This window comes from Oncorhynchus nerka, linkage group LG13, assembly GCF_034236695.1.
Source record: "Oncorhynchus nerka isolate Pitt River linkage group LG13, Oner_Uvic_2.0, whole genome shotgun sequence".
NCBI lineage: Eukaryota > Metazoa > Chordata > Actinopteri > Salmoniformes > Salmonidae > Oncorhynchus > Oncorhynchus nerka.
The window spans coordinates 30,393,495-30,500,559 of NC_088408.1; the positions used below are offsets into that span (position 1 = coordinate 30,393,495).

Sequence of the window (107,065 nt, forward strand, 5' to 3'; positions counted from 1 at the left end):
ACAATCCACCTGTGTGTAATCAAGTCTCCGTATAAATGCACCTGCACTGTGATAGTCTCAGAGGTCCGTTAAAAGCGCAGAGAGCATCATGAAGAACAAGGAACACACCAGGCAGGTCCGAGATACTGTTGTGAAGAAGTTTAAAGCCGGATTTAGATACAAAAAGATTTCCCAAGCTTTAAACATCCCAAGGAGCACTGTGCAAGCGATAATATTGAAATGGAAGGAGTATCAGACCACTGCAAATCTACCAAGACCTGGCCGTCCCTCTAAACTTTCAGCTCATACAAGGAGAAGACTGATCAGAGATGCAGCCAAGAGGCCCATGATCACTCTGGATGAACTGCAGAGATCTACAGCTGAGGTGGGAGACTCTGTCCATAGGACAACAATCAGTCGTATATTGCACAAATCTGGCCTTTATGGAAGAGTGGCAAGAAGAAAGCCATTTCTTAAAGATATCCATAAAAAGTGTTGTTTAAAGTTTACCACAAGCCACCTGGGAGACACACCAAACATGTGGAAGAAGGTGCTCTGGTCAGATGAAACCAAAATTGAACTTTTTGGCAACAATGCAAAACGTTATGTTTGGCGTAAAAGCAACACAGCTCATCACCCTGAACACACCATCCCCACTGTCAAACATGGTGGTGGCAGCATCATGGTTTGGGCCTGCTTTTCTTCAGCAGGGACAGGCAAGATGGTTAAAATTGATGGGAAGATGGATGGAGCCAAATACAGGACCATTCTGGAAGAAAACCTGATGGAGTCTGCAAAAGACCTGAGACTGGGACGGAGATTTGTCTTCCAACAAGACAATGATCCAAAACATAAAGCAAAATCTACAATGGAATGGTTCAAAAATAAACATATCCAGGTGTTAGAATGGCCAAGTCAAAGTCCAGACCTGAATCCAATCGAGAATCTGTGGAAAGAACTGAAAACTGCTGTTCACAAATGCTCTCCATCCAACCTCACTGAGCTCGAGCTGTTTTGCAAGGAGGAATGGGAAGAAATGTCAGTCTCTCGATGTGCAAAACTGATAGAGACATACCCCAAGCGACTTACAGCTGTAATCGCAGAAAAAGGTGGCGCTACAAAGTATTAACTTAAGGGGGCTGAATAATTTTGCACGCCCAATTTTTCAGTTTTTGATTTGTTAAAAAAGTTTGAAATATCCAATAAATGTCGTTCCACTTCATGATTGTGTCTCACTTGTTGTTGATTCTTCACAAAAAAATACAGTTTTATATCTTTGTTTGAAGCCTGAAATGTGGCAAAAGGTCGCAAAGTTCAAGGGGGCCGAATACTTTCGCAAGGCACTGTATCTGCCACCCGATTCTGACATTGGTAGTTTCATTGATATCCTTGCATCAACCTTGGATTTGATTAATAATGAAGATACAGTGTGTTTTCTATTGGGTGATTACAACATAAACGTATTTAAAATTGAGAACCTATCACGTTTAAGGTAAGACCCAGAGTAACAAAAGTTTTTTATTCGAACAGGGGCAGGCAAAAGTACGGGTCAAGGGCAGCAGAGGTCAGTAATCCAGATAGGTGGGGCAAAGGTACAGGACGGCAGGCAGGGTCAGGGCAGGCAGGAATAGTCAAAACCGGGACACTAGAAAACAGGAACTATAGCAAAGACAGGAGCAAGGGAAAAAACACTGGGAGACTTGACGAACAAAACTACAAATAGACAAACAGAGAACACAGATATAAATACATGGGAAAATAGGGAAGATGGGCGACACCTGGAGGGGGGTGGAGACAATCACAAATACAGGTGAAACAGATCAGGGTGTGACAGAACTAACTGACATCTGACTTTTTGAATACTTTATACTCTAGCTATCTGTATCCCCTCCTCTATAAGCCCACAGGAGTGACCATTTCATCTGACACCCTTATTGATAATATTTTTTTTTTACAAATTCTTTGAATAATGTGTCTAATACTGGTATACTTTATACTGACACTTCTGACCACTTTCCAATTTTCCACTTCTCTTTGGCAGCTGGAAATTAACAGATGGGAATGATTAGTAGCATTAAATGTAGAATATTTAACAAAAGTAGTTGTGAGCGCTGTAAGATGTTGATTGATGATATTTCATGGGAAAATGTGTCAAGAAGCAATGCAGCTTGGCAGGGTCGTGTTTCAGAGGACGCATGGTTCTTGTCCTTCGCATCTCCCTTACGGTAATTGCAGCGATGGGACAAGACTGTAACGGGATGTCATGAAAACGGGTAAAAACGTACCTACAAAAATAAATGACCTTTATGAATTATGAAACCTTTGTGGTTTTTATTATTACAAAAATTATTTAAAATTCACAAAAAAGAGACTCTTAGAATAAAACGTATAAGATTTTCTAAGCCTGTGTTTACCACAGACCTTGTTTTCTGTGTTTATTCCAAAACTCTATTCTTTCCCCATTCCTTCTAAATAGTATGCAAAAAAAAATGGTTTCATAGAATGTGAAATTTCGAAAATACTACTCTGAATGAGTAATCTAATGCGCGATTGAGTTGACTCCCGCCATTCGTTCATTCTTCTTCTTTGGGATTTGGTTGGCTGATCGCATCCAATTTTTAGGTGAATACACCGCCACATACTGTCAAGGACTACCTACATTCAACTCTCTTCATTCGTCCTGTTCCTCTAAGAAAGTGAAATATAACCCTAGACACCACCACCTTCACTCATTTAAAACCCCACTACCCTATTCCACTACTTTGACCCTATCTACTCCTGCACCATGTCAACGGCCTGGGAGGATGGATACCACCCCTCAACGCACCCTGGAACTCTTCTGAAGTCAAATCTTGTATACCCAAATATTTCTCTGCAGCTACCACCACAACATAAATTCTCTGTGATTTTATGTTCCAATTCCTGCATTACAGTTAATAACCATTGCTATGAACGCCCTATCCCTCTGTGCTGGCACAAATCTACTACTCACTGGCATCTTCTAAGGATCCCTCACCCTGACCCATCCTCCTCCACTTTCTTCACTGCCTCAGCATACGACACCCTTTGCACTACTCTGACTTTGGCCACTTCAACCTGCCTCTCTCACACTGGACCCCTTCCAATCCCCAGCAACATGAGCACCCCTACAGTTGACACACAAAACTTTATCCACCAAAACTACACAATCCTGCACACTTCCCACATCTTGGAATCTGCTGCAACATGACCATGTGGCACCTGAAACCGGACAATGGATTCTGACAACTGATATCCTAACATGACTTTGTCTGGTAGAGACTCAAAACTCAAGAGGACTGACAATGACGCCTCTGTTTCACCACGCTCCCCACCTCTACGTTGCACCAAATGGGCAGGCGTCACAAATACCAGGAATTTTCCATTTCATTTACTCTACCTCCTCGCTTAACTTTACCCTAGAATCCTAGAATTCACTCCTTTCAATGGTGCCCTGTTCCTAAGAGCAAAGCAAGAACCCGATATTGACCCAAGTTGGCTGATACTGAGCGCCTGTTCCCACTGGTCAGAAGAAACACAAACAAATATCACATGTCCACTACAGATTACCTTCACTGATTCAATTGACCCCAACTCCTTTCTCACCCACAAATAGATCAGCCAAAAGGCAAGGGTCCACTTTATCCAAAAATTCCACTCCACTGCTAATTTATTTATAAAGCCCTTTTTACACCAGCAGATGTCACAAAGTGCTTATACAGAAACCCACCCTAAAACCCAAACAGCAAGCAATGCAGATGTAGAAGCATGGTGGCTAGGAAAAACTCCCAAGAAAGGCAGGAACCTAAGAAGAGACCTAGAGAGGAACCAGACTCTGAGGGGTGGCCAGCCCTCTTCTGGCTGTGCCGGGTGGAGAATATAAGAGTACATGCCCATTAAGGCCAGATTGTTCTTCAAGATGTTCAAACATTCACAGATGACTAGAAGAGTCTAATAATAATCCCAGTAGTTGTAGAGGGTGCAACAGAACAGTACCTCAGGAGTAAATGTCAGTTGGCTTTTCATAGCTGAGAATTCAGAGGTTGAGACAGCAGGTGCGGGAGAGAGAGAGAGAGGGAGAGTCGAAAACAGCAGGTCCTGGACAAGGTAGCACATCTAGTGAACAAGTCAGGGTTCCATAGCCGCAGGCAGAACAGTTGAAGCTGGAGCAACAGCACAACCAGGTGGACCGTTGACAGCCCGGAGTCATCAGGCCGTGTAGTCCTGAGACATAGTCCTAGGGCTAATGTCCTCCTGGGAAGGAGGGAAATAGCTTCTTCTTTGTCATGTCTGACACCATTCTTCCTCAACATAGATCTTCCTAATCGGCTCTTCTTCTTCCTCGCTGTCTATAATCACATCTATCCATTCACCACGCTCAAGCTGCGCCTTCATCCGCTGTATTGCTTGCAGAACACACACTAATGCCGTTTCTCCAAAACCCAACTTCTGTTCCTTAGCCCATTTTACAAGTCAGGCTATCTCTGACCTCTCCCTGCTTTCTTCCTCTTCCAAATCTATTTGTTCATTTTGGTACAGTGCTTCAATTTATCTGATTATCAGCTATTGCCAAACACCTGAGTCAGAAAAGATGAATGAATTCTACTCATAGAGACTGATAGAGGCCTCTAGAGGCCAAAAGGACGTTTTAGCATGAGCAGTGCCATAAGAGAAATAGTAAGGGCGTCTTTTTGTAGTCACTAATTCCGCCATGGAGTGTTGGACAAAGCCTATGGGGAAAAATAATAGCATTTTTGTAGGGTTGTTGCATAAACCCTGAAACTAATGTCAGTGGTAAGCGTTTGTCATGTGGCAAGAGTCAAGTGAAGACAGAACAGATTCAGTTCAGTCCAGTCAGTCATCCTGATGAACCCTTCCCAGCTAGCTAGTTTATGCTCTTGGCTAGAAACTTCAGCGAGAGTTTAAACTTGTCTGCCTAAGTTGGGAGTGTTCAGAATCATTCCATTTTTATCTGACTATTTAGTTTTCTTTAGTAGTTTAGACATTAATGGTGAAAATCACTACAATAAATGTGGTTAGCACCCTGGCCTGATATTGGCTACACTATCTATCAACTTCCCTCTCCTTACAGCAAGTGGGATCGAAGGACACTGTACCCATGTTGTTGTGTAGACTGTATCACGGTGACATCCAGATGGTTACTACCAATATTACAAGTTATTTATTGTGTAGAAATAACTGCCCTACTCTAATTAAAATCAAGCTGGATGGAACAAATTGGAGATGGTGACCAATACTAAAAGTTATTTCTCCTTCGCCCATCAAAATAAAAAAATGTACAAGTTTTAACTAGCCTCATGCTGCTGCTGTTGCCAGCATAAACTATCTGGGAAGGGCTTATCGGGATGATGACTGAACCGAATCCATGATCTCAACTCAAAGCTGTGCGACATAGTCTGTATAGCCTCTCCCGATTCCAACGAGTTGTAGTCTCAATGGCACTGCCCATGCTTTCAAAGACACTATAATAGCACAGATATAAAGATGAGTCCTCTATCTATCTCTATGATTCTACTAGATCTTAGTATGCAGTTTAAGTATGTAGTAAGCTACTATGGGTATTCGGACACCGCCACTCTCTTTCTGATTTGCAGGAGTTGGAATGTTCTGGTGAAGGTCACTTTCACTTTGAAGGTCACTTTCAAAATGTCTACCCTGTTCTGTATGGATTTCGAGGTGTGCTCCAAGATGAGAAATATAGGAGTGGTGGTAAACACACAATAGGCCTTGGCAGGCAGGCATAGCGCAACAGATCCAAGTCAAAGGGACATGAATGCAGTGTTGTGTGTAATGAGTTGTTTTGCCACATGGTGGCGCTGAGTAACAACTCTATATTACCTCATGGCCTGTTACTGTGCAGTACCTGCTCTGATGTCTAGTATTATGTGTTCTATTATGGCATGTGGAACATTATGGAACACATCGCCCGCCTTATAAGCTAAATGAAAAGAAGCCCCCTAATAGTAGTGCACTGTACATCAGCGTGTGCGAGATAAAGCTATCCTATGATTTTATTTTGAAAAAGCAAAGCACTTATGCAGATGCATGTGATGCAAGTCTAAAAAGCATTGTTTGCTGTTGGTAAAGGCTGAGACATCACTGTGCAGGTGTTGTTTTGTATTGACTTCCTCCTGGTGGCTCTGGTAATTGCTGGATCATGGTCTGACTAGCGAGAAGAGGCCCTTGTATCCAAGCACAGCTCGTCTGATGTATTTAGATGGGAGGGAGCGCCGCTCATCCCTATAATACCCTAATCAGCATTCACACCTCGCCGGGATGATTCGAGACAATGGCTTTTTATTGTGGAAGTGATCTCATTGCAGAGTGGTAGAATCAGCCTTTTACAGCCCATCTCCTCCAGGCCTCATCCATCACTGGGTGTCCAGGAGACAGAGGTGGCGGACACACACTAACTCACGTAGAGAAAGTGACATATAGGGATGTCACTCACACACTAACTCACTTTGGGAAGGTGACATATTGGGATGTCACACGCCATTACTAACTCACTTAGACGCAGCCAATGTAGCTAATTTTTGGGGGGCTGCCCGACACCCACGATGCCCCATTTCAGCTTGAATGACTGGTAAGTTAACCGATGGATGTCGGCTACACTCGTTCTTTCATCCATCCGTCCATCCACCTTGAGTATGCTCTGTGCAATTAGTCTCACAGCTGACACTCTGACCTGGGCCGTCCTCTCCTTCTCCCCTTGTCCCTTGTCCCCTCTCCTCTCATCCCCTCTTGTCCTCTCTACTCTCCTCTTGAAAATGGGTTTTCTTAACTTTTGTTATAATGAAGAGAGTACTTGACAATTACAATGCACAATTCTGTAGAGTCACCGTGTCTGAATCCTATTTGTAGATGTAATGAGCGCTCACTGCATTTGTAATAACCAGTAATGATATATTGATATCTAAAGCCATGCAACCGTAGCTAATGCTTCCATTATTGACTCTGAACACAATAGTTGAGCGTGTAATGCAATAGAAAGGTTTGCTCCATCCTTCTGTACTCTGAAAATGAAAGACACATTGGTTCATCATGATTTTAATTCTCCAATGACTTTGTTTCTGTAATGAACGTCTACACTCATCCTTTTGAGTGATGATTTGTAATTAATTTAGTTACATTGTGCTGGATGAAATCATTATATCGTACTGAGAAGGGTTTCACTTGGATTGGATTCGTTTTCCTTTGAAGGAATATAATGCAATAGTGTGACTTGCAACTCAGTCCTAGCATTACATGTAGGTGTGTATCAACAGACCCACATTCCCATAGGGGTTATTTATTCCACCATATAGCAGATATACCCCTCTATACCCATGTTAATGGCAATCATTCAATCTTGTGTTTTGATACTGAAGCAATTATAAACCAGGTTGATATTTCAATAATTATTTTCTTATTTGTGCCAAGTTTTCCCTGTTAGGTTTGTGCAGTAACATGCGGTCTGTGATTGTCCCTGTCACGTGCCTGCGTTCTTTCATTTGTTTCCTGAAAAACCTTGACACACTGTTCCCAGGGGTGGACTTTACACTTCATTAATACAATGTACTTAATTATGGATCCTCTATTATGGGACACTCCCCCTCCTCCCAGCCCATACACTTCCTACTCACCTGTCCAATAGGCACGCCTCAATCCAACAATCATGGCCACCTTGGGACAGGAGGCGCTGCCATAGACAATGGTTCAAAGTGACAGCAGCCTGTTGTCTGACATAAGTCACTCCGGTAGCCTCTGGGTGTCTATAATTTATACTAAGGTCCCACAGAGTGCCTCCATCTTTCTCTACTCCACCTCTTCTCTTCTCCTCACTGATCACCTCCATTTATACCCCTCTCCATTCCTTCACTATATCCCTCTTCTCTTCCCTCCTTTCATTTCCCCTCTCTTTATCAGCAGCCCTGTTTATACCTGTTGCTAACATGGGTCCTTTGTCGCCATCTTGTCTACATTCTGATTGTACCCATATTTCCGGAAATGTGTCTACACATGGTATTAAAATGTGTCTGTTATCCGTCCAATGTGTCTGCATTTTGATCACATTTCCTGGCACCTTCCTTTATGCAAATTATTTCAAAGCTATTCTTTCAAAATATTTTTGTTTATTGTAAGACACATATTGATGTAATCAGTCAATGGTTTCTCTGTCCAGATCCGTCTATACTTGTAAGATGTCCAGACAATGCATGTCTGACTACCTCCAGAGGTGGGCAGGATGATCTGATCACAATGTGTCTTTTGATTGTCTACACCCGTCTAAAAATGTGGCACAATCAGAATGTGGACATGATCAGGACAAAGGACGCAAGTTAGAACCAGGTTTAAACGAGGCTTGTGAGGATCTCCCCCTCCCAGCAGTCTGACAGGGAATTATGAATGTGTCATAAACCTAGAATAGGATGAAGACTCTTTCAAACTTGAAGCATCTTTATTGCCCTAGAATCCTGAGAATGGTAGTAGTAGTAGTAGTAGTAGCGTACATCTCATCTGAACATGGGTTACATCTCTGTTGGCGCTGGACTTTATATAGGCCTACAGAATACATACATTTACATCCCCTCCACACAGTATTGCTGGATCACACTTTATAACATACTTTGTCACAAAAATATACAGATTATTCCATTACAGTGCACAGATGGAGCAAATAATGGACTTCTGAAATAAATGCATGACAGTTGTCAGTAGTAACATTCCTACCAATTTAGTTTCCCTTCATTTGAACATTTATGATTTTCAGACATTTCTAGTTCCTGGAACAGAAACACACAGAGACAAATTTGAAATACCACCACCAGATCTTCATCATAAGAAAGAAAAGCAGTGTTTTGCACAATTCTGTAATCTACAACTCAATGCAAAAAATACAATGTTTCAATGCACTGTACATTATTATATTGCCTTAGATGCTATGTTATAGTACAGGTATCAGTGCCATGAGTTTAGTTGTGAAGCTAGTACAAAATGTTTTATTTACTTATTAAAACAAAAGTACTTAAAAATCTTACGAAAATGATCTATATTTGTTCCTCTTATTTTCCATTAATGCCACACTGGTAAATAAAAAACAAAACAACAAAATAATCAAGCCAACAATAAATACATCTCATTTTCAATTTCTCCCCTCACCTTCATAATCTGTGGGTCAAATTTACTTCATGTCTTTCCCTGAAAATATTTCAGTAATATCAAGTGACCCTAACTTCTGCTAGTTATGTGTCTTATGGGACACCATTCTTTATTGTGACCATTTGCCGCATTGTTTAACTGTGTATCCCACACCATTCTTTGGCAAGACTGTCCACAGTTCTTTTTATTTAAAAAAAGAAGAGTTATTAAAGCACTACAATGCAAGATGAACAGGCTTAGAGCTGGTTTCACACAAATAATAATCCTAGAGGATCTTCAAGTTTTGTGTCTTTCTTCCTTTTCACTAGCAATGTTTACGTACATATCAATAACTACCATCAAAATCCCTTGGAAGGTAGTTATCCCTGTTACTGAGGTGATGTCAGTCCTTCCTCCTCTCCTTTCTTCTCCTCTCCTCTCCTCCTGAGTTTGTGAGCAGGGCTGTGTTAGCCTTGTCAAGTACCACTCCCTGCATGAATTTTGACCTTTATGACATCACTACCCTATCCTTCCTTTATGTGATCCTAGTCCCACATGGCTGGTCAGGCCTTGGCTTCCAGCAGTTCCAGGAACAGCTTGTGCATGGGCACACGGCCTTCTTGCTTGATGCTGCAGAAGTGCTGGACGGCCCTGGCAGCCGTCTGCCGGAGCAGGGGCAGGGTCATGATGATCTTGCCTGCCCGCCGAGGGTCCTCTGTGTGCTGGGCACTCTCATAGTCCTGCAGGGCCCCATGGAGCACATCCTGGAGCCTCTGGACTGCCTCCACGTCCTCTATCTGCATGGAGTCTGTGGAGAGAGGGGGAGAGGGAAGACAGATGGAAAGGGAGAGGTAGGGTTAAGATGTTGTTGGCATATACTATATGCAGAGATTGAACGCAAGAAAAGCCAAATAGCCATTGGAAAAGACATGCCTGACTCAGCGTAAATTATACCAACATCAACAGTGAAGTTCCATACCTGAGTTAGCCAGCGCAATGGCCTTGACAATAACAAATTCCTCTTTTTCTATTCTCATGGCTTTGTATTTCTTCACCAGCTGCAGTATGGCATTGTTTAGGTCCAGTACACCTGCCAGTTTGGACTGCTCCTCATCCATGATGTAGTCCTCAGCATACACCAGTTTATCCTCCAAGGCCAGCGAGCGAAACACCACGCGCAGGATCAGAATCTCCATCCAACCGCTCTGCAGTAGACTCATCTGGTCTGCCAGCGAGAGTGAGGGGAAACCTGTAGAAAGAGGGATGGAGAAAAGGGAGAAATTGAGAGGTAAGAGCTAGCTAGGTCAAATTAGGGATAAAGAGAGAAAGGGAAATGAAGACATATCTTAATTGAAAAGATACAAATGAAAAATACAAAGGTTTCAAAAACATCTGCACTCGAAAATGTAATTGTGATGGTTTCAGTCAGAATGGCTGGACCTATTGGAGATATTAGACCAAGGTCAAACGAAGGGTTACTGGCCGAGTGGTCAGTTGGGGTAGAGGCACAGAAGCAGGTGTAGAGCAGTTTAATAGTGAAAGTCCTAAGTTGTCCATCCAATAAAGACACCCCGTTTGAGCGACAAATACACCCCCATGTGAGCATGATTAGATCCACACACTCTATAGTCTCCTCACACACACCCACACAGCATAATACATTTAAAACAACTTTGATTACTTTACAGAATGAAGGAGGGGGAGGCTTTTATTTTTGACACCATCAGTGATTCTTATCAGGGTCCGGGCACTTTTACAATCACCACGGTGACGCCTGTGGCTCCCGCCCCTCTCTTATCTCTCCCAGATTGATTGGAACGCCGTCTGTGGACTCTTTCATTGGTCGATAGGGATCTGCTTTCCAGTATGGAACGATTGATCAGTAGAGGAGGGAGAAGCATTGTGTAAACCTGTGTCTTTGTCTTTGAGGACACCTCTATATGGTCACACACAATGGGACGCACACTGTAAAGGAGCATCAGCAACGTCTTCTGTCCCACAGAGACAAGACAATGCCAGCAGAGACAAACAAAGAGGTCCTCTTTTTAACCATGGGATGGCATTCTCAAAGCTGTTGTAAAGGTTGCGGGTATGTGGAGATCTTGGGACAATGATATGCTCACAGGCTTCAATTTGAGAGGGTTATCTGGGCTTGAAGGGTTCAGCTGAGCCCCTACAGACACGCAGACATACTTACCTCACAGCCAACTTACGGCAGGCTAAAAAAGGCCAAAGCGTGGGGTGAGAGAGGGTCTTAAGCCAGCTCATCTTCTCCTAGCCTGGCCCTCAGACAGAATCAATGTCAGTCTTCATGACAGAACCAGACAGGGGAGGGGAGGGGGGGACTCACCTCCCCCTGGGCAGTAGCAAATACAGCCTGGGCCCCTCTGCCAGGACACTGGTTCCTCCAGCCATGGGCTGTAGCCTGCCACTCACACAGAGCTGATGTGACACCACCATTACGGTGCTACAATTAGTGTAGAGCTGAGAGTACTTTCCCTCTGTCCCTCCTCTCTTTGTCCTTTTCTACTGTATCTCTCTCTCTCCCTCTCACAACATCTATCGCAATCTCTCTCTCAATCACTATCATCCCACTCTCTCAGTTTCTCTTTCAGTCTCTCTCCTTCTCTGTCACCCCCTGAGGTGGGTCCCTGGTGTGTCTGCTCTGGTTGTTTCTCATGACTGCTCCACTCCCCCAGACAGGAAAACACTCCACTGGCAAAGGGCTACAAATACATACAAACATATGACTGACTGTGTTTGACTCCCACTCTGACAGTAAACACTGGTGACAAGCAGAGAAGAAGAGGTCCAAGGCAGCCAATAGGGGAACGATTTGTTGCTCTTCCTCCTTTCTTTGAGAACAATGAAAGTGCTGATCAGGAAAGTCTGCACACACACACCTGCTTAGGTAGCTTGTTGTGTAAGCATTACTGGACAAAAATCAACAAAAATACAGGTGTTTCCCGAGTGATGTTTTGGGTGTGAACAGGACATTAACTGCTGATAGAGGAGAGAGACGTTCATCTGAGTGAGAGAGAGACAAAGCTTGGGGAAAGAGAGAGAGATGAAAAAGATACTGGGTATATGGTCATATCTACCATCACTGCTATCTACTTGGCTGCCATATTTTTGTGGAAAGCCATTAGATTCCTTAAAGTTTGTGTACCCTGACAAATTATGTAACGGCATTTATGTAAGGAAATTCAACAGGAAATATAAAATACAATTAAAGTTTATTAAACGAAATCTCACGTTGTTTGGTTAAACGAGGCAGGACAATTATACAGTTAGATATCTAATCCTGTCTGTCACAATGGGTGAAGTTGTGGGAGGGACTAGTTTTCCCAGTTAGCCTAGATCAACACAGCTGGCCCACACCCAAGGGCTTTTCCAAAACAAAGACTTCCCAGAGAGATAGTGACAGAGACAGGGCTGTCACAAGCTCAACCATGTATCCACAACAGGTTGGAATGCAAACTCAACAGAGGGGGGAAGAAAGATGGCGTCTTCCTCTTTATTGCCACCATTAGCGTGTGTCCGATGATCCATATGTGTTGTCACTACACAACTAAACCCTGGCTTGCTTAAACAGGCTTAAACAGGCTTAAACCTCCTCTTAGTGGCAGGGAGGAAGGAGGGAAACATTTAGAGTACTAATACTTTCAGGTAGTACTAGGCTCTGGCACATGGTCAAGTGACCAATGGCGGAGAAAATATCCCCCCCAAAAAAAAAGAAATAAAAACAATATTATTATATTGTCGGGCTCCCCAGATAGCATATGAACTCGTCATTACACTGAACAAAATATAAATGCAACATGCAGCAATTTCAAATATTTTACTGTGTTACAGTTCATATCAGTCCATTTAAATAAATGTATTAGGCCCTAATCTATGGATTCCACATGACTGGGAATACAGATCTGCATCTGTTTGTCACAGATACCTTGTATCAGACAACCAGTCAGTATCTGGTGTGACCACCATTTGCCTCATGCAGCACGACACTCCTTTATATAGAGTTGATCAGGCTGTTGATTGTGGCCTGTGGAAAGTTGTCCCATTCCTCTTCAATGGCTATGCGAAGTTGCTTGATATTGGCGGGAACTGGAAGACGCTGTACACATCGATCCGGAGCATCCCAAACATGCTCAATGGGTGACATGTCTGATGAGGCCATGGAAGAACTGGGACATTTTTCGCTTCCAGAAGTTGTGTAGAGATTCTTGCGACATACATTATCATGCTGAAACATGAGGTGATTGCAGTGGATGGATGGCATCTCTGTGCATGCGAATTGCCATCGATAAAATTAAATTGTGTTTGTGGTCCGTAGCTTATGCCTGCCCATACCATAACCTCACCGCCACCATAGGGCACTCTGTTCACAACGTTGACATCAGCAAACCGCTCGCCCACACGACGGTACAGTTGAAACAGGGAATCATCCGTGAAGAGCACACTTCTCCAGCATGCCAGTTGCCATCGAAGGTGAGCATTTGCCCTCTGAAGTTGGTTATGACGCCGAACTGCAGTTAGGTGAAGACCCTGGTGAGGCCAACGAGCATGCAGATGAGCTTCCTTGAGACGGTTTCTGACAGTTTGTGCAGAAATTCTTCACCTGTCCGGGTGTGGAGGTCCTGGGCTGGCATGTGAAGCCGGATGTGGAGGTCCTGGGTTGGCATGGTTGCACGTGGTCTGCGATTGTGAAATGATGTTGGAGGCAGCTTATGGTAGAGATATTGAATTCTCTGGCAACAGCTCTGGTTGACATTCCTGCAGTCAGCATGCCAATTGGCAAGCTCCCTCAAAACTTGAGACATCTGTGGCATTGTGTTGTGGACAAAACTGCAAATTTTAGTGGCCTTTTATTGTCCCCAGCACAAGGTGCACCTGTGTAATGATCATGCCGTTTAAGCAGCTTCTTGATATGCCACACCTGTCAGGTGGATGGATTATCTTGGCGAATGAGAATTGCTCACTAACAGGGATGTAAACACATTTGTGCACAACATTTAAGGGAAATACGTTTTTTGTGCATATAGAACATTTCTGAGATCTTTTATTTCAATTTATGAAACATGGGACCAACACTTTATATTTTGTGTTATATTTTTGTTTTTCTCAGTCGAATGGCAAAATGTGTAGAATAGCAAGAAATTAGCTCAGAGATTATTTGAGTTTAACATTTAAATTTAGGGGAAATTTATAATGGAAAGATTTATATTGTTCATTTCCATGTGAGCTCTATGCCTGGAAATGCCATTGTCCAGAGCAAAGGATGCAAATTTCAAACTCTCCAAAAAACAATATAACTGAATGTATGTAGTTTCTTTCTGTGACTTTAAATAATATTTCTTTTAAAACTGTGATTCCTAAAAGATGTGTACGGAGATGTGGTGTACTCCGTCAGATTTGTCTAAAATCCTAAATGAATCAGGAATGAGCAGGGTCAGCGATACCCTTAAGGACCCCTTATTCATGTCCTCATTACATGTAGTGCAACAGGACCACTCATGGTCTGTAAAGTTCTCTACTTTTGATAGATTTAAACAAACAATATTTGAATCACCATGGTCACAACTATAAACAGTCAACTCCATCTGCCTGAAAGATTAAAATAGAATAGGAATTTTGGTTCAAATATGTTCAATTTAATTAGGTTTTAGTCATAAAGCAAGCACATTTGCTGCTATATATACCACTTGAATGAAAAATAAAAAATACATTTTTGTCAACACCATAACACATGAACTCCGTCAAATTTGTGTCTAACATTTTTATTTATTTATTTTACCTTTATTTAACTAGGCAAGTCAGTTAAGAACAAATTCTTATTTTCAATGACGGCCTCGGAACAGTGGGTTAACTGCCTGTTCAGGGGCAGAACGACAGATTTGTACCTTGTCAGCTAGGGGGTTTGAACTTGCAACCTTCCGGTTACTAGTCCAACGCTCTAGCCACTAGGCTACCCTAGTCAACTTCAGAGTGCTGAAAGTCCTGATAGAATGGTTATTTTTGCATTGTGGATTTTTAAATTAATAATTTTCCATATTTTACAAATGTTTGTATTGAACTTAGACCGAAATAAGACAGAATATGTGTGTTTTGAGTATCTGTTGTCAACTCTGTCATTGATGGCTAACCCCCTTTTGTCAATATTCTGAAAAAATATTGAAATCACTGTTCTGCAACATATGCTCAAACAATTTAAGTATTTGTTGTTCTAGACCTAAGGGATAATGGGGCCCCGCGGAACTGCGCCACGCCACTGCAAGTGACACATCCATACCTTGGTTTAGCAGAGCACAGACATGTACATACACACAGATTCATACTGTTTTCTGTGTCTGGACTAAAGTCTTAATCCAACTCAGGGGGCCACAATCTCCATTCTGAGCTGATAGGAGTTTTATTGACTATGATGTGTGTTTATGCCCCTGTGTGTTCGCGCGCGTGTCTGTGTGTGTGTTTGTGTGTATGTACAGTATACCCATGTATTCCTGTATCTGCATGTTTTCCTACCAGGGATGTGTTTGGCCCAGCCTATGTTGACCACCAGTTCGCGGTCGGCAAGGTCACACAGTATGGTCAGGGCTTTGATGTCACTGTCGGGGACGGTGGGATCCGGCATGGCAAAGATACTCTCTGGTTCAGCCACCAGCAGGAGAGAGACCACCTTATTCTCTACCAGACCACCTAGAGGAACTGAGAGAGAGAGAGAAAGAGAACGAGAGATGTTCATTTAAAATAGGCTTTATTAATATCTAAATGCACAAATGTGAGCCTGTCGTGAGAGAGAGAAAGACAGAGAGAGAGAGAAAAAGAAAGAAAGAAAGAAAGGGAGAGTGTTTTTTTTGTATTCTTACATGTTCTCTTCTGTGGCAGGCCGTGTTGAGGGTTGAGGTAGGGGCTGTTCTCAGAGTCTATCCTTCTCTTGTACTTCTGTCTGCCCCCACGCACCCGGTCCAGGCGCACACCTGGGGGACACACACACGCACTCAACTTTAGGTACATTAAACACTTGCATGTGTACACAAAAACACTGTATTCCTGTTTAACACACTACCACAATTTCAAAACCAGGAGAGTGATGCACTCTTCGAGTTAATTTGATTGACATTTGTGACATCTGTAAGATTATAGGGAGCCTTAGAGATGTAACACAATAAGCAACGACACATAGGCACACGACTGGTCATCTTAACAAGCTCAGCGGTAACCATCAACATGGAGATAAGGAGCTAAGAGCAAGATTAGGGGGGTAAAAAGGGGCACGTGGTGGGGGTAGAATTTGGGGTGATATTTCACAGCCACAGCACGCACGCACGCACGCACGCACACGCGCGAGCACATTGGCACACTCCACCATCCAGTGACACCCTATCCCCCTCCAAAAGAGAATGCATAATGTGACCTAGATAGCTTTTATTAGAGGTCAGAACAAAGGCTGCTGCCGAAACAAGTCCATTTGTTCTGACCTCTGCTGCTAGAAAAAAATACATGGCAACTTAAAGACAATTTCAGTGAGTGCAGGATTTTTTCCTTTCTTCAAATATATGCCTTTTGAACCCAACACCTTTCTTTCGTCACTACAAAATTTGAGCTGAGCATGCCAATTTCTCTTTATATGCTATGCTTAACTCCCTGATGACACATCACTAGTCCCTGAATAGTAAGATAAGAGCTGTGTAGACTCCTGTCACATACATGACTTGAACTCAAGTCTGACTGAAGTCACAAATTTAATGATTTGAGGCTCGATTTGATAGAAAATAAAATAGCTTGAGACTTGACTTGGACTTGTAACCTCAAGACTGGGGACTAGACTTTGACTTGAGACTGAAGCTTTTTGTAAAGTTTTGACACTCATTTTGTGGCACAGAGTCACCATGGATTACACTGCACGCAGCCAGAGACAGTAGTCGCAGCATCGCACTTGCAAAGAAAACGTGCAACAGATTGGCTAGTGAAACGTACAGTCGGCCCTCTGATTGGACCAGCAAACTGTCAATCAACGCAAGTCGATTGAGCTTGCTAACAGATTGTTGATTTGCTGTACAGCTATAGGATCGATCGGGTGCAGCACAAACTTCAAATTGTAGGAGAGGATTGCCATAAATAAATATGCAGCTCCAAAAATGGTTAGGTGACCAAGAATATTACTTTGCAAGCTCACCAGCAACGGAGCATCAAGCAACAATTACTAACACAGAGCTACTTGTCTTTGGTTATGTCAAAATGGCTTGAAATGTACTTATGAAGCTTGCATTTGGATTTAAAAAATTAAAATAATTATTACATAACCAAATGTGTTGCAGACAAAATAATCAAAAGGGTTGTCTGGTAGCCTCAATAAATAGACAAAGATTTGTATTTAAATAAGTAATTGCATGTTTCTTTTTTTCTTTTTTTTTTACTTGACTTGAGACTCCACTCGATTTGACTTGGTCTTAGAATACACGACTTGGACTTGACTCGAGACTCTACCCGTTCTACTTGGTACTCGACTCGAGACTCTACCCGTTCTATTTGGTACTCGACTCGAGACTCTACCCGTTCTACTTGGACTTGACTCGAGACTCTACCCGTTCTACTTGGTACTCGACTCGAGACTCTACCCGTTCTACTTGGTACTCGACTTGAGACTTACTTTTGACCTGAAATTATAGAGACTTGGTCCCCCCTCTGGCCTGAGGAGATGAGAGGGGTATTAAGGAGTGAACAGGCGGGTAAGCTAGGACCCCTGGAGCTTTAGTGATGTTGGTCCTTCCACTGTGGTTGGAAACACGGTCTGGGTTAGTCTAGCGGTTGGCAGGTGCTACAGTTTGAAGTTTGGGACAGGTGATGATGAGGGATGAGGATGTGTGTACTGTGAGAGATTTCACTGTGTTGACACACACACTATTGCCCCTTTGCTTTCACATAATCCAGTGTATGTGTCAACACAGTGAAATCCCTCCCTACACACACATCCTCATCCCAAACCTCAAACTGTAGAAACTGCCAACTGCTAGACTAATCCAGACCATATTTCCGACCACAGTGGAAGGACTGACATTGCAGGTTGACGTTTATTATAATGAATTTTGCCCTGAAGACAGAACTCAGCGATATCCACTAGATGGGCCACCTGCAAAGTCAAATTGGCTAGCTATAGTGTAAAAAAACGAATGAAAACAACAATTCAATTTTTGATCTTAATTTAAGGCTAGGGTTAGGCATTAGGATTAGCAGTGTGGTTAAGGTTAGGTTCAAAATCTGATTTTATGACTTTGTGGCTGTGCCAGCTAGTAGTAACTGCAGTGCTGCCTCCAGAACAAGATTCATTACGAAAAATGCGTAATTCAGAGGGGTTGGGTTAAATGCGGAAGACACATTTCAGTTGAATGCATTCAGTTGTACAACTGACAAGGTATTCCCCTTTTCCTACCCAGATGGTCATGCATCACAGCAATCTTCACTTTCTCTCTCAAACTACTCTCCCCTCTTCTATTGTATCATCTCTCCCTTCTGCTAAATCCTTCTCCCTACTGTCTCTGCCTCTTCGACCTTACTCTCCTCCCTTTCCGCATCCTTTGACTCTCACTGTCTACCTTTCCTCCCAGACGGTTCAATCTTCCCCTTCCGCTCTGTGGCTGAGTGACTCACTGCGTGCTGACAGAACAGAGCTGCGGGCAGCTGAGTGGAAACGGAGGAAAACTAAACTTCCGGTGGATCTATCATCCTTCCACTCCCTTCTCTCTATCTTCTCTTCCTCTGTGTCCACTGCTAAAGCTGCGTTCTATCACTACATTTCAAGCTTCTGCCTTCAACCCTGGGAAACTCTTCTCCACTTTCTCCTCCTTCCATAGTCCTCTACCTCCTCCCCCTCCCTCCTCCTACTCTGCGGACGACTTTGTCAACCATTTTGAAAAAGAAGTTAACCACATCCACTCCTCATTCATTCAGCCCTACTAAGCCCACTGATCCCACTTACACAGAATTGCCCTATGCCTTGACCTCTTTCTCCCCTCTCTCTCAAGATGAAATCCTTTGACTAGTGATGTCCGGCCGCCAACAACCTGCACACCTGACCCCAGCCCCTTCTCCAGACCATCTCTGGAGACCTTCTCCCATTCCTCACTTCCCTCATCAACTCATAACTGACCACTGGCTGCGTCCCCTCTGACTTCAAGATGGCCAGAGCTGCTCCCCTCCTAAAGAAACCAACACTCGACTCCTCTGACGTCAAAAACTACCGAGCAGTATCCCTTCTTTTCTTTCCAAGACACTTGAGCTTGCTGTCTCTGACCAACTCTCTCGTTATCTCTCTCAGAATATAATTTTTTACCCTAACCAGTCAGGCTTCAAGGCAACTCACTCAACTGAGACCACTGTCCTCTGTGTCACAGACGCTCTCCGCTCTGAGGAAGCTGACTCTCTCGCCTCTGTTCTCATCCTCCTAAATCTATACGCTGCCTTCGACACAGTGAACCATCAGATCCTCCTCTCCACCATCTCAAGATTGGCCATCTCAGGCACTGCATAATCGGTACTAGGCCCGCTCCTCTTTTCACCAAGTCACTCGGGTCTGTCATATTCTCACATGGTCTCTCCTATCACTGCTATGCGGATGACAATCAACTACTCTTCTCCTGACACCCAGGTGGCAACACGCATCTCTGCGTACCTGGCAGATATTTCAGCTTGGATGTCGGCCCACCACCTCAAGCTCAACCTCGTCAGAATGGAGCTGCTCTTCCTCCTGGGGAAGGCCTGCCCGCTCCAAGACCTCTCCATCACGTTTGACAATGCCACGGATTCCCCCTCCAAGAGTGGTGTGACCATGGACAACACCCTGTCATTCTCTGTGAACATTAAAGCAGTGACTTGCTCCTGCAGGTTCATGCTCTACAACCCTCAACCTCGAAGCCAGTTCCGCTGCATATTTTCCTTGTTCCCCTCTAATCAGGGACTGATATAGACCTGTGACACCAGGTGTGTTCAAGTCATTATCAGGTAAAACAGAAAACCAGCAGGCTCCGGACCTTCTAGTGTAAGAGTTCAATACCCCGGCTCTACAACATTTGTAGAGTACCACCTTTCCTCACACAGGAAGTGGCGCAGCTCCTAATCCAGTCACTTGTCATCTCCCATCTAGACTATTGCAACCCTCTGTTGGCTGGGCTCCCAGCTTGTGCCATCATATCCCTGCAAGTTATCCAGAATACCGCAACCCGCCTGGCTCTCAACCTTCCTAAGTTCTCCCATGTCACCCTGCTCCTCCATACACTCCACTGGTTTGCAGTCGAAGCTCGCATCATCTTCAGGATCCTGGTGCTTGCCTACAGAGCAGCAAGGGGAACCAGGGGCGGATTGGGCATCTGGCAATTTTGGCAAATTCCAGATGGGCTCGACCATTCTTTTATTGGGAGGGCTGGTCAAAATTGACACCCTCAAAAATGTATATAAAAATAAAATGAAATGAAAAAGGTGACATGGCCGGCATCCCATGGGTCTCTTAAGAATCTGAGCTGAGGTCACGCAAACTCACATTCAAACTATGTCATCAGTTAGACAGCCAACATCATGGATCGCAAAAAAATGGAAAGGGTGCCTATAAACATAGAAAACGCACATTCTACGTTGTCATCTTACTCAAAACATCCTATTTTTGGGGAGGCTAAAACCATGATTTTTTTCAAACAGTAAAGTGCATTATCTTCATGATTCCTGTAATGAATGGATAAAACGCCAGGGCCAAATTATTGTCCCAGTCCACCCCTGAGGGAAACTGACCCTCCTTACCTTCAGGCTATGCTCAAACCCTACATCCCAAGCCAAGCATTCAGTTTGCCACCTCTGGTCTCTTGGCCCTCCCTAGCTCTATGAAGAGTATCTTAAATAACTCTCACATTGCACCCACAAAACAAAAACAACTGTCGTTTCTTACTAGCACTGAGTTTGCTGATAAATACTTTGTTGAGGGAAAATGTAATTAATACGATTGTGATGTGTTGTTGTCTCACCTAACTATCTTAAGATGAATGCACTAATTATGAGTCACTCTGGATAAAAGTGCTTGCTAAATGACTCAAATGTAAATGTGTGTGCGTGTGTGTGCGTGTGTGTGCGTGTGTGTGCGCTGTTATCCTGATTATCCTCCACTGCTATTTTTGTCCCTTTCGTTGTCAGCACATTCCGCTCTGAAGAGTTACACTTAGCTCTGATGTGTATGAGTAACTCTCAGACCATGCTCTTAGACACACACACACACACACACACACACACACACTACACACACTACACGGTTGGATTGATCTGAGGGGTCCGATAAGGAGGCGGTTGTTGGGTCACTGCCCCTCCCCTCTGCCCTCACCCCTGTTTCATGTCCCCCTGCACCCCTCGAAGGGGGTGGGATCAAGAGCACGATATCCACGGAGCAGGAAACGGACCAGGGCAACATTCTCCATGGCATCAGGCTGTGCGACCTGGAATTTTAATTCGGGAGCACCACTGCAATTTTTTTTAAACAAATAAAACTTCTTTCCGAGTGCCTTAAAGAAAAAAGTTAACACATACTACAGACAAAACGGCTTGTTTCTAGCCTAAACAGTTCAAAACGCAACGTTTCTCTTAAAGAGACACTGTACAAATTTCAATGTAATGCATCTCAATGGTAAAATTGTTTTTATCCAACCTAATATTCCACAAATTACTTTTTAATTTCAATGACAGGTATTTGTATAAACATTTAGCTATTTATAATAATAATTTATAATATAATAAACTGTATTTACAGGGTTACATATTAGTTTCTAGGGCACAACATGTTTAAGTTTGGAGCACCAATGAAACATTTGCAGTCAGCATGTACACTACCGGTCAAAAGGTTTAAAACACCTACCCATTCAAGTGTTTTTCTTTATTTTTTACTATTTTCTACATTGTAGAATAATAGCGAAGACATCAAAACTATGAAAAAAAGCCTATGGAATCATGTAGTAACCCAAAAAAGTGTTCAACTAGCCACCCTTTGCCTTGATGACAGCTTTGCAAACTCTTGGCATTCTCTTAACCAGCTTCATAAGGTAATCACCTGGAATGCATTTCAAATGCATTTCAATTAACAGATGTGCCTTCTTAAAAGTTAACTTGTGGAATTTCTTTCCTTCTTAATGCATTTGAGCCAATCAGTTGTGACAAGGTAGGGGAGGTGGGTATACAGAAGATAGTCCTATTTGGTAAAAGTCCATATTATGACAAGAACAGCTCAAATAAGCAAAGAGAAATGACTTTACTTTAAGACATGAAGGTCAGTCAATATGGAAAATTTCAAGAACTTTGAAAGTTTCTTCAAGTGCAATCGCAAAAACCATCAAGCGCTATGATGAAACTGGCTCTCACAAGGACCGCCACAGGAATGGAAGACCCAGAGTTACCTCTGCTGCAGAGGATAAGTTCATTAGAGTTACCAGCTTCAGAAATTACAGCCCAAATAAATTCTTCAGAGTTCAAGTAACAGACACATCTCAACATCAACTGATCAGAGGAGGCTGTGTGAATCAGGCCTTCATGGTCGAATTGCTGCTAAGAATCCACTACTAAAGGACGCCAATAAGAAGAAGAGACTTGCTTGGGCCAAGAAACACAAGCAATGGACATTAGACCGGTGGAAATTTGTCCTTTGATCTGGAGCCAAATTCAAGATTTTTGGTTCCAACCGCAGTGTCTTTGTGAGACACTCAGTGTGGGTGAACGGATTATCTCCACATGTGTATTGGAGGAAAAGCATGGAGGAAGAGGTGTTATGGTGTGAGGGTGCTTTGCTGGTGCCGCTGTCTGTGATTTATTTAACCAGCATGGCTACCACAGCATTCTGCCGCGATACGCCATCCCATCTGGTTTGGGCTTAGTGGAACTATCATTTGTTTTTCAACAGGACAATGATCCTACACATCTCCAGGATATGTAAGGGCTATTTTACCAAGAAGGAGAGCAATGGAGTGCTGCATCAGATGACCTGGCCTCCACAATCCCCTGACCTCAACCAAAATGAGATGGTTTGGGATGAGTTGGACTGCAGAGTGAAGGAAAAGCAGCCATGTTCTCAGCATATGTGGGAACTCCTTCAAGACTGTTGTAAAAGCATTCCAGGTGAAGGTGGTTGAGAGGTTGCCAAGAGTGTGCAAAACTGTCATAAAGGCAAAGGGTGGCTATTAAGAATATCAAATAGAAAATATATTTTGATTTATTTAACACTTTTTTGGTTACTACATGATTCCATATGTGTTATTTCATAGTGTTGATGTCTTCACTATTATTCTACAATGTAGAAAATAGTGAAAATAAAGAAAAACCCTAGGTGTTCTAAAACTTTTGTCTGGTAGTGTATGTGTAGTAGCAAAGTCACTGAGGGAGGAACTATGTAAAGCTGCCTGGATAATGATCTGATGTTAACAAATACCCTTTCTTATTAGCTTACTGCACATCTGTCACACTCATTTCACGGAGGGCCGAGTGTATGCAGCTTTTCGCTCCTCCCTTGTACTTGATTGATGAATTAAGGTCACTAATTAGTAAAGAATTCCCCTCACCCGGGTGTCTAGGTCTTAATATAAAGGAAAAAACAAACATCCGCAGACACTAGGCCCTCCACGGAATGAGTCAGACACCCCTGGCCTACTGGAAGCTTGTCAGTCATGCACTGGGTCATGAAAGGATGTGAAAAACTCTGATTCTTTTGAAGAGATAAACAAATTAATGAAAATAGCTATTATTATGTATATAATATGGCCAAGCCTTAGCCATATAATTCAAATTCTACTCATTCTATTTCAACTGTGTGCCCAGAATTTAAATTTAAAAAGTCTCCCATGTGATTAGACCTCTGTGATATGATTTACTGTCATATCCTCAACACACAAGGACAAACCTGATAGATAAACAATTCTCAGGGGAGAGAGAATGCATAAAGCCCTTCTTCTGGTTTAACCCTATGAGGAAAGACCAGTGTTCCAAGTAGTGGAACAATTAGAATGTTTGTTAGTCCACTGCCCTACTGAATACCAAAAATCGAACAGTGGTTCCATGCTTAATCAATTTCTCATCAGGTCTCTATTCTTGACCGAGGATCTCTATCCTCTTGTGTTTACATGGACCTCTCTCGCCTGTTAAAGGCACCCCCCTGTCTCTACCTTTACTGCTGCCCCCCAGAGGAAGAGGGGCATTACGCGGGCACAATGGGGTGCGTTACAAGGACCACTACCAGGGGGTTTACGATGGGAGTTACGAGGGGCGGTTCACATTTCATGGAGGTCCAGGAATCCCACAAGGCATCTGGAGGAATTTACGAGGGGTGGGGGGTGGGGGAGCAAGGCTATAGGAGCCAGAGCTGGGTGCGGGAGATGCCCTTCCCCTATTAAAAGGAGCTAATTAAAAAAGGAGACGCACACGCTCGCACATGCTTGCACACAAACACACACAGGGTGACAGAAAACAGATGCTGAATCCTTCTCACCCTGGTTGACGGATGATTAAATCAAAGCTGATGAGCTGAAGGGGGAGGGAGCAGGTGGCAGTAAACTCTCTCTCTCTATTAACAGCTGCTGATTACTCACATGCAGCCTTCAATAAGTGGCTCATACAGTGAAGCTTTGCCTTTTTGGGTCTCTTCTATATCTAGCCAACAATATGTCACCAGTCACACACTCCAGTCCTGACCACAAGACCATGAGAGCGCTGCCCCAGACACTCACTGTAAAACTCTCCTGAGTGTTTTGGGGGCCATGTAGAATGTACGATATGTGTGTTGTTCTGGATAATCTATTTCTATTCTGTGTGTGAGAGTAGTGAGTCAGAAGGAATAGAGATCCACTGTATGTAGCAGACAGCCATGGTTTATTTTGGAGGTACAGTAGCATCCGATAAAGATACACCATACATGAACACTGAGCAGTGAGCAGGCACAGTAGCAAGCACCAAGGGGCTAGACCTGTTTAACAGGCAAAGGAATTACATTTCACACTGAAATCAATACACATCTATTTGTTGAGAGGACGTTTATATCCACAAAAATATCCAAGATCTTGATTTGTATATGTTTTTCTATTCATTGTATTATAACACTGTAATACGACTTAATGGATAAAGTTCTATTGGGATACAGAAAAGTATATATTGGCATATATGGAGGAGTATATATATTTCAAGGTAAATAAAGGAGTACATGTATTTGGCATTGAGGAGTAGAGAAGTTCCTTCCTCACCTTCTCTCATCATCCCGACGTTCAGACACTTCATGAAGCGACAGGCCTGACACGACTTCCTCCTCCGCTTGGTGATCTCACACTCACTGGTGGCCGGGCAGCTGTACTCGATGTTACCTGTGGGTTGGAGAGAAAGGAGAGGGGGTGAAGAGAGAAAGAAAGGAGAGGGGGTGAAGATAGAGAGAAAGGAGAGGGGGTGAAGATAGAGAGAAAGGAGAGGGGTGAAGATAGAGAGAAAGGAGAGGGGGTGAAGAGAGAGAGAAAGGAGAGGGTGTGAAGATAGAGAGAAAGGAGAGGGGGTGAAGATAGAGAGAAAGGAGAGGGGGTGAAGATAGAGAGAAAGGAGAGGGGGTGAAGAGAGAGAGAAAGGAGAGGGGGTGAAGAGAGAGAGAAAGGATAGGGGGTGAAGATAGAGAGAAAGGTGGAAAGACAGAGAGAGGAGAGAGGGGAGGAGAGATGTAGAGACAAAAAGCCAGTCAAGAAAAGGAGGCAATTTTCTCAATCACTTACAAAACCTTTCATTCAACCACTTCAAAACAAACATCATGCTGAAAAGAGACAGGGAACTCTAAGAAACAATGACAAAAAAACAGGATAATGTTCTGGAAGTCAGTCAATCAGCAGCACTCTAAGCTGCCACGTCCTATTACATCCAGGAAGCATCTGATCACCTGATCTACTGTAAGCATGACCCTTGTCATGCTCATCTGTGTGCGGTGGCGGCTAAACTAGCCTAAAGTGGGTCTTAGCCTACGAGGGCCATGACCCATTCACAGACAATCACATTAAAACAACACCACAACATGCTGCAAACATATGGATGAGCCACACCCACAAACACACACAGGGCCAGCACATTCCCACACTTTCCTCTTGTGTAAACAGTCCTCAGCTTAAACAACAGATGCTGTGGGGCAGGTTAAAACACTGTTGGTAACACATGCTGTCGTGATCACCACCGTGTAAAGCATATACACTATGTACCATATTTGTACATACACATGCACTTTTACACTCATCATATGCTGCTGCTACTCTGTTCTTTATTTTACTCATACTATTATCTACCCTGATGCCATCACTTCACCCTGTACCTCTGCACAATGACCTGGTACTGGTACTCCCTGTATGTAGCTCCATTCTTGTGTATTTTATCCCTCGTGTTACTATTTTTATGATAGCATCATTGGGAAGGGCACATAAGCAAGCATTTCATGGTAAAGAAAACACCCGTTGTATTCGGCGCTTTGATTTGGATTTGAACACAACCACTAAGGCCTTTACTGTATAGGCGGAGAAGGCATGGGAACCTGTAAGCTTGCATCCTTAGAGTTGATCAGGTGTTGATACTAAAACAGGCTGTTGGAACTCATATGTCCTACTGCAGGTTTATCTGTATAAAGCCATACACCTCTGCCCTTTGACCATATACTTTTTTACACACGTGGGCACTTCAGTTGAGCTCTTAACCTCAATGCTTATGTGAGTTGGCCTTACCCTGAATGGTCCTCTTGAAGAAGGCCTTGCAGGCCTCACAGGAGGCCACTCCGTAGTGGTACCCGGACCCCACGTCTCCACACACCAGACACAGCCTCTTAGCCACAGAACCCAGCATGAACTCACACTTCACTTGGCCATCCTCACCACACAACCGCCTGGAGAGAGAGAGAGAGGTTACACTCACATATATGGTACATGCACCCAAGCATAAACCCATACATACACAAATGGGTACATACACACAGACACACAAAAATACACACAAACACACAAACACCCGCCTGTTGGCTGTGCCGTTGTTCCCCATGCCCGCTTTGTTTCCATAGAGCCCTTGTGAGTCCAAGCCGTTGGTGCGGTTGTGGCCCTTGCCCAGGGGGCCATAGCTGGAGTTGGTGTCCGAGGAGGATCCCCCGGGACTGGGTTGGGCTGGACTGTCACCCTGGGAGCTGGGGCTGGAGGGCTCATGCTTTATGGAAGGGGGACAGGGGGGGTCCAAGCCCCTCACTGACATCCTGCCAAGGAGTCTGAGGGAGGGGAGGGGGGGGGGGGGGGGTACAGTAGGATACATTTATGGTAACATCTGGTAACATGGCATGATGGATTTAACATGCCCTTTCTGTCTAGATCTATCAGTCAGTTACAACACTTGACCTCAACGTAGACCTACACAAATACACCCACCCATGCATTCCCTCATACCTGTCCTGACCACGTACACACTGACCAACCATCTTCCAGCAACCTTTTTCACTAAACTTCCTTTATCCTTTCCCTTACTCCATCTATCACAGGGACAAACAGAAAAGGGGTAGGAAACGTCTCCCCCTCTCTCCATTCCCTGTCACTCTCCCTATTCCTCTGTGCCTCGTACCCCTATCCCTCTCTCCTGATCCCTTTATCTCTCTGTCTATCTAGCCATCTCCACGCTCACCCACCCAGCCGTTTGCAATTTCCCACATATGCAAAGCTGAGGTCCATTACACACACAGGAGATTGCTTAACATATGGAAATCCAAACAAAGATCCTGGACCAGATAGTTTTTTTCTTCCAGACCTCTTGGGGAAGGTATGCCAAAGTCAGGGGCACAACTTTCACTGGGGATGGGGGATATGGTTTATCCAACAGGATAAAAAAATATATATATATATATATGTCCCCCCCACTTCTAAAACCGAAGTTGCGCCCCTGGCTGTAGTAGATATTACCAATTGTGTTCAGTTACCTAAACAAAGTCTATAGATTTGATTTTTAACTCTGTCTACTTGAGCGTTGTAGAGGTATTCGTTTTGGGAATGTGTTGTTTTCTATGCTAGTACAAACAGTGTGTGTTCACATTCTACTGTATGGAGGTATGTTCATCCCCCTACAGTGGGCTACAATGCACATGACAGTATTCTAAAATAATGCTCACACACACACACACACACACACACACACACAGGCACACGTACATGCTGACCCATGTGACCATAGGCTCCTACCACCTACACATACTGTACACACTTCACGCTTCATTCACACTTAATTCTCAGACATGCTTTCAAATGTGGTCATGTGTCATCGTAAACACTTGAACAAAAACACACACGTGCTTGCATGCCATCATGTGTCGCCATACCCCCTCCCAGCTCATGGCAGGAACCCAAGCTCTGTTCCTGCCATGTAAATCCACACGGTCATGACCACCACTCATTTGACAGGCAAACTATCTGGCTGCCCTAAACACCACCAGAGTCAACCATGACCACGCTCTATCGCCCCTCGAAATACAGAGAGAGAGATTGAAAGAGCGAGAGAGAGGGGGATAGAGTCTCAGAGAGAGAGGGAGAGAGAGAGGGGGAGAGAGAGAGAGTCATTCAAACTTCAACCTCATTCTACTTCAGTTTTATATTAAAATAGATAGTGATATATTGTTCACTCCGAAGTGGTCCAGTAAAGCTGGCAGAGGACAAGGGAGTGTGAGGAGACCATTCTGTTCTCTCATCAGCTATCCATCACAAAGGTAGATATTGCTGTGTCAGCTCCACCTAGACCTGAATTGAGGCATTCTCCCATTACTTAGTGGCAGTAGATTTTTCTCTCATAATGCAATAGCATTAGAGTGGAATGGTAAGACGTGGTGTGATATCTAACCTGACAGAGCTATAATCTACAGCTCTTCATAAAAGCTAATCAAAGCCCTGTCAGTGCAGTTCCCATAGACGCTGGGTGTAAATCACAGACTCAGAGGTACATTATCAAACAACTGTGTGTGTGTGTGTGTGTGTGCGTGCGTGCGTGCGTGCGTGCGAGCGTGCGTGCGTGCGCAACACTCTCTGTCTGCCCATAACCAAAACAACTCTAATTGACAGAGAGAGAGAGAGGGGGATAAACATTATTAGCTGAGAGGGAGAGAGAGAAAGGGGTCTATCGCCGGGCCATTACCCGGGGTGTGTAGAAAGAAAGGAGAGGAGGCAACACTCACTCTCAAATGAGCAGTCACAATACAGCCAATGACCAACCAGACGCACGCACTCAGCGAAGCAAAAAGAGAGGTAGAGGGAGAGAGGGAATGTCTCAATAAATGGATTATTTGGGTTTATTTCATTTTAGTTTAATAGTCCATTCTGCTTTTTTTTTTTTTTACAAACATTACAAAATGTATCTAAGATGTTAGGTATAGGTTCATGTGGATGTAGGTTACTCTAGTTATGCACCCTTTTTGGGGCCCTATTCCCACTATGAGATATGATGGAGAGTCTGAGGAGCGGGATGATGAAAGACAATTATACTTTTCAATTCACATTACATCCCTGCCTTACCTTTCGTTGTGGCTGGCAACTTGACATTCTCGGTCTGCACCTCAAATTGACCGTCAATATCACAGTAGCCACTAGCGAGTAAGAACAAACTATTCATCAATGACATAAACTTTTGTTTTAAAACATATTACACTATTGAATAATAATGATGAACCCTCTCATGTGATAATAAAAGTACAGCAGGCCTACCATACAACATGACAACAAACCAGGCTTCATTTTTATCAATATCATGCAAATCATGGTAAAAGCAAATTGAGATTGAAAATGTGGGTATAAGTGAATTCACCACAACGAGCAGTTTTATATGGAAACCCACCAATAAAATAAAATGCCTCATGATTTGTCAACGTGCCCAATTAGTCTGTACTTCAGTTTGATCAACTACAGCCTACTGATAACAACCACAAGCCGCAGGTAGCCTAGAGAAGCCTATGGGATCGCATCTGAGCCTGGCCAGGGGAAATGTAACGTCTTGTTTTTATAGCCTAAAATAGGCCCATTTAATTGTGTTCTGAATTTTTTTGAAACGGGATCAAATGTAGGCCTTTCTTAATCCAAAATGATTGACCGGAATGAATCAATCAATCAACACAATAATGATGACATACTGTGTGAGTAACTTTTTAATTACAGATGCAAAGATCCAAATGATACAACCCTGCAGACAGCGAGCTCAGCCCTGTTACTTTTTGTCCAATCACAGTTATTTTCACTTTGTTGTCTCACCACACAATGTTAAAAACAATTTTTTAAACATATCCTATTTGTATGATCTACATTTTACATGCTTTTGGTGGTGGGAATGGGGTCCCATCATTTTGCATGACTCGGTGCAGCAGGCAGCAGCTACTGCGAAAATGTAAGAATGTAACAGGCTGTTACTGCAATTTCAGCTGAAAACTCAATAAAACAAGTCTCAAATATTGCATATCCATTTCAAAAAATATTTCTCTGCTATTACCATTTATACTGCTGTTGGCTGTTTACACTATCCTGCTTCAAGGGGGTCAACTGTCGGGCGAGTGCCATGCGCTACCTCTGGCAGTAGCGGTTGAGACGTAGCAAGTACGCAAGTTTACTTTGGAGTAATATGTGTAGCCGATGGTATTTTTACAAAACGTGTAGTAAGTGTGAAGAGGCTCTAAGAGACACATATTACTGAAATGTAAATGCCTTCTTCAATTACCCCCTAACTCCTATCCATAACCCCCTGGTCAGTGATTTGGGTCAGAGGGGATGCGTGCACAGTGATTCCTAATGGGCCAATAGGAGATGAGGAGGTATCAGTCCTGAGCTGAAAAACCAGCACCACCGATAAGAGTCTTAGTTTAAGTGTCTCAATGGGCTTGGGTCAAATCAGTTTGATAAGTCTCTCTTTATCTCTTTTGCTCTCTTGCTCTCACCCTATCTTTGTTTCCCTCACTTCCTGTCTCCCTTCTCAACCCCATCTTTCTCTATCCCTCTCCATATATCACTTGCTGTTAAATTCAATTCAATTTCGATTCAAAAAGCTTTAGCAATTAATTTTTTAAAAAAGTATCTGACGCTAATGTAATAACAGGTGAAAATAATCGCTCTTCATATTTTGTTACCAAACATGGTAAGACTTTTCTTATAACTGTATATTAACACTGTAATTACACTAATAGCAACACACAGTAACACAAAAACATAAAAACATGCTCTGTCTCCACATCCTCTACATATGTCAGTCACTCTCCTGCTATCCTCTGGTTAGGGTCTTATCTGAGCTGTTGTCTAATATTATCACAGGGTTAAAACCTCTTAGATGTTAAGCCCCCTATTTACTTTGAGAGGTTCTGAAGCAGTTCTGACTGATATTTTGGTGTACAGAGCACTCTGTGAATGTCGCAGGGTCCAGTGCCTTATAGTGCCAGAAAGCCTCATCTGTCTGTTTTTCTGCTTCCACTCTGTGTCAGGTTTCACACCCTACATTTGCATAGGTAGTGACGTATCACATTTTCTGGCCTATCCAGACAAAGCATCGATTTCCTCTGTTTCTGAGCGACGCAGACCAGCTTGGGAGATGGCCTATTAAACGGGACAGTCTAGTGAATCCAGCAGTGGATTCATCTCACTGTGATATTCTCGGACGGATTTAAAGCTCTCATGAAAAAATACGAAACAATTTTCGAGAATTGAAACACGACCACTTTCTCTTGGTCACAGCTGAAGTAATGAGACTGCAAACATTCGAATGGTGTCTCTGCATCACTCAGAGGACGCTTAGCTGAAAAGTATGTTGTCAGTTACATGAAATGGTGCCAATATTGTTCAATTTATGTCCTCAAAAGTGAGTACACCTCAGCAATGAATATCTATTTTGACCAGAAAGGTGAGTTCCAGACCAATCTAGAACTATGCAGAATTACTAGTTATTGGTAATGGCCATCTCGTGTATTTTTAGGAGAAAATCTACATTTTGACATTGTGTTCAAGACAGGGTTTGCAAAACTCCAAGAGGGACACTTGCTCCCACTACCTCTGTTTTACACAGAGCTGCTTATACTGACATAGAAGCCACCATCACACCAAATAGCAAATTAAAAACCCCAAAACTATGATCTTAATTTGAGAACAAGACTGCAAATAGTAGTGCACTGCACATGTACATAGTTCAATGCTTACCATTGCCTAGATAGCATTACTGTGCTATTACATTTTCTTTACACTCTACAGACAGTTTATATACATACAGAATATGGATCAGAATAGTGCATGTACTTACTCAGTGTCAGAGTGATAGGTGAAACACTCAGGGAGGTACAGCTCTACTAAATCCATGTGCTCTTTGCCACCATACTCTGAGGAGAAAACCTGCTCACTAGCAAAGATCCCTTTGAGCTTTCTCTCTCTTTCTTTAGTTTGTCTGTCTCCTTTTCTTTCTCAGTCTTTCTCAATCTCTGTTTCACTCTCTGACACACTTTCACTGGAGCAACAGTGTCTCCCTCTCTCTGTCTCTCTAGCTCTTCCTGTCACTCTCTGTCTGTCTGTCTTTGTTTCTGTGTGTCTCGGTCTCTATCTGTGTGTCTCTCATGCTCTTGCTGAATTTCCCTCTAACAGCAGTGTTGAGACTCCAGCCAGTGAGGTCTTAACTGTTGTGGCTCAGTCTATGATAGAGCACTCAAAGCTACAGCTGGTGCTCATGAATATCCAGGAACCATTTTACATGCCCCTCCCTCTGTACCACAATGCCAGTATTTGACTGGCCACCGGCTACTCCAATGAGAGCCGGCCAATAACTGTGGGTACATAGAGACAGGACAGGTGGCAGTAGTGAGATGAAAAAAAGTAGAGGGAGAGAGTGATAGTATAAGAAAGAGAAGGATGAATGAACAATAAATAATGTGGTTGTGGGGCAAGGGGCAGTGCCGTTTCTAGACATAAGCGACATAATTTTTAGGGGGGGAAGTCAGCCGGGGTCTCAACTATCTAGGATGGTAGAATACACAACGTGCAATTTCGGAATTTGGTAGTGCATCAGCAGTTTCCCTCTTGTTATGTCAGTCACTGAAAGTAACTTAATTAGCCCATGTCAGCTAACATTATATAGATTGCTAGGTAAGTTAGTCTATCCAACTATTTTGTTTGTCACTCGCACTCAGATATCATATCGATATGGCATAAGTCATGGCAAAATGTGTAAAATTGCAAGAAATTAGCTTTAAAACTGCAACATTTTATCTACATCCCATGTAGGGTGACCACATTAAAATACCCAAATGCCGGACAACAGGATGATTTTGCTGGACATTCAAAATGTTGCCAGCATCACATGCCAATCATTTGATCTCAATCAGTTTCATGGGAATATGCATTTAGAATTTCTTCAATTACTTTTTTGTTAGCAAATTAGAGCAGATGGTGTTCAAACTATTAGCCTTCCTGTATTTTGTTTAAATCCAAGCAAATTCTGGGTAGTGGCGCGTGCTGTTGAGTTTTGGCCACATGATAATTATTTTTGGACTATTCAGCTAACTATGCTATTATATTTAGTTCTGTTATGTAGAATTCCAATTAATCATGTGATTATTTTGTTCTTAACTGACTTGCCTAGTTAAATAAAGATTAAATTGATTCAGCTTTGATCTAACTTTACTAAAAGAGCACCATTGTGGGGAGCGAAAAATGGCAACGAGTCCTCTGGCAGCACTGCACCCCTGCTCCCACTTCACCAAACAAGCTAATTGAAGCAACTATAGCCTACTCTTCTGCGTCATGCAGTCACCCATGGAACGAAAGACCATATGTTTTATGAAAATCTGGAAATATTTGGCCAAGGAAACATTTTCTAGTTGGTCTCAGGGAATGTAAACTAATCCAGTATTAAACAGGATTGAGTGAAGTTGCAGCAAATAAGTTGAATAAGCAACTAATGAGGATGGAGCACCTCACAAGGGACAAAATCACCTTATATCTTTTCAGGCTAATATGACTATTGACTTACTTTTGTAGCTCTTCATCAGAAGCAGCTTTATAGAAGTAGTTACACCAAACTGTCCTCTCCAAGTTGAGCTGGAATTTAGTCCGCAACATCAAAATATCAGATCACAACAAGGATTTGAGAAGTGTTAAACATCACCAATACAACATCCTTATGATGTATATATTTTCAGAAGCACAACGTGACTGCAAGAGACAGGTTGGAATGTCTGACTGAAATATGGGACAAATCAACCTTTTTTTCCCCGAAATTAGAAAAGTTTGAACTTGATGATAAAATCCAGGACATGATTGTTTGGTTGCAGAACAAAACGCCAAAATGCAGGACTGTCCAACACAATCCGGGACATTTGGTCACCCTAACTCCATGGAAAAATGTGTAGAATTGAAGGACAAGCTGCACATTCTTTACTTTCCTCCACCAAAGAGGGACGCCGCTAAAATGTTTTGACCGCGAGTTGGGTGATGCTGGGGCCACCAACCAAATCTTGCTAAGGGCTCCCAAAACGCAAGAAACAGCCCTGGCAAGGGGCACAGGTTGACAGTGAAATCAGTCACCTTTCTAAATCAGAGCATATTCATTGAAATCTGACTTTTCTAATAAGAATAGCTCTCATTGTCCTAATAAAAACATTCTCCACTAATAAATTGCAGCCAGGAGGCTGACAATTTAAAGTAGTTGTTGCATTTGAATATAGTTGCTGTGTGAGTGTGGGTGTATTTACAGTTGAAGTCGGAAGTTTACATACACATAGGTTGTTAACAAACTATAGTTTTGGCAAGTCGGTTAGGACATCTACTTTGTGCATGACACAAGTACTTTTTCCAACAATTGTTTACAGACACATTATTTCACTTATAATTCATCACTGTATCACAATTCCAGTGGGTGAGAAGTTTACATACCCTATGTTAAATGTGCCTTTAAACAGTTTGGAAAATGATGTCATGGCTTTAGAAGCTTCTTACAGGCTAAATGACATCATTTGAGTCAATTGGCAGTGTACCTGTGGATGTATTTCAAGGCCTACCTTCAAACTCAGTGCCTCTTTGCTTGACATCATGGGAAAATCAAAAGAAATCAGCCAAAACCTCAGAAAATAATTGTAGACCTCCACAAGTCTGGTTCATCCTTGGGAACAATTTCCAAACGCCTGAAGGTACCATGTTCATCTGTACAAACAATAGTATGCAAGTATAAACACCATGTGACCACGCAGCAGACTCAGGAAGGACACACGTTCTGTCTCCTAGAGATGAACGTACTTAGGTGCAAAAAGTGCAAATCAATCCCAGAACAACAGCAAAGGACCATGTGAAGATGCTGGAGGAAATGTGTACAAAATTATCTATATCCACAGTAAAACGAGTCCTATATCGACAACCTGAAAGGTCGCTCAGCTAGGAAGAATCCACTGCCCTGGAACCACCATAAAAAAGCCAGACAGTTTGCAACTGCACATGGGGACAAAGATCATACTTTTGGAGAAATGTAATCTGGTCCGATGAAACAAAGATAGAACTGATTGGCCATTATGACCATCGTTATGTTTGGAAGAAAAACGGGGATGCTTGCAAGCCGTAGAACACCATCCCAACCATGAAGCATTGGGGTGGCAGCATCATGTTGTGGGGGTGCTTTGCTGAGGGACTGGTGCACTTCACAAAATAGATGGCATCATGAGGCAGGAAAATTATGTGGAAATATTGAAGCAACATCAAGACATCAGTCAAGAAGCTTGCTCGCAAATGGGTCTTCCAAATGGACAATGACCCCAAGCATACTTCCAAAGTTGTGGCAAAATGGCTTAAGGACAACAAAGTCAAGGTATTGGAGTGGCCATCACAAAGCCCTGACCTCAATCCAATAGAACATTTGTGGGTAGAACTGAAAAAGCGTGTGTGAGCAAGGAGGCCTACAAACCCGACTCAGTTACACCAGCTCTGTTAGGAGGAATGGGCCAAAATTCACCCAACTTATTGTGGGAAGCTTGTGGGAGGCTACCCGAAACGTTTGACCCAAGTTAAACAATTTAAAGGTAATGCTACCAAATACTAATTGAGTGTATGTAAACTTCTGACCCACTGGGAATGTGATGAAAGAAATAATGTCCTACTCTGATGATACATGATCCTAAAGGACATACATACCTCTAGGTTGTGTGTATATTTTCTGTGGCGTGTGTGTGCATGCATGTGTGTCACTAAGTGTCTGTGTCCTACTGTACAACAGGTGCCACAGCACTCCCTAACCCCCCTCCCCAAATTATTATTACATAAACACGCATACACGCGCTCGTCAACTTCCTCAATTTAAAGCCCTGACTAAAGGAAGTTTAGTAACTCAGTGATGCAAGCCTCTCTAGTTGTCTAACTCAAATATACCCTGGCGGTAAACCTGGATCTGATCATCTGTCAGTAACATATCCCTAATGTGACGCTCTGACCTCTCTCGCACGCACGCACGCACGCACGCACGCACGCACGCACGCACGCACGCACGCACGCACGCACGCACGCACGCACGCACGCACACACACACACACACACACACACACACACACAGTGTGACTCTGGGCAACTTGCCACTCCTGGCACACGAGCAGATTACACATTTATTTCAGAGTCACTTGTTTTCAACTGTATAGTTATGACCGAGGAATGTTTCTCAAAGAGGAGCAACAATACATAAAATCTGAAAAGGGGGTGTTAGAATTGGAGCACATTAACTTGATATAAAATATAAGACCATCATCAACACATTTCTATGCTTACATGCTTACACCATACTTCGAAGATACTCCACTAGTGTTTTTACAAGGCACGCAACTTCCTTTTCTTACTTTAGAACTCAGCACCATCCTCAGCCCGCAGCAACAGTTCCAGGCTGAGTCTTACATACAGTAATCTCTGATCACTGAATGGTGATCCACTTAACAGATTCTGCCTGCGATCAGTCGGTGGCTCACCCCACAAAGCCACTCAACTGGATTCATGTATCAGGCAAGCTCAGAGGTAAGAACTCACCCTACAAAGCCACTCAACTGGATTCATGTATTAGGCAAGCCAAGAGGTAAGAACTCACCCCACAAAGCCACTCAACTGGATTCATGTATTAGGCAAGCCAAGAGGTAAGAACTCACCCTACAAAGCCACTCAACTGGATTCATGTATTAGGCAAGCCAAGAGGTAAGAACTCACCCTACAAAGCCACTCAACTGGATTCATGTATTAGGCAAGCCAAGAGGTAAGAACTCACCCTACAAAGCCACTCAACTGGATTCATGTATTAGGCAAGCTCAGAGGTAAGAGTAAATAGAGGTAAACAAACACATGCGCACAGATAGACACACAGCCAGAAACACAGAAAGAGAGAGAAGGTAAGAGAGAAAGAAAGAAAGGAAAGAAAGAGAAAAAGTAATAAAACATTACCCACTAGTGATGTTCCCTCTTATTTTATCATACATGGTGATCCATGTGGGAGTAAAGGAACACTGAAGTCGTTGTTTCATCCAATGCCTGTTTTCCGGAGGCTGATGATAGGTGCTTGTATGAGTGTACACATGCATATATACAAACTCACATTCAAAACGCACACATGTGCACACACGCGGACACACACATACATACACACATGCCCCCAGGCCTGGAGGGAAGCAAAAGTAATTACGCTACCCAAGAATAGTAAAGCCCCCTTTACTGGCTCAAATTTGGTTTGATACAATGCTGTTTTACAGTAAACAAATTGACAAAAGACTTTCAGCATGCTTGTAGGGAAGGATATTCAACAAGCACAGCACTTACACAAATGACTGATGATTGACAGAGAAATTGATGATAAAAAGATTTTGGGAGCTGTTTTGTTCGACTTCAATGCGGCTTTAGACATTATCAATCATAGTCTGCTGATGGAAAAACGTATGCATTATGGTTTTACACCCCCTGCTATATTGTGGATAAAGAGTTACCTGTCTAACAGAACACAGAGGGTGTTCTTTAACTTCACTAGGGTAGGAGGCAGCATTCGGAATTTTGGATGAAAAGCGTGCCCAAATAAAACTGCCTGCTACTCAGGCCCATAAGCTAGGATATGCTTATAATTAGTAGATCTGGATAGACAACACACTAAAGTTTCCAAAACTGTTAAAATAATGTCTGTGAGTATAACAGAACTGACATGGCAGGCAAAAACCCGAGGAAAATCTAACCAGGAAGCACTATTATTTTGAAAGGCTGTTTTTCCATTGAAATTCTATCCACCATACAAAGACTTAGGGCCCAGTTCTATGGCTTCCTCAACATGTGACCAGTATTTAGGCATTGTTTCAGGATTCTACTCTGAAAAATGAGGGAGATACACCGCCTTCAATGAGAGGACAGTGGAAATTTCCATCCATGAACCAAGCACGTGATCGGGAGCACGCATTTCTTGTTTACCTTTTCCATTGACAAAGCTTTTGTCTGGTTGAAATATTATTTATTATTCATGACAAAAACAACCGGAGGATTGATTTTACACATCGTTTGACATGTTTCTATGAACTTTTATTGTACTTTTTTGACTTTTCGTCTTGGTTTTGAGAGCGCGCATTGTGCCTTTCTGAACTAAACGCACCAACAAAATGGAGGTATTTGGACATAAAGATGAACTTTATCGAACAAAACGAACATTTGTTGTCTAACATGGAGACCTGGGAGTTTTATTTTTTATTTTTTTAAATTTTATTAGAGTTACACATGGAGTAAACAATTAACAAGTCAATAACACAGTAGAAAAAAAAGAAAGAGTCTATATACATTGTGTGCAAAAGGCATGAGGAGGTAGGCGAATAATTACAATTTTGCAGATTAACACTAAATGATCAGATGGTCATGTACAGGTAGAGATATTGGTGTGCAAAAAAGCAGAAAAGTAAATAAATATAAACAGTATGGGGATGAGGTAGGTAAAATTGGGTGGGCTATTTACCGATAGACTATGTACAGCTGCAGCGATCGGTTAGCTGCTCAGATAGCAGATGTTTGAAGTTGGTGAGGGAGATAAAAGTCTCCAACTTCAGCGATTTTTGCAATTCGTTCCAGTCACAGGCAGCAGAGAACTGGAACGAAAGGCGGCCAAATGAGGTGTTGGCTTTAGGGATGATCAGTGAGATACACCTGCTGGAGCGCGTGCTACGGGTGGGTGTTGCCATCGTGACCAGTGAACTGAGATAAGGCGGAGCTTTACCTAGCAGAGACTTGTAGATAACCTGTAGCCAGTGCGTTTGGCGACAAGTATGAAGCGAGGGCCAACCAACGAGAGCGTACAGGTCACAATGGTGGGTAGTGTATGGGGCTTTGGTGACAAAACGGATGGCACTGTGATAGACTGCATCCAGTTTGTTGAGTAGAGTGTTGGAGGCTATTTTATAGATGACATCACCGAAGTCGAGGATCGATAGGATGGTCAGTTTTACGAGGGTATGTTTGGCAGCATGAATGAAGGATGCTTTGTTGCGATATAGGAAGCCAATTCTAGATTTAATTTTGGATTGGAGATGCTTAATGTGAGCCTGGAAGGAAAGTTTACAGTCTAACCAGACACCTAGGTATTTGTAGTTGTCCACATATTCTAAGTCAGAGTGGTCCAGAGTAGTGATGCTGGACGGGCGAGCAGTTGCGGGCAGTGATTGGTTGAACAGCATGCATTTAGTTTCCCCTGCGTTTAAGAGCAGTTGGAGGCCACGGAAGGAGAGTTGTATGGCATTCAAGCTCGTCTGGAGGTTAGTTAACACAGTGTCCAAAGAGGGGCCAGAAGTATACAGAATGGTGTCGTCTGCGTAGAGGTGTACCAGAGAATCACCAGCAGCAAGAGCAACATCATTGATGTATACAGAGAAGAGAGTCGGCCCGAGGATTGAACCCTGTGGCACCCCCATAGAGACAGCCAGAGGTCCGGACAACAGGAACTCTGATTTGACACACTGAACTCTATCAGATAACTCTATAGTTGGTAAACTAGGCGAGGCAATCATTTGAGAAACCAAGGCTGTCGAGTCTACCAATACAAAAGTGGTGATTGACAGAGTCGAAAGCCTTGGCCAGGTCGATGAATATAGCTGCACAGTAATGTCTCTTATCGATGGCGGTTATGTTGTCGTTTAGGACCTTGAGTGTGGCTGAGGTGCACCCATGACCAACTCTGAAACCAGATTGCATAGCGGAGAAGGTACGGTGGGATTCGAAATGGTCGGTAATCTGTTTGTTAACTTGGCTTTCGAGGTCTGTAGCAGTTTGGGTCTAGAGTGTCACCCCCTTTGTAGAGGGTTGATGACCGTGGCAGCTTTCCAATCTTTGGGAATATCTCAGACGATATGAAAGAGAGGTTGAACAGGCTAGTAATAGGGGTTGCAACAATTTCGGCAGATGATTTTAGAAAGAGAGGGTCCAGATTGTCTAGCCCGGCTGATTTGTAGGGGTCCAGATTTTGCAGCTCTTTCAGAACATCAGCTATCTGGATTTGGGTACAGGACAAATGGTGGGGGCTTTGGCGGGTTGCTGTGGAGGGTGCCGGGCAGTTGACCGGGGTAGGGGTAGCCAGGTGGAAAGCATGGCCAGCCATAGAGAAATGCTTATTGAAATTCTCAATTATAGTGGATTTATCGGTGGTGACATTGTTTTCTAGCCTCAGAGCAGTAGATAGCTGGGAGGAGGTGCTCTTATTCTCCATGGACTTTACAGTGTCCCAGAATTTTTTTGAGTTAGTACTACAGGATGCAAATTTCTGTTTAAAAAAGCTAGCCTTAGCTTTCCTAACTGCCTGTGTATATTTGTTCCTAACTTCCCTGAAAAGTTTCATATCACGGGGGCTATTCGATGCTAATGCAGAACGCCACAGGATGTTTTTGTGCTGGTCAAGGGCAGACAGGTCTGGAATGAACCAAGGACTATATCTATTCCTAGTTCTATATTTTTTGAATGGGGCATGCTTATTTAAGCTAGTGAGGAATGTACTTTTAAAGAATAGCAAGGCATCATCTACTGACGGGATGAAGTCAATGTCATTCCAGGATACCCCGGCCAGGTCAATTGGAAAGGCCTGCTCGCAGAAGTGTTTTAGGGAGCGTTTGACAGTGATGAGGGGTGGTCGTTTGGTCGCAGACCCATTACGGATGCAGGCAATGAGGCAGTGATCGCTGAGATCTTGATTGAAAACAGAGGTGTATTTGGAGGGTGAGTTAGTTAGGATGACATCTATGACATCTTGATCATTTGTGTGAGACTGAGGGCATCAAGCTTGGATTGTAGGATGGCCGGGGTGTTAAGCATGTCCCAGTTTAGGTAACCTAGTAGCCTGAGCTCAGAAGATAGATGGGGGGCAATCAATTCACATATGGTATCGAGGACACACGTGGGGGCAGAGGGTGGTCCATAGCAAGCGGCAACAGTGAGAGACTTGTTTCTGGAAAGGTGAATTTTTAGAAGTATAAGCTTGAATTGTTTGGGTACAGACTTGAATAGTAATACAGAACTCTGCAGGCTATCTTTGCAGTAGATTGCAACACCACCCCCTTTGGCAGTTCTATCTTGACGGAAAATGTTATAGTTAGCGAGTAAGCTATGATTCAGACACGACTAAGACATCCGGGTTGGCAGAGTGTGCTAAAGCAGTGAGTAAAACAAACTTAGGGAGTAGGCTTCTAATGTTAACATGCATGAAACCAAGGCTTTTACGGTTACAGAAGTCAACAAATGAGAGCACCTGGGGAGAGGGAGTGGAGCTAGGCACTGCAGGACCTGGATTAACCTCTCCATCACCAGAAGAACAGAGGAGAAGTAGGATAAGGGTACGGCTAAATGCTATACGAACTGGCCGTCTAGCACGTTCGGAACAGAGAGTAAAAGGAGCAGGTTTCTGGGCACATTGGCATAGATTCAAGGCATAGTGTAAAGACAAAGGTAAGGTAGGATGTGAGTACATTGGAGGTAAACCTAGGCATTGAGTAATGATGAGAGAGATATAGTCTCTAGAGACGTTTAAACCAGGTGATGTCATTGCATATGTAGGAGTTGGAACAGCATGGTTGGTTAAGGCATATTGAGCAGGGCTAGAGGCTCTACAGTGAAATAAGACAGTAATCACTAACCAGGACAGTAATGGACGAGGCAAATTGATATTAGAGAGAGGCATGCATAGTCAAGTGAACATATGAGTCCAGTGAGTGGTTGGGCTGACTGGGAACACGGCGATTCAGACAGTTAGCAGGCATATGCTAACATGCTAACAGTTAGTAGGCCGGGGCTAAACAAGCTAGCAGTTAGCAGACCGGGGCAGGCACGCTAGCAGTTAGTAGACTGGGGCTAGCAAGTTAGCCTTTGGGGGACGTCACGATGGGGGTAAGTCTGTTTTTGCCTCTTCGTGCGGTGACGTCGATAGACCAGTCATGTAGTTAGTAGGGTTCCAAGTAGCTCTAGGTAGCTAGCAGGCCTAGCAGATTAGCAGAATGGGCCTTCAGCAGGTGTCGCGCCTGAGGGGCCTGTTGGAAACCTCGGGCAGATTATGTCGGTATTCCAGGGCAGTAGAAGGGGTCCGGATATTGTAGCCCAGGAGTGAGCCGGGAGATGGTTCTAGCATTGGCTAGCCCCAGGCTAGTTTGTGCTAGCTCCGGGACGGAAACGTTAGCCAGGAGTAGTCAACCCTGGTTGCGGTTAGCTAGCTGTGATGATCCAGATGAAAAGGTTCAGAGTTTGTGGTAGGAATTCGGGGATATGGAGAGAAAAATAGGGCCGGTATGCTCTGGTTTGAAACGCGTTGTACGAACTGGCGAGAGCTTTCCGAGCTAAAGGTTAGCTGATGAACGCTAGCAGTGGTTAGCTGACTGATAGCTGGTTAGCTAGCTAAGCAGGGGAGAAGTCTGTCCACAATAAAGTGATGCTATGGCTTTTTAACAATACTATCAATAAGGCAGGTCCTACATGCTCTAGTTTTGTCGCTCCTGGACAGCCGTGTGGTCACTTGCCACAAAGAGGGACCTCAGAAAATTACAATTGGCTCAGAACAGGGCAGCACGACTGGCCCTTAATAAATGTTCACGGAGGGCTAACATTAATAATATGCTTGTAAGTCTCTCATGGCTCAAAGTGAAGGAGAGATTGACTTCATCACTACTTGTTTTTGTAAGAAGTGTTGACATGCTGAATGCACCGAGGTGTCTGTTTAAACTACTAGCACACAGCTCGGACACCCATGTATACCCCACAAGACATGCCACAAGAGGTCTCTTCACAATCCCCAAGTCAAGAACAGACTATGAGAGACACACAGTACTACATAGAGCCATGGCTACATGGAACTCTATTCCACATCAGGTAACTGATGCAAGCACCATAATAAGACACGCAGTCTACACACATGGATGTTGTATTGTAAATATGTGATATTGGAGTAGAGGCCTGAGGGAACACACTAAATGTATTGGGTAAAGTGTTATGAAATGTAATGTCATGTAATATTTTAAACTTTATATAACTGTCTTAATTTTGCTGGACCCCAGGAAGAATATGGGGATCCATAATAAATACAAATTCAAATACCAATGTAAATGGTCTCGGATGGTTGAGGGGCAGCTCACGGGGAACTGTGGGGGGGATTTTGGACGGTTGGTGGCCTGGCGGTTGGTAGCTTGGGCCGGTAGACGATAGGTTGCTGGTTCGGGTCCCCATTTTGACTTGGTGGGAGATCTGTCGACGTGTCCTTGGGCAGTGCGTTGATCCTGGTTGCGTCTGTGGGTCGCTCAAGATGGGAGTCTGTTAGATGACTGAATGGAATGTAAATGTTGAGTGGCTTCACCGAACGTAGATTGTATGTTTTAATATTCAACAATAAAAAATACAAAAATGGCTGGGGAGGTCCACATACTCCTTACTTTTTTGACGTCTAGATTAGAATAACTGTATCCAATTATATTTTCTATTTTCATTAGCTGGTCTTCTAATACAAAGGAAGGTGATGCAGGGGTGAACAACACAATATGTGTGTCTGTCTGTCTGTGGTTTTAGCTATCAAAGCGGTGGAAATGGACACTTCAGATTCAAATCTAAGTAGTCTGAGTCGTGTTCAGTGTCCTGAAGCAAACCCTCACCCCCTCTGACACTGTCTTTCATACGCACAACACACAGTATCATGTTTTGAAGCGACCCCTGCCAAACCAAACTGTAGCATGGACAAAATCGCTTTGCTAATCTGCTGTTTGATAAGCCCTAGACACAAGACTCCATGGAGTGGTTCTTATCACACGGGTAATGTGCCGCACGCGCATAACATTAAACACCTCACACACACATACAGTATGAGGAATAAAACACCTCACTCACACACACATATCGTATGAGGCATAAAACACCTCACGAACACACACACATATTTGCACATACTGTATATACGCACACACATACGCAAACAATATACAGTACATATGCACAGGCACACACACACGAAACAGGCCTCACCGGGCCACCACTATAACCATTAAAGGGCCCAGTCTTCCGCAGGAGAGATAAACAGCTATCGTAAAATAACAGAAAGGCAAAGGCTCTGCATTTGTATTCAGTGCTGCTATCCTATACAATCATAACCAAATCTCAACCTAATCACAAACGTAAATGTAACACATGAAAATAATCTTCACAGGGAAATTATCTTGAATAAACCATTTAGGAAGAATAATGTTTACATTGGAAGAAGTGTTTCTTGGCTATCGCCCCAACGGCTTAGCTGTAGCTGTTATTATCAATGAATTCTTTATACCCTGAGCCAAGTTATTGTGCTGTTTTGTTCGGTCGTAGACATTGGCTACTTCAAGTACAAAGCCATAAGCAATTGTAATAAGGAGGGGAGAGCTAAGATTAATTATTTTATCAGTTGAGTCATTGTTTGAGCTAGATTGACATTTTCCCTGGCACAAAGCAGTCGTCTTGGGATGGAATACAACAATAGTTAGACACACAAGAGCAGGGCCACAGTGGCGTCTAGCTTCCCACTTAAGTTTAAGATCACAAGAAATGACTTTGTTCGCTTGCTCTAATGATAATAGCCTACCTACATAACTATACGTGACTGTTCCATTTTACTTAGTGATAAGTTACCCATGCATGTATTTTCATTTAATTTCTGAATAAAAACATATGAAACAAACCTGGCTACTGTTTTGTATTTGATGCCCTAAGTTTCATGTAGTTTTCATAGATCTTCACGAAAATGCATGTCAAGCATATTGAATACCTTGGCTTTTTCAAGGAAGATTAATTTAAAATAAAGATAAAATTTTCTCATGCTCGATAAGCTCTCTACTCAGTGGTCAATGCTATGTAGCCTACATTCCCAAAGCTTTGAACAATCTCAAGTGATACTGGATACTGAAATTCTACATCTTTTCACAAAGGACAGACCCGTAACACAACACAAAGCAGTCAGTGTTGACCATGGTATGGATTACTTCTGTTTTTCTCAAATGTGAGTGTGGGGGAAGCAAACCCCAGACCCCACCCCAGCAACCAAGCACCCCATACCCCTCCCCCTCCATAGGGACAGCTGTCAGACTGAGTTTCAAACCAAAAGCATCACTCTCTGGTGTCCCCAACCCCCTACTGTCTCTCCTGACATCATCACTGCGAGACGCACTGAGCATAATCAACTCAGCTATTGTCTAACTCGGTGCAATCCATCAATTACAGAGACACATTGTGGGCAAACACTATTCTCACTGCACATATATTGTACAGACCATCTGACACAAGTTGTTTAAAGATGTTGAGATGAAGGGGGAGAACGAAGAGGTGTGGAGGAAGGGAGAAAGAGTAGGATAAAAGAGCTGGAGGGAGAAACTATATGGATGTGTCTTTGGATAGATAGACTGATAGATTGATAGATGAATGTCTGGGTGAGCAGATTGCTCAAAATATTGACCAGTCATACATTGAATATTGATCAGGAAACAGGATGTATCAGCTATCAGAGCCTTGTTGCGGTGGATGATCCCTCCCTGTCTGGGAAACTGTAGTAGAACCTGACCATAGAACCTTCACTTAGTGTACTGGGTCAACCAACTACTCAATGGTTTTAAATGGTTTCCACTGCTCACATGACCATGTATGGTCTCGTTTGGAATACAGAAGGAAAAACACCATTGGGTGGCTACTGGAGTATAGCCAGCCCATTGCAGCTGTCCCTAAATATACTGAACAAAAATATTAACACAACATGTAAAGTGTTGGTCCAATGTTTCATGAGCTAAAGTAAAAGATCCCAGAATTGTTCCATACTCATAAAAAACATATTTCTCTCAAATGTTGTGCACAAATTTGTTTACATGTCATACTCATGTGTTAGTGAGCATTTCTCCTTTGCTAAGATAATCCATCCACCTGACAGGTGTGGCATATCTAGAAGCTGATTAAACAGCATGATCATTACACAAGTGCACCTTGTGCTGGGGACAATAAAAGGCCTCTAAAATGTGAAGTTTTGTCACACAACACTATGCCACAGATGTCTCAAGTTTTGAGGGAGCATGCAATTGGCATGCTGACTGCAGGAATGTCCACCAGAGCTGTTGCCAGAAAATGTAATGTTAATTTCTCTATCATAAGCCGCCTCCAACGTCGCTTTAGAGAATTTGGCAGTACATCCAACCCGCCTCACAACCGCAGACCACGTGTAACCACATCAGCCCAGGACCTCCACATCCGGCTTCTTCACCTGCGGGATCATCTGAGACCAGCCACCTGGACAGCTGAAGAATTTCTGCACTAACTGTCAGAAACCGTCTCAGGGAAGCTCATCTACGTGCTCGTTGTCCTCACCAGGGTCTTGACCTGAATTCGGCGTTGCAACCAAATTCAGTGGGCGAATGGCTGGAGAAGTTGTGCTCTTCACGGATGAATCCCGGTTTCAACTGAACCAGCCAAATGGTATAGCGTCGTGTGGATGAGCAGTTTGTCCCATGGTGACAGTGGGGTTATGGTATGGCCAGGCATAAGCTACGGACAACAAACACAATTGCATTTTATCGATGGAAGTTTGAATGCACATAGATACCACGATGAGATACTGAGGCCCATTGTCGTACCATTCATCCACCACCATCACTTCATGATTCAGCATGATAATGCACGGCCCCATGTTGCAAGGATCTCCACTCAATTCCTGGAAGCTGAAAAGATCCCAGTTCTTCCATGGCTTGCTTACTCACCAGACATGTCACTGATTGAGCATGTTTGGGATGCTCTGGATTGATGTGTACAACAGCACGTTCCAGTTCCCACCAATATCCAGCAACTTTGCACAGCAATTGAAGAGGAGTGGGACATCATTCCACATGCCACAATCAACAGCCCGATCAACTCTATGCGAAGGAAATGTGTCACGCTGCATGAGGCAAATGGGGGTCACACCAGATACTGACTGGTTTTCTGATTTTTAATGGTACAGTGGGGGGGAAAAGTATTTAGTCAAGCACCAATTATGCAAGTTCTCCCACTTAAAAAGATGAGAGAGGCCTGTAATTTTCATCATAGGTACACTTCAACTATGACAGACAAAATGAGAAAACAAATCCTGAAAATCACATTGTAGGATGTTTTATGAATTGATTTGCAAATTATGGTGGAAAATAAGTATTTGGTCAAAAACAAAAGTTTAACTCAATACTTTGTTTTATACCCTTTGTTGGCAATGACAGAGGTCAAATGTTTTCTGTAAGTCTTCACAAGGTTTTCACACACTGTTGCTGGTATTTTGGCCCATTCCTCCATGCAGATCTCCTCTAGAGCAGTGATGTTTTGGGGCTGTTGCTGGGCAACATGGACTTTCAACTCCCTCCAAAGATGTTCTATGGGGTTGAGATCTGGAGACTGGCTAGGCCACTCCAGGACCTTGAAATGCTTCTTACGAAGCCACTCCTTCGTTGCCCAGGCGGTGTGTTTGGGATCATTGTCATGCTGAAAGACCCAGCCAGGTTTCATCTTCAATGCCCTTGCTGATGGAAGGAGGTTTTCACTCAAAATCTCACAATACATGGCCCCATTCATTCTTTCCTTTACACGGATCAATCGTCCTGGTCCCTTTGCAGAAAAACAGCCCCAAAGCATGATGTTTCCACCCCCATGCTTCACAGTAGGTATGGTGTTCTTTGGATGCAACTCAGCATTCTTTGTCCTCCAAACACGACAAGTTGAGTTTTTACCAAAAAGTTATATTTTGGTTTCATCTGTCCATATGACATTCTCCCAATCTTCTTCTGGATCATCCAAATGCTCTCTAGCAAACTTCAGACGGGCCTGGATATGTACTGACTTAAGCAGGGGGACACGTCTGGCACTGCAGGATTTGAGTCCCTGGCGGCATGTGTTACTGATGGTAGGCTTTGTTTCTTTGGTCCCAGCTCTCTGCAGGTCATTCACTAGGTCCCCCCGTGTGGTTCTGCGATTTTTGCTCACCGTTCTTGTGATTATTTTGACCCCACGGGGTGAGATCTTGTGTGGAGCCCCAGATTGAGGGAGATTATCAGTGGTATTGTATGTCTTCCATTTCCTAATAATTGCTCCCACAGTTGATTTCTTCAAACCAAGCTGCTTACCTATTGCAGATTCAGTCTTCCCAGCCTGGTGCAGGTCTACAATTTCGTTTCTGGTGTCCTTTGACAGCTATTTGGTCTTGGCCATAGTGGAGTTTGGAGTGTGACTGTTTGAGGTTGTGGACAGGTGTCTTTTATACTGATAACAAGTTCAAACAGGTGCCTTTAATACAGGTAACGGGTGGAGGACAGAGGAGCCTCTTAAAGAAGAAGTTACAGGTCTGTGAGAGCCAGAAATCTTGCTTGTTTGTAGGTGACCAAATACTTATTTTCCACCATAATTTGCAAATAAATTCATTAAAAATCCTAGTGTGATTTTCTTTTTCTCATTTTGTCTGTCATAGTTGAAGTGTACCTATGATGAAAATTACAGGCCTCTCATCTTTTTAAGTGGGAGAACTTGCACAATTGGTGTCTGACTAAATACTTTTTTTGCCCCACTGTATCTGTGATCAACAGGATGCATATCTGTATTCCTAGTCATGTGAAATCCATAGACTTGGGCTTAATTTACTGATTTCCTTATATGAACTGTAACTCAGTAAAATCTTTGAAATTGTTGCATGTTGTGTTGTTTATATTTTTGTTCAGTGTATTTTTGTCTTGATTGCCCCCTAGTGGAGTCCTAAAAAGCCATCTTAAAAACTTTGTTACTCTTTCCATTGGAGTAATCACTGATCTGAAGCTTTCACCTCTCCCTCTCTTCCTCCCTCTCCTTCTCTCTGTCAGTGTGTTTGGCAGGTAAGCCACCCACCTGTATTTTCAGGTGGTTATGTAACCAGACTTTACCCACTGGAGAAGATTACAGAAACAATGTCCTCTTAGCAAGGAGTTTAGGATTGACAAGTTCACTTCTTGCTCTTTATCTCTGTCTGCCTTTCTCTCACTCCTTCCTGTCTCTCTCCTTCCTGATTCTTCCCTTTCTCTCTTTCTCTTTGTATCTCTCTGTTTTGTTCTGTTCACCTCTCTACTCAAAAATAATAAACAGAGATATAGAGAAAAAAGAGGGAGGGAGAAGATTCCCAAGGTTCCCATAGCTCCCCACACCTTATCTCGCTTTTCTTCCTTATCTCTTCCTCTTCTCTGGCATACACACTTGTGTCCCAAGCCGATCACAGGGCCCATCTCAGGTGTGAAGCTGCCAGGGTAGTGTTTACACACGTGGAATACTTTTAGTCAGCACCTGACCCTCTCAGCAGGATGTCTCTGATTCAGGCACCTGGTGACAACAGGAACCTTTCACACACACACAGGAACCACACACACACACACACACACACACTCTTAGGTTTTATTACATACAGTCGGGAGGAACTACTGCATATAAGAGCAACGTCAACTCAACATTATTACGACCAGGAATATAACTTTCCCGAAGCGGATCCTGTGTTTTGCCCACCACCCAGGACAATGGATCGGATCCCAGCCAGCGAACCAAAACAACGACGCAGTAAAAGGGGCAAGACGAAGCTGTCTTTTGGTCAGGCTCCGGAGACGGGCACATCACGCACTGCTCCTGAGCATACTACTTGCCAATGTCCAGTCTCTTGACAACAAGGTTGATGAAATCCGAGCAAGGGTAGCATTCCAGAGAGACATAAGAGACTGTAACGTTCTTTGCTTCATGGAAACATGGCTCACTCGAGACACGCTATTGGAGTCGATACAGCCAGCTGTTTTTTTCACGCATCGCGCCGACAGAAACAAGCATATTTCTGGTAAGAAGAGGGGCGGGGGGGTATGCCTTATGATTAACGAAATGTGGTGTGATCATAACAACATACAGGAACTCAAGTCCTTCTGTTCACCTGACTTAGAATTCCTCACAATCAAATGTTGACCGCATTATCTACCAAGAGAATTATTTTTGATTATAATCACATCCGCATATATTCCCCCAAGCAGACACATCGATGGCCCTGAACAAACTTTATTTGACTCTACGTAAACTGGAAACCACATATCCCGAGGATGCATTCATTGTAGCTGGGGATTTTAACAAGGCCAATCTGAAAACAAGACTCCCTAAATTCTATCAGCATATCGATTTTGCTACCAGGGCTGGTAAAACCCTGGATCATTGTTATTCTAACTTCCGCGACGCATATAACGTCCTCCTCTGCCCTCCTTTCGGAAAAGCTGAGCACGACTCCATTTTGTTGCTCCCTGCCTATAGACATAGACTAAAACAGGATGCTCCCATGCTCAGGTCTGTTCAACGCTGGTCCGACCAATCTGATTCCACGCTTCAAGATTGCTTCGATCACGTGGATTGGGATATGTTCCGCATTGCATAAAAAAACAACATTGATGAATACGCTGATTCGGTGAGTGAGTTTATTAGCAAGTGCATCAGCAATGTCATACCCACAGCAACTATTAAAACATTCCCAAACCAGAAACCATGGATTGATGGCAGCATTCGCGCGAACCACTGCTTTTAACCAGGGCAAGGTGACTGGAAACATGACCGAATACAAACAGTGTAGCAATTCCCTCCGCAAGGCAATCAAACAAGCTAAGCGTCAGTATAGAGACAAAGTAGAGTCGCAATTCAACGGCTCAGACACAAGAGGTATGTGGCAGGGTCTACAGTCAATCACGGATTACAAAACGAAAACCAGCCCCGTCGCGGACCAGGATGTCTTGCTCCCAGACAGACTAAACAACTTCTTTGCTCGATTTGAGGACAATACAGTGCCACTGACACGGCCCTCTACCAAAACCTGCGGACTCTCCTTCACTGCAGCCGACGTGAGTAAAACATTTAAACGTTTTAAACCTAGCAAGGCTGCAGGCCCAGACGGCATCCCCAGCCACGTCATAAGAGCATGCGCAGACCAGCTGGCTGGTGTGTTTTAGGACATATTCAATCAATCCTTATCCCAGTCTGCTGTTCCCACATGCTTCAAGAGGGCCACCATTGTTCCTGTTCCCAAGAAAGCTAAGGTAACTGAGCTAAATTACTACCGCCCCGTAGCACTCACTTCCGTCATCATGAAGTGCTTTGAGAGACAAGTCAAGGACCATATCACCTCCACCCTACCTGACACCCTAGACCCACTCCAATTTGCTTTCCGCCCCAATAGGTCCACAGACGACGCGATCGCAACCACACTGCACACTGCCCTAACCCATCTGGACAAGAGGAATACATATGTGAGAATGCTGTTCATCGACCACAGCTCAGCATTTAACACCATAGTACCCTCCAAACTGATGTTGTAGGTAACAACATCTCCACCCAGCTGATCCTCAACACTGGGGCCCCACAAGGGTGCGTTCTGAGCCCTCTCCTGTACTCCCTGTTCACCCACGACTGCGTGGCCATGCACGCCTCCAACTCAATCAACAAGTTTGCAGACAACACTACAGTGGTAGGCTTGATTACCAACAACGACGAGACAGCCTACAGGGAGGAGGTGAGGGCCCTCGGAGTGTGGTGTCTGGAAAATAATGTCAAGAAAACAAAGGAGATGATCGTGGACTTCAGGATACAGCAGAGGGAGCACCCACCTATCCACATCGACGGGACAGTAGTGGAGTGGGTAGTGGGTTTTAAGTTCCTCTGCGTACACATCAAACTGAATTGGTCCACCCACACAGACAGCATGGTGAAGAAGGCGCAGCAGCGCCTCTTCAACCTCAGGAGGCTGAAGAAATTCGGCTTGTCACCAAAAGCACTGACAAACTTTTACAGATGCACAATCGAGAGCATCCTGTCGGGCTGTATCACCGCCTGGTATGGCAACTGCTCCACCCACAACCATAAGGCTCTCCAGAGGGTAGTGAGATCTGTACAACGCATCACCGGGGGCAAACTACCTGCCCTCCAGGACACCTACACCACCCGAAGTCACAGGAAGGCCAAAAAGATCATCAAGGATAACAACCACCCGAGCCACTGCCTGTTCACCCCGCTATCATCCAGAAGGCGAGGTCAGTACAGGTGCATCAAAGCAGGGACTGAGAGACTGAAAAACAGATATATCTCAAAACCATCAGACTGTTAAACAACCACCACTAACATTGAGTGGCTGCTGCCAACATACTGACTCAACTCCAGCCACTTTAATATTGGAAACATTTATGTAAAAAATGTATCACTAGCCACTTTAAACAATGCCACTTAATATAATGTTTACATACCCTACATTACTCATCTCATATGTATATACTGTACTCAATACCATCTACTGCATCTTGCCTATGCCGTTCTGTACCATCACTCATTCATATTTTTTATTTATTTTTATTTTTTTATTTATTTCACCTTTATTTAACCAGGTAGGCTAGTTGAGAACAAGTTCTCATTTGCAACTGCGACCTGGCCAAGATAAAGCATAGCAGTGTGAACAGACAACACAGAGTTACACATGGAGTAAACAATAAACAAGTCAATAACACAGTAGAAAAAAAATGGGCAGTCTATATACAATGTGTGCAAAAGGCATGAGGAGGTAGGCGAATAATACAATTTTGCAGATTAACACTGGGGTGATAAATGATCAGATGGTCATGTACAGGTAGAGATATTGGTGTGCAAAAGAGCAGAAAAGTAAATAAATAAATAAAATAAAAAAAACAGTATGGGGATGAGGTAGGTGAAAATGGGTGGGCTATTTACCAATAGACTATGTACAGCTGCAGCGATCGGTTAGCTGCTCGGATAGCTGATGTTTGAAGTTGGTGAGGGAGATAAAAGTCTCCAACTTCAGCGATTTTTGCAGTTCATTCCAGTCACAGGCAGCAGAGTACTGGAACGAAAGGCGGCCGAATGAGGTGTTGGCTTTAGGGATGATCAGTGAGATACACCTGCTGGAGCGTGTGCTACGGATGGGTGTTGCCATCGTGACCAGTGAACTAAGATAAGGCGGAGCTTTACCTAGCATGGACTTGTAGATGACCTGGAGCCAGTGGGTCTGGCGACGAATATGTAGCGAGGGCCAGCCGACTAGAGCATACAAGTCGCAGTGGTGGGTGGTATAAGGTGCTTTGGTGACAAAACGGATGGCACTATGATAGACTGCATCCAATTTGCTGAGTAGAGTGTTGGAAGCCATTTTGTAGATGACATCGCCGAAATCGAGGATCGGTAGGATAGTCAGTTTTACTAGGGTAAGCTTGGCGGCGTGAGTGAAGGAGGCTTTGTTGCGGAATAGAAAGCCGACTCTTGATTTGATTTTCGATTGGAGATGTTTGATGTGAGTCTGGAAGGAGAGTTTGCAGTCTAGCCAGACACCTAGGTACTTATAGATGTCCACATATTCAAGGTCGGAACCATCCAGGGTGGTGATGCTAGTCGGGCATGCGGGTGCAGGCAGCGATCGGTTGAAAAGCATGCATTTGGTTTTACTCGCGTTTAAGAGCAGTTGGAGGCCACGGAAGGAGTGCTGTATGGCATTGAAGCTTGTTTGGAGGTTAGATAGCACAGTGTCCAATGACGGGCCGAAAGTATATAGAATGGTGTCGTCTGCGTAGAGGTGGATCAGGGAATCGCCCGCAGCAAGAGCAACATCATTGATATATACAGAGAAAAGAGTCGGCCCGAGAATTGAACCCTGTGGCACCCCCATAGAGACTGCCAGAGGTCCGGACAGCATGCCCTCCGATTTGACACACTGAACTCTGTCTGCAAAGTAATTGGTGAACCAGGCAAGGCAGTCATCCGAGAAACCGAGGCTATTGAGTCTGCCGATAAGAATATGGTGATTGACAGAGTCGAAAGCCTTGGCGAGGTCGATGAAGACGGCTGCACAGTACTGTCTTTTATCGATAGCGGTTATGATATCGTTTAGTACCTTGAGCGTGGCTGAGGTGCACCCGTGACCGGCTCGGAAACCAGATTGCACAGCGGAGAAGGTACGGTGGGATTCGAGATGGTCAGTGACCTGTTTGTTGACTTGGCTTTCGAAGACCTTAGATAGGCAGGGCAGGATGGATATAGGTCTATAGCAGTTTGGGTCCAGGGTGTCTCCCCCTTTGAAGAGGGGGATGACTGCGGCAGCTTTCCAATCCTTGGGGATCTCAGACGATATGAAAGAGAGGTTGAACAGGCTGGTAATAGCAGTAATATATCTTTCTGTACATATTCTTCATCCCTTTACACTTGTGTGTGTGTATAAGGCAGTTGTTGTGAAATTGTTAGGTTAGATTACTCGTTGGTTATTACTGCATTGTCGGAACTAGAAGCACAAGCATTTCACTACACTCGCATTAACATCTGCTAACCATGTGTATGTGACAAATAAAATTGGATTTGATTTTGACACACACACACAGTGATGTAGTGGTTCACAGAAAAGTTGGGTAAACTGTTGAGCCAAAAGTGGGTAAACTCTGTTTACTTGTGTTTACCCTCCACTACACCACTGCACGTGCACACACACACACACTAAAGGTCAGATTACCTGACCTATCACCCCACAGTTAAGGTCTCTCTCCACAGGTGATAAAGCTAACTGTCTGGCTGGTGTAATACTGGTGTAGGATAGGATAAAGCCAATTTGCACTAAGTGGCTGTTCCACTGGATGTCCTCCCACCTCGCTTCTGTTCCTCACCCCCAGTTAAGGTCTCTCTCTAAAGCTAACTGTCTGGCTGGTGTAATACTGGTGTATAGGAGCCCCATTCTCCTTCTGTTTTTTCCACTTTCTTTCCCTCATTCTCTTTCTCTCTATCCCATGTTCTCTCTCTGCCTCCTCACTCTCCAATAACTCTCCATCTGTCTTTTATCTCCTCTCCTGTCCCTCCTCCGTCTCACATACCTGTCCCTCTCCATCTCTATGACCTCTACCTCTCCCTCCCTCCCTCCCCTCCTCCCCTACCTCTCCCCCTCCCTCCCCTCCTCCCTCTCACTCCCATCCTCCCTCTACCTCCCCCTCCCTCCCCTACCTCCCTCCCCTCCTCCCTCTCACTCCCCTCCTCCCTCTACCTCCCCCTCCCTCCCCTCCGCCCTCCCTCTACCTCTCCCCCTCTCTCTCTAACTCTCATATAAAGGTGGATAGATTGAGCAGAAGCCAGTTAGCCAGGCTAACACAGACCAGTGAGTCTCAGCTACGCCAGGAACACCAATCCAAATGTAATTTTCTGCAAGATTACACACGATAATGACTGGCTTTGGAGGACCGCCATAACTGATGGCTTCCAATTATAGATGTATAACTATCGATCTGTCAACACTAGAGAGAGGGGGGAAGTAGGGAGGGAGGGAGGGAGGGAGGGAGGGAGGGAGGGAGTAAAGCTCTGTAAAGAAATGTTTACTTTGCGAGATGGGAAAAATAATAAAAATGTATTGGAAAAATTATATCACTGACAAACATGACCTTAGAATGCAGGCAGAAGATTGAGGAATGTTCTAATAGCTATTCTCAAAACAAAATGTGTAGCGACACACTGTTTTGAGAGAGGAGAGCAGAAAGCTGATACAAAAACAGTACGGTGGGTATACCGGAGTACAGGACAGATCTCTACCACCTGGACAAAGGTAACACACACACACACACACATTTAAATCGAGCCCAAATGCCCTCTAGCCAATTGCCTTGGTCAAAATACCCCACTGTAGATACATACATCCAAATACCCTCTAAATGCCCCCAGTCTAAATATCCCACAACAACCCCTCCATGTCCTAAAAACCCATCCAGCCCCTGCACCTGCTCAGTACTTACTCACTGGTTCCTCCAGAGTACTGCAGCCAGCTGCAGTCAGTCAGTCTCAAGGACAAATGCCTCAGCTCTACCCAGCTCTTCCTTCCTCTCCTCTCTGTGGCTCAGCGATGCAGCAGCAGCACAGACCTTTCTCTCCTCTACTCCGGACCAGGCAGCACAGAGTTCACTTACCCCACTCACAGGGGAGTCCTGAGTGTGTGTGATAGGGGGAGAGGATAGAGAGGAAGTAGAGGACACAGCTCTCCTGCATTCCCATAGACACGGGAATTGCTATAGCAGCCTTGCAGAGAGGGGGAGAGAGGGAGGGAAAGAGAGAGGCAATGGCATCACGTTTCAGTGAGGTTCTGTGTCAGCATGTGTTTGATGCAAGTGTAGATGTCAATAAAGATATGCAATTTATGAAGCTGTTTTTGGAAAACTGGTATTTTGATGTTTTCTGAGGGACTTTTTCTTTTTTTACTTGAGGTTTGTGTAAACCATATAAACAATAACAAACATGAATATTACTTCTAAACAGTGTTTATTGTTTCAGAGTATAGGCTGTCTCTCTTTTTACTTTGTTCCTTCCTGATTGAACTGACATGTAAAACAGTTTGCACAGTTCTGCTAATAATTGTTAAAGACCAGACCATGGTAAGATAAATTGATCTCATATCTGCTCATAATACAAGGGGATTATTTCACACATTACATTGGCAACACTTTATTTTGCAATCCTATTTCAGTTGGTATTTACCAGGTAAATGGAAGAGACTAAAATAACTACAGGACTGTAAAGTAGCGCCTTTCGCTTTATAAAACGTCATTGCCTGTGTCCGAATACCTGTAATAGTTCAAAATAGTAGGCATTTTGGGTATGCACATTTTAAAAAGGTTTTATAGTGTGTGATTTTGTATTTCTTTAGTATGCTTTAAATGCCATGATGTCATACTCATTTAGTCTTTTCATCTAGTAGAATTTGCTGCACATGAGGAAGAGAATCGTCTTGCTAGACAACAAAACAGCTGATAATCAGCTGAGGACGCGCTGTATTAAAATGACCAAACGGCGGGAATCAACGTAATTGCGCATTAGATGACACATTCTCAGTAGGATGAGACGAGTACAGCTGATATGTTGCTTACTGCATTCGTTTTTAATAAACAGTACGTTCTAAATACTATATAGTAAAGTGGTATTCAAACTCTTTCAGCGGGGATACCATTATTTTCTCCAGCATTTCTGGCAAACCTCCTCCCACCCCAAATCTAACGAAACAACCTTAAAATCTGTACATTTCGATTTTTACATCAACAAACAACCTTCAACTCTTTACATTTCCAGCTTTCTCATCAAAATGAATAGGAACCAATAAATACATTTACTCAAAAACGTTATACATTATACATTGTCATACAATCATTTCTTGTGCCCCTTCAACCCAAAGAAAATCTGGCGACTCCATTGCATTGGGGTCACGACCCCGACTTGGAATACCAGATGTAGTACGATTAGTACACAGTATGCAATTTAACTAAGTATTGGGCAAGCCAGATTTTGGACACAATCACTGTGAATCATTATTGGAAAGGAGGCATTTCCATGTGATGCATACCAAGCAAGTACAGCGTGATTACTTTTGACTTTTGTTTGGCTTCTTTTTAATAAAATAGACACTATTCTGGAATCTTCAGGGATTGAACATTCTACTTTACAACCATACCATGATTAATTTCCTGAATAATTTAGCACACTCTTCCCTCAGGCATACCATCTACACATTCCAACATAACTGACCAATATTCCAAAGAAAGCATTTGATAGTTTAAATGTAATATATATTACATTTAAACTATTTTTTTTGTTTTAAAATTTGCCAGTTACTCTGGTATAACACTAATGTAATGCAACTACAAGTAGTATACATTTAATTACCATGCACTACTTAGCTACCACTTCAGCCATCACCTTTTTGTACTAACCAGAGTAAGTACTAGCTACATAGGTTATACCACTATAGTTACCTTGGAATAATGCCAATGTAATGTGGCATTGCAAAAAATATTTAAAAGAAAATATAACTTCAACCACATGAACATCCATGAGTGATTTTGATGCTTACAATTATTTTAACCTGAAATATATTTGTTGTCATCCTGTGCAACATCACACAACCATTTGGCTCTGCCATACTTACAGAAAATGGAACGTTGATAGAAGAGAAATTGTATTCTTGTGAAACTGAGCCTTTTAGTGTGTAGTACACACAGTCCAACTATATAGCCTGGCTAGTTGCACACAATCAAACCCAACTACAATGCCTGGTTGTCTTCTCTTCATTCCTTCTCTTTTCCCTGGTATGTTGGACATCAAGTACAAATCAGAGTTTAAAATGTGTATTTATTTATTTTATTTAACCTTAATTTAAATAGGCAAGTAGGTTAAGAACAAATTCTTATTTACAAGGACGGCCTACCCCGGTCAAACCCGGATGACGCTGGGTCAATTGTGCACCGCCCTATGGGACTCCCAATCATGGCCGGATGTGATACAGCCTGGATTCGAACCAGGGACTGTAGTGACGCAGTGCCTTAGACCGCTGTGCCACTCAGGAGCCCTGATGGGAACCCTAACGCTCCATGCACTTCCTCTCTAACCAGGGTTGTGACTTTCCCTATCATAGGATGTTCGTCCTCTAAGTAAAACATTTGCATTTGTTCCTTCTTCCAGCTCTGATGCTATCAGTCTTTCTTTCCCAGGAAGTGTTGACCACCGTCCTCCCTGCTCTGAGTAGGGTCCATCTCCATCGAGGCCTGCTGGCCTGGCCTGTTCAGTTTGGGGCCTAAAGCGTGGGGCTCAGTTAAAACCCAGGCCCGCTCCCTTGGGTCTCTGTGTGGCCCGAACAGGCTCAGTGATGCCCCTGCCCTCCGGACCCAGGCCCATGCCAGGGCTCCAGCCCATACTCTGCAGCATCCGGTTCCCCATGTTGGTCTCTGGGATGGGCCCCGCACTCTCACCTACCACCCCTAGAGAAGGAGACATAAGAGAACAGGAACACAAGAGTTACTACAGCGAAGAGGAGATGGAAACATAAAAGGAGAGAGCATGTTAGAGGTGGAGGGAGACATATGTGGAGAGTATTACACTTTACAGAGACTTTATAGACCACATAGGGTGCCTTCAGAAAGTGTTCATACCCCTGGACTTATTCCACATTTTGTTACAGCCTGAATCCAAAATGGGTTAAATTCATTTTTTTTTTCTCACCCATCTACACACAATACCACATAATAACAAAGTGAAAACATATTTTTATACATTATTGCAAATGTATTGAAAATGAAATACAGAAATATCTCAATACTTTGTAGAACCACCTTTGGCAGCAATTACAGCTGTGAGTCTTTCTGGGTAAGTCTCTGAGCTTTCCACGCCTGGATTGTGCAACATTTGCCCATTATGCTTTTAAAAATAATTCAAGCACTGTCAACTTGGTTGTTGATCTTTGCTACACAACCATTTTCAGGTTGTGTCATATATATTTTCAAGTAGATTTAAGTTAAAACTGTAACTCGGCCAAGGGAATCTTGGTATCAACTCCAATGTAGATTTGGCCTTATGTTTCAGGTTATCCCTCTCCTTGTGTCTGGGGGAAAGCAGACTGAAGGTGGTTTTCCTCTACGATTTTGCCTGTGCTTAGCTCCATTTTTATCCTGAAAAACTCCCCAGTCCTTAACGATTACAAGCATACCCATAACATGATGCAGCCACCACTATGCTTGAAAATATGGAGAGTGGTACTCAGTAATGTGTTGTATTGGATTTGCCCCAAACATAACACTTTGTATTCAGGGAAATTACTTTAGTGCCTTGTTGCAAACAGGACGCATGTTTTGAAATATTTTATTCTGTACAGGCTTCCTTCTTTTTACACAGTCAATTAGGTTAGCATTGTGGAACAACTACAATGTTGTTGATTAAACCATTAAACTATGTGACTGTTTCAAAGTCACTCTTGGCCTCATGTTGAAATCCCTGAGAGGCTTCCTTCCTCTTCGAAGGATGCCTGTATCTTTGTAGTGACTGGGTGTATTGATACACAATCCAGTGTAATTAATAACTTCACCATTCTCAAAGATATATTGAATGTCTGCTATTTCTTACCATCTCTACCAATAGGTGCCCTTCTTAGTGAAGCATTGGAAAACCTCCCTGGTGGTTGAATCTGTGTTTGAAATTCACTGCTCGACTGAGGAACCATACAGATAATTGTATGTGTGGGTTAGAGATGAGGTAGTCATTTAAAAATCATGTTAAACACTTGTTGCAGAGTGAGTCCATAACAAAGGGGTTGAATACTTATTCACTCTATATATTTCAGCTTTTCATTTGTAATTAGTTTGTAAAAATGTAGGAAACCACAATTCCACTTTGACATTATGGGGTATTTATTGTGTGTAAGCCAGTGACAACAAATCTCAATTGAATCCTTTTCCAATTTAGGCTGTAACACAACAAAACGAGGAAAAAGTCAAGGGCACTGTATATTGTTTGTAAAAAAATTATAATAAATCTGGCAATGTTAAGGAACCCAATTCATATAGTCCCATTTTTACCACATTGCCGGAATAAGCCTTTTATACCGCCCGTGCACATGTTGGCAAGTTAAGGAGTGGGAGTAGGCATGGGTCGATGTGGGTGGAAGTCTATTTTAATAAATTCATTGCACATTCAGTGCAATCACAAACTATTCAGACCCCTTGACTTTTCCCACATTGCAGCCTTATTCTAAAAGGGATTAAATCATTTTTGCCCCTCACCAGTCCACCCACACACACAAAGCAAAAACAGGTTTTTGTCATTTTTGGACTTTTATAAAAAATGTGAAACTGAAAAATCAACTTTACAAAAGTATTCAGTACTTTGTTGAAGCACCTTTGGCCACGATTACAGCCTCAAGTCTTTTTGGGTATGATGCTACAAGTGTGGCACAACTGTATTTGGGGAGTTTCTCTGCAGATCCTCTCGAGCTCTGTCAGGTTGGATGGGGAGAGACGCTGCACAGCTATTTTCAGGCCTCTCCAAAGATGTTAGATCGGGTTCAAGTCCGGGCTCTGGCTGGGCCACAAGGACATTCAGAGATTTCTCCCGAAGCCACTCTGTCTGGGCTGTGTGCTTAGGGTCGTTGTCCTGTTGGAAGGTGAACCTTCACCCCGGGCTCTGAGGTCCTGAGTACTCTGGGGCAGGTTTTCATCCAGGATCTCTCTGTACTTTGCTCTGCTCATATTCCCCCTCGATCCTGACTAGTCTCCCAGTCCCTGCCTTTCAAAAACATCCCCACAGCATGATGCTGCTGCCACCACCATGCTTCACCGTAGGGATGGTGCCAGGTTTCTTCCAGACGTGACACTCGGCATTCAGGCCAAAGAGCTCAATCTTGATTTCATCAGACCAGAGAATCTTGTTTCTCATGGTCAGAGTCCTTTAGGTGCCTTTTGGCAAACGCGGGCTGTCATGACGCGGGCTGTCATGTGCCTTTTACTGGGCAGTGGCTTCTGTTTGGCTACTCTACCATAAAGGCCTGATTGGTGGAGTGCTGCAGAGATTGTTGTCCTTCTGTAAGGTTCTTCCATCTCCGCAGAGGAACCCTGGAGCTCTGTCAGAGTGACCTTCGGCTCAGTTTGGCCGGGCGGCCAGCTCTAGGAAGAGTCTTGGTGGTTCCAGACATCTTCCATTTAAGAATGATGGAGGCCACGGTGTTCTTGGAGACCTTCAATGCTGTCAAAAAAATGTTTTGCTACCCTTCCCCAGATCTGTGCCTTGAGACAATCCTGTCTCAGAGCCCTACGGACAATTCCTTCAACCTCATGGCTTGGTTTTTGCTCTGACATGCACTGTCACCTGTGTGACCTCATATAGACAGGTGTGTGCCTTTCCAAATCATGTCCAATCAATTGAATTTACCACAGGTGGACTCCAATCAAGTTGTTGAAACATCTCAAGGATGATCAATGGAAACAGGATGCACCTGAGCTCAATTTAAAGTCTCATAGCAAAGGGTCTGAATACTTATGTAAATAAGGTATTTTTGTTTAATAAATGTGCAAACATTTCTAAAAACCTGATATTTTGAAACAGAGCCCAAGCCCATGCTTTTTGAAAATCCACATTTCATCTCTTTCCTACCCTCACTCCGCTTCGTTATGGAACAGGTGTAGGGTCTTACATTGAGAGTATATTCAACAGGATAACTATAGAAAATAATAGCATATCTATATTTTTTAAAGAATGCAAGTCTTGTGTACATATTTCACAACCTCCACGGGCTTTTGGAGTTGCCTTTAGGCAATTAAGCCAAATAATAAGCCTACATTTGAATTAGGCTACATTATTGCATGCTAAATGTTCTGATCAATATGATAGAAGAGTAAACGAATAGACGAGCTGCCACCTCCACTTATTTGCCCAGCCAGTGAATAAACCAAAATATACAGACGGAGATTCACTGAAACAAAATCACATTGATCGATTAAGACATGTCACCGGCTTTTGGTCAGGAGTATATGGGATCCATATCATGCCAAATGTATTCAAAGGTAAATCACCAATCCACAAATGTAAATCCCTAATCCACAAATGTAAATCACTGTAAGGTTCTGTATTTATTTTCTAAACCTTGTGTTCTTGAACGTAGCCCTGTTTCTTTGTGTTCTTGAACGTAGCCCTGTCATTTTTGTTCATTGATTTCACCTGGTCTCATCAGCTCCTTATTTAGTTCAGTTCATTCTGTTTGTGCCTTGATGTATTGTTCTTTTTGACTTTACTAAGCCTTTTTCTAGCTTGTTTGTGAGAACCAGTTATAGCCTTCGGTCCTAGTTTTTATTTACCTGCCTGTTTCCCAACCTGTGTATGACCATTGCCTGCGACCACGATTCCTGCGAAGGCGAAATAAACACCTGCCGCGCTCTGCGCGTGAATCTATACCTTTTTCTCCCTGAGTATTCACTACAATCCCCAATCCACAAATGCAATTCACTATCCACAAACACATTTTGATTTGTATTTGTAAATCAATATATTGCATTATATTGGAAATGACCTGCATATCTGCAGTTATAAAAAGATGAATGCAATACATCGATTTACAAATACAAATCAACAGGTGTTTGTGGATAGCGATTTACATTTACATTTGTGGATTGGTGATTTATATTTGTGAATACATTCGGCATGACATGGATTCCATAGGAGTAGGCCTAGGCTACTGAACGATTGCGAGTGAAGAGCAAAATAATCCACTTGTTAAACTACATAACATGCAGGCAAATTCTTCTGATTAGTGCTGATAAACGGTGCTGAAATAGTTGACCAAACGCAGTTAGGCTATTATAACAATAGGATGACTTTGGGAGTTTCAGTAAGCAACAACTCTTTGCCTTCAAATACATTATCCTACTTTATTCAATATTCATCCAGTTGTGGTTAAGAAAACAGTGCTAAGGGCTGTGTGAAGAGATGGGTGAAGTGACATGCCTCACAATGTTTAGAACTGCCAGAAGGATGGTAACAGCCTAGTAGTAACTGGTGCTGCCTAGCAGCCATCAAGAGCTTAAGAGCGTAGTGCGTGCCAATGTCGCCTCAGCATTACGGCTACATTTCATACTAAGCCGCGGACAGAACTTTACCGCAATCATGACTAGATCGGTTCGTGGAAATAAACATTTAGGCTTTGGATGGAAAAAAGTTGGCAGGATGCGAAAGTATGTTAGCGGGAGACATAAGAGGAGAGGGAAAGAGAGAACTTGAAGGAGACCGGAAGAGCTTATTGATTAGGCTCAATGGGCTGAAAAAGCTACAGTAATTTAACCCCTGAACTCTACCTCTAACCCAATGAACCAGCTGAGGCCCTTGTCCCTTCTTTTTCCTTGACCTTTACACACAGTGCCTTCAGAAAGTACTGATTCCACATTTTGTTGTGTTATAGCCTAAATTCAAATTGGATTAAATAAAATCTCACCATCTATACACAATACCCCATAATGACAAAGTGAGAACAAGTTAAGAAATGTTTGCTAATTTATTGAAAATGAAATACAGAAATATCTCATTAACACAAATATTCACACCCCTTTGCTATGACACTCCAAATTGAGTTCAGGTGCATCCAATTTCCTTTGATAATCCTTGAGATGTCACTGCAACTTGACTGGAGTCCACCTGTGGCCAATTCAATTGTTTGGACATGATTTAGAAAGAAACACATCTGTCTATATAAAGGTTCCACAGTTGACAGTGCATGTCAGAGGGAATTGTGGAGACGAAGATGGCAGAAGAAGTGGATGCTGAGTTGGAATTAAGCAGCTTGTCGAGTAAATCTGGTGAAGAGGAATGTTAATACAACAGTAGTATTGAAAACTGGAACAAAAAGGAAATTGCCTGAAATTGGAGTAGAGGATACACGTGTAAATGAATCGCTTCTTGTTGGGATGCGTTTGTGGAGTAAGGGTGCGTTTGTGGAGTAAGGGTGCGTTTGTGGAGTAAGGGTGCGTTTGTGGAGTAAGGATGCGTTTGTGGGAAACCCGATTGAGGTGTCAAATGGTGAGTCTGTCAGAGTGACCAGGAGTGCTCTTATTTTGATTAATAGTTTTTCTGAAGAGCAGAAGAAGATTGCAGTGGGCTTCAAAAGAATCCGGACAACATTAGTTTTGTGTTTTGAACTTCGGGGTAGAGCACCAGTCAAAGGAGTCATCTCAGGGGTGACGACAGGTGTTCAAGTTGAATAACTGAAGAGAATTCCTAGTGTGGTTGGTGCCCAGTGTCTGATCCGCTAGGTGAATGTCTGTGGGCCCTGTTTTTTGATAAAGAGCAAATACCTACGCATGTGAAGCTTGGTTATTGAAGCTATGCCGTAAGAGCTTTCGTCGCCAAACCACTGTAGTGTAAGAATTGTAAAGGATTTGGCCATGTTTCAAGTGTGTGCAGACGAACAGAGTATACTGAAGAAAGGTGTGTAAAAGGATAACAGTGTTGCAATTGTGGTGGGGATCATGATCTTGAGTTCCTGGAGTGCCCTGTAAGGGTGAAGGAAATTGAGGTGGCTAAAGTTAGTCAATTGAATCTACAATGGAGGCGATTAAAATAATTGAGAAAACAAGTGGTGCTAGTGAAGAGATGGTAGTGGATACAACTCAGCCTGTAGTAAATGTTTACTGCCAGACATAATATACCCTGTGTGTTAAAGGTGGATTTTGTTGCATTCACTGCCAGTCAAACTGTACAGCACAAGCCTCAAAGAAGTCAAAGAAACTAGACATGATTGTGCCTATAGCAGAAATGTTTTTGGGACGCAAGGATTTTACATCGAAAGACTTGCAAGGGGTACTGGTGTTGGAAGACCCACCTCCCAGGTTCCCCTTGAGCCTGTGTTGGGATCAAATCTGTTGTATTTATTTTTAACAGAAAAGTTGTTTTATTTTTTGGGAGGAATCCTGTTTCCATCCTGCATAGTAGGTAGCGGGATGCACATTAAATTGTGTGATCGCCAATATACCATAGAAGAAGTGCATGTCAGAGCAGAAACTATAACATGAAGTCCTAGGAACTGTCCGTAGATCTCCAAAATAGAGTTGTGATGAGGCATATATCTGGGGAATGCTATACAATAATTTCTAGAGTGTTGAAAGTCTCTATCATTGGGAAATTTAAATAATATGGAACTACCCAGACTCTGGCTAGAGCTGGCCGTCTGACCAAACTGAGCAATCGGCAACAAGGACCTTGGTCAGGAAGGTGACCAAGAACCTAACGACCACCAAAACGGCAGAGTTCCTTGGCCGAGATGGGAGAACCTGCCAGAAGGACAACAGTCTCTACAGCACCTTCACCAATCTGGGCTTTATGGGAGAGTGGCTAGACAGAAGTCACACCTAAGAAAAGGCACATGAAAGCACACCTGGAGTTTGCAAGAAGGCACATGAAAGGCTCTGAGATCATAACGCAGAAGATTCTGTAGTCTGATGAGACAAATTAGATTCTGTGTCCTGAATGGAGAAAACCAGGCACAGCTCATCACCTGTCTAACGTCATCCCTACTGTGAAGCATGGTGGTGGCAGCATCATGCTATGGGATACTTTTCAGTGGTAGGGACTGGGAGACTGGTAAGGATAGAGGGAACAATGAATGCAGCCAAATACAGGCAAATCCTTGATGAGAATCTGATTCAGAACGCAAATGACCTTAGACTGGGGCGAAGATTTATGTTTCGACAGGACCATGACCCCAAGCATACAGCCAAAGCAACACTGGAATGGCTTCAGAACAAGAATGTGAAAGTCGTTGAGTGGCCTAGTCAAAGCCCAGAGTTGAATCCAATTGAAAATCTGTAGAAAGACTTAAAGATTGCTGTTCACCGCCGCTCCCCATCTAACTTAACAAAGCTTGAGAAAATCCCCAAATCCAGATGTCCGAAGCTGATACAGACATACCCAAGACAACTCAAAGCTGCAATCACCGCCAAAGGTGCTTTTACAAAGTATCGACTCAGAGGTGTGAATACTTATGTAAATGAGATTTCTGTATTTCATTTTCAATAAATTAGCAACATTTTCTAAAAACATGTTTTCACTTTGTCATTATGGGTTATTGTGTGTAGATTGGTGAGGAAAAAAAATCTATAATCCATTTTGAATTCCGGCTGTAACGCACCAAATGTAGAATAAGTCCAGGGGTATGAACACTTTCTGAAGGCCCTGTAACAATGAGAGGTGTGGGCAATAGAGCAGACTCCTGTTGCATGACTTCAAGTTGTAGCCATTGGTATACACTCCTTTATATCCTCTTCCTAGAACCAAGATGGGCACCTGACCAAGACGTATTAACCCTTTATATCCCCAGTCTCATTCCCTTTCCTGGTATTAACATTTTCCACTCCCCTAAAAACACACTAACAGAGGTGAAGGGGAGCAGGAACGTTCTGTGATACACAGCCGTGATTGGCTTCGGGTTAATCTGGTATCTCTCGGACTGCAGAGCCTGCCAGCTGACTGGTGTCCAGCCCAGGTTAGGGAGGAAGGGTGAAGGGGCCAAGAGCTAAAGCTGGTTAATGACCGGGGTTGGGGGGGTGGGTGTGTGTGTAAGTGAGTGAGTGCAGTAGTGTGTGTCAGAAAGAGTTTACCTGTGGGTGGAGGTAAGCCAAGGGGTGCTGCTTTGCGTCTCCTCTTGACTTCCCCCGTACACAGAGACCCCAGGTGACCACTCGTCTGTCTGTAGAACCACAACCAGAACATAGGAATCATTCATTAGCATCCATGTGTTGGCAACATCCTAGAAACAATGTACCGTTGTGGATGGAACCACTGTATCATTTGTGAGATAATTTGTTGATTGGATTATTCCTAATGTACCTGCTGGCTGTTTTCATTGAGCAGCTCCTCCGATGCCCTCTGTCTGTCCGTGAGTCCCAGTGCATCTAGAGAGAGACAGAGAATATACTAACAGCTATTAGAAAATGTAAAATACGTCTATCTGGGCATTATCATCCACAACTGTTTAACATTCGGTACTGTTTTGAAAGTGCAGCTAGGCGGTGAACTAACAGAGGCATGCCTTACTTGTCCGTGTTCTCGTCTAGACCCCGGACTAAACCACGGGCTGTGGACGACACATAGGTTTGTTTAGTTTATTTTCACACAGTCAAGTCAAATATATAAAAAAACTGAATAAGGGAAAAAAGAAACAAAGTGTAGACAAGTATTCTACAAGTCAGGTTGTAAGGTAGACTGACTCGTGTGAGTGGGGGGGGTCCTGGTGGTGTCGTCCCAGCCGCTCGTTGAAGGCCTGTCCTGGGCTGCCCTGGGAATCGTGGCCCTGGGGCCCACCATGCAGCCAGCTCAGCCTGGCCTGAAACCCTGCCACAGCAGAGACAGCACAGTGCACACATCATAGACTGGAATGGGAGAAACACTATGGCAGCTGTAGAGGCTACAAGACAAACCCTTTGCAGTAGCTGCCCCCTACTGGCCAAATGACAGGTTACAATAGACTTTGGGTAACTCGTTCTACTATTGCGCAAAGAAAACCAGAGACAAGTGGGGGACCAGGAATCAAAATGGTACTGGGCTCAGAGATACAAACAAACAAACCGACAGGTCTGGGTCCAGCTACCTCTCTGTGCCCTGGGGCTCATGATGGGGAAGGATCCGGTGAGGATGCTGTTGAAGACAGGGTCAGCCAGGTCCAGTTCCTCCCCTGCCTCTCTCTCCCACCAGGGAATCACCCCCGCCACCCCACACGCTCCCCCCGGGTCCCCCTCATAGAACCAGTCACTCTGCTCATCATCAGCTGCGAGACGGGAAGAGGTTAGAAGTTAACGGTCAGGGTTTGGAAAATAGTTTTCATACAAAACATTTACTCAGATTTTGGAACAATCTTTTTCAAGACACACATTTTTATCCTTGTTGATAACACTGCTATAAATGACATGGGACGGCAGGTGTGGAATATTTTGTTAAAGCCTAACTTAGATATGTTTCCGCTTATAATTTCGGACATTTGGAAGGCGATTTGTTAGTCAACTTGTAAATAATTAGGTACATGCAGCTTCTCTTATGGCAACACTTGGTCTAGAAAAATCAGTACTCACAAGAATAAATGTCATAAATGATAGAATTAATGCATTAATAATCTAGTTGACACATCCAATTCTCTCACAGACCAAGATGTTTAGGGATCAGGGAGAAAAGCTCTAACACAAGGTAATGATTCTTCCCACGCAAAATTTGCAAAGGACAGGTTGAAATTAAGGCTGTGAAAATTATCTGGATGTTTCGGGTAAGATTTCAGTTCGTTTTGGATGCATAATTTTATGTGATTTAAATACGGTCTGCATTCATGAAAGTGTCAATAACAAAATATTGCATATTTGCACGCAGCCTCTATCTACCCATCCCACTTGCATTCGCTCAAGAGATGCTGAAAAAAAAAAAAATCATATTTCTCCATTCCTGTTCCTGAGACAAAATGTATGCTTGGTTGATCATTGCACTGCAAGAAATACTTCTTCACAAGTACATTTTATATTAGGCTACATGTGACGGGTTAAATTTATGCCTATAACCTATCTCAAGTTCAAAGGTGTGGTAAACCAAGTGGTGTCTTTAGATCCTCAAAGTTCTACAGCTGCACCGTTGAGAGCATCTTGACTGGCTGCATCACGTCTTAGTGTGGAAACCGCAAGGCACCCGACCGCAAGGTGCTACAGAGGGTGATGAGTATGGCTCCCTTTTCTATTTCTTTCTATCTTTAACTCTGCATAGGTAGAAAGGGACACGTAAGTAAGCATTTCACTGTTAGTCTACACCTGTTATTAATAGGTGTTATTTGATCCAGTTCCTCTATACCAGGCGGTATCAGAGAACAAAGACTCCAGCCACCCAAGCCAAAGTTCGTTCTCTCTGCTACCACACGGCAAGCGGTACCAGTGTACCAAGTCTGGAACCAACAGGACCCTGAACAGCTTCTACCCCTGATACATAAGACTGCTAAACAAGGCTGATAAATAGCTAATCAAATGGCTACCCAGACTACCTACATTGAACCTTGTTTGCACTAACTCTATGCACACACACTGGACACTACCCACACACACTACCCACACACACTAGACACTACCCACACACACTAGACACTACCCACACACACACACCAGACACCACACACCAGACACTACCCACACCACACACTACCCACACCGGACACTACCCACACACACACACACACCGGACACTACCCACACACACACCGGACACTACACACACCGGACACTACCCACCACACACACACACACACACACACACACACACACACACACACTACCCACACACACACACACACCGGACACTACCCACACACACACACCGGACACTACCCACACACACACCGGACACTACCCACACACACACCGGACACTACCCACACACACCGGACACTACCCACACACACACACACACCGGACACTACCCACACACACACACACCGGACACTACCCACACACACACACACCGGACACTACCCACACCGGACACTACCCACACACACACCGGACACTACCCACACCACACACTACCCACACCACACACTACCCACCGGACACTACCCACACACACACCGGACACTACCCACACACACACACACACACACCGGACACTACCCACACACTACCCACCGGACACTACCCACACACACACCGGACACTACCCACACCGGACACTACCCACACACACACACACACACACACACCGGACACTACCCACACACACACTGGACACTACCCACACACACACACCGGACACTACCCACACACACACACCGGACACTACCCACACACACCGGACACTACCCACACCGGACACTACCCACACCGGACACTACCCACACCGGACACTACCCACACCGGACACTACCCACACCGGACACTACCCACACCGGACACTACCCACACTGGACACTACCCACACTGGACACTACCCACACACACACACTGGACACTACCCACACACACACACTGAACACTACCCACACCGGACACTACCCACACTGGACACTACCCACACTGGACACTACCCACACTGGACACTACCCACACTGGACACTACCCACACACACACACTGAACACTACCCACACCGGACACTACCCACACCGGACACTACCCACACCGGACACTACCCACACCGGACACTACCCACACCGGACACCGGACACTACCCACACACACACCGGACACTACCCACACACACACCGGACACTACCCACACACACCGGACACTACACACACACTGGACACTACCCACACTGGACACTACCCACACACAGGACACTACCCACACACACTGGACACTACCCACACCGGACACTACCCACACCGGACACTACCCACACCGGACACCGGACACTACCCACACGGACACTACCCACACCGGACACTACCCACACCGGACACTACCCACACCGGACACTACCCACACCGGACACTACCCACACCGGACACTACCCACACCGGACACTACCCACACCGGACACTACCCACACCGGACACTACCCACACACACACCGGACACTACCCACACCGGACACTACCCACACACACACCGGACACTACCCACACACACACCGGACACTACCCACACACACACCGGACACTACCCACACACACACCGGACACTACCCACACACACACCGGACACTACCCACACACACACCGGACACTACCCACACACACACCGGACACTACCCACACACACACCGGACACTACCCACACACACACCGGACACTACCCACACACACACTGGACACTACCCACACTGGACACTACCCACACACACACTGGACACTACCCACACACACACTGGACACTACCCACACACACACTGGACACTACCCACACACATGCATACTACATACTGAGGCCAAACTCACACACTTTCACACTCACCACATATACTGTTGCCATTGTCAATTATCTCTCCTGTTGTCTAGTCACTTTACCCCTACCTATATGTACATAGCTACCTCAATTACCTCGTACCACTGCACATCGACTCGGTACTGCCGGTATATAGGCATGTTATTTTTACTCATTATTGTTTTTCACTGTGTAATTATTTCTTGTGTCACTATTTATATTTTTATCTTTAACTCTGCATTGCTGAAAAAGGACCCGTAAGCGTTTCACTTTTAGTCTACACCTGTTTTTTTTACAAAGCATGTAACAATAAAAATGGTACTCCGACATTCCTGTAAATAACAAGATTTGGTGGCCAGCAAAATAGATGGTTACCTTGCCTCCCCTCGTCATTGGTGTACAGTCCACCATCGCTACTGTTGCTGACACTGCTGGTCTCACTAACAGAGAGAGAAAGAGAGAGAGAAATTAGAAAATATGGGGTGTGAGGAGAGGTGATAGGAAAAGAAGAAGAGAACAAGAGAACAATCTGAAATCAATTTCCATTGCCCATCATACAAGGAAAACTCTCAGGAAGATGAAGCTATGTGAAGAATAACCTAGCAAACAAGTCTCCTAAATACTGCTTTCCAACCAGATGAGCATACCTGTGAACGTATAGGCCTATACAGAGGAGCAGGGATACACAGCAGACAAGAGAAACACTAACCACCTGTCACTCATGTCCTCGTCCGAGCCCTTCTGCTCCTCAAACTCCATCTTGTCCTTGGGCCCCGCCTGCCCCATAATGGCGTCCTCACTCTCCACCACCACCCCTTCATCAGTTGCCTCCAGCCCCAGCCTGTGGGCAGCCAGTTTTCTCTTCTTTACCCTGCTTTTCCCTCTTCCAACCCCACCACCACCACCACCAACGAGCTCCATCTCCACCCTGCCCTCAGCCACGCTCACCCCAGGGATCCTGCACCCTGCGTGGGGCTTGGGGACGGGTGGGGGCCCGAGCATGGGGGTGTTGCTACTGGAGGTCACCGGCTCCAGAGGGGGGTCCACGGCCATGCGTTTGACCTTGCGCCGTCGCCTCAAACTACGGGACCCCTCTGCACCCGGCACTCCTCCTAGGTCCTCCTGCCAGATGGGCCGTTTGGCACGCCCTGTGTCGGGGTTCAGGGGAGTACGGCGCTTGGGCCCCAGCTGCTCATCAGAGTCGCTGTTATCACGGGCATGGCTGTTGCTGCTGGCAATGCCGCCTGTGGTGGTGCGGTAGTCCTGAGAGGAAATGAGCGAGGAAGAGAAGGAGAGCAAGAAGAAAGACAAAAACGGTTAGCCAAAGAGACGTTCAGAAAGTCAAACATTTTACATACACTCTTATCCAGAACGACTTACAGGGGACATTAGGGTTAAGTGCCTTGCTCAAGGGCACATCAGATTATTTTCACTTAGTTGGCTCGGGATTTGAACCAGCAACCTTTCATTAACTGGCCCAATGTTCTTAACCACTAGGCTACCTAGCTTAGACAGTAAAATGGACAGTCTCTGTTATCTTAAGGAATCTGCTTACTATAGTTTCCTGGGGGGGGGAAGCAGTTACCAAAGGAACTATTCCTTTACAATAACAACAAGACCATTTCATTAAGGGCCTACCCGAGACCCCCTCCCCACCTTGTGTTCGTCCAGGCTGGACTCAGATCCCTCACTGAGGTGGCCAGTCTCCCAGGGTGGGTGAGGGTTGTCAGAGCGTCGCTTCCTCCCACGACGTTTCCGGGCCTGTCTCTTCAGCAGGCAGCCTACGGCCAGCGCGTGGTCCCCCCCATCCCCGAAGCCCCCCCGTGCCGCCTGCTCCGAGCTCTCCTCCAGCGCCGACACCAGGTCATGGACCAGCTCGTCCATCGCCCGGCTAAAGTGCCTGGGGAAGGAGAGAAAGGAGGTATGAGTGTGTAACAAACAGTGAAGAATTTAATGTGTGTGTGTTGTGAAGGCTCATGTCCTCATCCATAACCTCTTGCCACGCCTTTCCCGCCTGGCCACGCTCCACCACAACTGTCTCCACTCTGCTCATTTAGCACCAATGTCTATTTAAGCCATAGTGTTCCCTCCAAACTTGCTTATTCCTGTTGGTGAATGTATGAGGTGGACATCCTATTTTTTTCTTCCATGGTGTGTGTGGCTGTACTTTCCATTATTGGCACATTTGTAAATGTGTTAACATTAAGATCCTTGGAGTTTGTCAAAGTGTATATGCTGCTGCCATATTTTGTACAATTTCCTGCCAGTCCAGTATGTAAGATCCTCAGTTTGTTTGATACACTTCGGTTTATTCTGCTTTTTGCACTTGTCTGTCATGCTTGTATGTTAACGTGTTACCTCACTCTTGTTTTTCCCTAGTAAACTATATTATCCTGCAACCCTTCCACATGTGCTCCTGCCTACAACCCTACTATCTGGATTCTTGCTTAGTCTGCATTAAGTTGTCAATGTGGCATTCTGAACTCTAAACCAGTCAACCTCCTTATACAATCCACTTTTTTTGTGTACAGCCTAGTGTGTATCCTATTAAGTGTCAATGTGAAACTGTCCCACGAGACCAGGGCTGTATGCATTGTGCAGCATAATCTTTCGTAACGAAAACCAGTTTCTATTGGGTAAATGTATGTTGTTGCCTCGTTCCGTTTGCTCTGATACTTAACTTTCGTTACAAGGCGTAATTAATACGCCCCTAGCATCTTATGATCTGTAATGGAAGGTGTTCCCGTGTATGTGCCAGCTAGCTATTAGCTAAACTTGCATGCAAAACTTGTGCTAGACGGCCCAGGCACAATCCATGGCGATCTGGCCTCATTTTAAAAGCTAACGCGTTAGCTAGTATTGTTGGCTAAATCGGAAAAGAAAAGCTAGTTAACTTTGATTAGCTAAATCTAGACCGAGAACGCAATTTGGGCAGTCAGACGTTAGTGATCCATTTAGCTGACAATGTCAACATCTGATATTTAGCTAGGTAACGTTAACCGATTAACGTTGGCACTGTCGTTTCATCAAAATACAGGGGTTAGGCAGGGGTGCTATGCTAGCCATGAATTAACATCACTTACCAGCTGGTTCCCGCTTTACCGATGGTCTTTAAATGAGCTTCACGGAACATTAAAGCCCCTCAAAGCCGGTTACTTTTAACCAAAAACAAAGGGAAGCCTTCTAAAGCTAGCTAATAAAGCTTGCTAGTACATATGCGAAAGCAGGCAACACAATTCATTCTGTGGTGTGGTTGGCTGACAAGTATCAACGTTAATTGCGCATTACTGCCACCTACTGTACTGGTGTCACTAATTTTGGTAGATTATATGATTCAGAAAATTAACCGCAGTGGGTCAATTAACGCAACTAAACGCGTGAAAACTCAAGGCTCAACTTTTCTGCTGTTTTGGTGCCCTGGCTACCGTGACGAAAACCCACGCGATGATGCACAGATTTCGAAGTGTTGCACTTTGCTCCTCTCAATGGGTGCGTTTTGAGTGGTAATGCTGACGCAACCGACTGTGGACTCGTCTAAAGTGCATCTTCGGACACTAATAGGGTTTTCCATAAGCTCAGATCAACATGGCAGTGTTGCCATTGTTTGTAAATATCAAAATAATGTCTCCAACTCCCATATCACAGTCGAACTGAAATGATGTGTCTACATTGTACGATCAGTGAGAGCCTCAAACATCACGTTCATTTGTATATATCCGCTGTAGACATGAATCACGTCAAACTTGATTTCAGTGATGTCTTTAACACTAGCGTGAGAAGAAAAAAAGTGGTTGATTATAAAACCACGATGCGGATGATCGCTGTAGGATGAAGTTGGTAAAGAGCAAGTGCAGAAACTTCATGACCATTAATCACAGTTTTTGAAGTTCATGTAGGCACAAATGGGAAAATGTTCATCCCCGTAATGCAACACACTTTGGAAGGTGGTGACCAACGACAGTCACCAACTTGACAAAAGTGATCTGCTTGAACGCGCCCATTTTCGCCTGTGCTGCTCCTGACAAGGAATTTCACTAAGTCTACTTTCAAGAGCACTTTTTTTCATCAATTGTATACATGACACGATTGAAATTCGACTTCTGCTTTTACTCAACTCCTCTGAAAAACACATACATACACAGGTTGGAGCAGGGGGCTGCCATTGGGCACTAGTGGAGCAGTTGTTGTGGGAGGTTTAAGTGCCTTGCTCAAGGGCACAACGGCAGGCAATGGCAGCTAGGATTTGATACCAACAACCTTCCGGTTGCCAGTTTACTTACCGCCTGATATTTTCCATCAAACCCAGGATTCGAACTGGCAACCCTCCGGCTGGAGGCTCGCCTTTAACTGTTAGGCTACCTATCGCCCCATGCTTTGTACACCTGAGGCAATATTAGGCTATCAATTAATAACATTATTGACAAAATTGCTACATTTCTGTTTGGTTGGGAATCATTGGACAGCTATTGTCAAATACAGTAGCAGAGATTGAGACTTGTGGGACTGGCCCAAGACATCTGTAATCCACAGTGTGATGTGACGCCCATGACCCAAGAAGGTTTAGTCTATTGGAACAGTTCTGTTGCAATGCCTCCCATCAGAACAAGAATAATCTAAGAATTTACCTTTTGTTCCCAAGTCCTTCCCAAAGTGTAGGCCTACCCACAATGCTAGTCTTGGACAACCCAGACCAATAGCACTGTTGCATTCACTTTAAGCTGGAACATTAGACAAATTGCCTCCCAAAATGTACCGTCTACTAACAATGTGATGTAGTGTACTAGTGTAATTGTTCTGTATGTCATCAACTTTTTGTTGAATATAACATCTGGAATAAAATACATTTATGACTGAAATCAGTTTATTACAAATTATATGATGGTACAAATCAATGTTCATGATGATGAACAAACTGGTCCATGACATCTATAAATATATTCAGTACAACAAAAATAATTAAATAAATCTGGAAGAACATAACCGTTTAATTTAGAAACAACATTGTAGCCTTCAGTCTGACCATAACCTCAGTCATAGAAAAAAAAAAAAACTTTTGACATATACCTGACAAATATTCACATAAAGTTTGGTTTGCACTTTGCAGTAATTTTTTTAAACAATTTTTAATACAGCTTATACTTGAGTTGCATGCATTGTAACAAAATGTATATTTAGAAGCAAGTAGCTCAATGCTGACATCACCCTTAGCAGCAGAAGTGACAATCAGCGCGATAGTCAGATGTCTGTTCTGGGTAGATGACAAATCCATACATTCTCAATGGCTTCAAGGTCAGTGAACACCATGGCACTAATGATTGTTAAAAAAGCTTTGCTTTTAGCATAGATATGGTCTGTTGTAGGCTTAAGTACTTGACAGAAATCAAACTGATAAGCACTACCCTAAAACAGCCTGCCCTTGAAAGTTAAAACATTGCGAAATCTACATTTCAGCCACAAGTCATTGTATTTACTGCTTAATTAAAGGTACTGCTTTATTTTCAGTTCCACCCATGGGTTATGAGGTGTATCTCAATGAAAAAGTGCACATTTGGTGAACTAGCCTGAACCCAACTAAACTACATAATTATGGTACACATGCACTTTCACAAAATATTTTTTTTGTCAGTTCTTATTCTTTAACTTCCATCTATACAGCATTCTTCGCACACATTCCCACCTATCCCAGCTGCCTTGGTAGACGGCGGGAATAAACTGTGACATTGGCTCAGCACACAACAGATACAGAACTCACAAGTGCTCTTAGTGCACACACACCAGGGGAGGACGGCTGATAACGGAACGGAGCAAATGGAATACCATTCCACTGATTCTGCTCCAGCCATTACCACTAGCCCGTCCTCCCCAATTAAGGTGCCACCAACCTCCTGTGACACACACACATACAGGGGACAATAAAGAACTGCTCCATTCTACCTTTTACAAAGCTAGCACACTACGATACAGTCCATTTGGGGCAATCTACTCATTTGAAGCATCTAGGTTAATTCATCGCTTCACTCTTGAATCCTTAAGCGTTCTCTCCTTCAGACACACCAGAAGAAGCTACATCAGTACCATACTATCGACTACCCTGACAGAAATATAGTGCCACTGCCAATAACATGAAATCACAACCATAAAGCTTCATCATTGATACAGCGTCATCCAAAGCTTGGTAGAGAATGACAAAATGGAGGACTTAAATAATACCTCATAGTTGTTTGACCTAAATTAATAAATTCATTCATTCAAAATGACAGCATATGAAAATGTTTTGCCAAGTATGTTTTTCCCCTCCCTCTGATGCTGTTTATTGTATACTTTATTTATTTGGAATCTCAAACATTCTGATACACTATCCTAACATTCTCTACACACAACATTCATATAGAACACGTCTTCAGAATTTTCACGATCAGACAATCAACTTTTAAAAAAGTAAGAGTGGTGGTCCGTTCATTCAGCAGTAGCTTTTTGCCAAGCAGTAAAATGTCCCAGTCGCTCAGGAACATTTCATGAATCATATTTTACAAGACAAGCACATAACTCTAATTCTGCCATAATATTGAAGCAGTCCAGCACATGTTCTCATGGACAACTAGTAGTGTTTTTTATTATGATTATCATCACTATGGTAACAAAGAATGGGCAAGGATGTAGCCTGTCTTATCTTGGTCATCTTGCCAAACCTAGCCTGGTTGCTGTCTGATCAGCTATAACATTCCACTCCTTGCCAGTCATATCATTTTCCAAATGACAGGAGTGGCTAAGAGCTGCATGTTAGCTGAAAAGACTGGTACCCAGACTAGGCCAAGCCTACAGTACTGGGCAACCACACATCGCACATAGTAGAGTAGAGTAGACAAGGCATATGGACATTATTTTGACCACAATCCACTATTTAAAGCAAGCAACAAGTTACCACTTCTTTTACCCAGATTTGCCAACTTTTACTTGAGCTTGTGCAATGTGGAAGAAGCAATTCTAAACAGCGGTACTCAGTTCCACCTTTACCAGTCAAAACCCATGTACAGTATACTGTGACATGATGGTTTTATATTATAACCATCAAGAGATGCTACAGAGCCCTGGGATCACTGATCAGGCCACAACGTTTGCCCCTTTGTGTCCTCGAGTGGACCTCTTGGTGCTTTCGTTGGTGTTGTGTTTGGAGGTGGTGGGGCTGGTAGAGGGGCTGGCCCCACGCTGTCTGTCTCCAGGCCCAGTGGGCTTACTTGGGGCTTTCTTCTGCCGTAAGGGGGACCTGGTGGCCTGTCCAGCAGAAGTAGCAGCAGCCACCGCTGCCACCTTAGGTTTCCCAATGCCAGCTCCACCAGGTTCCACAATGCTGTTGATCACTACAGAACCAAAGTAACATTCAGTGTTCTATTCAATTTCATTGGCTAACTGGATCATATGCTTTCAGCTTTATTTAGATGTTCTGAATATGTTATGCAGATATGAGGCTGTTCAGGACAAGCAATTCAACATTACACTCCCAATCCATTTTAGGAAGATTATAACAAAACAAAAAACTCTTACTTTCTAGTTGTTTCTGTACTCTTCTCAGCTCGTTCAGGATGGAGGAGATTTCCTGTGAGAGTAGAATTAAAATGATGACAATTAAAAAATGTCCCATATATGATGACCTCAGTTTTACACCAAAATGTCTACCAATGTAAGATGTGTGGCTGGCTACAAATGTTGTACCTTATTTGATGTTTTTAGGATGGGTACTTCGTTTTCAGCATTGATCTTCGCTTCAATCTCCTCCCAGGCCTCAGTCTTATTGTGGAATAAAACCCTGATGGAAAAAAGACTAAGTATAATCTAACTGAGCCAAGCAGAGATGAAATAATGGATTAGCTCTTTTCTATTTAACAGAAACACAAGGTGAGAGCTCTGAGGTACATCAAGTTCCCTTACTTCATTTTCTCAGCCAGCTGTTCTGTGTTCTCCCGAATGGCCTGAGAGAGCTGAGAAACAGGGTTCAACATCAGATTGTCCAAAATCACCTGGAGGGAGAAAATGGCGGACGTCAAACACTCAAGTATTCCCAAAGTAGTTTCACCCTCCTAAATATACTTTAGTCTAATTCCCAGCAGACCAAAACTAACTGCAACAGATCCTTTTGTGTAGCCTGAGGGCCAGTTTGTTTATGCATGAGCCAGCTTTGCTATTTGTTATATTCCTAGGTTTCCAAATCATTGATAGGTAGTGAAAGTACTATTCTAAAAGGGACAAACAAGTGTTAACAGGAAAGTGACCTCTTCACGGTTCCACCGTGGCTTAGAGCTTGGGTCTTGGTCATTCATGTTAGGATCCAGGTCCATGACAGCGGTAGAACCTGGCGATAGTAGAACCTTCTGGTAGTTTAAGCTGGCTTCAGGGATATGTTGGACCAGCTGGAAAGAGAATAGAATGAGTGCATGGTCCGCCCTTTCTGAACAACTGACATGACCATGACTACTGAGGGAGTCAGTGCCTCAAGGCCTTCTACTGTACTTCAAGGGCACAGCGAGAATAAGAAGTAAGAATATCTTTGTTTTACTGTCCTAGAGAAAAATCAACCAGAGTGACTAGTGCTTTGTGATCACATGCTCCAAGGCAACATGCAGGGGTGAGAGCAGTTGAACTGTGAGCAGTGGATTTTAGTTTTGCTGGGATACAAGCCGGAACAAAGTTACATTAGTGAAATGTGAAAATGTGCCTGTTACAGTGAGAGTTGCAGTGAAAGTCTGTAGTGAGACAGTGGCAGGCAGGTTTTATGTTCCTGAAAAGCTGTCACCATAGAAGGTCCTTAGAAACATAGAACATCCCAGTGTCATAAAATATAAGAATCTGTAGCTTGACAATCCAACAAAATACCAGTGTTTGGATTAGTGATGATAGCATGACTTGTGTGAGAGCACGGAGGTGAAGGGAAAGAAATAGAAACCGTTGCAGGACAGCGAGAGACAGAGAGAGAGACTGTCTAAAGTATCCGAGGTGTGCACCTGAGATGGGAGGACCCCTCGCAAAGATGTATATGGCCTCTGTACAGTAGAGAACAGAGACATGCTCATGAGAATCTAAGACATGATAAGGGATCCTTTGCACTTGTCACTGAGCCTGTACAGAATATTGATGTAAAATATTTAGTGGCACATTGGTTTAAAAAAAAAAAGAATCCCATAGGCTGCAGTGCCATTGTATTATGCATTGGAACATTACAACAGGATGGAAATAATGTGAGGTACAGGCCAGAAGGGCATATTTGAAGTGCATTATGGGTAGTGGGCGGGCACACCTCTTCCCGGCTAGAGATGGGGATGGTGGAGGCGGGCCCGGGTGTGTTGGGTGCAGAGCTGGGGGAGGGGTTTGTGCCCATTCCAGAGGAACTCTGGGAGTCCCCGTCACCGGCCACTTCATGGATCTCACGGGCCAGAATGGCAAGGTCCTTGGCCAAGTCCTGACTGAGCCTGGGAAGACACAAACACAAGTCACGACCATTTAAAAAATACATACGTACAGAATGCATGTTCCACAGCTTTCAATCATGAGGCTCGGTAAGTGGTTTCAGGTGATACACAGTCAACCCATAGTTAGTGCCATTATGTCACCCTACTTTGCTATCTCGGCGCTGTGTGTGGTCCAGTTCTGGTAGTGGTCAGTCTCATTCTGGACTTCGTCCTCCTCAGTCTCCAGTGAGCCGGACTTGGACCGAGTGACTGCTGCTACTGCAGCCTTCTCCTTCTGAGCCCGGGGGGTCTGTGTGGCAGCAGACGTGTGGGAGGAGCGTTTGTGTTTGGGGGTTCCAGAGCTGGCCTCATATTCCTCCTCAGATGTGGAGGTATAGTCTGAACCTTTCTGCCTTCGACGGGAACCTACCAGAAAACAGCACGGTTCATTTGACCAACCTCATTGGTTCATTTGACCAACCTCATTAAATTACAGGATTATTCCTCCCAGAAAAAAATAAAATAGTACACTCTAAATAAATTCTCAGATAGGAAGATCGTAACAGTAGACTAGTCATTCACATTAACAACATTATTCATTGCCAGACCCTTGGGATTACTCCACAATATTGATACTGATACATAAGTATGTAATACACCATCTACAGTGCATTCGAAAAGTATTCAGACCTTTTACTCAGTACTTTGTTGAAGCACTTTTGGCAGTGATTACAACTTTGAGTCTTCTTGGGTATGATGCTACAAGCTTGGCACACCTGTATTTGGGGAGTTTCTACCATTTCTTCTCTGTAGATCCTCTCAAGCTCTGTCAGGTTGGATGGGGAGCGTCGCTGCACAGTTATTTTCAGATCACTCCAGAGATGTTCGATTGAGTTCAAGTTCAGGCTCTGGCTGGGCCACGCAAGAACAATCAGAGACTTGTCCTGAAGCCACTCCTTTGTTATCTTGGCTGTGTGCTTAGGGTCGTTGTCTTGTTGGAAGGTGAACCTTCACATCAGTCTGAGGACCTGAGTGCTCTGGAGCAGGTTTTCATCCAGGATCTCTCTGTACATTGCTCTATTCATCTTTCCCTCGATCCTGACTCGTCTCCCAGTCCTTGCCACTGAAAAACATCCCCACAGCATGATGCTGCCACCACCATGCTTCACCGTAGGGATGATGCCAGGTTTCTTCCAGATGTGACCCTTGGCATTCTGACCAAAGAGTTCAATTTGTTTTTATCAGACCAGAGAATCTTGTTTTTCATTGTCTCAGAGTCCTTTAGGTTCCCTTTGGCAAACTCCAAGCAGGCTGTTTTGCCTTTTACTGAGGAGTGGCTTCTGTCTGGCCGCTATGCCATACGGGCCTGATTGGTGGAGTGCTGCAGTGATGGTTGTCCTTCTGGAAGGTTCTGCCATCTCCACAGAGAACCTCTGGAGCTCTGTCAGAGTGACCATCAGGTTCTTGGTCACCTCCCTGACCAAGGCCCTTTTCCCCCGATTGCCCAGTTTGGCCGGGCGGCCAATTCTAGGAAGAGTCTTAGTGGTTCCAAACCTCATCCATTTAAGAATGATGGAGGCCACTGTGTTCTTGGGGACCTTTAATGCTGCAGAAATGTTTTGGTACCCTTCCCCAGATCTGTGAATCGACATAATCCTGTCTCGGAGCGACCATCCGGTTACTCAACACTGCACCTTAGAGGGTACTGCCCTGTATACATAACATGGAATCACTGGTCACTTTAATAATGTTTACATACTGCTTTACTCATTTCATATGTAGTGTATTCTATTCTACTGTATTTTAGTCAATGCCACTCCGACATTGCTCCTCCTAATATTTATATATTTTTTAAGACATTAAGACTTATGTGAATGAGGTATTTCTGTTTTCTATTTTTAGTAAATGTGCAAAAAAATATACACTGCTCAAAAAAATGAAGGGAAGACTAAAATAACACATCCTAAATCTGAATGAATTAAATATTCTTATTAAATACTTTTTTCTTTACATAGTTGAATGTGCTGACAACAAAATCACACAAAAATTATCAATGGAAATCAAATTTATCAACCCATGGAGGTCTGGATTTGGAGTCACACTCAAAATTAAAGTGGAAAACCACACTACAGGCTGATCCAACTTTGATGTAATGTCCTTAAAACAAGTCAAAATGAGGCTCAGTAGTGTGTGTGGCCTCCACGTGCCTGTATGACCTCCCTACAAAGCCTGGGCAGGCTCCTGATGAGGTGGCGGATGGTCTCCTGAGGGATCTCCTCCCAGACCTGGACTAAAGCATCCGCCAACTCCTGGACAGTCTGTGGTGCAACGTGGCGTTGGTGGATGGAGAGAGACATGATGTCCCAGATGTGCTCAATTGGATTCAGGTCTGGGGAACGGGCGGGCCAGTCCATAGGATCAATGCCTTCCTCTTGCAGGAACTGCTGACACACTCTAGCCACATGAGGTCTAGCATTGTCTTGCATTAGGAGGAACCCAGGGCCAACGGCACCAGCATATGGTCTCACAAGGTGTCTGAGGATCTCATCTCGGTACCTAATGGCAGTCAGGCTACCTCTGGCGAGCACATGGAGGGCTATGCGGCCCCCCAAAGAAATGCCACCCCACACCAGGACTGACCCACCGCCAAACCGGTCATGCTGGAGGATGGTGCAGGCATCAGAACATTCTCCAAGGCGTCTCCAGACTGTCACGTCTGTCACATGTGCTCAGTGTGAACCTGCTTTCATCTGTGAAGAGCACAGGGCGCCAGTGGCGAATTTGCCAATCTTGGTGTTCTCTGGCAAATGCCAAACGTCCTGCACCGTGTTGGGCTGTAAGCACAACCCCCACCTGTGGACGTCGGACCCTCATACCACCCTCATGGAGTCTGTTTCTGACCGTTTGAGCAGACACATGCACATTTGTGGCCTGATGGAGGTCATTTTGCAGGGCTCTAGCAGTGCTCCTCCTGCTCCTCCTTGCACAAAGGCGGAGGTAGCGGTCCTGCTGCTGGGTTGTTGCCCTCCTACCGCCTCCTCCACGTCTCCTGATGTACTGGCCTGTCTCCTGGTAGCGCCTCCATGCTCTGGACACTACGCTGACAGACACAGCAAACCTTCTTGCCACAGCTCGCATTGATGTGCCATCCTGGATGAGCTGCACTACCTGAGCCACTTGTGTGGTTTGTAGACTCCGTCTCATGCTGCCACTAGAGTGAAAGCACCGCCAGCATTCAAGTGACCAAAACATCAGCCAGGAAGCATAGGAACTGAGAAGTGGTCTGTGGTTATCACCTGCAGAACCACTCCTTTATTGGGGGTATCTTGCTAATAGCCTATAATTTCCACCTGTTGTCTATTCCATTTGCACAACAGCATGTGAAATTTATTGTCAATCAGTGTTGCTTCCTAAGTGGACAGTTTGACTTCACAGAAGTGTGATTGACTTGGAGTTACATTGTGTTGTTTAAGTGTTCCCTTTATTTTTTTGAGCAGTGTATATATATATATATAAAAAAAACTGTTTTTCACTTTGTCATTATCGGGTATTGTGTGTAAATTGAGGGAAAAAAATATTGACCTATTTTAGGATAAGGCTATAAGTAACAAAATGTGGAATAATTGAAGTGGTCTGAATAGTTTCAGAATGCACTGTATGCATAATATGGGTCCAAATCTGTTTAACAATAATTTACATGCACATCAAAAAATAGCTGTGTGATGATGTACGGTCAGGAGCTATGTTTCTATGGAAACGGCAGCAGGCAACAGAGGGCATCATCACACTGCTTCGTAGCGAATACACTGAGTTCCTACAGGACAAGCCACAATACAGCATACCCGCACGCATCTCACCAAGGACAATGAGTCACATTCACTATGACGGGTGGAAAAGGTCACTTCAACTCAGTGTCAGGCTCTGTTTCAATAATCTGATGATAGAGTATATTACCTTTAAATCATGATTTACAGTTCAGGATAAAAAATGTGTTCTCTGCAGTGCTTTGAGCAAGTTACTTGATGGGAACTGTGACTATAATACTCACTGGTTGTGCTGGAGTATTTAGCCCCGTTGGAGCGTGTGCGGGTGAGGAGCTGCTTCACGGGGGCTCCGACCCCTCGTGTGGCCCCCTGCTTGGCCCCTGTTTCACCCACTGATGTCTTCCTGATAGGCCCAGTTGATTCTGCACTCCTGTTGGAGAAGCCAGGCCGGGTTGTAGGGGTCGTAGTGGAGGACTCGTTGTCACTAGGCGTAGTGAAGGAGCCTGTTCTCTTCCTGGGCATGGCCAAGATGTCCAGTCTGGAGAGGAGCTTCTTCCCATCAGCAGACACCTTGCTGGAGGCACCAATGTGGTCTGAGTTCTGGGACCCCCGGTCTGTCTCAGTTCCCTCGTTGTCAGAAGTCTCTCCCAGACGTGCCCTGCGCAGCATGGATGCCCGGGTGGGCCTTGGTGCTGACAGGCTGTTGGAGCGGATCAGTGCCTGCTGTGCTGCACTCTTGGCGGTCTTCCCATTGTCCTCTTTCTGTAGCGGCGCTATGAGCTTCTTGTTACGGCTGGTGGGGCGGGGACCGGTGTCATGGTCAGAGGCAGTGTCAGGCCAGTGCTGACCAGAACCCTGCTGGCCCTCTGATAGGTCCAGGGAGCCACGGTTCCCCACGCTGCGCCGCATCTGGAAGCGCTTGGCCTGCTCGGCCTTGCTGCTGGAGTTATCACTGGCTGCCACGTGGCTGCGGCGTTTCTCTGACAGACGCTCGCGGGCCGTGGGCTGGCGGTGGCCCTTCCCCTGGACAGATTGACTGGAGGAAGATCTCTCCTTCTGGAAGCCACCGACGGTCATCCTCTTCTTAGGGCCTGTGGTGACAGGGGTGTTCTTGTTGCTGACCAGGCTGACGGTGCTGGCTGTATCCACATCTGATTCCCCAGACAGAGAGTCGTCCATGTGACTGGAGGAGCCTCCTCTCTTAGAGCTGCGTCCGGAGCCTGAGGAAGGGAACGTGACCTCCAGAGAGGAGAGAACAGCGTCTGCTTCTTCCCTGAGGAAGGGCTGTGGGTCCTGGGTCGTCTCTCTCTGCTCCATGTCCCTCAAGGTGGGGTGACTGGAGATGTGTGGGAGCCTCTTGATCTGGACATCATCACTGGGTCGCTCCTTGGTGAAACTCTCCTGCCTGACGAACGAGGAGGACCCCAGGATGTCTTTACTGGGGTCTTTAGAGTCTTTGTCCTGCTGGGAGTGGAGGTTGGGGGCTGAGTTGTTAGGCTTTACGCCCGACCTCCGGGGCTCGTGGCTGCTCAGGTGCCTGATGAGGATGGTGGTGGGGGAGGTTTTGGCAGGGGTGTCTCGCACCCTCTCAGGCCCCTGAGAAAGAATAGGGCTTCGGGCCAGGTCCGGCTTGCCTGAGCTGCCATCCTCAGACCCAATGTAAAAGGAGGTGGACTTGGTAGACTGAGTCGGAGACAGCTTATCTTGACCCTTATACTGAGGTCCAGTGTCCCCGGGCGAGGTAGCGCCACTCTTCCTCCCCTGGCTCTTCCTGGTCCTCTCTAGCAAAGAGCCATCTTCAGAGCGGCTGGCGTCACTCAGGCTGTCTGGGTCTACATCGTCCTGGACACAAAGACTCTGAGTGTTGTCCTGATGCCGGGGCGCACCACTACTCCTCTCCAGGGTGGGTTCAGGACCTGGGTAGATCAGGATGCTGGGGTTGAGGCTCTCTGGCTTGTCTCTGTCTACAGGTGGAACCTGGGGAAGCAGCCTCCTGGTCCTACAACTCTGGCTACCCTCTAACTCAGAGTTATCCATGCTGTGGCTAGGTATCAACTGCACATCTAGGAAAGAGAAACATTTTAATTCATGCTTTTTTCTGTTTTCTCACATAAGTTCTGAGCAGAGCGGTCAGTGGTTGCAGATATCTCACCTCCCTCTGCAAATTCCCCTTGAGGTGGAGTAGAGCTGTCTGCCAGACTGGCCCAGCGAGAAACCCACTTAGGCCCCTCCTCCTGTGCTGCATTGTTAGCAGACTGCACCTGAAACAGTGGAGGAAACGATAAGGGGTTGCATTTTTTATTTAACTAATTCTTATTTTCAATGACGGCCTAGGAACAGTGGGTTAACTGCCTGTTCAAGGGCAGAACGACAGATTTGTACCTTGTCAGCTCGGGGATTTGAACTTCCAACCTTCCAGTTACTAGTCCAACGCTCTAACCACTAGGCTACCCTGCCACCCCGCATACAACTACACAGAGCACAACGTTGAAGGATAACTATAATTTCAATCTCCTTCCATTGTAAGGAGAGGCACTGTAGAAGCCAAAGGGAGTATCAAGGCAGGACAAATAATTAACGTGCATAGGTTTGGGATGGAACATGCAAATGTATTAGATCCCTTATTTCTCCAGTAGCGTAGGACGGTAATGTTACCTGGATGGGGCCTGAGGGGGCCCCACTGAGGGTGGCTGGGTTAAAGCCATGCATAGAAACTGCTGCCATTTGATCCACAGTACTATCGTCACTAGGCCGGAGCATTGCCAGCTCGTCTTTGCCATCATTAATGATGGGTCTATACACTCCGGCACCACTGTACTCTGGTGAGTCGAGGACCCCAAACACCTGTCAGGGAGGGACAGAGCATGCATGAAGTGGGTAGGAGAAGAGATTGGACAATGGGACTTTGCAAGGGGAAGAAGGAAGGCTGGGTTGGGAGGGGGTACTGGGTAGGGGGAGGATGTTCAAAGCATGCGTCCGTCAAGGTATTGTCATCAAGGCATTATATGGTTTATTGTAGAATTATACCACTTGTTAGAATCATAGCATTTAATGTCAGAATCCAAAAGCTACCATACAATAATTACACGCATGTGAAAAGATCCACCATCAACCCCAAAAAATAATGGTGGTGGCAGAGACTTTAAAAATGAAGAATGAGTACCCTCTGGCTACTACAATCTCACCTGGTCGATCATGTTGCGTGCCTCCTCCACCTCTTTGTCCTGGGACTCTGTTTCGATAGTGTATGTGCCGGCATCACTCAGACTGTCCTCTTCCTCGTTTCTCACCACCCTGGAGGCTTTAGGGTCCACCCCACGCAGACCCAGGGGCATCTGAGGGGGCAAGGAGTGGGCTGGGGAGGCAGTCTGGACAGGGCTGCGGGAGGGGGGGTGGGAGATGGCTAGGACTGGGGAATGAGGGGCAGGAGTTGGAGAGTAGGAACGTGGCGCAGTGGGTTGCAAGGGGGTGGAGGGATAGGAGACGGAGGAAGGGGGGTCTAAGGGGGACGGAATGTGGGTGCGAGAGGGTGACATCACCATCACCGGGGGAGCGGACATGGGAGGAGGAGACGTCTTATCCCTGGTGGGAGACAAGGCTCTGTGGACTGTATCTTTCATCAGGAACTCTGCTGCAAACTCCTGGGCTAGCTTGGTCTTCTTCCCCACACTGCCAAACGGCTTGATGGTGATGCCAGAGGAGGTGCGAGAGGAAGGCCCAGAACCGGAGGAAGAGGAGGCACTGCCTCCACTCAGGGGCTCCTCCGTCTTCTCTCTCTTCAGGGAGCTAGACCTCTGGGACCCGCCATGGCCCTGACTCTTCAGAGGAACAGTCACCTGTTGGGTGGGAGGGATGTGGCCGTGCATGGAGTTTGGCCTCTCTCCACCCTTTCTCCGCTCCAGCTTGGCCTTGAGGGCGGAGTAAGAGTCTGCGTGGGCAGGATTGGCCGTGAAGGATTGCGAGCGTTTCTTGCGCGGGTTGTCGTCGAAGAACTCTATGATGAAGGCTTGCTGGGTGAGGGGCTCCTGGGGGCCGGGCTTAGAGGCACCCATGGTGGGGGAGCGAGCCTCAGGCGGGCTTTGAGACAGAGGCCTCTCAGGAGCCACAGGAGAAACTGGGGTCAGTTTGGGAGGGGAAAACTGAGGCTGAAGTAACCTTTGTGACGAAACTGACTGCTGCGACGGAACTGACAGGACTGTCTGGTGTGACTGGACTGACATAACTGACTGCTCAGACTGGATCAATTGGTGTGACTGGACTGTCTGCTGTGTCTGTTGTGACTTGACTAATTGGTATGACAGCACTGTCTGTTGTGACGGTTCCGACAGCTCAGACAGGGAAAGCTTTGACTGGATCGAATGTTGCGACTGGACCCGGTGGTGTGACTTGCTTCGCTTCCCTTTCCCTAAGACCGGGTCCTCAGAATCACTCTGGGTCCCATCGTCATGGTGGTGTCCTAGAAACAGAACCATTCAAACCGCAAATAAGGGACAGGGAACAAATAACCAACCCCTTACAGATTTCTATAAAAGATTTATCTAAAAGTACCCCTCTGACCTTTGAGGCTTTTGATGTTGACGGCCTGGTCACTCTTGACACTGTAAACATCGTCACACGTGGGACGTCTCCTCATCATTCTGACATCACTGTGCACCAACCAATCTACCACCTTGCACTCAGCTGACATCACCTCAGTGGGTGTGGTGGCCAGTGTTTTCCCGGATGCCTGCTGCTGCTGCTTCCTCTGGCGCGAGGAGAACTTGGTCACGTGGTCCCTGATCTTGATCTTGCCTGGCGTGCAGTCATCAAACTCTATGGTGAAGGAGGCGTGGCTCTGCACCACAGGGGGACTGGGTGTGGTGGGGGTGGGAGGGGCTTGTGCAGAGGGCGTGTCTGTGTCCTTGGTGGGGATCTCATGGAGCTCTGCCCCCAGGGACTTGGGATGCAGCTGGAACTCCTTGGTAGGGATCTCAAAGTAGCTAGGCTCCCGGTGGTAGGGGAAGATGGACTTGCCCTGATTGTCTCTGTACTCTAACAGGGAGCCATTCACCTCTGGATCTAAGCCTGAACCTTCCTTTGGAATCTCTGGAAACGGATAAAGCACCAATTAGCACCAACAAGCAAATTAAAGGACAACCACAAACCATGTTTTGTTAATCTCTATTCCCTAAAAAGGAACTGGAAACATTTTCACTTGAAATGTCCAAAGTTTTAAGAGTATTTGAGGGAAAGGACCTCTAGTAACGTGGGACCGACCTGGGTGACCCTCCTCTGGCCTGTGCTGTCCTATGCCGGCCGCATCCTCCTCCCCCCACCACGAGGGCTGGCCATACAATGGGGTGGGTCGGGAGGTTGGAGCCTCTGAACATGCACGGAAACACACAAACACGCACACACACGTACGCAAGCACACACACACACACAGCCAAATGAGAGAGGAGTACTTTTTCGGAACTGCAGCAGTCATCCATCTACTATTGGTCCACTGGGAGTTTAGAGGAAAATATTCAAGGTTTGTCTTTACCCCACTAGAATACATAAAATCACCAGACTGCAGGAAAACGATAGAATCCATCTCTAAGCTAAATACTATGGGACCACTGGTAGCAAACCCAAATGAAGATAAAGTATGTTAGATATCACACCCTATGGATCTGTTCTTTCTTCAGTATCAGATTTATTTCACATACCCTATCATCATTCAACCCATGTTTCCACTCAGGGTTTCTTTTTATAACTTTTGATGCTAATCAAGACAAGTGCTAACATCAGACACGCATAAGGCGTGTTATTTATGACACAGTATTTCATCCAGTGTGTCCAACCCATCCAGTGGAAGTCCTTTAGACAGTGTTTATTCAGGGTTTTATCTGAGCACAGAGGCTGCCGTAAACAAGGAGATTAACTCTGCGTTGATTTGAGTGTGGATTCAGCTGTATTCCAGTCATTTATATGTATGTCATCACAGCATCGCAGGGCAAGCAAAATGTTTTTCAGGGACAACACATCAGCAGGAGAGGGCACAACGCAGCCTATCCTGATAAAGCTGTTGAATCAGCGTCTACTAGTCAATAGGTAATGTTTATGGCTTCTTGGATGAAATGACCCCTCTGGCAGAGAGCTTGCCAGGGGTATGCCAGTGTGAATAACATAGAGTAACATAGAGCAAATATCAAGCAGGCCGTAAGTGCTGAACTGTGACTATGGGTGCTAAAGCTGTCACCATGGAGACGTTATGTGACCAAATGCAGCCTCCAGAGGGGGAGAGGGTGGCAGAGAGAGGGATGGAGGGCGAGGGAGGGAGGGGTGACAAAGAGGGGGAGGGGAACATGTTCTGACTGAAAGAGGTTGAGCTGACGCTGACATCATAGTCAAAGGACAGGGACGTTTTCATTTTCTTTAGAGGAGCAAAGCAAGGCTAAAATACTCATGATCCTCACACACCATACCATTCCAGGTATTAGTGAGTCACAATTGATAAGCAGAATGATCAAACCTATTCAATCTAGGATATTCTGCCAAGTTAAACAGCTGTGTCATTGAGCAGTGGCATGATGAAGCGAAAGCAAGCAAGGTCATGTTTAACGTCACATGGTGACCCAATTCCCAGAGTTGTCCTGAGCTCAAAGATAATATCAAAGCATGTAGCTATCCAAACAGGTATATCAATATGAGCACTACATGTATCTAGATCCCCCCCCCCCTCTACCCCAGTAGGTGACCCCCCCCCCCCCTACCCCAGTAGGCGATGAGCTTTGTTGAGAGAAAAAAATATACAGAGGGAATATATGGTGGAATAGCATTTAAACAGGTTTGAAGCCTTCACTAACACTTACCTTGAGACAGAGATTTCCTTTCTGTCTTCTCTAGCTTGGACTCCAGGTGCTCAGCCATCTTCCCCTCTGAGGCCTTCAGACCCATCTGCAGCTGGCTGGTGTATTTCTCATGCTGAAACAGTAGGAGGCACAACACAACTCAAGTTGCCAAAGAGAGTAAAGTGAATTGATGGTAGACTAGAACTGTCTGAAAAGCTAGTCCAGGTTAGGGTTTAGTGTTTTATTATAGTTGATGTTAGCATTAGCATAGAAAGCTGACCTTGAGTGCCTCCTCTGGGACTTTGTGTTGGCTCCTTTCTAGGATGTACACATGGGAATGTAAATACTAGGTTAAGGCAATAGCCAATCACATCACAGACAAACATTTCAATGAAATTCCAACGCTGATGTTCATATAGGTTATTATGCATAAATGGCACAAGAATGATGCATTTATGACATGCGTGAGGAAAAAGGATATCATATCCGAAGCGAATGATATCAGACAGTTTGAGGGTGATGTAGGTTTGGTCTGGGATCCTCAGGTCATTCACAAAGGTCTAGAGGGGAACACAACATAGTTGGTTGTTACTGTAAACTGGAGATACTGGATGAAGAATGAAGACAACAGTCTCCATGAGGTACTGGGATAGACACTGTGCACCACTCACCTTCAACAATCAACACAAGAGCAAGAGTGTCAGTGGTATTTCAGTCCAGTACAGATGAGTAACTGTATGGTTAAGGCCAGGGAAACATAGTGGCAAAGCCCACTGTACCACATAGAAAGAGAAAACAACTGGAGATGTAATGATGCACATGATGCATGATAGATATTTTTTATTGTCACATACACCAGATGGGTGCAGTGAAATAGGTTGTTTTACAGGGTCAGTCATAGTGGTACAGCACCCCTGGAGCAAATTCGGGGGGGAAGTGCCTTGCTCAAGGTCACATCAACACATTTTTCACCTTGTTGGCTCGGGTATTCAAACCAGCAACCTTTCGGTTACGGGCCCAACGCTCTAACCACTAGGCAGCCTGCCGCCCCAGGTAGTTACAGACAATTAGATACAGGCCCTTAGCCTAACTGTAGCGCAGTGCTAGTTGGACATGATCGATCCAGTCCAGTGAAAGCTACTTGGAATGTTTCCGCCTACTACGGAGGGAAGTCTGCATCAGCAGCAAAACAAACGGCTCTCTGAAATATCTAACAGCTAGCCTCCCGCTCCGAACCAAATGTTTCCCATCTCACAGCACTATCTGGAGGCCTTTACCATTTAAAAGGAAAATAGTTTCTTGACTGTTCAGTAAAACGGCCTCAGCAACACTTTTGGACCGCAGTTGTCATGTTGCATGTATGTAATCATAACAAGCAAAGACACAGCATTTACATTATTACTGCACAGTAGCCTACGTTTCAGCGGACAGAAAAGCAGAAACTATCTTCATAGGACAGAGATTAAACCTGCTTCTTTTAGCTAGCATTAACTTACATATGTAAAAGAGATAAGTGCCATTAAGTGCTTGCTTAAGCTGGTTATCTACGATGCCAGGCTTAGAACTACTTAATAGAATACTGAAACATATCGGGCCTTTTTGATATAATTCTGTCTTTGTGTATAGTAAGAGAGGGGAGTCATTGTACCAAAGACAGAAAGGAAAACCATTTAAACTTTTCCCCGCCCCTCCCTCCAGTGGATACTCACTCCATTGAGGCTGCCCAGGTCCTTGACCAGGTGCTCATTTGTAGCAGGGTTGTAGTTGATGACGGCGTGCTGCTTGTCCACACTTCGAGACTGAAAGAGATAAGAGAGAACCATGGATGGTTACTTAAAGAGTAGGTTTACTTCACCTGTGCCCTACAATTATAATCTGTTTTCAAATAATGCAATACTACATGAATAAGTACCATTATTACATATATAGGACAGTGACTGGAATTCCTCACAATTACTGATACAATTTGCAAGACTATTTTTAATACTCAGCAATATCTCCATTACTCATATGAAGTAAGCAACATGTCAATACTGTGTATGATACTCAATACTCTCCTGCTTGGAAGTTTATGGGTACAGGTGCATATGTACAATAGTTATTCTGCACTTGATTCAGTCCCTATTGGAACCAATGGAACTGAACCAAGTGCAAACTTGGGCCAAGAAGCTATGTAGCTCAACTACATGTGAGGGAAAGACTTAATTCAATACGAGCTACATTCAATACAGTTCACCATTCACACGCCTCATCAAACGAAGCCACGTGGCATCCATTTCACCACACATGTTTTATTTTGTTTGTGAGACTTGACTATGCAGAGTTAGTTAGAGTACTCTCGCAACCATAGACCCATTTAAGGATAAATAATTCAATTATACCGTACTATCTAAAAGCCTTGTCGCATTCTGTGTCTTTGTCTCAGGAATGTGAGAGATGCATGCCCTACAGGCCTCTACAGAGGTAAGTGAACTGGAGGATGACTCACTAGACATGGCTGGCTTATTTCTTCATTTCTTTTTTCGTATTTGTATTTTTGTAATAGTATTGCATCGTTAGACACATTAGCATTTCGCTGCACCCGCTTTAACATCAGCTAATCTGTAAATAAACGCTGATTTGATTTACATGTAGATAATGAATGGTATCTCGTGGTATTTGGTGAATTGTATGAATGGTGAGCAAAATATACTCTACATTCACATCCTCCTACTAACAATTGTGCCTGAACGACTGAGCTCTCTCGCTCCTATTTACCTACTCCAGCATGACACTTCAAACAGGGCCAGCCATACAGTGATCTCTCTCATCACAGGACTTTCTGTTGCAATTCATGTCTTTATTCATCCCTCCCTCCATTATACGGACTCACATGCCAACTGAATGTGAACAACAAAGGTCAGACCCTAGGAGGTGCCTGGCTGTGCAGCGTGCACTAATGCAATGGCAAGCTTTGTCTTGATGGTCACTCATAAAGAGCAGTGTTTCTCAATACATTTCCCACCAACAAACCAAGTTCATGAGTACAGTACTAAACAGTGGGCCAAGTCAGTTGATAAAGATATCCCTACTATGATGCGTGATAAGCCTAGACAGTGGAAGGAAAATGGAAATGCTACAATGGGGTCTCTTCCAGGAAGTGAAATGGGTCAGAGACAAACTCAACCACCACATGACAGGAGTCATTCTCCAGACAAGTATCCAGAGAGCTGACGGACAGTGACCTGAAGCATTCTGCCAAGCCAAGTTGCTGGGTTAGTTGCAAAAATCACTGTTAAACACATATTGATGAAAGACTTAGTGACACTGAAGCCTGATACAATAGACCAAGGATGGTAGTCATGATCCACCTCAGATGTGGGCCCCTTAAGACTGAACTAAATACTCTATGGCAGTCATGGCACTAAAATGGCTAATGGTCCACAATAGTAGTCTCTTAAAACTGTATCACAAACGCCCGTGATTGGGAGTCCCATAGGGTGGCACACAATTGGCCCAGCGTCGTCTGGGTTTGGCCGGTGTAGGCCGTCATTGTAAATAAGAATTTGTTCTTAACTGACTTGCCTAGTTAAATAAAATAAAAATGAAATAAAACAGTACCTTTTTGAACACACATTGTATCTGATTTTAATGAATTATAAAATCATGACAAATAATCCAGTGAAATAAAATGATGTAGCTACACCAGTGTGTCATATATTCAAAACAGTGTTTTGAGCTACACAATACCGTCATTGTTGCCAGATGTATGAGGTAGCTTTCACCTCTAAACAAAAAGGGGGGTGATGAATAGTGCTGGCCTCAGTCACAGACACTGCTGTGCCTCGGTAGGTAGGACAAAGGCCTATTATCTGTGGCCAACAATATGGAGGGGGTGTAAATTACACACAACATGGGGAAGAGAAGGCCTTTCTCTGCTACAGAGGGGTCCAGGAGGATGAGAAGACTTTAAGTGCAGGTATGGAGAAAGATTTGGATGGCAACTATTTTTCACAATACAAGCTGGGTTTAGATACAAAGAGCAGGTGAGGAAGCATTAGTCCTATAACACAATATTATACTGGGATAGCAACAGGCCCACTATTCGCTGTGTGAGGAAAAAGTCCACCTCAGCTGTTGCTATAGGCAACGGCTGGCCAGATCAGAGGAAGCTGCAGGGCTGACAGCTCTGCATTGTCGGGATCTACAAACTGGTGCCACGGCAACTGCCAGGGACTATGTATATATATATATATATACTTTGTATCTAAACCCAGCTTGTATTGTGAAAAATTGTTGCCATCCATCTTTATATACACTGCTCAAAAAAATAAAGGGAACACTAAAATAACACATCCTAGATCTGAATGAATGAAATATTCTTATTAAATACTTTTTTCTTTACATAGTTGAATGTGCTGACAACAAAATCATACAAAAATTATCAATGGAAATCAAATTTATCAACCCATGGAGGTCTGGATTTGGAGTCACACTCAAAATCAAAGTGGAAAACCACACTACAGGCTGATCCAACGTTGATGTAATGTCCTTAAAACAAGTCAAAATTAGGCTCAGTAGTGTGTGTGGCCTCCACGTGCCTGTATGACCTCCCTACAACGCCTGGGCATGCTCCTGATGAGGTGGCGGATGGTCTCCTGAGGGATCTCCTCCCAGACCTGGACTAAAGCATCCGCCAACTCCTGGACAGTCTGTGGTGCAACGTGGCGTTGGTGGATGGAGCGAGACATGATGTCCCAGATGTGTTCAATTGGATTCAGGTCTGGGGAAGGGGCGGGCCAGTCCATAGCATCAATGCCTTCCTCTTGCAGGAACTGCTGACACACTCCAGCCACATGAGGTCTAGCATTGTTTTGCAGTAGGAGGAACCCAGGACCAACCACACCAGCATATGGTCTCACAAGGGGTCTGAGGATCTCATATCGGTACCTAATGGCAGTCAGGCTACCTCTGGCAAGCACATGGAGGGCTGTGCGGCCCCCCAAAGAAATGCCACCCCACACCATGACTGACCCACCGCCAAACCGGTCATGCTGGAGGATGTTGCAGGCAGCAGAACGTTCTCCACGGCGTCTCCAGACTGTCACGTCTGTCACGTGCTCAGTGTGAACCTGCTTTCATCTGTGAAGAGCACAGGGCGCCAGTGGCAAATTTGCCAATCTTGGTGTTCTCTGGCAAATGCCAAATGTCCTGCACGGTGTTGGGCTGTAAGCACAACCCCCACCTGTGGATGTCGGACCCTCATACCACCCCCATGGAGTCTGTTTCTGACCGTTTGAGCAGACACATGCACATTTGTGGCCTGCTGGAGGTCATTTTGCAGGGCTCTGGCAGTGCTCCTCCTTGCACAAAGGCGGAGGTAGCGGTCCTGCTGCTGGGTTGTTGCCCTCCTACGGCCTCCTCCACGTCTCCTGATGTACTGGCCTGTTTCCTGGTAGCGCCTCCATGCTCTGGACACTACGCTGACAGACACAGCAAACCTTCTTGCCACATCTCGCATTGATGTGCCATCCTGGATGAGCTGCACTACCTGAGCCACTTGTGTGGGTTGTAGACTCTGTCTCATGCTACCACTATAGTGAAAGCACCGCCAGCATTCAAAAGTGACCAAAACATCAGCCAGGAAGTATAGGAACTGAGAAGTGGTCTGTAGTCCCCACCTGCAGAACCACTCCTTTATTGGGGGTGTCTTGCTAAATGCCTATAATTTCCACCTGTTGTCTATTCCATTACCTTTATTTTTTTGAGCAGTGTATATATATATATATATATATATATATATATATATATATATATATATATATATATATATATATATACAGTGGGGAGAACAAGTATTTGTTACACTGCCAATTTTGCAGGTTTTCCTACTTACAAAGCATGTAGAGGTCTGTAATTTTTTATCATAGGTACACTTCAACTGTGAGAGATGGAATCTAAAACAAAAATCCAGAAAATCACATTGTATGATTTTTAAGTAATTAATTTGCATTTTATTGCATGACATAAGTATTTGATACATCAGAAAAGCAGAACTTAATATTTGGTACAGAAACCTTTGTTTGCAATTACAGAGATCATACGTTTCCTGTAGTTCTTGACCAGGTTTGCACACACTGCAGCAGGAATTTTGGCCCACTCCTACATACAGACCATCTCCAGATCCTTCAGGTTTCGGGGCTGTCGCTGGGCAATACGGACTTTCAGCTCCCTCCAAAGATTTTCTATTGGGTTCAGGTCTGGAGACTGGCTAGGCCACTCCAGGACCTTGAGATGCTTCTTACGGAGCCACTCCTTAGTTGCCCCTCCCCTCAATACGGTGCAGTCGTCCTGTCCCCTTTGCAGAAAAGCATCCCCAAAGAATGATGTTTCCACCTCCATGCTTCACGGTTGGGATGGTGTTCTTGGGGTTGTACTCATCCTTCTTCTTCCTCCAAACACGGCGAGTGGAGTTTAGACCAAAAAGCTCTATTTTTGTCTCATCAGACCACATGACCTTCTCTCATTCCTCCTCTGGATCATCCAGATGGTCATTGGCAAACTTCAGCCGGGCCTGGACAGGCGCTGGCTTGAGCAGGGGGACTTTGCGTGCGCTGCAGGATTTTAATCAATGACGGCGTAGTGTGTTACTAATGGTTTTCTTTGAGACTGTGGTCCCAGCTCTCTTCAGGTAATTGACCAGGTCCTGCCGTGTAGTTCTGGGCTGATCCCTCACCTTCCTCATGATCATTGATGCCCCACGAGGTGAGATCTTGCATGGAGCTCCAGACAGAGTGATTGACCGTCATCTTGAACTTCTTCCATTTTCTAATAATTGCGCCAACAGTTGTTGCTTTCTTACCAAGCTGCTTGCCTATTGTCCTGTAGCCCATCACAGCCTTGTACAGGTCTACAATTGTATCCCTGATGTCCTTACACCCTCTCTGGTCTTGGCCATTGTGGAGAGGTTGTAGTCTGTTTGATTGAGTGTGTGGACAGGTGTCTTTTATACAGGTAACGAGTTCAAAGAGGTGCAGATAATACAGGTAATGAGTGGAGAACAGGGGGGCTTCTTAAAGAAAAACGAACAGGTCTATGAGAGACGGAATTCTTACTGGTTGGTAGGTGATCAAAAACTTATGTCATGCAATAAAATGCAAATTAATTACTTAAAAATCACACAATGTGATTTTCAGGACTTTTGTTTTAGATTCCGTCTCTCACAGTTGAAGTGTACCTATGATAAAAATGACAGACCTCTACATGCTTTGTAAGTAGGAAAACCTGAAAAATAGGCAGTGTATCAAATACTTGTTCTCCCCACTGTATATATATACACTGTGCTCTAATGGCCTCTTTTTCACTGCAGTTCTGGTTCAAGACAACTGGATGACTGGTTAATCTTTCTAAATGTGTCTTTAGAAAGATTAACCAGAGTGTATATTTTGTATTGAAATCCAGGGGTTGATTTTTGGAATATCCAGGGCTGAGGCTTTGACTGACAAAAGCCCGACACATATAATAGAAAATCCAATAAAAAAGGCGTATATTTCAAAGTCCAGTCGTGTCTTTCACAGTACATTTGTCTGAGCTATGGAGTGAAATGGGACATCAATCTGGCTATAAATAGCAGTATGTAAATAACACTGTTGCTGTTCCACCCACATATCAATAAGGTAGTGATCTCCAGCCGACAGACAGAGCACTAGCCCTAACCGGACGACAACCAATTTCGACATACAGTACACCATCTCATTAAACATCCCAACATAAGAGTCCTTTGTTGAGAGGCGTATGCTTCCTGATTTCTGTGATGCTTGATGTCCATTTCCCCTTCTTGCTGCCCCTTCCTACAGTATGGTAGTCAATCAGATTGTTCTAAAAAAGGTTTTACCATAACACAGCCCATGCACCCATTATTTTAGAGTGCCTTCAGAAAGTATTCACACCCCTTATCTTTTTCAAAATTGTGTTTGGTTACAGCCTGAATTTAAAATTAAATTGAGTTTTCTTTTTAAATCACTGGCCTACACACAATACCCATAATGTCAAAGTGGAATTATGGTTTTTGAAATGTATTAACATTTATTCAAAATGAAAAGCTGAAATGTCTTGAGTCAATAAGTATTCAACCCCTTTGTTATGGCAAATTTGAAATATGTTCAGGAGGTAAATTAGGCTTAAAGCTGCAATATGTGACTTTTTGGGCGACACTACCAAATTCACATAGACAAGTGAGTTATAGATCTGTCAGTCTCATTGAAAGCCAGTCTAGGAAGCTGTAGATCTGTTCTATTAGCTATTTCTATGCTTCCTATTCTTAAATTTGGATTTTGCATCTTTTACTTTTGGTTTTGTACACCAGCTTAAAACAGCTGAAAATACAATATTTTAGGTTATTGAAAGGATTTTTTTTTTTTTTTACAGTGGTTTAGATGGTACAATGATTCTCTACACTGTTTTCTCTATTGTTTGTTTAGTCACATAAACTGAAATTAGGCGAACTATTCGAATTTGACCGATCAGGAAATGGCAGGGGTAGTTCTGCATATTGTAGCTTTAACAAGTCACATAAGTTGCATGGACCCACACATACAATTAACGGTAAGGTCCCTTCGTCGAGCAGTGAATTTCAAAAAACAGATTCAACCACAAAGGGAGGTTTCATCACTGGGAGATTAATGCACCTTTCAGCAGGACAATAACCTGAAACACAAGGCCAAATCTACACTGGAAATGCTTACCAAGAAGACAGTGAATATTCCTGAGTGGCCAAGTTACAGTTTTGACTTAAATCTACTTGAAAACTATGGCAAGGCCTACAAATAGTTGACTAGCGATGATCAACAAACAATTTGACAGAGCTTGAAGAATTCTGAAAAGAATAATGGGCAAATGTTGCATAATCCAGGTGTGGAAAGCTCATAGAAACTCTCCAAGAAAGTCTCAGAGCTGTAATCACTGCCAAAGTTGTTTCTACAAAGTATTGACTCAGGGATGTAAATACAGTTGAAGTCGGAAGTTTACAAACACTTATGTTGTAGTCATTAAAACTCGTTTTTCAACCATTCCACAAATTTCTTGTTAACAAACTATAGTTTTGGCAAGTCGGTTAGGACATCTACTTTGTCCATGACACAAGTAATTTTTCCAACAATTGATTACAGACAGATTATTTCACTTATAATTCACTGTGTCACAATTCCAGTGGGTCAGAAGTTTACATACACTAAGTTGACAGTGCCCTTAACCAGCTTGGAAAATTCCAGAAAATGATGTCATGGCCTTAGAAGCTTCTGATGGGCTAATTGACATCATTTGAGTCAATTGGAGGTGTACCTGTGGATGTATTTCAAGGCCTACCTTCAAACTCAGTGCCTCTTTACTTGACATCATGGGAAAATCAAAAGAAATCAGCCAAGACCTCAGAAAAAAATTGTAGACCCCCACACCTCCACAGTCTGGTCCATCCTTGGGAGCAATTTCCAAACGCCTGAAGGTACCACATTCATCTTTACAACCAATAGTACGCAAGTATATACACCATGGGACCAGGCAGCCGTCATACCGCTCAGGAAGGAGACGCGTTCTGTCTCCTAGAGATGAACGTACTTGGGTGCTAAAAGTGCAAATCAATCCCAGAACAACAGCAAAGGACCTTGTGAAGATGCTGGAGGAACAGGTACAAAAGTATCTATATCCACAGTAAAACGAGTCCTATATCGACATAACCTGAAAGGCCGCTCAGCAAGGAAGAAGCCACTGCTCCAAAACCGCCATAAAAAAGCCAGACTACGGTTTGCAACTGCACATGGGGACAAAGATCATACTTTTTGGAGAAATGTCCTCTAGTGTGATGAAACAAAAATAGAACTGTTTGGCCATAATGACCATCGTTATGTTTGGAGGAAAAAGGGGGATGCTTGCAAGCTGAAGAACACCATCCCAACCCTGATGCACGGGGGTGGCAGCATCATGTTGTGGGGGTGCTTTGCTGCAGGAGGGACTGGCGCACTTCACAAAATAGATGGCATCATGAGGTAGGAAAATTATGTTGATATATTGAAGCAACATCTCAAGACATCAGTCAGGAAGTTTGCTCACAAATGGGTCTTCCAAAGGGACAATGACCCCAAGCATACTTACAAAGTTGTGGCAAAATGGCTTAAGGACAACAAAGTCAAGGTATTGGAGTGACCATTATAAAGCCCTGACCTCAATCCCATAGAACATTTGTGGGCAGAACTGAAAAAGCGTGTGCCAGCAAGGAGGCCTACAAACTTGACTCAGTTACACCAGCTCTGTCAGGAGGAATGGGACAAAATTCACCAAACTTATTGTGGGAAGCTTGTGGAAGGCTATCCGAAATGTTTGACCCAAGTTAAACAATTTAAAGGCAATGCTACCAAATACTAATTGAGTTTATGTAAACTTTTGACCCACTAGGAATGTGATGAAAGAATTAAATGCTGAAATAAATAATTCTCTCTACTATTATTCTGATATTTAACATTCTTAAAATAAAGTGGTGATCCTAACTGACCTAAGACAGAGAATTTTTACTAGGATTAAATGTCAGGAATTGTGAAAAACTGAATTTAAATATATTTGGCTAAGGTGTATGTAAACTTCAGACTTCTACTGTACATATGTAAATGAGATATTTCTGTATTTCATTTTCAATATATTTGCTAAAATTTCTAAAGACATGTTTTCACTTTGTCATTATGGAGTATTGTGAGTAGATGGGTGATATCAAAATAAATGTAATCAATTTTTAATTCAGGCTATAACACAACAACATGTTGGAATAAATCATGCGTTATGAATCCTGAAGGCACTGCATGTGATGATGTAAGGGGAGTGGGTGAATTTGGAGAATTTTAAATTTTTCAAGAACTTTAAACAGCTTTTTGCTGCAATCTAGTGAGATAATCATTATGCCGAATTCTATGTAAAAAAATAAAAAAAAAAAAAAATTCAACTATTTTTCTACCTAGGTTCACTAAGCATACCCAGTTGCCTGTTTACATTTCATTTTAATGAGGGTGTCATTCTGACTTTTGTAAATCACACATCTCAATATTCTACACTAACATTAGTAGGATATTACATCCAAATTACAACACAGTACATCATCAATACAGACACATATCATAGCATCATAATTAATACACAAATATAATGATATTATCATAAGGTACCTGATTACATTTAAAATCAAGTATTTTTCTGCATATCTAAGCATACCTTGAGCTATCTGTATCCACCCGACTGGTGGTTGTTCATTTAAAGAAACTAAATATGCTTCTCTGCTAAAATCGGGTTCAAAGATTGAAAGGAATGTGAGTCTTATTTAGTACATTTAGTAATTACTTCCTTTTCTATAGTCTAGCAACCTTGCCAGATAGTTAGACAAACTACTCTAAATTGATTGATAGCCTGAAATGGCTTGGTAGCTAATTATGAGGTTGGGAGATTGGGAACCTATCTAGCTGGCTAGCTAAAGCCATCTTCATAAAATGGCTAGATGGCTAGTATCTAGCAAACAAACATTTTTGTTTGATTTATTTATCAAGAAGGAATGAATAAACTACATAGCTTGATATAATTAATGTACAAACATACCTCCTGTGACTCCTGCCCATGACAGGCAGCTAAAATGTCAATCAAATGCTGTGTGTCACTCTACACTCTCTCTTCTCCTCCACTGACAACGCTGCACGTACTAGAGTATCTAGCATCCTGCCTTACTAGGGAGAATAGGGGGGATACTCTTTGCCTGGTCCAGTCAGTGCCCCCTCCACAAAATACTGCAGACAGATCTTTTGATTAATAATTATGATAAAACATGGGCTTGAAAATGAAATGGATCGAGAAACACTGGTCTATGCTACTGTACAAACACAAACGCAGGTCAAAGATTGTTTTTCCTCCAGACAGCAAACTTTGACATGATGGGATAATAACTGAGCATGCATTCTGAGGGAGGATAGCTAGAGACATCTTCTGACTTTTGAGTAATTTGTTGTCTTTCATGCTACACAGAGGAAAGAGACAGTGGCTAAGGAGGGCTGAAGAGGGTTGTCTGACTGGGTGGACAACTCACTGTTCAAAGGGCACACCTACCAGAAGCCTTATCTACTGCCCTGCTTTACTTCAGCCACAGACATCATCTCTGAATGATCTTAGTAGTCACCATGTTTTACACACAGAGCTCTCCTCTTCCTCATGAAGAAGAGGACCACAGAGAATACAATACCAGCAGACAATGTTGTCTCTAGTTATCTGTGCCTGAGGATAAAAGTATGCATTTGATTAGAGTAACATAAACATCAAGCCTTTAAGGAGGTCTTCAGTTGAGGGCAGGGTCACATCGCCTACCTGCAGCATGAATTCACAGTCCTCCCGGCCCACAAAGATCATCTCCCGTGGGAGGCGGTGGCGGGTGCCAGAGCTGCTGACCAGGAACCATGATGTCACGCTCATCTTTACAGGCCCCCTAGGAAACCCCTTTGCATCCTGGGACACACAGGGGACAAATAAAGTAAGTCAGAGTAGGACACAACGATGGCCATAACCATCGGTCCACAGACCAATTGTCCCTTAAAATATGCAAAAACTTTTTTCCATCATAAAAGGGATACATTGGACAGATCTCTCCATTACATAGACATTTTGTGGAACATATTGATTGGTTACATTTATTGTTCCATTGTTTTGGTGGTAACACACACAGTGCTGCACACTGCCAAGCCTTGTAGATACCGCTACATCAGCAAATACAGTTCAAATACAGTTCAACGTTGGCTAGAGCATTTCAGAGCACTTCATCCACTCAACCAACAAACAATAAATTGCTGATTTCAATGCTTTTTCTGTCAATATACATTGTACATCCATCAGCTGGCTGTAGGCCTAGCTAGATATGTATATATATATATGAGGGAGCAGGACATCAATTGATTGACCTGTTATTTGACTTCACTGGCTAATGAAACATTCCCAAAATGCTATGCAGGATGCTGATTCACAGGAAATGACATGAGAAAGGGTGGTGGTATTGGTATCATTGAAAAATCAATGGCAGACATGCTTGGGTGGAAACATGACTGTGAGCCTATTTTTAAATGACACCATAAGTAATAATTCGGTGAGCATGATCAGTAACTACTGTCTGTGTGCCCTTTGTATTGGTTCAATGTCACCAACAGAAAATTGTACTGTAGCTAGGGCTGTGGTGAACGTAAGCCCACAGCCCCCTGGGTAGGAGTCAGATCTGATATGACACAGGGCGCTTTGGTACTGGTGCCAAGGGATGTGAAACTGAGAGGGGCCAAGATGCTACATGTTGTATCAAAAACACTCAAACCACACCCTTGACCAGGGATGGCCAGTCCTCTCCTGGAGAGCTACTGGGTGTTCAGGCTTTTGTTCCAGCCCTGTTCTAACACACCTGATTTCACTCATCAGCTGCTCATCAGGACCTTGATTAGCTGAATCAGGTGTGTTAGATCAGGGGTGTTAATACTGCTAGGAGGAGATCGCAATACTGCACAGCCATTTCACTGAGGAATAAATGGGTCTTTGATAGCAGCAAACAGCATCAGATGCCTTGTAAACTTAATGAGAGCCTACAGGATGTCCAGCAATGGACATATATGGTGTTGCTCTGACACCAAGGCAAAGATACTATAGGCCCTAAAAGACACCCAAAACCATATATACTGTATATATACAAAATAACAATGTAGGCCTATATGGTGATAAGTAAGCTATTATTAGTATGTTATAAGCTTTATCCCATTGAATAGCACATGTTAGGCCTATCTCAAATGGAAACAATAAAACATATTTGTAAGTAAATATATTATATTTAATATTTCATACTTAATTATTCATAAACACATTTGATTCATTATTCATACTGAGAATACGAATCCCATCAATTTTCACATTCCATTACAGGCCAGTGTCAGCAGGCTATAGGGTGCACGTGATTCAACACGTTCGTCTGTAGGCCCTACTTGAAACGTACAGGCTAATTGAATCACCGTCCCGGTTACATTCAAGCTCAACCTAAATGTGTTCTTGAGGCGACCCGTTTATCCAATACGAAGGACAGTGAAAATTCAATCCAAAGCATTTAATTTGAGAAATCAGATAGCGCAGCTGTGGTCCCGAATGCATCAGGGAGAAGCCGAGACGACTGGATGTCTGGTTTATATGCCTAGCCCTATTGCTATTTCACATAGGCTACTACGATACACTGTATTGATATTTACACATCCTATATAGGGCGCTATAGCATAATATAAGCAGAGGGTGCCACTGTCGGAAATGCCATGGACAGAATGCTTGGATACAATGTAACATAGAAAATGCGTGTTTAACGCCAATACCAGTCTGTAGCAGGCTGCTGGCCCATTCATTGAAGCACGGACGAGCTAGATCGTTCTCCTTTTAACCTCAATTATATCCGCGCCGACCACATCAAAGATAGGCCTTGGCTACTGGCATCATAAACCAACGTACTTCTCTACTACAGAAATCCTTGCCCAGTCATGCGACCTACCTACAATATTCCAGATGCTGCTCCACACCAGAAAGCAACAAACGATGTCACCACCAAATAGACAGCAACAGCCTTGGCGCAATCCCTTGACAGTTTGTGGTCAAATGTGGCTTGAAATCATTGTCGTAACGCGGGTCCAGGTGAATAATATGCGAACTTCGGGTGGGGATATTGATGCTGCTGTTATGGCATTTCTGTCTGTGACGGAGAGTCGCCGACCGTGGACCAGCGCCGCCTCTAAGCTCTCGGCAGGTTGTTGACGCAACACCACCAGAGGCGAATATCAAACGCTGCTTTATCGGGTGGTGCACCTGCTGTAATGAAGGCCAAATACAGGAATTTAGCTATGTCTATCTCAAATAAATATTATCAAGCGATGTTGAGGATACCTGTGAAAATAGCATTGCATATAGAAAATATGTTGTATTATTCAAGTGAGGGACATTGGTCACTTTCTGTGATGTCGTCAAGTCTTTTGATCCTTTATAATACATTAATATTGTAGTGTAGACTAACAGCAAATTTGGAGATGCTGACATGATTTCAAATGTTGCACGTGTTATTATTACGGATATTGACTGCACGTAGGCCAAAAGGGTATTCTTTCT

The 107,065-nt window shown here is 44.1% G+C and overlaps 3 protein-coding genes across 12 annotated transcripts; all 3 read right to left on the reverse strand.

Annotated features, from left to right (window-relative positions):
- Window positions 1–8,439: 8,439 nt before the first annotated feature.
- LOC115139335 (estrogen-related receptor gamma-like) lies at window positions 8,440–56,574 on the reverse strand. 6 transcript variants are annotated; one of them, XM_029676585.2, is made up of 9 exons: window positions 32,446–32,825; window positions 29,694–29,764; window positions 27,173–27,415; window positions 26,889–27,046; window positions 25,392–25,508; window positions 16,011–16,121; window positions 15,667–15,849; window positions 10,118–10,387; window positions 8,440–9,946 (listed from the first exon to the last, which is right to left on the reverse strand). In XM_029676585.2, the coding sequence occupies exons 3-9, from the start codon at window positions 27,400–27,402 to the stop codon at window positions 9,702–9,704; spliced, it is 1,314 nt and encodes a 437-aa protein (XP_029532445.1). In that variant the 5' UTR covers window positions 27,403–27,415; window positions 29,694–29,764; window positions 32,446–32,825; the 3' UTR covers window positions 8,440–9,701. The 6 variants fall into 6 exon arrangements, with proteins under 6 accessions (XP_029532445.1, XP_029532446.1, XP_029532443.1 ...); XM_029676586.2 differs by lacking the exons at window positions 29,694–29,764; window positions 32,446–32,825 and adding an exon at window positions 56,444–56,574; XM_029676583.2 differs by lacking the exons at window positions 29,694–29,764; window positions 32,446–32,825 and adding an exon at window positions 37,593–37,683.
- Window positions 56,575–58,803: 2,229 nt separating this feature from the next.
- Window positions 58,804–75,564, reverse strand: LOC115139337 (G patch domain-containing protein 2-like). 5 transcript variants are annotated; one of them, XM_029676589.2, is made up of 10 exons: window positions 74,968–75,337; window positions 73,541–73,784; window positions 72,594–73,147; window positions 72,260–72,324; window positions 68,587–68,763; window positions 68,207–68,330; window positions 68,019–68,073; window positions 67,827–67,891; window positions 67,598–67,686; window positions 58,804–59,449 (listed from the first exon to the last, which is right to left on the reverse strand). In XM_029676589.2, the coding sequence occupies exons 1-10, from the start codon at window positions 75,015–75,017 to the stop codon at window positions 59,280–59,282; spliced, it is 1,593 nt and encodes a 530-aa protein (XP_029532449.2). In that variant the 5' UTR covers window positions 75,018–75,337; the 3' UTR covers window positions 58,804–59,279. The 5 variants fall into 5 exon arrangements, with proteins under 5 accessions (XP_029532449.2, XP_029532450.2, XP_029532452.2 ...); XM_029676590.2 differs by having other exon boundaries at window positions 72,597–73,147; window positions 74,968–75,335; XM_029676592.2 differs by having other exon boundaries at window positions 68,034–68,073; window positions 74,968–75,331.
- A 1,165-nt stretch (window positions 75,565–76,729) lies between these two features.
- LOC115139338 (centrosomal protein of 170 kDa protein B-like) lies at window positions 76,730–106,755 on the reverse strand. The gene is made up of 20 exons (XM_029676595.2): window positions 106,458–106,755; window positions 104,267–104,404; window positions 93,613–93,702; window positions 92,385–92,463; window positions 92,184–92,242; window positions 91,925–92,036; window positions 90,345–90,449; window positions 89,646–90,173; window positions 88,274–89,544; window positions 87,744–87,932; window positions 87,241–87,349; window positions 85,373–87,151; window positions 81,492–81,750; window positions 81,174–81,345; window positions 80,881–80,919; window positions 80,152–80,289; window positions 79,811–79,899; window positions 79,595–79,688; window positions 79,427–79,478; window positions 76,730–79,242 (listed from the first exon to the last, which is right to left on the reverse strand). The coding sequence occupies exons 2-20, from the start codon at window positions 104,369–104,371 to the stop codon at window positions 78,986–78,988; spliced, it is 5,526 nt and encodes a 1,841-aa protein (XP_029532455.2). The 5' UTR covers window positions 104,372–104,404; window positions 106,458–106,755; the 3' UTR covers window positions 76,730–78,985.
- Between the last annotated feature and the right edge of the window lie 310 nt (window positions 106,756–107,065).

Excerpts from the sequence above, each read along its gene's own strand:
- LOC115139335 (XM_029676583.2), bottom strand. The coding sequence starts at position 37,672 with ATGAAACAACGACTTCAGTGTTCCTTTACTCCCACATGGATCACCATG. Across the intron at positions 16,122-25,391 it reads CGTCGGGATGATGAGAGAAG|GTGTGCGCCTGGACCGGGTG; the intron begins GTGAGGAAGGAA and ends TGTGTCCCCCAG. Across the intron at positions 10,388-15,666 it reads CTGGGCCAAACACATCCCTG|GTTTCCCCTCACTCTCGCTG; the intron begins GTAGGAAAACAT and ends CTCTTTCTACAG.
- LOC115139337 (XM_029676589.2), bottom strand. The coding sequence starts at position 75,017 with ATGTTCCGTGAAGCTCATTTAAAGACCATCGGTAAAGCGGGAACCAGC. Across the intron at positions 73,785-74,967 it reads GGTAAAGCGGGAACCAGCTG|GCACTTTAGCCGGGCGATGG; the intron begins GTAAGTGATGTT and ends CTCCTTCCCCAG. Across the intron at positions 59,450-67,597 it reads TGGCTTACCTCCACCCACAG|GGGTGGTAGGTGAGAGTGCG; the intron begins GTAAACTCTTTC and ends CTCCTTCTCTAG.
- LOC115139338 (XM_029676595.2), bottom strand. The coding sequence starts at position 104,371 with ATGAGCGTGACATCATGGTTCCTGGTCAGCAGCTCTGGCACCCGCCAC. Across the intron at positions 93,703-104,266 it reads ACTGTGAATTCATGCTGCAG|TCTCGAAGTGTGGACAAGCA; the intron begins GTAGGCGATGTG and ends TATCTCTTTCAG. Across the intron at positions 80,920-81,173 it reads CCATCTCTAGCCGGGAAGAG|AGGCCATATACATCTTTGCG; the intron begins GTGTGCCCGCCC and ends TCTACTGTACAG.